Genomic DNA, 144,179 nt, shown 5'->3' on the forward strand with positions numbered 1-144,179 from the left:
TGTATCTATAGATTTTATATTGCATTTATTTGGGGGATGTTGATTCTCAAAACTGTGTTTGTTAAGTAAATCATACGTGTTTTTATAATTTGAGTATACAGTGACAGATAATTTTTAGTAAAGGCTACAGTAATTGCATTTGCTAAAGTTTTCACTGACCAGCTAAATTTAGACCATTGTGGGTTTTTCGTTTGTTTGTTCGTTTGTTTTGTTTTGATTTACTTTGTTTTTTAGGGGTAGCCTCTCTGCAGGTCACATATATACTCTGCTCCTCATGTTTTGCCACATTTGGTGACAGCAGATTCCTAACTAGCAGGCATTATAGTATTCCTGAGAGAATATTTGACTATTACTATAGATAGATTTCTCTGGTTTTAGATGTGCTGTTCTGTGTCTCCCACCTTTGTCAGGCCAACATCTATAAATGTCTTAAATTGAACATTTTATCACAACCAAGCATAGTATTCTACACATTTTTCTGTCCATAGAATTTTTGTTAAAGGAAAATGACTAATTCTATGAAAAAATGCCCACAGGATCCATTGAATTTGTCGTATACTCTATCATGGAGGAGGAGTGGCTTTTACAGTGTATAGAAATAGCCTCTAGAAAATTGAAGATAATGCCTTGTAGGTTTGGGTGCTCTCCAACAAAATGCAATATATGCTCCCAACCAATAACAAATATTACGTGTCTTCGCCAATAGCTATTGCATATACACCTGGGAATTAATAAGACAAAAGTCAATGTTGACGGAAATCTTTCAGTTCTGAACAAAGGGCCGTGTTAAATCATATTTTAAGGAAGAATATCTAAAATAGTTAAATTGCATCAGTAAGCTTGCAAATATCTTTACTGGTTTAAAATGTATATAGGATCTGTTTGAATACATGTGGATGCTACAGTTTTAAAAATATTTAAAGTAATATTTTCTATTTTATTGATTTTATTTTTTTTTAATTTTTTTTCAACGTTTATTTATTTTTGGGACAGAGAGAGACAGAGCATGAACGGGGGAGGGGCAGAGAGAGAGGGAGACACAGAAACGGAAACAGGCTCCAGGCTCCTAGCCATCAGCCCAGAGCCTGACGCGGGCTCGAACTCACGGACCGCGAGATCGTGACCTGGCTGAAGTCGGACGCTTAACCGACTGCGCCACCCAGGCGCCCCTCTATTTTATTGATTTTAAAACTAATCTGTTGATGGGGTGCTGGGTGGCGCAGTCGGTTAAGCGGCCAACTTCAGCTCAGGTCATGATCTCACGGTTCGTGAGTTTGAGCCCCCAATCGGGCTCTGTGCTGACAGCTCTGAGCCTGGAGCCTGCTTCAGATTCTGTGTCTCCCTCTCTCTCTGCCCCTCCTCTGCCCACACTCTGTCTCTGTCTCACTCAAATATAAATAAACATTAAAATAAATAAATAAATAAATAAAAGTAACCTGCTGATTGAAAAAGCTGAGATAAAAAGGGAATTATGTAGAGTAAAAGAAAATAATACAGATACAGTGGTATCATCTACAATGACATGTATATATGAAATATATATGTAAATGAAATATATATATTTGTATTGTCTTATACTAAATATGCTTTAACTGAGAGGCCTTTGTCAGTTAAATAAAACATTGTTAATATATCCTCATATCATAAGAATTTTAAAAACATTTCATGTGCTTATAATATTTTAATACATAAACCTAACCATTTTATCTTTTTTACATGTAGATTACTTGTGCATTTACACTATTATTAATATCATTTGTTGTCTATAACTGTGCAACTGACAATTTAAAAATTATTTTCTTGGGGCGACTGGGTGGCTCAGTTGGTTAAACATCTGACTCATGATTTCGGCTCAGGTCATGATCTCACGCTCATTAGATTCAGCCCTGTGTAGGCTCTGTGCAGAGCCTGAAGCCTGCTTAAGATTTTCTCTCTCTCCCTCTGCCCCTCCTCCACTCACATGCGATGTTTGTTTTCTTGAGATAAATTAGTTAGTTAAAACAATAGAGATATTCCTTTGAAAGTACCCAGATGTGTTTTCAGCTAATTTTGTGTTGCTCTTGTTGTCATACAAAGATTTTAGATATTTAGTCTAAGAAGATATAATTCATGATCCCATACGCAATGCGTATTTCACATGAGAAGACAAGCTTCAACCTTTCACACCACAGAACAACCAGTTTGTAGCATGTTAGCCTAATAATTAATCTATTTTATCACCTAATTCTTTTGTAAACAATGCTGCTTCTGTCATAATCCATTAACTCAAATTGTTCCTCTGAAGAGGGTGGCGGATATTATTATTTTGTTAATGAGCAGACTGTCACAGCAATAAGACCTTTTGTCTCAGGCTATTAATTAAGGGGGCAATTTTTGCCTCCTTAAAAATATCTTTATAGACATAAAAAAAACCCGGATGTAATATGCTCAAAATAGTATTGAAATGCAATCTATGTACATATATTCTGATCAGTAAACACATGTGAAGAACAACCTGACCTGTTAACTGTTGCTGCTAGCAGATTGTTAGGGAATGTAATCACAGAGGCAGAACTCGCCAGGGTGTGTGGCGATGTTCAAGTGCTAGATAAGCTCAGTTATTGACTGTAATTGAGCAGTTGCCAAAGGCTTGATGATTCTGTCTAATATTTGAGAATAACTGTGCAAAGGACAGATCAGCTCTCCATTCTCCTAGCATCCCCAAGCATTAAATCTCTCTGTGAGGTCATCCAAAGGAGAAGCACCTGCACAAATAATTTCATTCTCCAGAAAAATGTCTTCTCTGGATTTCAATTTAACTTTGTTCCCTTAGCCGTTATTGAGTCCACATAAGAGTCAGTCATTTTAAACAGTACATCTGTGTCAATTTAAGAACTAAATTTGTGGATAATGCTGAGTATGTCATCCAATGGCCGTTACATAAAACTCACAATCTTATTAATGGTTCTTTGAGTTAAGATTCGGGGAAAAAATTGTGCTTTCGGATTGTGTGCTTTGTTTTGTCAGATCATGAAAAGTGCTTACGGCTATGCAATGTTCCATGGTTTACAAAGTATATTCAAAACATTTTCTCATCTATCCCCATTAAAACCTAATGAGGTAGGAAGGTCAGATATCACTGTTCAATTTACATAAAAGCAAAATACAAGCAAATAAAAAAGTGAGACACAAAGTTAATGTGACTTTCCCCGTTACAAGTATCTGAATTAGAACTAGATTTCAATACCTTATTATGCTCTATTTCTACTTTTAGATATATTTTATAACTTTTTGTAACTATGAGGTAAATTTACTACCCAAAATTAAAGTTAACTTGTTGCAAATAGCTAAATATGTTTCTTCTATATATAATCTGTGTACTTTATTTCTAAAACCAATCATTACACTTTGATTTACCTTAAAATATTAGGTATTCAATATATTTAGAAATATATTGGATTTAGATGTCTGTTCTGATCAAAGAGAGAGAGAGAGAGAGAGTGAGAGACTAAGAAGTATGCAAATAGGTATATCACAGCTTAATTTACCCAACACTTTTCTTAAATGCATATTAGTGGTAATCAATTCTTATGAAACATCCTTGGTTTCTCCCCAGTTGCAAATGGAAGATTATAAGTAAAATGTATTTGTATAAAGAATGTTTTTGTAACTGAGGTAGAAAAGGCAGAAAAAAATCATTTTCTATAACATATAACAAGTCTGCTCACACTTCCTTAAAGACAAATATCAACCTTGAATGTAATTACAAATTTAATAAATATCACACCCTGAATGTCTCATTCAAGTTCATTGACTATATAAATTATATATACATATATAAATATACAACATTATGTAAATATATAAATTATAAAATGTTATATTATATAAAATATAAATATATAAATTATATTTCTCACCCAGAGGATCCACCTTAGGTATGTGAAAGGTTCTACCTAATTAACAAGATCCTCAGTGGTTGGAATGTCCTAGTTAAGTTTCTTGTGATTCTTATTACCTAAGAAGTTAGTAAATTGTGCTCTGAGTGATGGTGAGCATGGTGCGGTTGAGCCAAACATTACAAGTGTGACCAGCCATGGTTTGCTCGCCTGCTTTCTAGGGTTTCTTTCCAAAGAGAAGACCAATGAGTAGACAGAGCAAAAATGAACACACCCACAATTATATATAGCCACATAAATTATTAAGAACACTGAATCTTACCTGAGCCTGCAAGAGAATGCGAGAGAATGTTAGTAACGAAAAGTTCTCTCTTACTTTTCCTGCAAGTATACAGATTTATTTCACATTGATATACAGATGATAGTTAAGATGCATGTATAGAAAATCCATTATTCTCTATACTGTTCTCAGGGATAAAAATCCTTCTAAACATATCTTCCTATTATCCCTCAAAAGAGCTAAAAATACCATATGTGATCATCCCACCTTCCAACCCTGTGAACATTTACTTCTTTTGCATATGGTTCTTCTTAAAATGCCTTTAACCATAAGGGTGACATCCTATCTCCATAGCAACAGGAAGTGGAGTATTTGCAGTACAGGTTTGACCTGATATTTAGTTCAACTTTTTCTGATTCCCATCATAATTTTGGCAACATTTATTGTTGTTATGCTTTTTGTGGGGAGAGGAAGAATAAGGGGAAATAAGGTTATTTTTCCCTCCAACAATTGCTTTTTTCCCTTATGGACTTTTTCTTTCTTTCTTTCTTTCTTTCTTTCTTTCTTTCTTTCTTTCTTCCTTCCTTCCTTCCTTCCTTCCTTCCTTCCTTCCTTCCTTCCTTCCTTCTTGGAGAGTTTCACCTGAATTTACAGATTTAATTTTCTTTTTAATTCTCAAACTTAGTGGGTTTTTTTTGTTTTTTTTCCCCTGCTGCACTACTGATTTCTCACCTAAGCAATACTTTGCACTCCACAAATGCAAAGGCATGAGCTGTGAAACAGAATGGGAAATAGGTAGAGGACTATGGGGTTGCCAGGGAAATGGAAAACTGTGTGCCAAGGCCTCACTCAGACAAACCTTGCTTTGTGTTACTAGCTGGCGAAATCATTCAACCCCCCAGGGTGGTGCCTAGAACCCAGGTACCAATTAGTTCTGCTTCATTATTCCTGTCTTGTATTGCTAGTTGCTCTTAGTCAAAAGCAAAGCTGGGAATTATGGCTAAGCACTGATGGAAGCATGAAGGCTTATTGCTTAAATACGAAGCAAATTGGGTAAGAATCTCTTTCAAAAAGATATGTTAGTAAATTGAAACAAAGAAAAAGTACTATAAATGATCAAAAACAAATCTGAATTTATTGGTGGCTTGGCAAAGGAGATCCATTTTACTCTGAAATGAGTTCAGCAAATATCAACCAATAGAATGTGAAGGACTATCTATGTAGAGATATAGATGGGCAGATTGTAATCTCTTTTTGATAAGTGATTAACTATAGGTTTTATATTATTCTGAGTAGTTCAAAAGAGTCTGTGATCATTTATGCAAATTTCTAGTACATGTGGAGGGATTCAACATACAAGCGTGGACACTATACATTTAGGAAGATTGTTCCTTAAAAATGATATGGTAGAAGCTGATGGGATTCACAGAAATCAAATCTACAAGCAAAACCCTGGGGCTTTGAAGCCTGACAGAGCTAGAGAAACTGAAAGGAAGGTGAACAACAAAATCCCAAAGATGATCCTGTAGTCACAGGCTTGAAACAATAAAGGAGAGTTTAACTAAAAATAGATAATCTTAGAGGCATCTGGGTGGCTCAGTTGGTTAAGCGTCAGACTCTTGATTTCGGCTCAGGTCATGATCTCATGGTTATGAGATCGAGCCTCACTTCAGGCTCTGTGGGAGCATGGAGACTGAATGGGATTCACTCTCTCTCTCCCTCTCTTTCTCCCCCTCCCTGCCTCTCCCCTGCTTGTTCTCTCTCTCTCTCTCTCTCTCTCTCTCTCTCTGTCTCTCTCTGTGCCTCTCAAAGTAAACAAATAAACATTGAAAAGAAAATAAAAACAGATAAATCTAAGTAGGAATCACTTAGAAATCTCTATACAATGTTTCCACAGAAGACAATAGACGACAACCAAACTTTCAACTCAAATCATTCTGTTTGGAATCTAAGATGGGAGCCAAAGGTAATCAGGTTGCTTTTCTAAGGAATTAGAGTGCAACTTCTTTGCTTCATTCGTGTTATTTTATATCGCTTAATCTTTTTCCCTTTTCTACATGTGAAATTAAATTTCTTCATTATCTATTTTTCTTCCTCCATTACATAGGCTGTATATTTTGGTGGAGGTATAATTTCAATTAAGGCTGTAAGCTGCCATATCAAAAACAGCGGCATTCTTATGGAGAGGAAAGAAACCAGGCTGGACTTAAAGCTGAATTTCACATGCACATGAGTTTTCTTTTCTTACTGTGGGAAATATATGAAAAGGAAAGATGCATTATTTAAAGTGCAGCAATTGTGGACTTTCTACTAGATTTCTAGGACTGCAAAAACAAATCACCACAATTTGACCTAAAACAAGAGAAATGTATTGCCTAATAGTTCTAGAGGCTAGAAATCTAAAATCAAGATATTGGCAGCGACATACTTTCTCTTCAGAGGCTTTGGGAGGATTCTTCCCTGCCTCCTGCTAGCTTCTGGTAGTTGCTGGCAATCCTTGGCATTACTTTGCTGGTAAATAATCACGCCGATCTGTACCTCATTCTTCACGTGTTCCCTCTGTGTGTATGTGTGTCTCTGTGGCTTTATGCACAATTTTTTTTTCATTTTTTATAAGGACACCAATCATTGGATTAAACCCTAAATTAATCCTCTTAACTTGATTACATTTGCAAAGATGCCATTTCCAGATGGGCACATTCATAGGTACATGGTGTTAGAACTTTGCCATATCGTTTTGGGGGTGGGGTGTACAATTCAACTCACAACACATTAGTATAGATTAAAAAATGTGTGTATGGGTTGGAAAAAAAATACAAAATAATGCAAATTTCATCTTTTAGTCTATTTTACTCACCATTTTATTTTAAATACAGCCTTACAATCTGTAGTGACCTGGATCTATATACATGCCCATTTCCCAACTATCTGACACAGAATTGGTCATAAATTTCATTTACATAAATGAAACTTTTGTGGTTCTCTAGTAATGGTGTTTGGTGCAATGGTAAAGATAACGAACATTCAAGTCAATTTAGAGTCATACTTATTTTTTTCTTCAAACTACAAATAAGAAAAAAAAATACTTCTCAATCTTGGAAGAAGAGAAATATGTCAGCTTGAGGTGATATGCTTGAGGTGATATTCCCAAAACAAGCAAAAGTTCTGTCAAAATTAAGGGAGAATGAGATAGGAGGCAATTCTATAACGGTGGTATAAGAACTTTTGAAAATATATTCACCCATAAAAGCAATGAGGCTATTGACAAAATTTGTCAAAATCAACGTTTTATAATCCTGAAAATTAACCAAAAGCTTTCAAAAATTCAATGAGTATATATTTTAAAAAAATGAGTGAATTCCTCTATGGTGAGATTTGTATTAACTTACCTCATCCCATATCCCTCTGCCTAGCTCCCCAATAACTTTGGAAACAGCAGCCTCAATACCAGAGTAACTGCGCAAACCAGTAGCCTATAGCCATTGAAGGAATTAAGGCATGATTAGGGCTCTCCAAGACTCACCTCCAAGGATTGTTAATATTTGACCCATGTGAAAGTTCTCTGGAAAGCACCACTTGTCATTTGTGGGACTTGTCATTTGACTATACTTAGAGCTTGTTCAGTTGGAAAAGTCCTATCCCCAATGCAGTACTTGAAAATGATGAGAGACATTTACATAGCATCAGCCTGTTAGACTTGGAAATACCAAACAAGATGAACTAAACTTTATGTAGGGAATGAGCTATCTATGGGGTGGTGGGGCATGAAAAGCTCTGACATAGTATTAGAAACTGGGAAGCCCAGGCGCATATATAGGGCCAAACAAGTGGTCAGGAAAGACCTTAAAATGCTCCAACTGGCCTTAGGCTCTTCATGAGGCTAAGAAATAATTGCATACTCCAGAGCATTAAGGCGTGACCCAACAAATACACAGAGGACCTCTGGAAATCTGGCTCCAAAGCATTAAAGGAAGTCTCTGTTCAATTACTCAGGCAACACTAAGCTGAGCAGAGACTTCAGTGGCCACCGATGTCAAAAATACAGATTTTAGAGAATTAGTGTAAGAAAGTCACTAAGGAGACAAAAAGCAAAACAGCTAACTTTGAAGAGGAGAACTTATTTCCTTCCTTCCCACAGTGGATTATTTATAATGTTCAACTTTTAGGTTAAAAAAATGAAACACAGGAGGCGTGTGTGGCTCAGTTGGTTAAGCTTCTGACTCTTGATTTCAGCTCAGGCCATGATCTCATGGCTCGTGGGTCCCACATTGCGCTTTGCCCTGACAGCATGGCACCTGCTTGGAATTCTCTCTCTCCTCTCTCTCTGCCTCTTCCCCTGCTTGAATGTGCACTTTCTCTCTCAAAATAAATAAACTTATTTTTTTAATTAAAACAATATTACAAATGAGACACAAATACAAAAAATGAAGTATAGCCAATACATGGGGGAAAAAAGGTAGTCAATAAGAACGTCCCTAAGGGAGCCCAAATTTTGAAGTAAAAGTACGTTAAAGCAACAATTATATATATGTATATGTGCGTATATATATATATATATATATACACACACACACACACACACACACATATATATATATATGTATTTCTTTTTTTCCAGTAAAGATCTGCAATACAAAAATAAGCACAAAATCTTTTTGACTTGAAAAACATGATAACAAATGGAAAATTCACTATATGCTTTTCATAGCAGATTTGAATAAACAGAAGAAAGGATCCACAAACTTGAATATATTTCAATTGAGAAGATCTAGTTTGAGGAAAATAAAGAAAAAAAGAATAAAGAAAAGTGAACAGAGATTTAGATACCTGTGGAACACCACCAAATGCATCAACATACACCTAACAGGAGTCTCTAAAATAAAGGAGAGAGTGAGAGAGAGAGAGAGAGAAATAGCCATAAAAATGTTTGAAAAAGTAATGGCTGAAAATTGTCCCAATTTTGCAATGTAAACATACAAGAAGTCCAATAAACTTAAAGTAGGAAAAACTCAAAGAGATCACAGCTAAACATGTCTTAGTCAAGCTGTCAAAAATAAATACAAAGAGAATCTTGCAAAAAGCAACAGAAGAAAGTGACTCATCATGTACAAGGAATCCTCACTCAGTAAGATTCATAGTTGGCATCACATCGGAAATCATAAAGGCTAGAAAGCAGTAGGATGCCATAATCAAAGTACAAAAACAAACAAACAAACAAACAAACAAAAACTGTCAATAAAGAATTTCAGGAGTGCCTGGGTGGCTTAGTTGGTTAAGCATCCAACTTCAGCTCAAGTCATGATCTCAGGGTTCATGAGTTCAAGCCCTGCATCGTGTTCTGTGCTGATAGCTCAGAGCCTGGAGGCTGCTTTGGATTCTGGATCTCCCTCTCTCTCTGCCCCTCCCCCACTCACTTTCTCTCTCTCTCTCTCTCTCTCTCTCTCTCTCTCTCTCTGTCCCTCTCTCTCTCAAAAATAAACATTACAAATTAAAAAAATAAAGAATTCTGTATCCATTTAAATATCTTTCAAAAACAATATAAATTAAGACATTCCAAGGTAAATAAGGCCTTCCATCCAAGAAATGATACAGGCAATTATTGAAGCAAATGTGAAAGGGCACTCAATGTCAACTGTGTTCCACACAAAGAAAGAAAGATTATCAGCAACAGTAAATAAATATGTAAATATACAGTATAAGTGGAATTGTTTGTAATTCTTTTTTCTTTTCTCTGACTATAAACAACTGAATACAGGAATGATCATAAATATTATTGGTGGACTTACTATCTATAAAAATGTTATTGGAATGACAATTTAACCCAATAGGAAGGGGATAGATAGGAGGTCTATGGGACTAAAAATTGTGTATACTATAGGAATTAAGTTTTATGAATTTAGACTCCCTTGTTTTATGTTAAGATGTTAACTGAACCCCCACCCCAGGGAAACCATTAAGAAAATTATGAAAAATACATTACAAGAAACAAGAAAATGAATTAATTCTGTATAAAAATAATCTATTTAGCATAAGTCACCAATGGAGGAATTGATGAACAAAAAAGACCCAAGACCTAAGACAAGCTTCCTCTGAGGCTCTTGATGGTGATCTTTCCCTTCCTCTTACAGCTTCTGGTAACCCCAGATGTTCCTTGGCTTTCAGCAGCATAATTTCGTATCTGCTGCCATTTTAACGTGACCATTTTCCCTCTGTTTCTGTGTATCTGTGTGTCTTCACGTGGAGTTCTCCCTATGTCTTCATTTTCTCTTGTTACTATGACAATAGTCGTATTGGACTAGGGCTCTCACCCTAGTACAATCATCTGAACTCAATTACATCTGCAAAGCCCTATTTCCAAATAAAGTAACATTTATGTGTGAGATAAGGTTTCACCATATCTTTTTGGAGGACACAATTAAACCCACAGGGATAGCCAAAGTGATCTTAGAAAAAGGAAAAGAAAGTTGGAATACTCATACTTCCAGATTTCAGTTGTGACTACAAAATTATACTAGTCAGAATAGTTTCGTACCAGTCTGCATATACATATATAAATAAATGGAATAGACCTGAGAGTCTCAAAATTAAACCTTGCATATATGGATACATGTTTTTTTGTTGTTGTTGTTAAGGGTACCAAAAAACATAATGGGAGAAAGAATTGGTATTTTTTTTCCAAAAATGGTGCTGGGAAAGTGTATACCCACATGCAAAACAAAACAAAACAAAACACCCCAAAACATTGTTAACAGTATGCAAAATGTGAAAAACATTCAAATATCAATCAACTAAAAGTTAAATAAAAATGTGGCTTAGCCATATGGTAGAATTACTTAGTAATAAAAAAGAATGAAGTTCTGACATGTGCTACAAGTATAAACCTTCGGGATGCTATGCCAGATACAAAAACCCAAATATTGTATGATTCTATTTATATGAAATGTCTGTAAGAGGTAGAATAAAGAGGAAGAAAGCACCCTAGTCCTTGACAGAAGTTCGTGGAGGAGGGACTTGGGAGGGAAGGTTTATGGGTGTGGGATTTAGTTTTCTGATGGAAAATCATTTTACTGAAAGCAAAACAACCTTTGTTAGATTACTTTTTAAAGACGGGTGTGTATACTTTTTAAATACTTGATGTTAAAAATTGGCACTTGAATCCAAATAAGAGTGATTGTCAAAATGCTTTTGTTTAGCCCTTCAGTGAACACACACTTGTACTTGGCATTTGTGCATAGATTACCTTACCTATATTATTTTGTTGCTGCATTTTCATCTCAAATTTTGCATTAAAATTCATCGTGTACTTGGCAAACTTCGTAAGTGAAAGTTATTGTGAGCCTTTGCTCTGAGATGCAATTATGTTGCCAAGTTGAAAGAAACCCTCTGAACCAAAGTAAACGGCTGCTTTGTTAGTTACTATACCTTTAATTCTTAAGGCACTCTTAATCAAATATAAGTTGGAATTTTTTTATTTTCTGTATGTCAAAAGTGTAACCAACAACTGTTAGAAAATTATAGAGACAACATATTGATATGCAGCACTTAAAATCAATTGAATTCTAAATTTATTGCCGTAATTATATCAAAGAGGTTGTAAAAGCATTACTTATTTGAAGTTTGCTTCTATTTTACTACTATCTTTAAACAAGTTTAATAAGTACATAAAATTAATTATTTATGCTAAGTGGCAGCAGTAAATTTTAAACACTGTTTTACTTTTATTTATTTATCTCACATTTAAGGACCCATATGACTAATTTCACAGTCCTTCTCATAGAAATATGTCTGCTTTGCTTTGCCGAATAAAGCAGATATCACTGATATCAGAAAAAGTCCTTATGATAGAAAGGCATTGTCTTAAGCAGCTTTTGGTATGAGCATTTAAAGAACAGCACATGGGACATAAAAGTAATGACGTAAGTTATTATACAAGTTACATAAACTGTAATTTAATATGCAGCTTTGGCTAAATGTCCTTCAAGAGATTCTGGTAACCAACTAATCCATAAATTACAAACCATTTATTTCCAAATTTCTTAAATATATGAACCTATTTATGAACAACTACTTTAGTTCAGAGAAAACTAGTTTTCACTGGCCTTTTCTTATTCTACTCAGACCATTCTCAAATGTTAAGTTGACCCCATGACTTAAGTACCCATTAGCACTATGTGAATATATTCTTGATGTGAATCCGTGACAGGGATGTGAAAGTAATACAAAATGTAGTTTCAACCAAGTTATTAAGGTTCACGATACAACACTGTTTTAGTTACCTATTTTTTTCACAGAGTAGATACATCTTTTCTTTGCAGCCTATTACTTGCTGCCCAGAGGACACTGCCAGTAAATGTAGCTGCTATTATCCAAAACTTATCCTATACCAGAAAGTGTTTGGCTCTGAAGTTTTCATGCACTCCATAACATCCATTCTGTAATGCTTACACTGAACTGTTTAGTACGGGTTTTTCTAGATGTATCTAAGCACTTTTTATCATCTTTTTTTTTTTTAATAAAACAAGAATCATGATAGGTTCTTGGTGATTAACTGATGTTTTTTACCCAAAGAAAAATGCCAAAGAGGAAAGTAACTCAAACTTCCACCCTCACCAGGAACCAGCTACTTATATTTTGAGACTCCACACAAAATGAACATTGTTTAAAAATCTGGCAAAAAAAAAAAATGTTAGGAAGGCCAGCAACAACATAAAACGTTTCTTTCTTCTGTGATCTGTCTTGCTTTCAACTGACCACAATTTTTATTTATTTATTTATTTATTTTAATTTTTTTTTCAACGTTTTTATTTATTTTTGGGACAGAGAGAGACAGAGCATGAACGGGGGAGGGGCAGAGAGAGAGGGAGACACAGAATCTGAAACAGGCTCCAGGCTCTGAGCCATCAGCCCAGAGCCCGATGCGGGGCTCGAACTCACCGACCGCGAGATCGTGACCTGGCTGAAGTCGGACGCTTAACCGACTGCGCCACCCAAGCGCCCCAACTGACCACAATTTTTAAATTTGCTACGTAATATTGTCCTAACAACAACAAAACAATAAAAATGTAAATTATCAGCGTGCATTTTACTATTTACCATCATATTGTGGAATGCCATCTTTGAGTGCAACTATCAGAGCATTGAATTCATATATGGGATCACCTAAATTACACAGTTTATATTTCTTAGTTCATTTAGTAATGGAATCTCAATCTGGCTAGATGGGACCAACATAAACTCGATTTAGAAGGTTTAAAGTGGAAAAGACTCTCTGTGGGAACAAGACAGGCTGAAGGAGTGCTCCCTAGAGCACGGGAACACTTGTGGGGTGAGTGCAGACTCACACAGGAGCCTCAGGGCACTCTCTCACAGACACTCTCATAGGACAAACTTGGACCTGATGGGTGACCCATTGTGTTCCAGCTGGGAGCACAGAATCCAAGCAACTTTTTTTCTTACAGCCCCTCTCTGTTCTCACTCCACTGTGGTTGGGAAACCTCATGGATACGGCAACCACCTGACCCAGATCGTCCCCACACCAATGAGGGTAGAAGAAGACAGAGGTTTCTTGGTGGGTGCAGGGGCAGGGATGTGGAGGATAGACAGGGACATTTAGCCAAATACAGAGGGAAGAGGTGGACAACCCATCCAGGTAGAAGAGGTATGACCATGGTTGAGTTGAAGCTTTAAGACAGTGGAACATGCCCCGTTGTCTCAATGGACATCATCCAGAAAACGCAACGTCAAGATAAAATTAATAAATGTAAGCCATTGACTGCACAGCATTAAACCCCAACTATGTAATCCTTCCAGGCCTGTGTGACGATACTATTCACATATGTACAAAACCAGACCTGACCTTGGCATGGTGAAATTAGGAGCATGTCAGAAGAAACCAACCATCACTGCAGTTTGTTAAGGAGTTGAATATTGAAAGAGGCAACAACCATGCGTAGAGGTGGATTTTGAAAGTGTTATCATTTCTACATTTTTAGAATTGTACACTTTGACATTACATTGGAAGCAATGCTAAATTCAATGAATGTACTTTTTTGTGTGTGCATAGTGCCTGGTTGTTGGACAAGAAATATGAAAACAAATCAAAGGAAACAAGGTCCAAGATACCCTGTGCAAAGTTTTCTGTAAGATAACATTAGAAATCAAGATATTTATATACAAAACTAGCAAATTTCTAAAAACTCAGTTTTTCATGAGAAAAATTAAAAACAAATATTTTAATAGATTTGTCGACTATAAGTTTGCTATCATTATTGGCCCAGATAATCTCACAAATTCATTTTCATTAAGTTTGAAAATATTTATATTATATATTTAGAAAAAACAAATGTACATACACCATTTTCACATAATTTATATTATTTACATAATATTAAATGAAGATCACCTGTGTCATGTAATATTCAGGTAAAGGACGGATAAAACAGGCTTATAATCCTTAGAACACACACACAAATACGTGTGTGTGTGTTGATGTGTATGCTCTTCAAAAGTCATGTACATATTCTCATCTGTTACGCCTTCCTATATAAATTAGAATGTGCAGAAAAATCCCGTCCCCTATCAGAGCTTTTAATAAATAAGTTACTTGTTCCACTCTTAAGACAGCCTTTACTATTTCTTCTTCAGATAAGAAAAATTAAGTCCTAGGAGCTTAATTGAAAAGCCAGAATTGAATCTTAGAAATTCTGACTTTTAATCCAAGGACATTTATTATGTGCCAATAACTATTCATTGTAGAAAATTAAATTCAAATTCTAAAAACACTGGTGTTTTCATAAAAGATTACTTTATAGAAAGAAATGTCATTGGGAGAAAGTATTGTCCAACATTCACCTACCTAAAAGTGAGTCCTCCTTGTTGTATGTAATGGTCTTGAGATTCTGGAGTCATTTTATGAAGATATTTTCATTCCGTGAATATGTGAGCATCTTCATAAAATAGATATTTCTGAAAAGAAACAAACACGTTAGTGGACTATAACATTTACATCTCATTTAATGTCTTTGAGTGGCAATGAAAGCAGAAGATAAAGGGATTTTATAAACTAAAGGATCGTTTTTGGTGTCTGTAAATTATAAGATAATGTCTACTTTGGGGAACATATCAAATATATACAGAATGATATCACCATCTGTCCCAGATGACCTCCATCTGCCTGGTTAAATCATTAGTATGTTCTGTAACTGCCAAATGTTAGTGTTTCCCAATACATGGCTGACATATTGGAACGAATTCTAACCTCAAAGAGTACTGCTTTGAAATCCGGGTTTGTCGAGAAAACCAAACCAACAACAACAAAAAAGCCACTTTTCAAGCATTTATTATCAAAATCACATTAATTTAGCTACATGGCAATTTTGTTCCCTGAAGTAAATTATTAGTATAGTATATAACTTGATGGAGTGTAGTTATTGGGCTTTGTAAATTATTAGTATAGTATATAAATGGATGGAGTGTAGTATTTGCCATAGAAAGACCCAATATCATTTACAAAATACTGAGAATGTCCTAGTTCCTTTTTTCTATTAAAATATAATTGTAATGCAGATGAATTAAAAGACTTAGAAAAATATAATAAAGAAAAATTAAGGGCACATAATATATTGTCAGTTGAATGAAACTTTGCAAACATGACGACATATTCCTTTACATTCTGTTTTTCTATGTATATTCAGAAATATTTTCAGATAACTAGGATCATTTGAAATAAAGCAATTATTAAAACATCAGCTCTCAGTAGAGGATGTTAAAAACTATGGAGAATAAAATGAGATCAATGTACCTATGTGATTAAATGTGTCATTATTTGGGATAAATTTAGAAGTAGTTCTGTAAGCTTGTGTGTTATCCTAAATTGCACAGAGAAAATACAAGGGGTACATGTGAGTATTAAGAACTATTGATGATTAACCAGGTGTGAATTTTCCACTTTATAGTATAATTTGTGTTATTATTTTTTCTTTTTCTTTTTTTTAATGTTTATAAACAGGACTTCACTGATGTATTTCATTTTCTAATTTTACGTAAAAATTATGTAATTTGCATGTTATCTAACAAAAATGATGTACATGCATGCTCCTCGTATCCATAGAACATGCAAATTATCACACACCTTTATTAATTCATAGGTATTGTGATTCACAGTTACTTTAGTTTCTTTACGTGAATTTCCACTCTCCAGCTCAGGAATCAATAACTCTCAGTGGTCTCAGGGCTCGCCTTGGTGTTGTTTTCCATAGTATGTGAATTTAACTTCCAGTTTGGTTGTGGTTAATCCCATCCCCAATCCTCTTGGAAGCAAGAGCCAAAAAGTATAGCGGATTGTGGCCAGAATCTGCTACAGTCAAATGGGAATTGAGATAAAGACTTTGCTAAATGTTCCAGCCAAACGAGAATTTAGATGAAGACATGCACCGATGTAATTTAGAACAAATATGGATTTGCTTCAAATTGACAGAACAAAGCCAAACCACAGAGAAAACCAATACCATGATCTTTGGTGTTAAAGAGGCGTTAAGTGGAAATAACACGTATTTATATGTATGGCAGGTGGTAACAATGCACAGTGCTGAACATAACTCAGGCACAGAAACTATTATGTTTTGACATTCCGTGAAATGGTATCTGAGCTCTACCTTCTCATGTAGGCCATTACTTAGGTGGGAATGAAGGTACCATTACAAACGTCATACCTCCAAGCAATCTGTATACAGCTATGTGACAAGGAACTCATTGCTAATACAGCAGATATGAATAATAGCAGGGCCCGTGTGTGGAGAAAGGAACGCTGAACTCATGGACTCTGATATCAACAGATCCTATCTCATCAAACCTCTACCCCGTGTCTGTTATATATGGAGTATAACAGAATCCAAATAGTCTCTAGCATGTAATAAATATCAAGACTCCCTGAGGGTAGAAAAAGTGCTATTGCTGTATTTATTTATTTACTTATTTATTTATGTATGTATTTATTTATTTATTTATGAAAAAGTCCTGATTTGGATCCAAGTTCTTCCAGGATTTCAGTTATATTAGGTTAAAAGAACCACACAAGTAACCTTGATGATTGGAGTGAACTGGGAGGGTTTTGTGGCTGAGGAAATCCTGTCCCCGCCTGGAAGGGAGGCTGAAGAGTGAAATCTGGACTCTTTTTGTTTTTGTTTTCCCCAATGTTTATTTATTTATTTTGAGAGAGAGAGAGAGAGAGAGAGAGAGAGAGAGAGAGAGAGGCAGAAAGAGAGGGGCAGAGAAGGAAAGAGAGAATCCCAAGCTGGCTCCATGCTGTCAGCATAGAGTCTGACGCAGGGCTGGATCACACAAACCGGGAGGTCATGACCTGAGCCGAAATCATGAGTCAGATGCTTAACCAAATGAGCCACCAAGGCGCCCCTGGACTCTTCATTGAAACCTTCCAAAGTTTAAATGTCAAATGTTGGTAGCTTACTGAAATTCTTAAAACACGGCACATGTCTAACAGCAGCTGCCTCCTAACTCCAACTTGATGACTTTCCTTAGAACTTGACAGAGTTAAAGTATGTATTTGATTACCAGAGTCAGAATAGCAACTAAGTTTAGATACAGAGTTTGTATCACTTTTCCATAATTCAAGATCTTGCTTTTCTTGCTTTATTACTTCCGAAGCTTCCTATATTGTGTCATAACCACAGTCTCTGTTTTCCAGCCTTCTTCAACCTACCGTATTCTTATCATTGCCCTGTAACAGAGAGAAGTGGTCTTCGTGGAAGCAATCTTGAGTGAGATTGGATTTAATTCCTGGTTGTGTGCCCCCGATCCTGCCGAAGGGTGATTTCTCTGACTCTCTTGGAGATTCTGTAAGCTACTCCAATATGCTCGCTCGCTCTATCTATGTATCATCTATTTAAATGTTTAATTACTTTTGAGAGAGAGTGCATGAGCGGGGTTAGGTGCAGAGAGAGGAGGTCAGACTCCAAAGCAGGTCCCGTGGTGACAGCGGAGAGCCTGACTCCAGGCTCAAATCCATGAACCGTGAGATCGTGACCTGAGCTGATGTGAGAGGCTTAACCGATTGAGCCGCCCAGGTGCCCCCTGCCAATAGACTTTGAAATATTCCTTCTCCCCCCCCGAAATAATGTCTTAATAAGCATTATTCCATAACTAAGACTCTTAAACTTTTCCACAGTGTGTGTGTGTTTGTATGCAAGCATATATGCATATATATGCAGTTGCCTTTGTCTTCTTTGCTTATTTTCGTACCAAACAATAAGAAGTTAATCTTCTAAGCAATGTTTTTGTATGCCATACATTAAAAATGCTCATGGAATAGTGGAAATTGTGGGCACAGCACACTGCCATAATACAAAAATATAATCTTTGTAAGTTGTGTCCATATATACTTATGAAATATTATAATAAAGCAATATACAAGCAACGTTTTTCAATTCCTTTCCTAGTGAACTGTCAAAGTCATAGGATGAAAAGTCAATGTCCCTCTAGAAAAGGAAGAATTCTGAAACTTGATTCTATCCAGCTTGTAAATTCTAATTTTTAGATGTTTTTCTTATGCATTATTAGAAAAGCTTCATTCAGTAACTATATTGTATAGACCTCAGCTTATAATGCAATAATAAAATCTCCAGATATAAATTCACTGAAAATTGTACAAAAAGAGAGTCTAATATTTTCCCCAAATTTAAGGAATTCCTCTACATTTATCTGGTTATTAAGTTACTCTAAAGTATAGGAACCCAAACATTTGGCATACATTTATTGAATATATATTGAACATATAAACTTTGCAGGCACTATGGCAGGGCTGAGCACACAAAATTATACAAAATCTACTGCGTTCTGTGTTCTTTCAAGGAATGAGGAATTAACTGAGGCAACCCTCCAACAATGTTGGCAAGAATGTAAATTGGTGTACCTACTGTGGAAAATAGTATAGAAGTTCCTAAAAATATTAAAAATAGAAATTCCATAGGATTCCATAGGATTCCATAGGATTTTTAATTCCATATTAAAAATAGTAATTCCACTACTGGGTATTTACCCGAGGAAAACTAAAAACCTAATTCAAAAAGATACATGTACCCCTATGTTTATCGCGGCATGGTTTATAATAGCCAATATATGGAAGCAGCCCAAGTAAACATTGGTAGATGAATAAAGAAGATATATATCTTATTATATATGTGTCAAAAATACTCAAAGAGAGAGAGAGAGAGAGAGAGAGAGAGAGAGAGAGACAGGGAGGTGAAGAAATAGGAATTGAGTGAGAGCAAGAAAGAGAGAAAAAGGGAGAGAGAGAGAGAGAGTTTGTGTGTGTGTCTGTGTTTGTCTGATGTCCACCCTTAGGTAAATGTTTGAGGAGCAAATTGAAGTGTGTTAGGAAAAGGGGATTAGAAAATGGAATAGGTGAAATTTATAAAAATTTATTTTTCGAAGTTTTTAATTACAGGAAAACCTTGAATTGAGAATAACTTGTTCTGCCAGACAAGCAAACATTTATAATAAATTTTAAACTGATAAAAGACTGATGTCTTGCAATACGGAGTAGTATGTGATGCTGAATGTCACATGATCACAACCTAGCCAATGGTTCTTCTCTCTCTCTCTCTCTCTCTCTCTCTCTCTCTCTCTCTCTCTCTGCGGGATTATGGGCGATTGTCTCCCATGCTCAGATGCTTTGTCTCAGGCCACGGGGTTTGACACATATCAGTGACTTTTCAGAATGCCGGAAGGTACCCACAACTGGTACTAGTGTATTTTTTGTTGCTCCCAAGCACCTCTGGACAGTCCTTTGCTTTTCCATCCAAGAGGAAGCTGAGGAATGCTTTGCTTCATGCTAGGTCTGGCTGCCTGCAGATATAGACCCTTTCCTCTGCTGCCTTATTGCCAGTTACATTACATGCAGTGTGACAAGAGTTTATTAATACTGCACTGTAGTCAACATCCGTGTGAGCATATACAATAGCCCCCCATGCAGGGAAAGATTTCACTGAGCCAATAGATAGCAATGATTCTATTAGTGAGAGTGAAAATTGTCCTACACAATAATCGTCCTCTCTCTGGTCTCCCTCACACCAGCCATGAAGGTTTTCAAAGGGAAGCACAGGTTCATTTGTTTATTTTTCTTTATATTCTGTACTTTATTATTTTGTATTATATTACTGTATTATAATCACTTTTAGATGAATATTTTTGGGTTGTGGAATGAATCATCTGAGTTTCCATTATATCTTATGGGGAAATTCTCTTTGATATACAAGTTCTTTGGATTATAAGCGTGTTTCCAGAATGAATTATGCTCGCAGACCAAGCTTTTGCTTCATTTTCGGAGAGAGAGAGAAAGAGAGAGTGTGTTTGTGTGCCAGCAGAAGAGGTGCGGAGGGAGAGAGAAAGAGAGAAGGAAAATCCCAAGCAGGTTCTATGCTGTCAGCCCAGAGCCTGACAGAGGACTTGAACTCATGAACTGTGAGGTCATGACCTGAGTCAAAATCAAGAGTTGGCCACTTCACCGACTGAGTCACCCAGGTACCCCAATTTATAAAATTTATTACGTTGATCCTGCATGTTCTATGCTAGACTCAGTAATAATTCTTTTAAAGGGCCAGATAGTAAGTCTGAGTTTTTGTTTTAGCGGGCTGCAACTCTTCCTCTGCAACCCCAAAGCAGCTTGAAATAATATGTATCTCTCTGTCCCAAAAATAAAATAAACGTTGAAAAAAAAAGGGGGGCGCCTGGGTGGCGCAGTCGGTTAAGCGTCCGACTTCAGCCAGGTCAGGATCTCACGGTCCGTGAGTTCGAGCCCTGCGTCAGGCTCTGGGCTGATGGCTCAGAGCCTGGAGCCTGTTTCAGATTCTGTGTCTCCCTCTTTCTCTGCCCCTCCCCCGTTCATGCTCTGTCTCTCTCTGTCCCAAAAATAAATAAACGTTGAAAAAAAAAAAGAAATAATATGTAGATGACCTCGGCTGTGTCTCCTGTGTAGGCAGCCTCTTCCTTCCCCAACTTATAGCAAGCACTGATATCTGTTTTCCATCCTTACAGGTTTATCTTCTGCAGCATGCCATGTAAGTATGGAGTTTGGGGGTCCAACGATCCATTTCACTAAGACCTGTAAGATTCACATATTGTTATGTGAATAGATCATTTTTTCCTTTAAATTTAGGGTAGCATTCCATTGGCGGAGTGCATCACCTTTTATCCATTCATATGTAGAAATTAATCCTGAGTTTTGAGTTTTTGGTGATAATGATTAAACCACTGCACGCATACACAAGGTTTTGTGTGAATCAGTTTTCCTTTGACTTTAGTAAATACTTGGAAATAAATTTGCTTAGTCAGATGGGAAATACATGTTTAACTTCAAAATGATGCCTCAAAGTGTTTTACAAAGTAGCTGCATCATTTTGCATTTCCATGAGCAAAAAAGGAGAATTTCTGTTGCCCTATTTCTTGTCATTTGCTGTGGTCAGTTTTTTCTTTCTTTCTTTCTTTCTTTCTTTCTTTCTTTCTTTCTTTCTTTCTTTCTCTCTTTCTTTTGTGGTCAGTTTTCTTTCTTTCTTTCTGTCTTTCTTTCTTTCTTTCTTTCTTTCTTTCTTTCTTTCTTTCTTTCTTCTTTCCTTCTTTCTCCTTTCTTTCTTTCTTTCTTTCTTTCTTTCTTTCTTTCTTTCTTTCTTTTTCTTTCTTTCTTTCTTCAGCTATTTGAATACATGTGTAGCAGGAGCACGTTGTGGTTTTGATTTGCATTTTCCTCAAGACTAATGATTTTGAGCAACTTTATACATGCTTAATGGCTAACCACTAACCGTTTCCCTTATTTGCCAAAGCGTTTGCCTATGTTTTTTGGCCATTTTTAAAACTGAGTCTGTTTTCTAATTGTTATGCTTTAAAGTTTTAAATTATTAGAAGCTTAAAGATTTGGTGCTTTGATTTATAAAATTACAAGTAGAAGACACAAATAAATCAAGAGATAATTGAGTTTCTGTAAAGTGCTTTACACATACGTTCACTGTACGTTATCTATTGTTATTGATGTTCCATTAGGGAACATGTTCCCATTTAGGGAAACATGATGCCTCTTTAGTATGTATGTATCTAAAAACCTCTTTTTAATAGATGCATGGTAGGAACAACTATGAAATTTAAGTTTTAAAAAGCAAATCATAAATCATGAGTTTTTCTTAAGGCAAGTAAACTCAATGCATGATAAGTACATGTAGTTTGATCATTCGCTTTTGAACAAACAGGAAACAATGCTAAAAACATGTTGTTGGAGATTAAATTTCCTAAAATGTGATGTTGATTTTGGAGGACTAGGATTATAATTTTAACTATCAGAAAAGATATATTGAAAATAACCACTTTTGTGGTAGTCAGATATGCATTTTTCTTTTTCATGATCCACCTGGTAGAAATGCAGAATTGCAAGATGGCTTTAATTATAAAGGCAACTGTACTTTTACCCTTGAAGAGCTGTTCCCTTAATATAGTATTCTCTTTGGCTCAAAACTAAAACTTTTTATAATAAGAGATTTCCATCTGTCCATTTGACTGTATCCTATCAATGGGGAAATGGGCAATTTGTGTTTCATGTGAGTATGATGATCTATCTTTAGTGCCCTGTTTTCTGCCCCGTGGAGATGAAGAAATGTTGTGGCTGAAGAATGATGGAGACTCTTTAAGCAGTGACCGACATTAACACTGGTTTCTCCTGTCTCCCCAACAATGCAGGAATAATAGAGTGGAATTGAATGGCCATACTTAACTCCAGGGTATAAGCTGTGGGATTGCTACACAAAGATCTGGGTCATTTATCTTCCTATGGTATTCTCTATCAATCTGTAGTATTTTACGATGAGGATTTTATTCCAGTCTTCAAAAAAAAATGTTTTAGAGATAAAATTGTATAAAATGTTTTGAGTCATTTACATATGGATAGAGGCTATAAAACTTTACTTCCAAATACTTTTAAAAAGGACATAAGAATTCCCAGTAAGAGGGCAATTTAATACAAAGTCTACAAAATTAACTGAAGTTTTAAGTTCTCATTTAAACTGGTAAAATAATGTAGATAAAAACTATTTTGAGAATGCACGGTGTTCATTTATACTTTACTTCAGTTATGTCTTTTGTATTTTCCTCATTCATTCATGAATCCATGTATTTATTCCAAAATGTTTTTAGTCCTTCATTTTAAAATGCCCATAATGGATGTTTTAAGAGCAATTAATTTTGTAGAAAAGTGAGCAGATTCAATGATCACATAAATGGATTATTTAATTCAATTAAAAAAAAAGGCCCATGGTAACCTGCTTTGCAGTCTATAAAAACTATATTTTTTGCAGTCTATAATACTGAAATAAGTTGGGATTTTGCAAAATTCCAAATTGTTTTTAGAGTGAAAATAAATTTGATGCATTTGTCTACCCCAATTTTTTTTCTAAATATATTTAGGTTTTAAATCAGGTGGTTTCTCAAAAAAAATGTTAGCAACAAAAATGCTTTAAAAATTCAATACTCACAATTGTGAGAACAAAGAAAAAACCTAAAGATATTAAATTATATGCCCCCAAAACTATATTCATATATGAAAATCCATGTTCGAACCTGTGTCAACTGGTCTCCGATTAAGTTACTCAGTGAATGCTCATTATTATTAACATGCATTTTTAAAATTTTTCTCATAAACTTAAATTATTTCCTCTTATTTTAGATTATGGATATTCAAATTTTTGTTCATTTAATAACATAAAATATGTGTGTTTAAGTTAGAGGTGGGTTTACATAAGCTTAATTGACCCTTATATTAAAAATCAATTACCAAATTATTTGAAGGAAAATTTATTTTAAGAATTTATAAAAGCCTAAAGTACTTAAAATATTACAAAAGATCTGTAACTTGCCTTCATACATTCATTTCCCCCAAGAATCTTGCAAGCTATAAACAATTTAGAAGCAGTGTTTATAGAAAGGTAATTTACCTCATAGGAATTAATATTAATGATTAGCATTTATTTCATCTAAAATTATGTCTAATTAAAAAATTATCTGACTTACTAATGACATGTTAAATATTTTGCTTGATGTACATCAGTAGGTCTTTGAGGCTGCAGAGTAATACAAATAAACTTATTTTTGTAATATTTTGTAAGGAGGGATGTTTCACAAGTTTTATTATCTTTGCTCCATTTTTGACATCAACATCTTAACTGTGATAATTAGACTATAAACATTAACCCCAGGTATGTTTATATGATCATACTCTCAAGGGTCTCAAATGTGATTTATTTGGTCATATTATGAAAACTTTAAAAAGGAACTGTTAAGTGTACATCCTGCATAATAGCTCTTGGAAAACCGTTGATGTAGACATATAGAATCTATGTAGATATACAGAACATATATTTTTATTTACATACATATTCACATTACATATAAACATACACATATGTACAAATACACATTACATATATACATATAGCAGAATATATATTTTTATACATTTATATGTGTGTTTATACACACACATGGGGGAAGAGACAGAGAGAGAGGTTCAGCGACTCTAATGTACTATAGGTTTTTGGTTATGCTTGGCTAAATATGGAACTGATGAGGACCTTAACAGAATTTGCTGCAAGCAAGAGTCGTCATAATCTACACCCCTGCTTTTTCCTATTTGAATTCTGAAGCATTCAAGATAAACATAGAAGTAGGCATAGTGAAATAAGAATGTGAGCTTTTATAGCTCATGGATTTGTTAGCCTTGGTGCTTAGCAACAAGAACTTTTCCACTGCTTCCCAGCATGCAGCAGCCATACTAAGTCAGTCACATATGGAGCAGGAACTTTATTGCTAAATTTACAACATGGCAGAAGGCAGATCAGGACTCAGGCTCACCTCAGGCTGAGCCATCTTAAAGAGAAAAATGAAAAGGGAGAGGGGGAATGGAAGGACATGAGCTACCCTAATCCATTTCCGTCTTCCAATGTCACCAGTCATGTGAGTCATCCACACCTCCCCTTTAAGGTAAAAGTGAACAGGGGACAGGAGTAATATGCTAATACATATGTTGATGTTTTTCTATATGGAGTGGGATGCATTCTTGTCAATCTAAATCCAAAGGAAACGCAAGGCAGGATGACTCTCAAAGAAAACTAGACATGTGGAGGTTCCAGAATTTTCAATTATTATTTTGTGAATAAATTCCTTCAGACACAGGGACTATGAACTAATTAAAAATTATTAAGGAAAAGGATATGAAAAACATGAGTATCGAGCAAGGAAACTGCTCCCATATGACACATTCCCATGTGAATCTATTATGATAATTGTAAGAATATTTTTATAGATTATGTCTTCCAGATGTTTAGCATCTGAAGCTCCTCTTATGGGCCTCAATTTTGAGATATGACCTCAAGTCATTTTATTTACATTTTCTTCCTCATGGGACACAACTATTTTTTCTTTTGAAAGGAGGAAAACTGATACAATGGCAAGAATAAATTCTCAGTGTTACTAACTAGCAGTAACCAATGAATATTGACTTGAATACTTTGATATAGATAATAATAATTTAATATGCAAACTAATTATATTAAAGTTAATGTCTTTATGCCCTCATAAATTAACATTCTAAATTTTCTTCTAAGAATCTATTTTATTTCATATATTCTCCAACTTCCGATTTTCCTTAACTTTTCAGAAGACATTAATTCATCACATTAATAAAGAGAAGCAGGGGCATCTGGGTGGCTCAGTCAGTTGAGCGTCCGACTCTGGCTCAGGTCACGGTCTTGCAGTTCTTGAGTTCGGGCCCTGCCTCGGGCTCTGTGCTAACAAATAGCTCAGAGCCTGGAGCCTCCTTCACATTCTGTGTGTGTGTCTCTCTCTCCCACTCCCCTGCTCATGCTCTGCCTCTCTCTGTCTCTCAAAAATAAATAAATGTTATTTTTTTTAAATAAAGAGAAGCAAAATATGTTTTAGCTAATCAAATTAAACATACGTTGGATGAGTAGAGTTTTGTTGAACATCTTTTGATAATGGAACTCATGTTTAGGCATAAATGTTCTTATGTAATGTCTTCTGGATAGGGATTTTTTTTAAACAAAATGGAATATTTGGGGTAAATCATCCCAAGGATACCAATTATCAAAAAGTACACAAGTATGAAATAGTTTTGGTGAGTCACATAATCTGATAACTGTTTTAGGAGGCTTGTGAAAGCAGTTATCAGGATGAGAGGCATTTTGACTGCTGAAGAGACTACAGAAACATTAAAGTACATATCCCACCATCAAAGATTTATGAGTAAGAGATTTACATTCATTTTGTTTTAATTAGAGCAAACAATTTGCCTGTGGGGTATCTACACTTAGAATGAGTTTGACATCACAGCACAGTTTATATTCTCTAAGGAAAAATTAAAGAACACAAAAGGATTTTTTTGTTTTTCTGAGGCTCTGAATCACAAACAAAACAGCCCAATTTACTTTGGATTCTCAGTGGTATATTCATGTTTTCAGGGCCTCCCATACCTCACCATTTCTGCATTCTAAGAAGAAAAGATTAGGGTTCAAAAGTTCACATTTGTACTACTTTTGCAATTTTTCTTTACATCTGTAGGTCTGAAACTCATTGAAAAGAAAAATTTACTAAAAAACAAGTTTACAGTTGTTGCCTGCTGAAATGAACTGCTAAAGGGAACGCACTAAGATGTGGAGCATAATTGCACAAAGTAAAGACTCATCAAACACATCAGATCTTTGCTAAATTTACTTATTAACTGGCTGTCCTGGACAGTGATTTTTGTTTTCAGTTCTTTAAAAACCACAACAGCTTTTGGATATAAGAACATTTACTCCTTCCTATATAAACCAAAAGGAAATTATATACATTATATATTTTTGTGTATAAATATATATAATGTATTTTGTCCATGAATATCGTAAATGAACCTATTTATATTTTTCATATAGTCAATATTGAATTATTTTAGGATAAATAAATCTTTTCTTGAGTTTTTAATCTCAGCCATTATTTATAAGAATGATAAAAGTTGGATGACAGTAATTTCAAAATGAAAGAATTACAGAATAAGATGCATTATAACTTTTGCTCAAACATTGAAAAAAAAATACCATTGATTACAATCAAAACCATTACCTGTCACTGGCATGTTCTTCTCCAAGGTCATTACCAGATACAAAATGTAGGCATAAGGAACCTAAATGTATCCTCTTTTGTGCCATTGACATGTTCCCTAATTTCACTTAAACAGTTTTTATGGTGAAATTATGTTAGTGTCCCACCAGAGGTAGGATGTCCACTAACATATTTTCCCATGTTTTTGTTTTGGGGTTTTTTTTGCTTTGTTTTTACTCTTAAACTTACTCTTAAAAACTTTGTGTTTACTCTCAAACTCTTATCTGGTTTTACCTAAGTCTTCTCTAGAGGCCAAGTTAGAGCATACGGCTTACAGCAGTGTTCACCTAAAGTAATTTATCAGAAGATTTATCAGAAAATATCCAAAAATAAATAGTTATATTTACATCTATATGTTTATATATGAGAGAGAGAGTAAAGAATGGACTTGAAAAAAATAAACTTTCACTTAAGAACATGGCAAGGTCTGCAACCTTGCCATTTTTAAATATGTAACCTTGGGCATTCCAGTTATGAAGCTTAGTTTCCTGGTTGACTTATCTGCAAAATGAAGATGACAATAGTAACTGTCTCATAAATTATTTTTCTGAAGATGTAAAACACTGGAAACATTGCCTGCCATGAGTAAATATGATGTGCATTAGTTTTCATCTATTATTATTTATTCTCATTTTTCTTGCTTTAAATTATTTAATGGTGTCTCATTTTCTTTGTAACGTTATAAAGGTATACATTCGGATATGATCCACAACATATGTTGATGCAAATATCTATACATTCAACCTCTCATTTTATCACTTGGGTGTCTCCATTGTTTTCTGTACTTGAGAGCTTAAGTTAGGTCACATCTTATTTTATTTGGCTATGGAACAGTCTCCTGCCTTATTTCCTAGACACTATCATTTATTCACTCTCATCTCACCTTCATGATAGTGCCTGCATATTTTGCAAAAGAATAAATTTAACTCGGCAACTTTCTTGTTCAAAACAATTCATTGAATTATCAGGTTAAATTTAAAATTTAGTAATGACATACAGGTTTTCAGACTCTTATCTAATGAATGTTCTTAGATATATCCCCTAGAGCAATGCTGGATTTTTCACCAGAGTGTATTATACCCCTCAGTCTTTGTTTCTACAGCTCTGTAAATATTTCTTAATTTTTTTAATGTTTATGTATTTTTGAGATGGAGAGAGAATGTGACAGTTAATTGAGAAGATCAAGAAAATAAACTTCTGACCATATTGTTAAGAAAATAGACTTGTGTCACCAATGTGGAGACTTACAGAAATATCCTTGCCACATATTATTCTGAAAGTCAAATGATAATATGGAAATATAAACAATTTTATATCAATAAATTTTAAATTAGAAAATGAAAAAAAATACCTTGAAATACATAACCTATCAAATCCCAGGAAAAAATAAAGGGTATAACATGAATAGTCCTATAATTATTAAAAACATAGAATTTTTAAATTAAAAATGTCCTACGAGAAATTATAGGCCCATAGAATGAAATCTACTAAACCCTTAAGAAAGAAATATTACCAGTTTAAAAAAAAAATCTTTCAAAAAATTTAAGTGGCATTGCTTCCCAACTCAGTATAGGAGGTTACCATTCTTCTGATACTAAAACCAGAGAAAGATGCCTCAAGGAATAAAAAAAAATATCCCTTATTAATAAAACACACAAAAAAATCTAAACAAATCTTTAGCAAATAGAATTGAATCGCATGAAAAGAATAACATCATAATCAAATGGGGTTTATCCCAGGAATACAAGATTGGAAGATCAATGTAATTCACCAGATTAAAACACTAAAGGAAAAATCACATAATCATCTCTCAAGAAAATAATTGACAAAATTAAATTTTCTGATTCTTCAAAATCTCAGTGAATGAGAAATAGATAGTCTTCAATATACTTAAAGTCTTTGAAAAATCAATAGCCAACATCATGGTTAATGGGGAAAAACTGAATTATTTCCATCTAGGATGAAAAATAAGACAAGGACATCTGTTCTCATTACTTCTGTCGAGTATTGTATTAGAAGTTCTAGCCAGCACAATCAGCCAAGAAAAAAAAATAAATTATTTCCCTAGGAAACATTCACATCTCTCACCTGCCCTTCTATTTGAATGTTGAACTTGATCATTTATTCAGTTCTCTTTCATACAACCATGTTCCTGGGAATGACTTGAACTCACTTTCATTTCCAGAGAAGGACTTTTATCTGAAGTAATCCCATGATTCTTTCCTTATTCTTGATTGGTTTATAAGTAGATGTGTAACCCACCTTTGGTAAATAGGACACCAGTGTGACACTAGCCCAGAAGTTGCTAGAAGGAAAAGGAGACTGTCTTTCTTTAGAAAATCTACAGTAAGGGAAACTCTTTTCTTGTTGTGTCTGAACACCTGAAGGAGCCAGAGTCACCCTCTAACAGCTTGAGGACAGAGCCACCACTGACACAGAGATTTACCTTGCAATTTTCAGTTGGCATATCATCCAATTCTGAAGTTTTCTCTTCCTAGGTTACCTATTCTCTCCAATAATATACGTTTTTATATTATAAAGCCAGTTTGAATGTATGCAATGACTTCTTGCTACTCAATAGTATTCTCATACAGATTTTGGCACCAGAAAATGGGGAATGGTAAGAGATGTTGAAATGTGAAATTCAGAAAGTGGAGACTTAGGCCATGGAAAGTTAAGATGCTATGTTTTCTGTCCAATAACTTGGTGGCACTTGTTTTGCACATACTAGAGTTGGTCCCTAGACACAGAGCAATGGGTGGGTCACTACAGTTGCACAGCTCGTCTTTCATATGGCCACAGAAGATAATGACAGTGAAGGAAGACCTTTCCCAGAAGGCTGAACCAATGAGCATGTTGGACAATTTGATACACCATGTGTTTTGCCCCATTTGTCATTCTAATATGTGTTTATTGTAATTATTCTCTCTTTATAACTTAAAATATTGTTGGTAGATAAGTGTTTCTAACATGGTCTATCATGTCTTTTGCCCTCTCAACATCTTATTTAGATGATGCCTAGAAATTTAGGTTTCTGTCAATTCCCAGGGTTCTAGCAACATATGAATAAATTCAATACTGATATTAATAGAACAGAGGAAAAATTAAACTGGGTCCAAAGATATAGCTACCCCAAAGGATCAATTGCTCATAATTCCTGCCCCACCATAAAACTGCTTATGAAAAAACTCACATAATCATATTTATATTAGATATTGTCTGCAAATTTTCCTGACAATGTTTGATAAACACACATACTAATGGTGATAAAACAAATCACTCTAAACTTTTCTGAAGGCATTTGGCAAAATGTAATAAAAGTCTAAGAATGTCACTCAATAAATTTTTACTCTAGAAATCTTTCCTGAGGAAATCATTTCAACTAAAAACAAGTATTTCTGCCAAAATATTCATCACATAATTACTTGTAATAGTGCAAACTTACAAAAATCATAATCATTTATAATAGACTGTTGCTGAAAAGACAGATCCATAAAAATAATGTTTTCTAACTTAAAAAATGTGTTTGAAGTTAATTTATTTAGCTTGGGGATATACTTAGAGTGTAGAGTTTAGTAAGAAACGTAAGACAAGTAGTTTACACAGATTTATCTGTTATTCTTAATATATAGAAAGATGTGTATAATGCTGATAATTGTTTTTGGATAATGGAATTATAGATTTTTTCAATTTTTTTCCAAATTCTATACTCCTTTTTCACAATGAGAAAATTTTTCATTATGGAAATACAATACACATAGTATTATTATAATGAACTTGACTAGGAGTCATAGACAACAAAATTATGGAAATCAGATTTCTCACCATTGTATGTTGAATTATGTTAAGCACGGCGTCTTAAGATTCATAAGGTAAAAAAATAATGCATTAAAATGTTTTACTTCTATCCCTCACCTCTAATATTTGAATTCTCATTTTATATGAAATATAATTTTACCTGTTGCATGTTGTGAGATATTAGTTATTCTAATGGATCCCAAGTGAATTTCTGGTTGTGACGAAAAATTGATTGTTATTCATTTGACATATTATCAGAAGGATATGAAAGGTTAAAAGTGAGAAAATGTCTGTGTTTTTTAATATTAGTTATCTTTAGATCTTCAAATAACAGAAAATGCAAAATGCGGCTAGTGTATTTATGAATAAATTACATTCACAGGCACTTTAACAGACAACATGAAACTTAGGCTATTCAAAATCCCAAGCAGAGTTTGTTTGATTATATTTAAAATTTTATTTTAACTTATAAATTGTATAACCTAGTCTTCAGTTACTATATGGGTCACTCTCCTCAGGCACCCGCCTCACTAACCAAGGTTGGCATCAATTTTTTCACCCAGCCAAGATTTTAGTTTCAAAAGTTGTTTTGATAAACACTTTCCACAACTCCATTGAATTAAATCACATTAGGGAAACATGGTCCGAGTTAGATTTGGCTTGTCTACGTAGCACTTAAAACCAATCCAAAGGGAATCCGAAGCCCCTGCATATGGCTCAAGTACAGTCAAGAACCAAGGCTGCATGTAAATGAGAACGCATAGGTAGCTGGGCCATCTGTCTGCAAAGTCCTTCCTGATTTGCTTGTCGAGAATGTTACAGGTTTAGTTAAAGCAGGCAGTCACCAGGGGGAAAACCGAAGACAGCTGCCTTCTCTCTGTAACAGAACAAGGCAACACTCACTAATAGGAGTTGGGACCTGTCTAACCTAATCACAGAAATCTCAAATGGTTTCTCAGCAGTCTATCCATCTATCACTGACATGGCTGAATCCTTAAAAATTTTGTGTATGCATGAGTCATAACTATTCCTTTTACTCTATTCAAATGAGAGTTTTTGCCTTTTATAGATCACAGACAACTTCCACAATAAATAATTAATAAATAAATAAATAAATAAATAAATAAATAAATAAATAAAAAAAAAGAAATCTCAAGTGCGTTTGGCTTTGGATTACAACAGTAAAATATTACACAGCACATGTGGTATATTTTTTTTAATATAAATATATTAGGGATGTCCTATTTCTATGAGAGATTGAAGTCACTTTAAATTTAGTGTAAATAATTAGACTATATATCATGATAAGGTAAATCAGTTTACATCCCGAGATGGTTGAAGAAGTGAATCCATCGCCTCAGCCATAGAGACAGGTTATATATGTTATTAATTATGTTAAAAGACTTCCATCATGTTAATATAAAAAGTCATGCTACCTTTATTTCTTACTCAGGCTATTGAGTATGCTGCCTGTGTGTGAGCTAATTGAGAGCTGTTTCTCTCACTGTTAAGCAAGACTTCTGTTAAATGGCAAGCACCCACTCTTTTCTTTTCTTTTTTTTTTTTTACTTTTATTTATTTTTGAGACAGAGAGAGACAGAGCATGAACAGGGGAGGGTCAGAGAGAGGAGACACAGAATCTGAAACAGGCTCCAGGCTGTCAGCACAGAGCCCGACGCAGGGCTCGAACTCACAGGCCGTGAGATCATGACCTGAGCCGAAGTCGGCTGCTTAACCGACTGAGCCACCAAGGCGCCCCACCTCCACTCTTTTCAATAATCTTTTCATTGGTTATGTCACTTATAAAAGTATAGGTACTTAAATTGGTTCTCTTAATACCAGTTGTCAACCCAAATAAAAGCATTCCACAAATAAAAAGGGCCATCAGCTAATATTGTCTTTAAGGAAAATTACTTAACATAATATCTCGTCTGTAACATGGGGGAAACAGTACCAATATAGCAGTGTCATTAGTATTAAATAAATGACAGTAAAGTTTCTGGCATATAGGAAGTTGTTGGTAAATGGCATATTCATAAATAAATTTTCATATTCATAAAATAATTCACAAATTCATAAAATAAATTTTTGAGTTCTATGCTATATGTACAGTTACATTCTGAGTGGTTAATATTACTAACAAATAAACATATCTATATATATGAACTGTTTTCCTAGTATATCAATCAGTTTGCTGAAAGGAAGTCCAAAATATGCCATAGGTAGAATAACGTATTATCATGGATTGTTCAGAGGGCAATGTGTCTAGTACATAAAATGTAGTTGATTCATGTGATCTATGTTAATCCCTGTTAAATTCTATTTTAAGCATAGTAATTTTAAAAATATTATCAAAAACAACTTTATTCTGGGGCGCCTGGGTGGCTCAGTCGGTTGAGCTTCCGACTTCGGCTCAGGTCATAATCTCGCGGTCTGTGAGTTCGAGCCCCACATTGGGCTCTGTGCTGACAGCTCAGAGCCTGGAGCCTGTTTCTGATTCTGTGTGTCCCTCTCTCGACCCTTCCCCATTCATGTTCTGTCTCTCTCTGTCTCAAAAGTACATAGATGTTAAAAAAATTAAAAAAAAAAACTTTATTGAAATATGCTTCTGTGTATATGTTTAAATGAAGTACCAATTTATACTTAACTTGAAAATATATGTATTTTACTCAGAGATAAAATACTGGGTTTCCCTCATAGCGTGATGTGAAGGATTCCAGAAAATCTACCCCAAATCAACTCCTATCTGTATTATTATTAGAAAAACTCCTATCTTGATTAGTTTGTACACCCATTATACTGTCTTTTTTTTAAGTTTATTTAAGTGAGACAGAGAGAGCGTGAGCAGGGGAGGGGCAAAGGGAGAGGCAGAGAAAGATTCTCAAGCAGACTCTGGACTAACAGTGCTCAATCTCACCACCGTGAGAACATGACCCAAACTGAAACCAAGAGGCTGATGCTTAACTGAGTGAGCCACTGAGGCACTCCTATTTTACTGTCTTTTTAAAAGAATAAACAACTCTCCTCTGTTAAGTTATTTAGCTGTCCCAGTTTACTCCCTACTTAGTATTTATTTACTGCTTTATTGGTTCCCAGTAAGTTTCTGATTTTGTTCTTTTGTCCACCTTCCAACACAGAAGGCGATCCGCTATCAGGCTCCAGGAACATATACTGACTGGTCTATGACCATCATGGCACTCTCATATCTATTCTCATTTGTAGAATTTGGGGGGGTGGGAAGCATGACTGATTCTGATTAATGAGACACAGGTTTCTGTATGCTTTTTCTGAGAAATGTGTCCTTTATCTTATCCTCTGAAACAAATCCAAGAATAAAGAACCCTTCTTCTTTACGTAGATATTGTTTACCCTGAATATAAAATCTGGAAAGACTTTAAGAAATGTATTTTGCTCTAGGTTGAAGCTACAATATAAAAAAACAACAGAAACAAGCAAGAGGTTGAACCTGAGGATATTTGGAGCTTACCTGATATCTGGGGATCCTATTACTTGAAATAATATAGATCCTTATATTATAAGCAACTTTGAGCACAGTCTTCTTTTATTTACTGCCAAGATCATCCCAACTGCTAATTGTCACCCAAGAGAAAATCAGGTTTATCATTTCCTTTCAAGAATAGGACAGTATTGGCATTGAGGAAATTGGAAACTGAGAAGTGGTAGATTAAAAAGGATATATGGCAGCAGCAAAGAAATATCAAACCACATCCTTCACAATTTCCTGTAACACATGCCTAGGAACCGACACTGAATTTCAAACAGGTTGTTCTCAGAGCTAACATCAAAGCACAGGTATTCCTCTGAACCTTTATCTTAATAGGATTTATAAAGTTAAATCAAAATTTAAAATTTTTCTAACACTAATCTAATAATCTCATTTGCATAGGTCTAAATTTGCATGTGTTAGAATTTAAATGTAGATTTTAAACTTTTACATCTTCTTAAAGACTATCACAGTGTCTTAGGGAACATATTGCAGAACAAAATTGCTTATATAAAGTCCTTAAAATCAAATTATCTACCCTGCTAATGATCAGATTTCTACCCTAAATGTTGGAAGCATTCAGCCCCTGATTTTACATTTATATATATTTCTTTCATTCCTACAATATCAGGTTTCATATCTGCAATTTCCAGGGGAAAAAATATGATTAAAATTAGGTTAGAAACAAAAGTAGAACTCTGTGAAATCATTCTATTTTAAGATTTCAGAGGGTCTATATTAATGTCACTTTTTCACTTAAATTTACAGATTTCCTAAGAACCTTGTAGCAAGCACTGTAGATTGGTTACCCCAAACTGACTCATAACCCCTTCCTCTACTGAAAAGATGGTAACCCTTCCTGGACTCCATGGAGCTTCTTGTGCAATTGCATTAATGCCTAACAATAAAGTATTTAAGGAGTTTATGTTTGGATCTTCTTGAGTATTAAAGACCTAGGGTTTTGACATTTGCCCTTCTCTTTTTTTCTCTCCCTTCTATCTGCTTGGAACATAGACTAAGAGCCTTTGCTAAGGACTAAAGATTTTAAAATTGATTTTTTCCAGCTGCTATAATGTATACTTGATACTTCAAATTAATTTTTTTTTTACATTTTATTATTTTTAAGAGAGAGAGAGAGAGAAAGTGCAAGTGGGGGAGGGGCAGAGAGTGAAGGAGACACAGAATCCGAAGCAGGCTCCAGGCTCTGAGCTGTCAGCACAGAGCCCAACACAGGGCTGGAACCTATGAGCCATGAGATCATGACCTGAGCCGAAGCCATATGCTCAACCGACTGAGACACCCAAGCACCCCTATACTTCAAATTTAATGTGTATGGTTTTTTTTTTAATTTTTTTAATGTTTATTTATTTTTGAGACAGAGAGAGACAGAGCATGAACAGGGGAGGGGCAGAGAGAGGGAGACACAGAATCTGAAACAGGCTCCAGGCTCTGAGCTGTCAGCACAGAGCCCAACGCAGGGCTCGAACTCACGGACCGTGAGATCATGACCTGAGCCGAAGTCGGAAGCTCAACTGACTGAGCCACCCAGGCGCCCCTGTTTTTTTTAATTACACAAGAGTTTCTGACTATAATGTAATTAATTGGCAAACATTTGTTTACAGAAATATAAAAAGATATCCATCCTTACTTAGGATACAGAATGTTTCCTCCCTAATTGTTCCTACCCCATCGCTCTCACACACACACACACACACACACACTGATAGCAGGAAAAATGTCAATTTTATTATGATAGGATTGAGATGGGATGATGTATCTCAGTACGGTGTCCACATGGAATTTCTATGTCCAAATGGGATCTCAGAATAAGACTTACTATTTCAGTCACATATTCTGCTACTCACAAACAAGATTCCCCTTATGAATGAAGTGTCCAGCCAGGGAAGACAGAAGCCATGATGAAGACAATAAAACTGTTCTCCCTGGGAATGGGTTTGCTTCTAAAAAGGAACAGGCATGGCGAATCTCCCATGCCCTGTCAGTCTTTCTGGCGAGACTAAATATACCAAGGTCACGAGGCCTTCACTCTCAGACTGGCAGATTGAGCAGGAGGACAGTAAAGTCAGAGGCTACTTAGAGAAAATCTTTTGTATTAGAAACCAGGAAGGTGTTTTATCTTTCATCTATAAAGACAGTATTAATCGTATGTATTTAAATGTTATATATTCTATCACTTTAAAATGGATTTTAGGGGCACCTGGGTGGCTCAGTTGGTTAAGTGTCCAACTCCGGCTCAGGTCATGATCTCGCGGTCTGTGAGTTAGAGCCCCGCATCGGGCTCTGTACTGACAGCTCGGAGCCTGGAGCCTACTTAGGATTCTGTGTCTCCCTCTCTCTCTCTGCCCCTGTCCTGCTCAGTCTGTCTCTGTCTCTCAAAAAGTGAATAAACATTAAAAAAATTTAAAAAAAAACCTAATTTTAAACATGAATTTGATGCTCTTTCTTTAAACCATATTTAATTTACAAAAAAATATTTATTTAGTTCCCTGCTTATACTTAACATACTTAACAAATACATTTCCTCTCTCATTACAAAATGCACACTGGTGAGTCGTAGCTGTGATTACTGATGTTAACTGCCTAACATTCAAATTACAAGAATACTTAAAATAGATGACTGCAAGTAAAAAGGCATGCATATGACCCAAACTGAGAAGAATGTGCCCTTTGACAGCAGGACATAGCAATAGAAATGGGACAAATCCCTAAATTCAACATAATTATATAATAATATATAGTGTATATTTTCTTTTTAATTCAAGTTAGTTAACATGCAGTGTAGTCTTGGCTTCAGAAACAGAACCCAGTGGTGCATCTCTTACATACGGCACCCAGTGCTCATCCCCAAAAGTGCCCTCTCCAGTGTCCATCACCCACAACCCATCCCCCCACCACTTCCCCTCCAGCACCCCTCAGTTTGTTCTCTATATTTGAGAGTCTCTTAGTGGTTTGCCTCCCTGTTTTTCTATCATTTTTCGTTCCCTTCCCCCATGTCATCTGTTGGGTTTCTCAAATTCCACATGAGTGAAATCTTAGATCTCTCTCTGACTGTTTTCACTTAGCATAATACCCTCTAGTTCCACCCATGTCATTGAAAATGGCCATTCTTTTTCATCGCCAAGTAGTATTCCGTTGTGTGTGTGTATGCGTGTGTGTGTGTTTCCGTGTCTGTGTGTGTATATATACCACATCCTCTTTATTCATTCATCAGCCAAAGGACAACTGGGAAATTTTCAAAATCTGGCTATTGAATCAGCATCTTTGTATCCTTTGGATAAATACCAGTAGTGCACATGCGGGGTCATAGGGTAGTTCTATTTTTAATTTTTTGAGGAACTTTTGTACTGTTTTCCAGAATGGCCACACCAGTTTGAATTCCCACCAACAGTGAAAAGTGTTCTGTTCTCTCTGCATCCTCACCAACGTCTGCTGTTCCCTGAGTCTTTATTTTAGCCGTTATGAAAAGTGTGAGGTGCTATCTCATTGTGGTCTTGATTTGGATTTCCCTGCTGACGAGTGATGCTGAACATATTTTCAAGTGCCTGTTTGCCACCTGGATGTCTTCTTTGGAAAAACGGCTATTCATGTCTTCTGCCCATTTTTCAATGGACTGTTTTTTGGATGTTGAGTTTGGCAATTTACTTACAGATTTCGGATACTAACCTTTTATCCTATATGTCATTGGCAAATATTTTCTCTCCTATTCTGTCTCTGGAACTCTCGACTTTTCATGAAACTTGAAAAAAATATTTTTGAAGATCTCATGTAAAGGATATATGCCAAATAACTGAAGTGGTATTTGTAATGATCCACAGAAGACACTTGGCCTCCTAGCCACCTCAATACTTCCTAGTAAGAGTCCGTACATGTCTTATAGGTGTCCTCAATGGGGCTGTAACCCAGCTCCTTACACGAGTTCCCTGTATGCTCCATCATGGGCTGGGAGCAGCCAGTGAACATCCTGGCTTCCAGAAAACCATGTTGAATTCAGAGCACAGACCTGACTCAGAACTCTGTGAGGCACATTCTCGTCTCTCACATGTATCAATAAAGAAAAGATATAGCACTGATATATAACTGAAAACGTATTAAAAGATAATTTAAGAAATATGTTTTTTTCAAATTAGAATAGGAAGTAGATCTTTAAAGCAGACATGAAAACAAAGGCAAAAAAGTCAATTGATACGTGGACCACACGAAAATGTAAACTTTCATAAAGTCAGAAACATTAACCTTCAAGAAAAAGTACATACCAGGGTAAAATAGTTGGAATTTATGTACTATAAAAATATCAATATTTACAATTCATGCAGAATTCCCCAAGTCAATAAGAAATCACAGTATTTCATAAAAATGGGTGAAGTATTAGAATATGAAAATCTAAAGATATTTTTCAGTCATCACATAGTCTTTTGTAGTAAACCTCAGCTTACCTTGGAGCATCTAGAGAAGCCTAAAGTAATTTATTAAAGGCACCAAAAAGCTCTGGATGCAGTCCAGACACACAAACAGGAAGATTTTCCCTCTCAAGATATTTGGAAAATTCTGAAACTGTTGGACGGTTGGTCAGTCACAGAGCTAAGCTAAAACCTCTGAAGGGCAGATAGACAGGCCTCCAGTTTCTCTCCAGGGAGGAGATAAAACCCTGCCAGACTCACTGGCAAGAACAAAGCTGGTTCACTGACACTGGGATCCAGTCCCCTTTCAAAGGGAGAGAGTGAGGACGGAGGGCCTTCATCTTTATTCACATGTTCAGAAATGGCACATGAACCCTTGCTCATGGACATTTGCTTCCAATTTCTGTGGAAGAGAATAGTTTATATTGGATAAGTAACAGCCCCCCCCCACTTGCTCTCTTCTATCATATTCTTTTGCAGTCTGACAATATCCAACATTTTCCTTGTTGAAAAATGAATTTTCCATTTTATGGTTCATAGACATAATGTAGTATTCTCAAGTAAAAATAAAAAAATCAAACAAATCCGTTTGACCCTTTTAAGACTTGTAAGGGTCCTTATTATGAAATATTTAGATAGCAGGAGACAAAATGCCCTTTTATCATTATAAATGGCACTGTGTATTTTTGCATACATCCTTTACGATAGTTCCATAGTTTTCCATGAATTAAAGATAACAACAGTTTGAAATCGTTTTCTTTTTCAGCACTCACGAAACTAAGTTTTTCTAAAAAGTAGAAATGATAAAGTAAAAGAACAATACTAATCCTCTATATATTTTATGACTTTTGCCATATTTGCATGTTTGTTTTTGAGCAATTTTTTTTGTTTCAGCAATTTTGCAGCCTCTCTACTTTGATCCATAAGGACCGAGAAAACTCTTTTGAGAACTTTATCCCTATTGCTGTTAAGTCATGAAAGAAATAATTTTCACGTTTTTTTTTTTCTCCACCTCTGCTCAGATCCAAACATCAGGGATCAAAACCAAAATAAGCTCAAGTGAAAGGCATGTGTGCACACACAAATACACAAAATGAGAGGTGTTTTATTACCTGGGGACATAAAAGTTTAGAGCCAAGAAGATGGAATGAATGTAAGTCAGTAACTTGAATATCCAGCTTACTGACAAACTCTCAAGGAAGCTGTCGATCCATGATTGATGAGGAAGGATATTTTGGATTCACTAGCTCTCTAAGAAAAATGTCCTTGAGGTATTCTAGTTGAAAGATCCATAATGTCAAATTCCCCACCAAGTAATGACTACATTACTTGAAGGAATTTGCAGCATACTTCCATTTCAAATTCATGCAATGAATGTAGAGAACTTATGATAGCTTGGCTTTTCAGAAAATAATTTTTTATATAGTTTCCTAATTTATGTTATATTAATTGCTACGAGTATTCATTTTCCCTTCCATTTTTCCTGTGTTTTATTTATCTATGACTTCCAATTCACACATGAACTTACCTAAAAACTAGAGATGTTCTTTTTAATAGAATACTGATCAATATTTTCATTCTCATTTGATGGATGGTTATCCTAGAAAACAGGTTAGTTTGATTTACTGAATAAAATGATCATTATGATCATGATGATAAAAGCGACCAACAGCTGTGAAAAACTTGCTCTGTAACTTGGCTTCTCCTAATGTGATTACCCGCTATTGGTTATATAAATTATCTCATAACTTTCATTTTACCAATATGGAAAATAAATCAGTACAAGAATTTAAACAACATAATTGAGATGACATGGCTAATAACAAGCAGCGATGACATTCGATCCAGAAGTCCCATTAGAAAGGCTATGCTTCTGCTATTCTAATACTGTTTCCTAAATTTAAGCTAGCCAAACAACAAATTGAATTATGTAAATATGTATATTACTGTAAGACATTATAAAGGTAAAAATTAGACAAATGAATCCTTCACCCATGTTTTGTAATATTTTCACTGGCATTTGAAGCAGGATCAAGTTCTACAAAAAATACTTATTAAAGAAACTTTTATAATTTTGGAAGAAAACTAATATTTTTTTTGGAAAACATTCTATTTTATACAAGGAGTTCATTTAATATTATTTTTCAATTAAATTCTATTTCCTTTCATCTATGTTCTTTTATTTCCAAGTCTAAAAGAAAATTAACAGTTTCAATGCCCATTTGATAACTGCTTCCTGATCCTGGGTCAGTATCTCTACTTGGCTTTATGATTTTCCATATGAGACCCAAATCCCTGGTAGACTAATTTAAACAGATACATGCAAAATATTAACTAAGTTTACTAGTGAAGGCAAACATGGCAAAGATCCTCTGTTGCAAAAGACCAGCTTTTCTGCTTCGGACAAGTCTTTGCTTCCTTGTAATATGGTCTCTTCATCATAGTTTTCTTAACCCCCAAAGAGAAATTAATTATTCCTAGGCTTCCTCAACATAATTCCTCTTTACCCGATTAAGACTAATTATTACCTAGACACTGATCTGCTTACAGAAAATTATTCTTTAGAGAACTGGAAATTGAGGTAGGAAGCTTTATAAAGAGTGCTGCCATATAAAATACTACACTTGAATAAATAAAGAATACTAAAGGGGCTATCCATACCCATAAAAAGCAAACAAAAAATATGCTGTTTTTGTACAGGCACCTTTTTCATAGTCAACTGATGATATAGAAGCAACAATTACTTGAATTTTAATATAATAATAAATTATAACTTTTGTAATGAAAGATGAGTGACACATTTTAAACTTAAAGTGTCTTATATGTTCTTTTATATTTGATGGTTAGGACTTGACTTGCTATATCAAATTCTTATAGCATCCTTGGTTGTTTTTTTTTTTTTTAATTTTTTTTAACGTTTATTTATTTTTGAGACAGAGAGAGACAGAGCATGAACGGGGGAGGGTCTGAGAGAGAGGGAGACACAGAATCGGAAACAGGCTCCAGGCTCTGAGCTGTCAGCACAGAGCCCCACGCGGGGCTCGAACTCACGGACCGCGAGATCATGACCTGAGCTGAAGTCGGAGGCTTAACCGACTGAGCCACCCAGGTGCCCCTAGCATTCTTGGTTTTAACTGTAGTTTTTTAAATGTATATTTTATGACCTATGGATTATTACCAGATGATTCTCTTTCTTAGCGGAATGGGGTTTCTTTCTTGCTTTCTTTCCTTCTGCCATTTAAAAAATCTTCATCCATCATTTCTCCTTGCTTTTTCTTACTTTCTTCCCTCCTCCCTCCCTTTCATTTTTTTTCTTACTTTACTTTTTTTCTTTTTCTTTTGCATTCTTTTTTATTAATTTAGCTTGATAATGAATAAATCTTAAAATTCTATACTAAATGTAATTTAATATGACAAATCAGATGAAAGAATGTGATTTGTCATATTAGAATATGAAAGAAGAATATGAAAGAAGAAGTTAATGTATGTTACAATCTTAAGACATGAAAATATTACTCTGTCCACATAAGAAAAACAATATGAAATCATTCTATCCTTAGAAATGCTCATATGTATATTATATTTTAAAAATACCTTAAAAATGCTACAAAATTCTGAAATTATAATAAAATAATCATATTATTTATTCTTACAAATAACCTTAAACTTTAATTTGGTTTAGAACTTTATGTATTTTATTTCCCTTGAGAAAGTGTTTTTCCTTTGTGCCATTTTGAGCTTATGTTTTTATTAATATTATTTTTAAAAAGCTTACTATGATTTCACTTGAAAATACCTCTAGAACCATGGCTGAATTGTTTTATAGAATTTTTTTCTTCATTGTATTAGATGTACTAGCCAAAGTTGGAACTACAATGACTTACTTTTAATGAGAAAAATATTATTAACCACTCCAAAATAAATAGCATGAAGAAAAAAGAATGAGTCATATCTATAAATGCAAGTAAATCAAAATCAATGTTTATATTGGGGCAACCCAGAGGCTCAATCTGTTAAGCATCCAACTTCCACTCAGGTCATGATCTCACATTTCATGAGTTTGAGTCTCCCATTGGCTCTGTGCTGATAGCTCAGAGACTGGAGCTTACTTCAGATTCTTGTCCTCTCTCTCTGCCCTTCCCCCACTCACACTCTGTCTCTCAAAAATAAATAAACATTGAAAAAAATAAATGATGCTTATAGTGAAAGGAAAAAAATGAAGATATAAGAAGTTTAAATGAGTTCTATTCTTTAAAATATGAATTTTTCCACATCAGTGATATTTCTTGAATCATTCCAATAATGGCTAATTTTTAACTTGTTAAACTTACTATTATTTTCTATAAGAATGAAACACAAAACAAGAATTCACATAAACACTTGCCTTAAACATTGCCATAATAATGCCATATTGCCACACAGTTCCAAGATCAAATTTTCTTCTTTTAAATTCATATGTTCTTTAAATTTTAATTGAAGTTTGGTTGGCCTACAATATTATAATAGTTTCAGGTGTACACCATCATGATTTGATAATCTATGCATTATGCAATTTTCATCGTAAGTATGGAGTGGCCATCTGTTACTCTACATTATTATAATATTATTCACTACATTCCTTATGTTGTACTTAATTCATACTTTCTTATATATGAGAGTCAAGTTGTGCTTAATGTTTTTGTCCTCCATAAATTCATATGTTGAAATTCTAATGCCTAATGAGCTGTTATCGATAGGTGGATTTTTGGGAAAGAAATATGGTCATGAGAGGGGAGTCATCATGAGCAAGATTAATGCCCTTATAAAGGAGACCCACACAATTTCCTAACCTCTTCCACCATGTGAGGATAGAGGGAGAAGGTGTTGGCTATGAAAAGAAAAAAAAAAAAAAAAAAAAAAAAAAAGCCCTCTGCAGAATGGGACTGTGCCGGCACAGTCATCGACTTTCCAGCTTCCAAAACCTTAAGAAATCAGTTTCTGTTGTTTCTAAGTTACCCAGTTGTGATCTGAATGGCCTAAGACAACAGGAAAGAGCAGTGTCTGTTTTGCACCACCAGCGTGAAAAACATCTCATCTTTCATGAAGCATTGGGCAGAAAACTAAGAGGAGCCATGTTTGTTTTTTAATCGGGGGGGGGGGGGGGGAAGCAACCCTAGAGCAAATGTGGCTGTAGCCTTGCCTAAAAAGCAAACAAACAAACAAACAAAATCAAAACAAACAAGCAAAAAACCCTTAAAAATATGACTCTAAAAGATCAGTTTCCAAATAGCTCAGTTGTGTCCCAGAACTAAGCTCAAAACAATTCAGTTGCAAAAATAACCAAGATCCAACAGGAAGGGTTTAAAATACGTGCTATCTAATAAAACTTACCATTCATTAAAAGAAGAGAACGCAATCCACCTGCCCTTCCCCCGCTCACACTCTGCCCTGAGTCCAGGCTTAATCCAGGAGGGTGGCTCATCCAGATTTGTGGTGTGAAAGCTTGCCTAGAGATCCACCAGCAGCAGAGGAAGGAAAGAGTAGCCACTGAAAAATCCACCCAGACCTTTCTTTTATAGTCTGGAGGAGCAAATGCTTCAAGACTCCAGCCCAAGGGCCCTGAAGCCTTCAGATGAAATGCAGCTCTGGGGTCACCTTGGTTTTAGCCAATGAAATGCATGTCAGCTTTCTGACCTCTAGAATGACACACGATAAACTGTATGGTTCTATGCCACTGGATTTGTGGTAATTTATTATAGCAACAATAGCAAACAAATACAGCTGCCATCCTAATAGTCTATACAAACCTCTTGAAACATTCACTATCAACCCTTGTAGGAAAGTTTGATCATGTCTCAACGTTTTCAATTTCTTACTGACAAGATTCACCACTAATACTAATATTCATCTCTGTAAAACCTTTCTCAGTCTCTTTGTAATTCTCTTCTTTACCCTGTCTCGCTATTTTTCTTTCTCTTACACAATAGCAAAATGTACTTTTTTGATCCCAAGATTAAGCTCAGTTTCCACCTTCTATTTCTTGTTAACTGAGTAGCTCTGTTTAATCTTCTATAGCATATATCACTTATACTTTAAAATTCATTGTGTCATATGTTAATCAAACTGCCATTTTTTCGTTCATCTCTGTTTAGTTACATTTTTAGGGACATTAGAATTTGTCTGTGATATAACTGCAATTCTCAGTTTGTTATTTGTCTTTTGAATTTATTTTTCTGGATAAATTTTGTTTTGGTAGTTCCATTTTGACCTGAGTTATTTCTTTTTATTTAATATTAACAACAGCTATAAAAAAAAAAAAGCATGGAGCTGCATCTTTAATAATTATACACAAAGTTGCCTCAGTCAAATCTCACAAGAGAATCTCTAAGTTCAGTTGTATAAAGAGAATAGATTGACTGTATCATGATGGTTAGTTCTTTACCTTACTGCTATGATTAAGGGGTACTAATAAATTGTTGACAAAATATAGAATTAGAAAGGCTAGGGTTAGTAAAATCTCATATGGCAATAATAATGGTATGATCAATGCCCAGAGAAAAGATTGGGTCAGGGAGGTGGGTTAAGATCAAAAACAAAAAAACAAAAAAACAAAAAAACAAAACAGACAAACAAAACAAACAGGCCAGAAGTTAATCTAATCAACACATTCAACAAAATCAGAAGAGAGGAAATAGAGTTTTATGGCAATAAAAATGGGCAGTTTGGGGGGCAACTCAGTTGCTCAGTCAGTAGACTATATGACTTTCTCTAGGTCATGATATCACGGTTCATGAGTTCAAAGCCCCACATTGGGAGTGTCAGCCGATCAGGGAGAGCCACTTGGGATCCTTTGTCCTCCTCTTTCTGCCCTTCCCCTGCTTGGACTCTCCCAAAAATTAAGTTAAAAAAATAAATAAAAGAAATGGGCAGTTTTGTATTAACAGACAGGAAGAGTGAAAGGGTGACCAAGCTGTAAATACAATTTAAGGCACCCCATTGTGTTAGGTCTCATAACCACAAACTACTATTACCTGAATTTACCAGAGTCACAAAGCAAAGGTCACTTCTTTTTCAGGTACCTAGTGTCCCAAAAGACCTCATCTTAGGTCTTGTGGGTGATAGCAAGAAATAAAAATATTCAAGCTTAATTTCATAGGTACAGCTTAGAAGATTGAAGAACAGAACTTTGATAACTTTTAGAATATCTTCAAAATTGTCAAACTGCTAGTTGTTTAATGAAAAAATAAAAGCATTTCCTTATGGTTGGTAAGTCTATCTATGTATCTATGTATCTACCACCTATTTATTATCTATATATCTACCTATCACTTATCCATCTAAATATAAAAGTTAATTGAGTTTACCTTGAGAACATTTATCATTGTGTGTCAATATCAACTGCATTTGTGAAATGAGTTGAGTATTAAATGAGATGAGTATTAAAATGAAATGAGTCTGTGAGATTATGGGGAGAGGACCCCCAATAATGGAAAACTGTGAAAGAGACAGCGGTTTAGTCAGATTCCCATCAGGCTAAACACCAATTTCATGGAAGGTGAGTCTTTCTGTGTTTTTGGTTGTTTGTTACATTAAATAGGTATTGTTCAGAGATCCAGTCTCTTGGTTCATTTATCATCATCATCTCAAGTAGATTATGGCTAATGATGGGTAAATATGCACTGGTGATTTGGATTTGTGAGGATGTTTATTTGTCTGTTGAACATGAAGTTTTGTTAATACAGTCATTTTTCAATCTCCCCCAAGTTGCAGTGATTTATATCCATGTAGATTTAAAAAAGTGGAAATTAATTTCATGCCATCAATTTACTTTTCCACTGAGTAATTTGGGATACAAGATGTTAGTTTAAAATGTAAGAAGAAAATTAACTCCTAGCAAAGTAATTTAGCCATACAGTTGGACTTTATTTTTCCATTAAAGAAAGAACTTTTGAGTGTACATAAATTTTTAATTTTGCACTGAAAACAATATCAACACCCAGCTGTAACAATTACTTCCAACCCATATGTATCTGTAATTATTAAATATATATCATGTCTTATTTTGTTACTCATACCAGTGGATTTTCTTTTAGAGATGATTTTGTCACCAAGTACATTTGTATAGCCGCATACTATATATCAGGGTAGATTTTTAAAAAGCCCTTTTAAAAATTACTGGTTCAAAATAACAGAATTCTGGTTTTAGTGTAACACTAATTTTTCATTACCCAAAGATATACAAAGGAGTTTTGATATCCATTCTATTCTTCAATTAGGTATACAAGGTCATCAGAAAACAGAACATTGATGTTCATTTAGCCTTGTTCTATTAGTAATGGGAATTTTCTCTAAAAAAGTTATTTAAATTAATGTTTTTCATTTATATATGCTCTATTTTATCTGTATTACCCAACTATAGAAGAAACTTAACAAAATATGCCTGTTAAAGGAAAAAAGAGACATCAGACCCATGGAAAAGGAGAAGAAACATGATTATATAACCTCTTCTGTAAGGATATTGTATATTATTATTTCCATTTTACCAGTGAAGTGTTTCAGGTTCCTGGAAAATGAGAAAATTATCAAGGATTGACTAAATAGTTGTCTAAGCAAATATGGTGCTCTTTCAGATCATGTCTGGAGTCTCTATATGTGCTTACTGCCATAACTGTTTATTGCAAACATACATAAAATACATCAGTTTTAAGGTCTTCACTGATATATTGGAGGCTTAAAATTTATCTTAGGACAACTATGTATATAGTGTATACGGAGGTTTTCCAAGAAGGGAATGGTTACATTTACAAACTGCTCTCCTCTTACAGAGCACTAACTCTAGACTTTAAAGGAAGCGGTGAGGTTATATTGCATAATCTAACTTTCAGTGAAACAAGTCACAGTACCTTCCTCTTTCAGCTACTTGATAAGGATTTTCAATAACGGAGAAGCCCATTATCACAGTTTCAGTACCACTAGGCTACGCATTATATCCCGTTTCCCATAACTTCATACTCATTACTATTCTGGTTACCTTTTTCAGGTTGAATTGTAAGTGATTCAAAGGTATTGCTTAGCACTTCCATGGATAAACAACACTATCATCTTTTTTATTTTTAAGTTGTAGACACTAAGCCTTTATGAATATAACCAGAAATCTCATCACCTTCTTCTGCAGTCGTGATCCTGTCAATAACTGGATCTATCTCTTTGGATCATAAATCTGGCACCGAATATATCCACTACTCCTATCATATAATTTCACGTTTCATTTCCCTAAGTACTCTGTATGGGACATTCCCTTTTGCTGCGTGCCTGCCGTGTCTATAAAAGAGTAAATCACATTCTGTGCTCGTATCACTTTTAGAAGAGTCCCAAACCCTCTGTATGGAGCTTCTTAAAGTAATTTTGAGACCCGGTGAATAAAAGAACTGGCTATTGCCATATGGAAAGGAAGAAACATAGGAAGCCATAGGATAAAATATGAATCTCAGGAAATACTCATTTTTGGAATTGCACAAATTAACTTGGGAAAAGAAAGTATCATTTGGGAACTCAGTGGAGCTAAGAAAAAAATATTAAAAAGTATCTCCAGGGGCGCCTGGGTGGCTCAGTCGGTTAAGCATCCGACTTCAGCTCAGGTCACGATCTCGCGGTCCGTGAGTTCGAGCCCCGCGTCGGGCTCTGGGCTGAGGCTCAGAGCCTGGAGCCTGCTTCTGATTCTGTGTCTCCCTCTCTCTCTGCCCCTCCCCCGTTCATGCTCTGTCTCTCTCTGTCCCCAAAATAAATAAACATTAAAAAGTATCTCCAGATAGAAACTCAAAAGTAGATATCAATAATAAGAAGACTTACACTCCCTCCCCAAATATAAGGTGTCATTTGCTATGAAAATTGTTTTAATGTGGCAACTGATGAAAACAATCTTGAACTAAGAAACCAAATAAGCGTCTCTTATTCCTCCGCCCCCTATGATGGCCTCATAATCCTGTGAAAACAAATAATCACGAATACAACAAAGTAAATAAAACAGAAAAACATCAAAACGAAACCTCATGTTCATTCAAAGTTACTGAAATAACATAGAAGGATCAAAAACCTTCGGCAAATCAAAGTACTCTAACACAATCTAAATAGAAGAAAAATCTAATACAGCATTGCAATATGAATTAGGTATAACTGAACTACTGCATAAGTTGGGGAGGGAACCTGAAATTCAAAAACTAAAACCAAAAATAAATCTACAGGAAAACTGTAAGAAAGATATGGGCAATTATATTATTATATGCAGAGCCCTTGAGGGGAGGTAGAGAGACAGGGGGTTGAGGTTATCCTTCCCAACTTCACAGACATCTGGTTTGAACTTCTGACTTGGTGTGGAAAATTAATTGTGAGCACAACTTATATCGCCATCTTCAAGAAGAAACGTTAAGAGCTAAAATATACACTTCCACGTTCCATTTTGTCCCACGCTTTAGTGACTAGTCATGCGTCAACCAGAAATTGTCCTGATACTCTTGGCTCTGGAATGGAAGCAGATTTTGCAGAGTTCACCCTGAATAGGTTTGAAGGCACAAAAGGACAACTTAGCACCTGTTTCCACAACTCTGCTACCTCTCCATACACACTGGTGACCTCGTGAGGTGTTTCCTCAAGGAGGTGATGGAAAGGAAAAGGCAAACCAGGTTTGAAGGTGAATCTGTACCATATGCTACAAGTGAAAAGTTGCTTCACTAAAGCCCACTTAGATAAGGCCATGAAGGACTGGTGGTGAAAACTTGTCTCAGTGAGAAGAAATTCAGATGATAAAATTAAACACACACACACACACGCACACACACACACGTGATAACACGCAATTTCCTCTTTCCAGAGGTACATGATGAGAGCCAGATGAGACGTTATCCACCAACGCCAGTTTGGAGGAACTGGTCTGAGGTGGGAACTCCAAAATTATTAATCTGAATGGTTCTCTAAGAAAGGAACAGATGTTTCCCTCCCTTTCTGAGAAATGGATAGAAAAATCTTAACACCTTCTACTTGGGAAGGATTCTGGGTTCTTACATTGGGAACATAAAAAAATGACTCCAGCAAAGACAAAACTAGGGACTTCAAGCTCTACATCCCAGACAAGCGTCCACGATCCTGGTTCACATATCTCCTTAAAGTGTAAACATATAGCTTTGGAGAGGAAACTGTCTCAAGATTTCTTTCACTAACTAGTCAGTCATAATTTAGCTTCTGAGAGGTGTTCTTTTGTAAATATTTTCTCTTCCGTCACACAATCCCTTCCTGAGGACGCTAACAGGCAGAGAGTATATCAATGAGCTGTCCTGTGTCTGATGTTTGGATGCTATAAACACACGGCTCCCACAGAAGCTGGAGAGGGACTAGATTGAGCTCAGAATGTTTACAAATCCTGCTCCATCTTTCTAAGATCAGTTTGGCCTGTTAATATCCCTTAGCTGAAATTCAAAGTTTCTCTAAATGCAGCTCTTTCTGCATAAACGAACTGTCCCTTCCAGTTTCCAGTAACCTCTCCTTCACCTTACGTATTTGGAATGAGAGGTGATAAATTTCCCTTATATTAACCCCACCTCAGTGCTTTCTCTATACCTTGTAGTTTTCCTATGTACATGGATACACCTTTTTTAAAAAATCTTAAAAAACACAACCCTCATAGTATCTTTGAATGTGCCATTTCCTTCCTTATGTGACTCATCTCATTGTCTTATTTTTAAAATTATCTTTATTTATATATTTTCCAACTGACCAAAGGGTACCTAAGATATCCACATCGGGTTTTTCATCATTTATAAAAGTTTTTTTTAAATATTTATTTATTTTTGAGACAGAGAGAGAGCATGAGAGAGGAGGGGCAGAGAGAGAGGAAGACACAGAATCCAAAGTAGCCTTCAGGCTCTGAGCTGTCAGCACAGAGCCCAAGTGGGGCTCGAACCCATGAACTATGGGATTATGACCTGAGCCGAAGTCCGATGCTTAACTGACTGAGCCTCCCAGGCACTCCAGGTTTACATCATTTTTTAAAATGTTTATTTTTGAGAGTGAGAGAGAGAATGTGCCTGTGCAAGTGAGCAGAGGAGGGGCAGAGAGAGAGGGACACAGAGGATCTGAAGCTGGTTCAGTGTTGACAGCAGAGAACACGATGCAACTCACGAACTGCAAGATCATGACCTGAGCTGAAGGTAAACGCTTGACTGAGCCACTCAGGCGCTCCTCATCGCTTTTTTTTTTCTCTTCACACTAACATTCCTTTTTTTCTTTAGTGCTGTATTATAATAACTTCACGTAAACTTTTCCACATTTGCAAGTGATCATATCTGCCTTGATTTCCTATCTGTTTTGAAGAAATGTAGCTGAATATTCCTTAACACTCCCTACCTCACCTGGCTTCAGTTTCCTCCCTTGTCTTAAATTTTACTTGGAACACACGTTGGTCTGCTCTTGCTGCCACACACAATGCCACAGACCGTGGATCTTAGCCAAGAGAAATGTGTTTTCTCACAGTCCTGGAGGCTGGAAGGCCCAGCTCAAGATGAGGACCGATTCAATTCCTGATAAGCGCTCTCTCCCTGGCTGCCAGATGGCTACCCCTTCACTGTATTCTCACCTGAACTTTGCTCGGTGCCTATGGCCACAGAAGGGCTTTCCGATGCCTCCGATAAGGACGCTAATCCCATGCGCGCCTGGGTGGTTCAGTCGGTTAAGCATCTGACCCTCCATTTCAGCTTAGGTTATGATCTCACAGTATATGAGATGGAGCCCTGTGTCAGGTTCTGTGTTGCTTGGGATTCTCTCTCTCTCTCTCTCTCTCTCTCTCTCTCTCTCTCTCTCCCTCTCCCTCTCCCTCTCCCTCTCCCTCTCCCTCTCCCTCTCTCCCTCCCTCCCTCCCTTGTGTGCATGCTCTCTCTCTTTCTCTCAAATAAATAAATACAACTTTAAAAAGGACACTAATCCATCAGATCTGGACCCCACTTTTATGACCTTATTTAACCTTAATTACTTCCTTAGCGGTCCCACCTCCAAACACCGCCGCAACGGGGGTAGTGGTTTTGACATATGACATGTGATTTTGAGAATACACCAACATGCAGGTCATAGAAAACAACTTGGTAGTGCTTCAGACTACTCGTCTCTGAATATTGGATCATTTAGGACATTGGGGGACAAAAGTATAGTATCTTGGGCTTTTCTCTCTGTTCTGAGACCCCAAGTCAGGGTCTACTCCACTAATCCAGGAAGTCATTTCACTCTTATGCATTTCAATTTGTATGTTCCTCTTATCTTCATATGATTAAGAACATAGGTTATGCAATCCAGAGTGTATTTTTCAGAAATATTTGTAAACATCCTCAATCAATAGTACTAGAAGAGGAGAACTTTCTGGGGCCCCTGGGTGGCTCAGTCAGTCAAGTGTCTGACTTCGGTCCAGGTCATGATCTCACAGTTTGTGGATTCGAGCCCCTCATCGGACTCTGTAGAGCTGACAGTTCAGAGCCTGGAGCCTGCTTCAGATTCTGTGTCTCACTCTCTCTGCCCCTCCCCTGCATCATGCTCTGTCTCTGTCTCTCATAAATAAACAAACAAACATACATTTAAAAAAATGAAAAAAAAAGTAAAAGAGACATTCCTAATGTATCTAAATTACAGGATGGTTTATTTTTTTTTAATTTTTTTTATATTTATTTATTTTTGAGAGGCAGAGTGAGGCAAAGTGAGAGTGGGGGAGGGGCAGAGAGAGAGGGAGACACAGGATTGGAAACAGGCTCCAGGCTCTGAGCTGTCAGCCCAGAGCCTGACGCGGGGCTCGAACCCACAGACTGTGAGATCATGACCTGAGCTGAAATAGGACGCTCAACCGGCTGAGCCACCCAGGCGCCCCGGGGATGGTTTATGTTTTAAATTACTACTAGTGTAGCAGAAGATCTTGTGCCAAATATTTGATTAAGATGTACCATTTGGAGAATCTTCTTCACAGTCTTAAAAGGTAATCTATTTTTTAATGGTGGTAACTGTTGAATTTAACAATCAAAATCTTTCATAAGCAACTAAAATTTAAAAACAAAATAACAAGGAAATTAAAATCACTGCATTTTACCATCTGCTTACATTTATGTTTAATGTGCCAAATCATAATTTGCAGACAGAAATTGTTTCTCAAGCTACATAATTAAACTTTAAAACAAAAATTCCTCACTTATAAAATACTAATGTTGACTTAGATATTAGAAGTGCAATTTTGGATGTTGAGAGGAGGGTTAGAAGAGTATGGAAGAGAACAGATCACAAATAGGCATCTAAGCAAGGGCTATACAATTTTTTAAACCTGAAAATAAGGCACCATTTTTTCATCCCAATGCCAATTTCTCAGCTGTTCTTAATATTTTTTATGAGCATCAAGTAATATTTTATGGAAATTATTAGATGAAATATAATAAGATAGTTTACTTGTGGTAATTGAAAGGATTAATCCAAATTTTCTGTGTATTTTCAAAGAGTAGATGTGTATTAATGGAAAACACATATAAAAAATCATTGAGTCAAAGATAAATGGAAGACGCATGACCACAGCCCTCACCCCTTCTGTGTTACTTTTGAATATCTTAAGAATAGTTATTTTGTGCTTGCTTTTAAATTTTATCCCAGGAACTCCTCTCCTAGGATGCATTTATCTGTTTGTTTATTTTTTAGTTTGGATAGCCTATTCTGGATTACGCTCAGAGAAAATGTGTGATGTGGGAGGAAGAAATCTTTAAGCATAGAGGTCAATGGCTATGTTGAAGTCAGCTAGAACATCCTGGCTCACAGTAATATAGCTCTATTTCATGGAACATTTATTATTACAACAACTAAGTATGGCACAGCTTCAGCTTGGCAAAAGTGATAGAATGCCTCCTGTAAATATTAATAACTTCACTGTCTTCATTTTGCACATACGTTCCCTTGACACCTTTGAATATATCAAAACTATTTTTAGAATTAGTCCCTCACAGTGGAAAGCATATATTTAATGTGGATTCTGAGTCGAATTACTACAAAAGCATTTTCAGATCCCTAAACATTTCATAAGAGATATCCCAAGACACCACATATCATTCGGAGTGTCTACAAAGTAGAAACTGTAAATATCTGAACTTGAGGATGCTTTCCTACATGTGCATTTGCATTGATGAGTGCATGACAAAGACTTTATTTATGTTTATTTTATTTTATCACTCTCTACTGGAGAAAAGAAAAAGCAGGGTACTGATTTCTACAAATCCATGCAAATTTACACACAGCACATATGCTGTTACTGTAGATAAAAATAATGAAACTGAAGTCTCTTTGGATTATTTTCCAATACATTTTGCATGTCTCTTCTGATGCAGAGAATTATCAATTTCTTCAAGTTTGTTTGTGTGTGTGTTTTTTAAATCTGGATGCATTTACTGCCTATTTGCAGATACATGCAGATACACACACACACACACACACACACACACACACACACACACACACACACACACCCTACCTGGCATACATCTAAATATAGATGACAGATCTAGATATAGATTACAGGAATAAAAGTATTTGTGTTATTTCATACTCTGAAACCAAGAAGTAGGACAGGAAGAACATATGTTTAAAACTATTATTGTTTAAACATTGTTATTATTTAAAACATGACTTATTTACAAATTATATGATATTATAAGCAGAAGATATCTCATGTACTTTTTATTTTTAAAGTGAATTGAGATGATTTTAATACATTTATCTAAAACATGTCATAAGTGTTTGAAATGACTGTATTTTATTTAATATATCAAATATGTTTGCTAATTCATATATTCTATTTAATATTAATTATTTTAATTTTGTTTTTTGACTACTTTATTTTCTTTACTATATGTAGTAGTAGTTTTACATTATTATGCAACTTTATAAATTTCATGATATCTTTCTAAAAACATTTACTTTATAATTATTGCTTGTGTTATTAAGTATCAACTAATCCATAGCTATTGTAGTTTCCTGAGTATAATTTCATTAAAATATTTTTTCCTGATTTGTTTGTATGTCTGAAAATTTTCTATTCTCTCATTATTGGCCATGGCTTTGACTGAATATCTGTTTAAAATTACTCGGGGCGCCTGGGTGGCTCAGTCGGTTAAGCGTCTGACTTCGGCTCAGGTCATGATCTCACGGTCCGTTAGTTCGAGCCCCGCGTCAGGCTCTGTGCTGACAGCTCAGAGCCTGGAGCCTGTTTCAGATTCTGTGTCTCCCTCTCTCTGACCCTCCCCCGTTCATGCTCTGTCTCTCTCTGTCTCAAAAATAAATAAATGTTAAAAAAAATTAAAAATAAATAAATAAAATTACTACTTGGTAACTTTCCATTATAAATGTATATATTGGGGCATATTGAAAAATTTATGCTGGAGAAAGTCAATAAAGAATATATTAAATTTGAAAATCAATTAATCAATCAATCAACAATATTGGCAGAGAAGGACCTAGGAAAAAACTCTTTCATAAAAGCAAGTAGGACACTGACAAGAACTGTCAGAATCAACACTGTTCTTACTCTGGAAACTAAGCAAACATTGTAGCCATCTAGGGAAGGTTTCTTCAAGAAAAGGATGAATCTTGTAAAAAAAAAAAAAAGTCAGTCTTTTCCTGTCTCATAGTTCTCTGGTAGCCCTTACTTCCAAAGTTGTCTTTATTCATTCTGATGTAGAGCTAACTCAGTGTGAAAAGCTTTTTATTCAGGCGCACTAAAAAAGAAAAAAAAAACAAACAAACCAGTTATATACCATGTTGTTTTCCTGAAGCAGTAGACAAGAGTTGGGGCAAACAATGGATGAACCAAAAAGCTTAAAAAATTGAGGAATGAAATGACTATAGAGAAGTATGAAAATATCTAATATTTTTGGAGAATCTAGGTCTTGTGAATGCACAGTGTTGTTCTCATGCCCAGGGTTGCAAGGATATTCAAAAAAGATCTGGGAAGTCCCTATGCTCTCACCTCCATCTAATCTTGAGAGTCTATACAAGCAGGAGGTAAAGGCCAAGGCAGAGCTGTAATCTGCCAAGCTGAGTGTTAAAGACATCCTACAACATGCACACTTTGACCCTTAGCACACACTGCGAGACTTATTGGTCCCAGGTATTGAAAAATTTCTGTCCTATCAGTAGCTGACCACTAAGCTAACTCCAGAGAGATTTCAGTGGTCACAAATGGCAAAGAAAACAGAATTTACAGAATTGTTTCAGAAAAGTACTACACAAACAAGCAAAACCATCAGCAGCAAATAGCACCAGAATAAAACAGCACCAAAAGAAAACAAAATAAAATACCATCTGGGGATGGAGTAGAATCTGATTTCCAGAATCATCACGTATTATTATTTAAAATATTATTTTTCAATAAAAATAACATATGGAACCTGCAAAGAGCAATAAAGTATGGTCCTGGGGGAAATGTCAATTAAACCATCCCTGGAAAGACCAGAGATTAGGATTCATACTGATATATGATACAATATGGATAAACCTTGAGAACATTACGAAAAGTGAAAAAATGAGATGAAAAAAGGCCATAAATTGTATGATTCAATTAAAATGAAACATTAAAATAAGAAAATCTATAGAAACAGGAAGTAGATTATTGGTGGCAAAAGGCTGGGGGTGGAAATGGGAATAGTTGGCAATAGATATAAGGATTTTCAAGAGTGAAAAAACATCTCAATATGGCAACAACTTCTAAACTTCACCAGGGTCAAAGATCTAAAGTATTTAAAGAGCTTGCATCCTTTACACTGTTGGTGGGAATGTAAGCTGGAAAACAGTATGGAGATTTCTCAGTTAAAAATAGAATTACCCTCCCATGTAGCAATTGCACTACTAGGTATTTACACAAAGGATACAAAAATACTGATTCAAAAGGATACATGCACCCCATGTTTATAGCAGCATTCTCATCCATAGCCAAATTATGGGAAGAACCCAAATGTCCACTGACTGATGAATGGATAAAGAAGATGTGTTTTATACACACGCATGGAATATTACTAAGCCATCAAAAATAATTAAATCTCTCCACTTGTGACAGCATGGATAGAGCTAGAGACTATTACACTAAGCAAAATAAGTCCGAGAAAGACAAATACCATATGATTTCACTCATACGTGGAATTTGAGAAACAAAACAAATGAACTGGGGCCAGGGGAAGAGAGGCAAACCAAGAGACAGACTCTTGACAGTGAAAAACAATCTTGTGATTTCTGGAGGGGAGGGGAGGGGGTTGGTTGGATGGGTGATGGGTATTAGGAGGGCACTTGTGACTGGCAGGAAGCATTGTATGTAAAGGATGAGTCACTGAATTCTACCCCTGAAGCCATTATTGCACTGTATGTTGACTAGCTAAAATATAAATAAAAACTCGGAGGAAAAAAAAAAAAAGAATAAAACAATGCATAAAATCTTAATACCCCCTATGTGGTTGTTACAACTATTACATCTTTCTTTTTTTTTCCTTTATTTTGTTTCCATGCCATTAATTTCTAGAAATAACTGGGTTAGATTTTATGAATTATCACTATCTTTCTATCTATCTAGTCTATGTATATGTGGGTGATCCCTACTGATGTTACTTAACATTTGCCTCTATTCCATGTGTGTCCTGTAAATTGGAAGCCATAGCTAAATAGTGATTATACCCAGGTCCAAATCATTTTGGTCAGACTGCCATAAAAGATGCACAATACATTTCATGCTGTATTGTGTGAACATAAATACAATATCTTTATGAATTTGATCCCTTTTAGTCAGGTTGAGACTGATCAGTGGTGACAACATAGTCTTCCAATTATAAATTCCCCACTCATATTTTTCTCTATATATTTAGCATTCACCTACACTTGATTTACCCCATACTACAGTACAAACAGGACAAGTGAGATAATTGCTTACCTTTTTCCCATTAGATCAATTTTTTTTTTATGAAAAAGAAACTCTTTTTCTTTTAATCTTTCTTTTACATGAAAATAGATTGGATAAATAGATGTCACTGTTAAGTAAAAAAAAAAAAAAAAAAAAAAAAACCTTAAACAGAATCGGTATTTATGACCTTGAGAAAATATTCATAATTTGGTTTTTATTTTAAGACCAAGAAAGGTCCAAAAATGAGATCCCCTTTTCCTTTTATTTCTGTGGCAGGAAGCAAGAGCCAATGACATTCTGAGGTGAAGCAGCTAATAACCAATTTTAATTAACAAATACTGTAATATAAAGAATTTGTCCCCAGTAAGCCAGCTGTCAACCTCTTTAGAGGTGATAAAAACATTGAAAGTTGCAGGATCACATGACTGCTCCTGATAGTTGTACACAATCCAGAGTGACAAAAATGTAAATTCACACCTTTACATTCTAATCTTAAACATAGAATAAAACTTAGGGCCATTATCTAAATAAAATACTTTCTAAGCTATTCTCCCTTGACTTTTAAAAGCCCAGTTTGGAAGACAACTTTACAAATCACTGAATTAAAACACTATTTGAATTAACAATAATTATAAAAAGTTGTCAAATTTAGGAAGAAAATATAAAATCGTGAAAACTGGAATACAAATTTGTCGGAGTTGTTGGATGTTCTAGAGAACACTGAAGCACAAATCCTGTCTGATCTGCTCCCCACTGAAATTTTCTTCGTAGAAGAAATTAGTATTCGCCCTTCCTCTCCCTAATTGTGAACTCACAAAGCCTAGCATTTCAACTTAGAATTGCTCTAAGGATATTCAGGATGAATATTAGTTATAAAACCAATATGGCCACAAGAAATACTAGAAATTTGTGAGTTCAAAACATTTGTAATGTTTATTTGTTTTTGAGAGAGAGAGAAACAGAGCAGAGCAGGGGAGGGGCAGAGAGAGAGGGAGACACAGAAGCAGCTCTAGGCTCCAGGCTCCGAGGTGTCAGCACAGAGCCTGATGTGGGGCTCAAACTCACCAACCGTGAGATCATGACCTGAGCCGAAACTAGACACTCAACCAACTGAGCCACCCAGGCACCCCAGAAATCTGTGAGTTCATACTAAAAAGTGTAAATTTCATGAATAAAAATTTTTGGAGTGTTGACTAAGGCAAACTAGACAAAATTTTGGTTGCCAGCAACCATTAGAATCATAGCATTGATTACATCTAGAGTAGCTGATAGATTCTGACAGTTCAGATAATGTGAATGTGGGCTAAATAATAACCAGCTCTGAAATGACATTTATAGAATAGAGAGCTTTTGGTAAAATTTCAAGGCAAAAAATAAATTGATACGGTAAATAAGTAAGAGTGCATATATGGGGCAAATTTAAATCTTCTTAACAATTTTTACTGATTATGATAAAAAGCTTAAAAAACACTTTACTTGAAAGTAAATGCAAACATATCAAGGAAAAATCATCAAAATAGAAAAAAGAGAAAACATTATTTGTGATTAAAGAAAAACTCAGGATGAAGAATAAACCTTACAACAACATCAAAAAATTCTACTGAATGCACTAATACAGATTTAGAAGATAAAGTTATTGAAAATGACTTTTAAGACAAAGGAGTAATTAAATATAAGCTTTTTGAAATTGTAAAATCCAATAAATATAAACAAAATATAAAACAAGAAAATATAATGCAAAAAACAAGGACATGGGAATTGTCTCTGTGATTATATTATCAAATTAAAATATTTTAAAGTTAAAATATTAGAAAATATTAGAAACAATAAGGAGAGTTTAACAAGGTGGTTGAATATGAAACCAACATAAACAATTTCTGGTTTGACATATACAGAGTTTGGAAATGCGCTTCCTCACAGCAATTGAAAACCTGAACACACTACAAATGAAACAATACTTCTTGGATCTATAGGAAGAGGGGGACACAGAAAAAAATCACTGCCCCCAAGATCAGAGAGACAGGCCAATACTGGGGGACACAGCTTACCTGAGCAGAGACTCCTGAGCAGAAGCCACCTGGGGACCAATGTTGCGGTAGGAGAACCTGACCTCTAATTTAGAAATTCCTGAAGGCTCAGTGTGGACAACTCTCAGAGTTATACTGTGAATTTTAAGTCCAGGCACTTGTCTAGCTTCCCATAGTAAATATCAGAGAAACATCTTCGGGCTTCTGGCAAGGCATGGGGAATAGAGAACATTTTGAAACATCCCAGAGTACTCTGTTCATAACAAAGCCTGCCTTTAGGTGAAACGAATTAATCAGAGCCTCACCTTCTGGGGTATTATCAGCGTCTATCTTGCTTGGGGAAGGGAAATGCCCAACTCCTATCTGTTCTCATTTTCCAATGGGAGAGGGGAAGTAGCCCACTCCAGCCCACTCTAGCTATCCTATCCCACATGAGCAAAAAGAAAAAAGAATAGTGATGCTTGTGAAGTTTAGAGTTCAGATATAGACTCACTAAAGACTGAGGATGAATCATGGGCATATAGAATGCTCTCCCAATGACCCATACATCACCACATTACTAAGGCCTATTTACAGCATTTCTCTTTACCCAGTACATTCTATTTGGCTATCAAGAAAGATGTACCACAAGGCAATTAATTAATTAATTAGCCCAGTTTGAAGAGACAGAGCAAACATCAGAACCAAATAAAACAACGATATTGGAATTATCATACTGGGGATTTAAAATTACTAAGACAATATCCTAAGGGCTCTAATGGATTAAGGAAAGAGCATGCAAAAACAGATGGACAATGTCAACAGAGACGTGGAAATCCTAAGAAAGAATCAAAGAGAAATACTAGAGATCAAAACCACTGCAACAGAAATGAATAATGTATTTGATGAGTTAATTAGTTGACTGGATGCAAAAAACATGACCCAATTATATGTTGTCTAGAAGAAGCCCACTTTAAATATAGACACATACAGATTAAAAATTAGATAATGGAGGAAAATATATCACACCAACATTAATCAAAAGAAAGCAGAAGTTATGATTAATTTCAGACAACAGATTTCAAAGTAAAGGAAATTATAAGGGACAAAAGGAGCATCCTAAATGATAAGGATGTCAATTATTGGGGTGCCTGAGTAGCTCAGTTGGTTAAGCATCAGACTTTGGCTCAGGTCATAATCTCAGTATTTGTGGGTTTGAGCTCTGTGTCAGGGCTCTGTCCTGACAGCTTGGAGCCTGGAGCCCACTTCGGATTCTGTGTCTCCCTCTCTTCCTGCCCCTCAACCCCCTCAAAGATAAATAAACGTTAAAAACATTTTTAAAAAGATGTCAATTACCCAAGAAGACATAACAATTCTTATTGTATATGTACCTAACAACAGATCATCTAACTATGTGTGGCCCAAACTGATAGAAATGCAAGGAGAAAGAGACAACTCCACTGTCAGAGCTGGAGATCTCAGTACCCCACTTTCAGAAATGGACAGATACAGAAGGCAAAAAGTTAATGACATGATTGAATTCAACAACACCATCAACCAACTGTATAGAATCGATATCCATAGATGATTTCATCCAACAACACCAAAGTACACACTCTTCTAAAATTCACATGGAGCATTCACCCAAGATAGACCACATTCTGGGCCATAAAACAAATGTCAACCAATTTGAAAAATTAGAAATCACACAATATCTGTCCTCAAACCATAGTGGAATTAAACTACAAATTGAAAATGAATATATAATTGGAAAACCCCAAAATACATGGAGATTAAAAAATCAGACTTCTAATTGTATATGGTTTAAAGAAGAAATTTCAAAAGAAATTTTAAAAATATTTTTAATTAAATGAAAAGGAGAACACAACATCAAACTCTGTAGGATGCAACGAAAGAAAGTAGGCTTAGAGGGAAATTTATAGGATTGAATGCATGTTTTGGAAAAGAAAAAAATATCTAAACTCAGTAATCTATATTTCCATCTTAGGAAACAAAACAAAACAAAAAAGATAAAAAGGAAGAAAAAGAAAAAGGGAAAATTAAAACCAAACTAAGTGGAAGAAAAAAATAGAAATTAGAGAAGAAATCAATGATATCAAAACAGGAAATCAACAGAGAAAATTAAGAAAATGAAGAGCTGTCTCTTTCAAAAGATCAATAATATTGAAAAACTGGTGATACTGTATTTAAAATACTAGCAAAAAAACCCCACATCAAATATTTGATACATTAATCATCAGGAAAATGCAAATCAAAGCAACTTTTTCTTTTTTATTGTTGTATAACCAACACCGAGCTTCTCCTTCCTTCTACCACTCTTGTCCAGAAACATAACACTTGTCCTTCCATTTGAAAAGACAAGAACACTAGCAAGCCATTGAAGTAATTTTCAAGTATCTTGAATGTTTCCAACACAATCAACTTTCTCTGGATTGCTCTTTGTTATAATAACATCAGTTTTCACCTCAGATCCATCTGAATATTACATTGATTTAAAAATTCCCTCTACAAAGTTCTGCTTGGCTTACATCTTTGTCTCTCCACATTTTCTGATTGCCTGAAGTAGGAGAGAGCTGAGCTGTTCCTAAATTTGTTACTCCTTAACACCTTTTCATCTAGGTCTCAACCAGCTCCATCTGGACTGGCACTGACTACTCAGAGGTATGTTTTGGAAAAATGGATCTAATCTTTAGCCCAGACTTTAACATACTATTAATTCTCAAAATACAACAGTTGTTTACTAGTATAACTGTAACTATTTCAGAGATGTTCCCCAGCCTCTAGAGCATATGCAACCCTGCATTTCTAGAACAACCTTTGCATGGCTCTAACTTCATGATTTCATTCCCCTCTTGAGTATGTCTGATGTCTGATAGTTGTACGCAGTCTGAAAGCACAGATCATATTTTATTCATTTGAACTAAAGAGATAAATATTGTAGGAAAATGTCTTCTAGGCAGATGGAATATTACAAAGGCCCTGAGATATAAAAATATTTCGCAATCTAAAAAGTGAAAATGTCTGGTTGCATTGATGCAAATTAAGTAAGAAGATGTATTTGGAAAGCTGAAGTTAGACAAGCATTCTTGCAGGGTACGCTCGACAGAATGGGTTTTTTATTCTAACTCTAATTAGGAATCATTGAAAATATTTAACCAGAAGTGTCCCCATTTGAAGTTTTACACTTTAATTATTTTTTTTTAATTTTTTAACATTTTTCATTTATTTTTGAGAGGTACAGAGAGACAGAGCACAAACAGGGGCAGAGAGAGAAGGAGACAGAATCTGACACAGGCTCCAGATTCCAGCTGTCAGCACAGAGACTGACCTGGGGCTTGAACCCATGAACTGCCAGATCATGACCTCAGCCGAAGTGAGACTCTTAACCGACTGAGCCACCCAGGTGCCCCTGAAGTTTTATACTTTTTTTTTTCAATGTTTATTTTTGAGAGATAGAGCGAGCAAGTGCATGAGCAGGGAAGGGGCAGAGAGAGAGGGAGACAGAGAATCCAAAGCAGTCTCCATGCTGTCAGCGCAGGGCCCAATGTGGGGCTTGAACTCACGAATTGTGAGATCATGACCTGACTGGAAATCAAGAGTTGGACGCTTAACCGACTGAGCCACCCAGGTGCCCCTGAAGTTTTATACTTTTAAAAGAGCAATTTTGAACAAAATAAGGAATGAACGTGGGTATGTGCAAAGACAGACATTATAGTCTTCAGTGGAATGATGCTTATGACCTGAATTAACACATGGCAATATAGATGACCATAAATGGACAAATCAACACTAAATTATTAAGTTATAACTGGCAAAACCAATAAATTGGGTATAGTCTAAATGAAAGAAATAAACCAAGTTAACCATTATTTCTATTTTAAGGATCAAAGGAACATGGTGGCAAATTTCCTGAAACAGTGACTGAGGGCTGGGGGAGGTGCAGGTTTAGAGAATAAAACAAAAGTTCACTTTTTTTTTTTTTTCAAATGTGACTTCAAGGAAATGGATGTCCTCAGAAGACAGCCAATTTTTCCCTTTGCTAAGAGTGGAATTAAATCTTTCAATTACATTTAAATGTTTCTTAAATTTAGGGAGTCAAAACATAACAATATTCCAATTCCCAAGATTGAATACCTTGATGATAATACCTTGCATAAATTCTGTTCAAGATAGATGGCTTGTGTGCCAGAAAGTTAATTAGGGGAGTTGTGATAAGAAATTTAACTGCCAGTAGGACTGAATATACACTTGCTGGGGTCAGCATGTGTTCTCCCTAGAGAAAACACCAAATGATATGCCAAATTATAATCCACAGATTTCATGGTAAACTGGGAACCCAGGGGTAATTAAAATGTAATCCGACCAAAATAGGAATATAACTGCCGCTTGTCTTTGAAAGACCTAGTCCTTAAGTAAATTGAAAAGTAGCTGAATAGAAGAAAAAGCAGGAAGTAAGGGTGGCGGTTATTATATTTTCTTTATTACTTTAAATATCAACTTAAATACTGTTATATTTTAGCCCTGTTATTTCCAAATGAATGTTACGTTACCTATTGGCCATTCGTCATTTCATGAAGCAAAAATTAAAAGAAAAACTATTGCCTGGAGCTTTGATTCATCATAATAAGCATCCAAGCCTGCTGTACATTTTTTCTAATCTGAAAGATAAGCGTGGGTTCTTTTTCAGAGTCACATTATAATTCTACTTGCTCTAATAGTATGTGAATAATGAGGGCTTCTCTCTTTGAGTGGAAACTGATTAATTGGTAGAAAATACAGGAACAAAGTTGAACAGTCTTTGAGAACTTAATGATTACATGGTTTCTTTTCAGTAATGAAACCTTTCTTTTCTCAGAGAGAATAAAATGTTATATAAACAGAAGCCTGAAGATCCATATGAACAATCAGAACAAGATGGTACATAGAAGTAAAATATTAATTACTGTGATTCCAGTTCTAATGGAAGAGACTCAGATTCTTTTTTTATTACCATTATTTTATTTTACTTTATTTTATTTTTTTCAATATATGAAATTTATTGTCAAATTGGTTTCCATACAACACCCAGTGCTCATCCCAACAGGTGCCCTCCTCAGTACCCATCACCCACCCTCCCCTCCCTCCCACCCCCCATCAACCCTCAGTTTGTTCTCAGTTCTTAAGAGTCTCTTACGCTTTGGCTCTCTCCCACTCTAACCTCTTTCTTTTTTTTTTTTTTCCCTTCCCCTCCCCCCTGGGTTTCTGTTAAGTTTCTCAGGTTCGAGACTCAGATTCTTGAAAACAGTAGGAAGAAGCTACTATAAAGACCTATTTTACTAAACATCATAATATAGAGACAAGGTGATCTGACTTATGGGTTTTCAAGTTTACAGTGGAGCAAGAGTAATTTGAATTTGGTAGAAACCATACTTTGAATTTTCAGTTTTGATCTTTTACCAGTGGATCCAATGCTATCTCATGATGCAGCAGTCTGCCATGCAATCATGCAGATCAAAAACCGATACACTGGGGGCGCCTGGGTGGCGCAGTCGGTTAAGCGTCCGACTTCAGCCAGGTCACAATCTCGCGGTCCGTGAGTTCGAGGCCCGCATCGGGCTCTGGGCTGATGGCTCAGAGCCTGGAGCCTGCTTCCGATTCTGTGTCTCCCTCTCTCTCTGTCCCTCCCCTGTTCATGCTCTGTCTCTCTCTGTCCCACAAATAAATAAAAAACGTTGAAAAAAATTAAAAAAAAAAAAAAACGATACACTGACAACCATTCTGTTCCCATACAGCCATTTTTTCACTGTTTTCACTTTCAGTACTGTATTCAATAAATTACAAGATGGTCAACATTTTATTATAAAATGGGCTTCGTGTTAGATGATTTTGCCCAACCGTAGGCTAATGGAAGTGTTCTGAGCACATTTAAGCTAGGCAAGACTGACCTATGATGGTACATAGGTTAGGTATGTTAAATGCATTTTCGACTTATGATGTGTTTGTTGGGATGTAACCCCAGTGTAAGTTCAAGAAGATCTGTAATTACATGTGTACCCCTTTTGTTCACTTGCTATTTTTTGTTTTGTTTTGTCCACACAGGGTTTATATTAGTGCATGAGATAAAGAAAAAGTAAAGCTGCATCCTAGACCTAAAAATTGGGTCCACATTTATCACATAAATTCATACTGTTTTTCATTATTTGCTAATTATCTCCTGTGCATTAGTCATCCCTCTTTAATTAAATTGTAACATTATTGAGAATAGGAACTAAATCTAATACTTCTTTTTTAATCTCTTCAGTAGCCAGCTTGTGTAGAAATCCAAGTAACAACTTGTTTCTCTGCTAGTCAAAGTAGATTTATGTGTAAATCTTCCAAGGTGCTAAAATATTACTTAATAGAAATATCTGATATTCCTCTTTTATGATTGGCTGTCTCTAATCCACTTCATGAATTTCTTTTTACAAAAGAAATCGGTTTATACTTTAGTGTGCAATCTTTCCTCGGTTATATTTCCATTTTAACAATCCTAATTGTAATATAAAAGTTCTGTTCCCCACCAAGCAATTGCAGGTGTAAAGTAGGTGATAAATACATGAGGAATACAAGATCTTGTCCTTTAAAAATTTGAAATCAGTATGTGTCTTTCCATAAACAAAAGCTTTTGCACTGCAAAGGAAACAATCAACAAAACTAAAAGTCAACCAATAGAATGGGAAAAGATATTTGCAAATGACATATTGGATAAAGGGTTAGTATCCAAAATCCATAAAGGACTTACCAAACTCAACACCCAAAAAAGAAATAATCCAGTGAAGAAATGGGCAGAAGACACGAATAGACACTTTTCCAAAGAAGACATCCAGATGGCCAACAGACACATGAAAAGATGCTCAATGTCACTCATCGTCGGGGAAACTCAAATCAAAGCCACACGGAGATACCACCTCACACTGGTCAGAGTGGCTAAAATGAACAACTCAGGAAACAACAGATGCTGGAGAGGATATGGAGAAACAGGAACCCTCTTGCACTGTTGGTGAGTATGCAAACTGGTGCAGCCACTCTGGAAAACAGTGTGGAGGTTCCTCAAAAAATTAAAAATAGAACTACCCTGTGACCCAGCAATAGCACTACTAGGACTTTATCCAAAGCATACAGGAGTGCTGAGTCATAGGGGCACATGCACCCTGATGTTTATAGCAGTGCTTTCAACAGTGGCCAAATTATGGAAACAGCCCAAATATCTATCAACTGATGAATGGACAAAGAAGATGTGGTTTATATATACAATGGAATACTACTTGACAATGAGAAAGAATGAAATCATGCCATTTGCAGCAACATGGATGGAACTGGAAGGTATTGCGCTAAGTGAAATAAGTCAGTCATGGAGGGAGGCAAAACTTAAGAGACTCTTAAATACAGAGAACAAGCTGAGGGTTGATGGGGGGGTGGGATATAGGGAAAAATGGGTGATGGGCATTGAGGAGGGCACTTGTTGGGATGAGCACTGGGTATTGTATGTAAGTGATGAACCGTGGGAATCTACCCCCAAAACCAAGAGCGTACTGTATACACTGTATGTTAGCCAATTTGAGAATAAATTATATTAAAAAATAAATAAAATAAAATGAAATTTATCTGCATCCAAACACAACACTTGAACTAATAATTTAAAAATGAACTAAACATAACATTTAAAAACATCAGATGAAAATAAATACACCTTCCCCACCCCATATTTTAAGATAATTGTCCCCAAGTTTCCTGATTGTCCACATAGCTGTATTTGTTGTTTTCCTTTACTTATTTAGCTGTAGTCTATGCACAGGGGACTCAACACAAAACTTAACAGCCATTCCTTAAATAAGTCAGGTCGAAAGTTAAGTTTAATTTGCAAAGGAAGATTGCAATCGGAGTTTAAAGATTTTTTTTTTCTAAAACATAAAATGAGTTGGTGAAGATTTGCATCTGCTAAGTTGGCAAAAGCAAAAGATTTGTTTTTATAAGGGCCAGAACATTTGTCTTTGCCCTTATGTGTAAATGACTCGTGACGGCTACCACGTAGGAGAAAAGGAAATACGGTTTTATGTGCTGCATTTGGAGCCATGGACCTCCAGCCTCCACAAACCTCATCTGGATGGCAAGTTTCTTTCTCATGCTTGAAACCACTTTCAGAGGTATCGTACCAAAACGTTTCTCTCCATACTCGCTGTTTTAGTTTTCTATTCTTGCTGCAACTGATTACCCTACATGCAGCAGTTTAAAATAACATCTATTTATTTTCCCACAGTTGTGTGGGTCAGAAATCTGGTGTCAGCCATATAAGTGTCAGCACTTATTTGGGGTCTCTGGAGGGGAGGGCAATCCACTTCTAGTTTCACTGAAGCAGTTGGCAGAAATTCAGTTTGAGGGGTTGTTGGATGGAGGTCCCCCTTTCTTTGTTAGCCTTTGGAAAGGAATCATTCTTAACTTCTAGATGCCACCTGCATTCTTAGCCATGGCTGGTTGACATTCAACAGCATCAGTGACTTATCTGTTCCATCTTACGCTTTCTATGGCTCTGGCTGACTTTTCTGTTTTTCCTTAAACAGAAAATTAGTTTATTTTTGAGAGAGAGAGTTTATCTTTGAGAGAGAGTTTATTTTGAGAGAGGGCTTTTATGGGCCTCTGGGTCGTCTTTGGGCCCATCCAGATAATCCAGGAAAGTCTTCCTTTTCTAATGTCATCTAATTGGGAAAGTTAATCCCATCTTTTCATCTTCAAAGTACCTTCACAGTGGCTGTATGTAGAGTTGCGTGTGATTGAATACCTAAGAGTTAAGAATCTTGGGGCATCTTTAGAATTAAGCCTCCTCACCACACACAGAAACCTCACATTTAAAGACAAAGTGTTCTCGAGGCATCGTGGTGGCTCAGTTGGGTAAGTGTCCAACTTTGGCTCAGGTCATGATCTCACGGTCAAGCCCCACATCAGGCTCTGTGCTGACAGACTGGAACCAGGAGCCTGCTTTGCATTCTGTGTCTTCCTCGCTCTATGTCCCTCCCCCACCTGCGTGCATTCTCCCTCCCTCTCTCTCTCTCTCTCTCTCTCAAAAATAAACATTAAAAATAATAATAAAGGCAAAGTGTTCTCACATGCCTTACTATTTGTTCTTGCTTTAAATCTGAGAAACAGATATCAGCATTTACCTGCTTCATACTTTCACCCAAGTAAGACATAACTACTTTGGACTAAATAAAGAACTAATCCATTGGAGAATAAGGATATACCACTCTATTGGTGATAATTAAGAAGCCCCCATTGACGTGCAGAGTCAGCCATTTCCAGCAGAAGTGAACCAATCATGTTCATTTCTTCTGAAATCCGTATCCCCTGACATCACTTTTGAAGCTGCAAATCAGCCTTCGTAGGAGTATTTACAACTTTGCAGATATGTGCTGCCAGCATATCAATGTAAATTGTAATATATAATTGTTATGTAGTCCCATGTATGCCCTTTACTAGTTTAGAGATGTTAAATACTCCCATCTGGAGATGCTATCAGACAGACTAGAGGTGCATCTCTCAACACACACATGCTGGCTAAGTGACCTTGAGCAATTGAGTTAACCTCTTTGTTCTTCAACCTTCAAATCCGTAAAATCATCTCATGGGTTTTTGTTTATTCATGGAAATACTTATTAAGTATTTCCATGTCTTATGTGAAACTACACAACCATGTAACATAAGAAAGTGGGGATCTGGGAATTATATGGTGAAGATTGCATATTTGTATCCATCCAAAAAGTGTTTCATATTCATGGTACAGAATCTGGAGCTGAATAAACAAATACAATTTATTGGCATGGATGTTGTGTTTTTGAGCCTCTTTAACAACTAAAGAAGCTTGAGAAAACTTTCTTGAGAGAAACACTTGTATTCATATACATAAAGCTTCATATATCATGGACTTACCTTTATCCATGTAACCAACATTAAAATTTTGAAATCTTACTGGGAAAAAGTGGAAACAAGATAACTCTTCATTTTCAAAGGCATAGTGGGGAGAACTAATAAGGACTATACTAAGAAGAAAATGCGTTTGGTATGACTGAGTCACAGATATGAACACGTAGACACGGACAAAAGCACAATATAAGAAATAATCAGTAAATCAAAGTAATGTCATCTATGGCTTTGGTTATTAAAGTGGAGACTTCAGTGCACTAAGTTCACTTTCAGATTCAAAATGTTTAAATTGTTTTGTCCTGTGTGTAGTATTATAATAAAGACCTGGAACTTTCTTTCATTTCAGAAGGAATTTGCCATATGAAGGGCTAGGGAACGAATAGTATATATTTCTCTAAACCTTAGGGAGAAAGATTTCTTTTTTCCATTAAAGTTATTTCCCTTGTGTTGATTTTTTGCTATTCATATATTCCAACAACTGCTAAGTTCTAAAGAGAAATTCATGTGGTATTAGAGCTATGTTAACTGAGAGTCTTCAAAATATTTAAATGATGCATTTTTAGTGGCCTGCAGCTTCCAAACTCTTAAATCTTTCCTTAAAAAACAGCAGAGTTTTTCATTGCTTTTTACCAGCCTGGAGCATAAAAACTTAAACTTAATTTTAAAATTGGTTTTGGAACTCTAAAGATAAATAGACAACAGATTTTTTTATAATAAAGGAAAATCAAGAATTTATCCTTAGGCAATTTAATAGTCAAATAAATTCCTCATTTTCAGTTTCTTTAGCATGAATATTTGAAAACCCAATATTGTTACATTAATATAAACAAGATCAATTTTCTCAATATCAATTTAATTTTGCAAAGAAAAAATTCTAATATCAAAGGCATATTTCAATTTGCATTTTTTGAGAATAAGTTTAATTATTTTGAAATAAAAATCAGTCATCCTAATATATTAAATATGCCTTTGTGATTCATTAACATATTTGCTCTCCAATTTAATAAATGTATTATGAAACTATACTATGTTTCTCTTAAGTATTATTCTTTTCATTTATTCATTAATAGTTTTATTTATTATTTAATTGTAATATATATTTTTAAAATTATTATATTCTGTGAAATTAAAGATAAATAGACAAAAACTATAAGTGTGACTATCAGGGAATAACAACATCTACTATTATGAGCCTCTTTGTTCTAGTCTCTTAGCATTTGCACAAAAAAAATGGTTTTGATGGGGCACCTGGGTGGCTCAGTCAGTTAAGTGGCCAACTAAGGCTCAAGTCATGATCTCTTGTTTCACAAGTTTGAGCCCCACATCAGGTTCTGTGCTGACAGCTCAGAGCCTGGAGCCTGCTTCAGAGTCTGTGTCTCCCTCTCTCTTTGCCCCTCCCCTGCTTGTGCTGTCTCTCTCACTCTCAAAAATAAATAATAAACATTTAAAAAAGTTGTTTTAATGGCATTTATTTAAGCTATATAATTCCATTCCTAAGCTCTATTCATATTAGTAAGAAAATGCAATTACAAAATTTGAATGACATAATAGAGAATAGCATAATCTTCATAAAAATTGGTCAAAATGTAGGTGTCATAAAATAGCAAAAACATCCATAGAATATACTCATTTTACTAATTTATTTTATAAATGTTTATTTGTTTATTTTGAGAGAGAGAAAGAGTGCGTGTATGAGTAGGGGAGGGGCAAAGAGAGAGGGAGAGGGAGAATCCCAAGTAGGCTCCGTGCTGACAGCATGGATCCAGACACAGGGCTCTATCTCATGAACCATGAGATCATGACTTGAGCCAAAATCGAGTGGGACACTTAACTGACTGTGTCACCCAGGTGGCCTGAAAATACTCATTTTAAAAAGCAAATTATGAGTAAGTTTTTCAATATTCATCTTCAAATTAGAGATGGGGGGCAGCTATATCATTGATTGCTCAAGAGATTGATTTAAATAGGATAAAACCAAGCTCTTCTTTGGTCCTGTAGTCTACACATACTTTCTGTAGAGTTACAGCTTTTGAGTCAATAATGTTTTTATGAGGCAGTAAACCATAATTTCAAAATTTAACTATAATCAAAGAGGGAGGGAATGAATATATTTTTCAGATTGGGGAGGCATGAATTACTGGGTGTCAGATTGGATGAGGATACTCTGGCTAACTTCCTTAAATACATTCTCCAATATTAGATCTGTGAGATTAAAAAGACAAATTATCTGCCCCATTCACACCCAACCTACAATGATAGGAAATGCATACTTAACTGCTATAGAAATTCTAGTTCAAAAGTGGACAAGTAAGATATTTTTATAGACTTTCCATGGAAATTCTGAAATATACCTAGGCAAATGTTAAACATTCCTTAAGTTTTAACCTGGAAATATTTCTTTTTCTTTAAATTCCCCAACTTGACCTAAAGACTTAGTACAATTTCAATCATACTCTCAGAAGGCTTTTTCTTGTATAAATGGACAAGCTGATTCTAAGATGTATGTGGAATACACAAGAGCAGTAACAGCATAACAATCTTTTAAAGGAAGTGCACATATAGAAGGCTTACAGTATGTTTTAAGACATTACAAAGACTGTGTGAAATTTAAGTAAAGTTTGATAATAGACCAATGGAACACATCAGAGAGTCCAGGAATAGAACTATATTACAAGGTTAACACACACACACACACACACACACACACACACACACACACACACGTCCTCTCTGTTGAGGTAGCATCAAGAATAAAGATGTTAGAGAGGATGTGGAGGAACGAGAACCCTCTTGCATTGTTGGTGGGAATGAAAACTGGTGCAGCCACTCTGGAAAACAGTGTGGAGGTTCCTCAAAAATTAAAAATATACTACCCTATGACCCAGCAATAGCACTGCTAGGAATTTACCCAAGGGATACATAAACACTGATGCATAGGGGCACTTGTACCCCAATGTTTATAGCAGCACTTTCAACAACAGCCAAATTATGGAAAGATCCTAAATGTCCATCAAATGATGAATGGATAAAGAAATTGTAGTTTATATACACAATGGGATACTATGTGGCAATGAGAAAGAATGAAATATGGCCTTTTGTAGCAACGTGGATGGAACTGGAGAGTGTTATGCTAAGTGAAATAAGTCATACAGAGAAAGACAGATACCATATGTTTCCACTCTTATGTGGATCCTGAGAAACTTAACAGAAGACCATGGGGGAAAGGAAGGAAAAAAAAATTAGAGAGGGAGGGAGCCAAACCATAAGAGACTCTTAAAAACTGAGAATAAACTGAGGGTTGATGGGGGGTGGGAGGGAGGCGAAAGTGGGTGATGGGCATTGAGGAGGGCACCTGTTGGGATGAGCACTGAGTGTTGTATGGAAACGAATTTGACAATAAATTTCATATTAAAAAAAAAACAAAAGAATAAAGCTCCTGAATCAACTGAATATTCCGCTGATTGTTTTAGTAGCTTCAGTATGGCAGTATGGGGTTACTCATACCCCAACACGATACATAATTCATATATAATTAACTAGTGAATACTTCAACAAAATAAGGGAGTAAGAAAAAGAAAAAGAAAGAAAGAGAAGAAAGAAAAGCATGGAATCCACAAAGTAGGGATCCAGCCAAAAAGAAAGTTAGTAGATGATGAAATGTATCAAAAGTCACTGCATGCAAAGTTCTGATTAGATTAAGTTGGGGGAAGGCTCTGAGAAGGTTGCCTCATTGAAACAGATAAAAATTATGTTTGGCCATTTAGAAAGCAGAATTAAGGAAAGCTGTAGAGATGTAGTGGAGGAACGGAAAAAGTAGCTATAGGTTTCAATACACCAAAGCAAATGGAAATACAGAGCAAACATCAATTAAAAAAATAAAAATATTAAAAAAATAAACAAAAAAACTAAAGGAACATTTTTAATTAAAAGAAATATAATTATAGTCGCATTATTTGACTCAACAATAGATGCTATTACATGTTCATGTTAATTAAAACTCAATTTAGATATAGATATGTATTTTTAAATATCAAACTTTTATAATAAAAGATAAGTTCTAAATTCTAAACAACTATGATCCTGAAAAAAATCTCATCTTTGTCTTTCACTACTCTCTATATCTTTTATACTACTTTATTACTTCACAGTGCTTCTGACTTTGTGATATCATATTGTATGTTGCATTGATTGCCACATTTGATGATAAAGCTAAAAGAGATCATTCAGAGGGGTGCCTAGGTGGCTCAGTCAGTTAAGCATCCAATTCTTGATTTCAGCTCAGGTCATGGTCTCCGGTGGTGAGATCAAGCCCCATGTCCTCATGTGGGTTCCACGCTGAGAATGGAGATTGCTTTAGATACTCTCTCCTCCCTTCTCTCTCCACCTCTCCCTCCCTCTCTCTTTTTTTTCAAAATAAATAAATAAACATTAGAAAAAAGAGAGAAAATCAGTCAGGGACTCCCCAACAATCCCAAAGTGTTTCTTTGATCTATTCTTTCTTCCACGCCTTACCATGACAATATTAATTCTTCTCCACTCTCCTCAAATATTATTAGAATCCCCCCCTTTCTACCACCACCATGAAACACATATTCACTCAACAAATATTTCAGAAAAATTCAGCCATTTAATATTTTGATAGCTACATATTTCAATTACTAAGCTTAAAGCCAAACATTTTTAACTACCCTTACCTTTGTTACAACAGGGCACCTATCTCTCATATGCCTTAAATACAGATTATTTCATCTGTATTTCAATCTCAAATTTACATTCTCAAATATACTTTTTTTCCTTTGGGTCAACTTAACTTTTCCTATTTCCATCAAATTTAAAAAACAATTTCATCCATTAAAAAGAAAGCAATTTTGGGACTCCTGGGTGGCTCAGTTCGTTGAGCGTTCTACTTAGCCTCAAGTCATGATCTCCCAGTTGGTGAACTGGAGCTCCACATCGGGCTCCCTATTGTCAGACCTTGAGCACAGAGCCCACTTCAGATCCTCTGTCTCCCTCTTTCTGCCCCTCCCCTGATTGCACTCCCCCAAAAATAAATAACAAAAGAAGCAAAGGAATTTCTAGGACACTATTTTCCTTTCCAAGAGACTGCTCCATATATTACTTGGTTATATTTCCATCATCAAACTTATTGAAAGTGTTTTTAAGCCTATTGTGTTCATTTTCTCCCTTCTCATTTGCTACCCTCCAAATTAGCTTTGACTTCATTCTGCTGGAAAGATTCTCTCTAAGGCTTTTCCACCAAAACCATGTCATACATCATCACCATCAACAACAAACATGGGTTCCTATTTTCCTGGCCCTCTCATCAGCATTTAGCACTCATCAGCATTTACACCTTCTTGAAGCCTTTTCTCTCCTGGACTTTTGTAATTCAAACTGTTTGTTTGTTTGTTTGTTTGTTTGTTTGTTTCTATTACTTCTCCATACTTTTTCTCTTTCCCCATTGAAGTTCTTCAATACTTGTCCTAGACCCTACTATCTTGTCAAGTTATTTTCTCTCCCACAGAATTTCCTCTGTACTCAAACATTCAATTATCACATATTCAGATAAATCTCCAGTAGGATTCTTAAAATCAGAAACTCAGTGAACTTCAGATCCATATATTTCACCTCATTCTTATTTATAGAATACTTTATGCAATGCTTAATCGAATCTAAACTTACAGTCTTCTACAAATGTGGTCAATTTCTGATATTTTCTTTTTCAGTGAGTGATGTTGACATCTATCTTACTTTTGAAGCCAACAACCTAGAACTCATCCTTGACTCTTGTTTTCATTTTTCCCAAATATTTACCTTTAGTCAGTTACTCTCAAATGGGATTCCTAAAATCTCTCTTAAAATATTCACTTCTTTAGAGGAAACTTTAGTAAATATGACAATACAACAAATATAAATTCTCTCCCTGTTATAAATTCTCTTCCTGTATCTAGCTCTCAACACAATTATAGTTTGAAATTGGGAAAATTCTGTGTTGATGATTTCATGTGAGACTTGATGCTCCCTGTATCTCCCTTTGGTGTATGCCATTCCAAGAAAATTGCCTAAAAAAGTAGAATGATGTGAATATATGAATAAGGAACTTAGAGTAGCCACCTAACTTATAAATTAAAATATCACAATGAGTGATCATTAAGTACTTTAATATTGTCATAGGGACTATATACCTCCCAAATCCAGTAGAAATCCAATCAACTTGGTTAACAAATTTTCCATCTTTCTCTTGAGTCTTATAGTTGAAATTTAAGAAAATTATTCCACACTTGACCTAGGTCCTTTATAAAGCCCTCATGTTCTCAGTCATAGGCTCAATTCATATGTCTAATAAGAATTATAAATAGTGGAATGAAGTGACTTCACATATCCTTTAATCCATTTCAATTTAGAAATAATGCTAACCTATAATCTACTTAGTTATATAATCTACGTGAGCAAATTTTGAGGATTTATGTTACAATACACATGCATCTTTATTTTATGTTTTTCAGTCTGAAATGTATGAATTGAAAAAATATGTACAGATACAGTCACAGCAGTAAATTAGGGCAGAAATGCAATGGAAGGTCATATTTCTCAGTAAGTCATTGAGCAAAATACTTGAGTCATGCCGAGAACAAAATCTTTTGTTAAGGCTGATTAGGTTGCAGATTATAAAATGCCCTAATAGTGCCAATAAATTAGAGCCACCTTTCTCAGAAGAAAGTGACTAACAATATTTTGTTGTTGAGTTAAATAAAATAAATGTCTCAGAACTTGGCCAGAGGCTGAGATTTTAATTAGTTATTAAGGTGTTCAGGTTAATGTAAATCAGATTTGCCTTTTCTAGCTGAAGAATCCAGATTGACAATGGCATTAAATCTTGACTAAACACTAATCTGCCAACACTTGCAAAAGCCTGACCTGAAGTAAAAGAAAAAAAATTGTTAATAAAGATCATATTTTTATTAATTACCAAGATTTTTCTTTGTATAATGTTAATCAGAGATGCACCTGTTCAAAATAGATATGTAAATGTTGATCATTAAATGAAATACTTTTAAAACTGCTTGTCGGAGCTAAGTGATTACTCTTGCCTTTTCTTTTTTTTAAATTTCCCTACATAATGACCAAAAACAAGTTTCTTGATGTATTCCTCCTCACAAATTAAAATGTATAGCAATTCTTTGATTAAGGAAAACAATCTAATTTACCTTTCTAGCATTTCTAATTAAGGTGTTTAATTTTCGGTATACCTACCTACCTTCCTACCTTATAAATATATGCATGTAGAAGTTAAAATTTAAAAACATCTGCTGTTGAATGGATCTGAAAAGAAGATGTTTTCTTTTCCTTCTTTTGTTTTTCCTTAACACTTTCTTTCCTCTTACATTGTCAATCTATAAATACTAAGACATCCCATCTACTAACTCATCTATTCCCCTCATAATAGTGTCGTAGCAGTGGTGACATGTGACAGGGAAATGAAGGGACAGAGTCATTTCATAAGTTGCCCAAGGACACGAATTTATCATTGGGAATTATAGCTTTTTAAGTTGATTGCATAATGGGTCATTGTTCACAGAATCGGAAAACTGGGTCTAATCAGCTCTAATAATTTTTGTGGCAATCAAATAAGATAATACATATCAATACTTAAATCAGTGCCATTCATGTATTGACTGTTTAATATATGTAAGTGATCATATTGATCACTTGGCTCTACTATTTTGGTTGTTTAAATTACACTCCTATGGGGCGCCTGGGTGGCTCAGTCGGTTAAGCGTCCGACTTCAGCTCAGGTTACGATCTCATGATCTCGCGGTCCATGAGTTCGAGCCCTGCATCGGGCTCTGGGCTGATGGCTCAGAGCCTGGAGCCTGCTTCCGATTCTGTGTCTCCCTCTTTCTCTGCTCCTCCCCCGTTCATGCTCTGTCTCTCTGTCTCAAAAATTAAATAAATAAATAAATAAATAAATAAATAAATAAATAAATAACTAACACTCCAGGTCATAATGATTTTTTGTGTTCCTATATAAAGTTATTGGAAATACATTTACATTTTAGAATGGATTAGGTGTTCTTCACATTTGAATATGAATTTTAAACATTAGTATCAAAATAATTCCTGGCTATTTAAAGGAGTAGCTGCAAAAGTATTCATTTTTTCATAACTAAATTATGAAATATATGAGTACTAAAATGTCCTTGTCTTGCTTGCTGATGTTAAAAAATAAGAAGGGGGTGGGGCCCCAGGGTGGCTCAGCCAGTTAAGTGTCTGACTTCTGCTCAGGTCTTATCTCAGGGTTCATGAGTTCCAGCCCCACTTTGGACTCTGTGCTGACAGTTCAGAGCCTGGAGACTGCTTCAGATTCTAACTGTGCCTCTCTCTCTGCCCCGCCCCTGCTCATGCTCTGTCTCTCTCTCTCAGAAATAAATAAATATTTAAAAAAAAACATTTTTTAAATAAGAAGGAGAAAGTAAAATGTCAAAGCTTTGTATATTCCACTAAATATTCCCTTATCAGAACATATCCTGAGGGGAATTTTATGGAGGGTGAGGGGGGAAGATTAGGGGGAAAGTGACCACCTGAAGAGAAACTTGAGGGGGTTCAAACACTGGGAGAATAAGATTCCAAGTGAGTTTTCTGAATATGACAGAACTCATCAGAAGCCTTTCCTTATTTCAAAATATTATTTATCATAATAATTAATTTCTTTCTGATTGTAGAAGATTGTGTAGTGGTCTGAGGTTTGTACTGACTAGTCATCAATATTTGAAGGGAAGAAATGTTGAAATGAAGAAAATACATGTATATATAAAATCAAATACAAACTGTGATTTATAAAGACCATGCTATTGGTCTACAAGTAATGGTACATGTGTTTTCTTAGTGAGATGAGGAATTACAGAGCCTAAGAGCTACCTATTGTCATGTATGTTTGAAAAAGTTGACCATGGCTCCTGGATTGAACATGGAATTGGCAGAATCAGAGGAAGGAAAACTGATAAGCATGCTGTTGACAGGTTAGAAACAGTGGTGGTGACAAAAACTAGTCATATTGTGGGTATGTTTTGAAGATAGAGCTCATTGGGTTTCCTGTTGCGTTGAACACATGATGTGGGAGAAATAGGAGTTGAGGAAAATTCAAGACTTTGGGTCCATACCAATAGAATGACAGAGGTTCTTTGTACATGTTTTTATGCGACTGTTCTTATAAAAGAGGGAAGACTGCAATAAAAGTAGATTTTGAAGGGGTGGTTGGAGTATGAAAAGGCCAACAGTGCAAACTGAAGCATGTTAATTTGAGATTGTCTATTCTCCATTCTAGTAGAAATGCTGAATAGCTAGTCAAATATATGAACCTGGAAATTCAGAGAGTGGTCTGGACTGGTGCTATAGTTTTAGGGTCTTTAGCATTTACATTATACTGAAAGTCATGGGACAAGCTTTAGTAACCATGGGATAGATATATAGATATATCTATAGGTCTATAGATATAGTATATAGACCTATAGATATATACATTTATCTGTAATTCCTCTATATCTATCTATATATCTATATCTATATCTATATCTAGTCATGAGACTATATCTAAGACATGGGACAAGCTTCAGTAACCATGGGATAGGTATATAGATCTATCTATAGATCTATAGATATAGTATATAGATGTATAGATCTATAGATATAGTATATAGATATATCTATAGATAGCTAGATAGATCTCTCTATATATTTATCTGTAATTCCTCTATATCTATCTATCTATCTATCTATCTATCTATCTATCTATCTATATCTATATCTATATCTAGTCATGGGACTATATCTAAGTCATGGGACAAGCTTTAGTAACCATGGGACAGATATATAGATCTATATATTGATATCTATATCTATCTATATATATATTTATCTGTAAATCCTATATCTATATTTATCTATATATCCCATGGTTACTAAAGCTTGTCCCATGACTTAGATATAGTCCCATGACTATAGATAGATAGATAGATAGATAGATAGATAGATATAGATAGATAGAGGAATTACAGATAGATATATATAGATAGATAGATCCCACGGTTACTAAAGCTTATCCCAACACTTTCAGTATCATGTATATACATATATACATGTAGGTATGTGTATATATACATATATATGTTCCTACCAAAAATATTGTGTCCTATATAAACCCTTCGTTAACTTCTCCAGAAATGGATCCCTCAATCAATTTTCTTTGACTTGTGTTTGCATTTGCCCACCCCCACCAGAATGGTGTCTTCTCCAAAGTAAGTCCTAGATCTTATCTCACTCCTTTATTCCATTTTCTTTATGTGTTTCTGAGGCATATGTTAGTTATTCCATTTTTTTTTTTAAAGCAAAGTGATAGAATCATTACATAAATGTTTTAGGTTACATAAGAAAAGGATAATTACCAGAAAATGTATTTGAGGAAACTTCAAAATAAATGTTTCCAAAAAAAAAAAGTATGGTATTTTCATAACTGCCTTTGTATACAGAGTTGCATGCCAAGAAAAAGGGAAGTGGGACTTGGTAAATTGAAGTTGGAGCCATAGTTTTTAGTTAACTTTTTTTTTTTCCATAAACATACAGGTCTTGCTGATTATTCCTGTTGTGCAGAGCAGAAGGCAGATGTGAATCAATGAGAACAGAGACCATTCTTAAAATAGTTTTTGCATTACGTAACTGGGAACTGAACTTGAATCTTAGCCACAGAAGTCATAAAGCCTTTCATTTTCACCTTGCCAAAGTGATAGCGAGAGAGCTAATAGCCTTTAATAGGCTTTTGAAGAGCGGGGATGTTTCATTTATGCAGCGTTGAAGGCAAAAAGTTTAAGAAAACATGGTGTTTAGACTGTCATAGCCATATCTTTTTCTTCATTTGAAAAGCAGATGCAACTTGTCAAGTTGACATAACTGAAAGGTGTTTCCCTGGGGATGCCCTGATTTTCTATCTCCTGGGTCACATATTAGAAGATGAAAATGTTTTCTCTTTGAAATGCCTTTGTGGTTTAAATTCAAGTGACATCAACTGCAAATAGCCTGAAGCAAAGCTAGCTTTGATTGTTCCTTTGCCTTGAATGATCTAGTCACTTTGGAAAAGACAACTCACATCAAGGAGAAAATGTTTAAAAATGAAATACAAAAGGAAAAGTAATACTTTAAACACAGATTTAGTTGCTGGAATAATGATCAAACTACTAACTTCCCTGGAATCAGTATTTCATTATGACTTCTAAATTATGTTTTATATTGAAACCCATTATCGTGTAACTGGGACGCACGGGTGCAAGAGCACCTGCCTCCAGTGTCCCAAACATACCAGGTTCGGGCACTTGCCACTGACAAAATCCAAAGGCAGAGAGATGAGTCATGGTGAAATAAGACAGGAACTTATTTCAGCGAGGCCAAAACCAAGAAGACAATGGACCAGTTCTCAAAGACTGTCCCCCAAAAGCTGCTTTATATGAGGAAAATGAGGGCCAAAAGTTGGTGGGTATTGGCCAATGAGCAGTAAAGATCAGGTCAATCATTACCTTGAAGTCAGTCATGTGTGATCTTGCTGTCATCAGGCAGACCTATTGTTTGAGGGGGTATTTTCCATTCCCCTCTGGGGATGCTTTGCCCGCAGGGTCTCTTGCCCCAGTTAAGAGACTAGCTGGAAAGAATTTAATCAACTAAAAAGCACAGACTGAGGTCAAAATGGAGGCAGTTGGAGTCCTCTTTCAATTATTGTCCTTATCATTATTATTTGATGAAGTCTAAGGTTACAGAACATAAAGTCACTGTCTCTGGAATGCAACATTCTTACAGAGGGGGAAACTAACAACTGGCAGACTAATACTCCCCCCTGCCGTGTCCTTTATGAGTCATGGACTTCAGAAAACTTTTTCTTACTTCATGATGCTAGAGGTAGAATTTACATTTTGCCTGTTCTTGTTGAGAAGACAACTTTTGGGGCTTCTCATTAATGTTGATGTTTTATAGCATCTCCCTACACACTTTATGGTTGCATGTAGAACACAAATTGGATCAGCTCATTTGTATGTCTTTTATTAAGTATTTGCCTGGAGAAAGGGCTCCACTTGCCTTGCTCTGTGACAAACAGATGAATCCTTCACTTGATCTTAGATAAGCCATATTCACTTTCATAATCGGCCTCACTTGCTACTGTCCAGTCATCTAAGCTACGTATCAGGAATTCTAACTCCTCGTAAATACCAATTTTATATTACTTACACCTCTGTCATACTATAGAAATTAATATACCATTAAAATGACTTTAATTCAAATTAAATTTGTTTTGGGCTTAATGCTTATTAATGCAAATCAAAACAGGTATTATGCAATATCTTATTCAAAAACGTACACATATTATTTATATCACTTGGACAAGGAAATTGCAAACATTTGTGTACTACACTCTTAAATTCAAATGATAAGTTATTAAATGCTAAGGCTAAAATGGGTTCTGAGAGATTAATGGTTTGATTAAATCATTTGAATCTTACTGCCTAATGGAGGAGACAAATAAGAAATTGCAACATGCTGTGATATAAACTAAAAAAAAAAAAAAATTTAAAGAATACAATATTAGGAAAGCACAAAAGAAATACACATCAGCTGTGTAGAACAAAACGTGGGAACTTTCCTGAAGCTGTAGGAATGAGGGAAGGGAGAAGACACACTTTAACTGCTGAAAGATCAATCAGGCTTAGTCTGATAAAAGCCCTTTACTATCAAGTGGAGCCTATTCAAAGTTCAGAGATTAGAAACAATTTTCCAAGTTTGCTTAGGGAACAAGGAATTGAGTGTGAATGGACAAAAGTAGGAGGCGGTTGTTGGAGAAGTGGCTGGAGAGGTGGTAAAAAGTTGAATTATCAGTTACCCATATTGTTAGGCCAAAGAGTTTGGGTCTATTATGAAGTATTGGAAATGAATATGTTGTTAAAGCACAGTGGGACCTGTTTGGTAAGCAGTTGAGCATAAAGATCTGGGTCTCAAGAAAAAGATCTAGGCACATGATAGGTTTTCAGGGACCATCAGTATATGGATGAAATGGAGCCTATGATATATAAAAAGATAAAAGGACTGGAAGAACATTTGCAGTCCCTAAGAAGTGGGCAGAAAGAGCCAAAAGATTTAAGAGAACTATGAATGGGGATTGTTGGGGAATGGAAGGAAAGAAGGTTTTTCCAAAGTACTGTGACAAGTAGTCCTCACCACATCATCATGCTTCCTTATTAACCAAACCTGCCATATGTTCCAATATCAAAATAGCAGCAGATTCTGAAATGTCTCTCCCCATTCTAAGGGATAATCTGAATTTACTGGATTTCAACCAGTATTAGTTGATCCAGTTTGTGACAAATTATATGGCGGTAAGCCACTAAAACTGATGTGAATTCTGCTGGGTTCTAGTTACTACAAAATAACTGTCTTTATAAAAGTGAAGAGCCTCTATATGTCGCTGATTCCTGTCTTCCTATTTTATTTTATTTATGATTTTTTAAGGCTTCTCTTTTTTAAGTTCATTTATTTAGTTTCATAGAGAGTGTGTATGAGTAGGAGAGGAGCAGAGAGGGGGAGAGGGAGAATCCCAAGCAGGATCCTTGCTATTGGCGCAGAGACTGACACAAGGCTCCATCTCATGAACTGTGAGATCATGACCTGAGTGGAAATCAAGCGATAGACACTTAACTGACTGAGCCACCCAGGCAACTCCCCACCCTTCCCACCTCCTGGTCTTCCTATTTTGTTAAGAAGTGATGTGTGGAGCATTAGCAGTATTATTACAACCAATAGATGCACAAAGAAGTATGCTTAGTGTCCAGACTTTGACGAATACTAAAGTGAAGTCTGGAGGAGCCTTCTTCGATATTCATTTTTATATATGACAATTAAGTACCTTTGCTGTGTAAGCCATTGTCAACGTGTGTGTGTGTGTGTGTGTGTGCGCGCGCATGTGTGTATATAAGAGAGAGGGAGAGGAAGGAGAGAGACAGTGAGAGGGGAGGGGAGAGAGAGAAAAAGAAGCATGACTAGCGTGCATCCAAATAACTCTATGAGATATTGATAAAATTGTCAGAATACAAACATGGTAAAGGAGTAAAGTGATGGCTGAAATATAACCACAAAATCCAATTGCATAATGAATGCTGGGAAAATACAATTTAAAAGAAATTCTTCTCCCCACCTGGAAAACCTCTCCACCAAAATAGCAGACAAAGAAAGCAGTTTTATTACTGAATAAGCATTACACCAGAATGTGACTCATATCACAGACAATACTCTAAGAAATTGCAAAGAAATAAATGTCACCCTCTTATGTAAGCAAGTAGATATTACATACAAGTTTGCAAGATGCACAATAGTCTTCAATTAAGATTACTTAACAGTATAATTTGTCACACATAATTCATCCCAAACTCACCTGGTAATTGATCATCTACGTTAATTAATTGCTTTTATACAATGGAAAAATAAATAACCTCATCATGGCTACCCCTTTAAAAATTCAAGATGGTAGAAAGATCTACACTCTGGGATATTTATAAACTATCATTTGCCCTTCTTATTTATGAGCTTGAAATCACAGAGGAAAGAGAAGCAGGTTCCACTTTTAAAAAGATATTTAAAATTGCAGCCACTGTGCATCTTTTCTTCCTATTAGGATGATGTTTCTATTATCTTCACTATGTTACTACCTGACTTAAAGCTGACATTTAGTGTGGCTCTAAATTCACTGCCATGATAAGATGCTTTATCAAATAAATGTTGTTATACAGTTTTAAAATCTTTGGAAGTGAAAGATTTATCTTCAATATTAAGAGTATGCCAAAAATTTTTGAATGTAAATTAGTATTATAACCCAACTTCCTGGCTAAGATTGTTATGTAAAAGTCCTGGCCTTACTAATAAATTCCAGTTAACTCCGAGCCTAATTGGAGACCATTCATTAGCTTTCTTTTCCAGCTACTATATTCACTTCTTTTTTATTCAAGGGGTATTTTTATTCATGCTCTGCTCTGGAGAAAAGGTGATGTTTTTCTCCTCCAAAGATAAAGAAAGTAACTATATCATAATAAAAGGGTCTATCCCACAAGAACATCTAACAATTATAAATTCTTATTTCCCCAAATTAGAAGCACCCAAGTATGTAAATCAATTAATAAAAATATAAAGAAACTCATTAATAACAATACAATAATAGTAGGGGACTTTAACACCCCACTTAAAGCAATGAACAGATCATCTAAGCAGAAAATCAACAAGGAAACAATGACTTTGAAAGACACACTGGACCAGGTGAACTTAAGACGTATTCAGGACATTTCCTCCTGAAGCAACAGAATACATATTCTTGTATGTGCACGGAACATTCTCCAGAGTAGATCACATATTGGGTCACAAATCAGGCCTCAACAAGTACAAAGAATTGAGATCATACCAAGTATATTTCCAGATCACAATGCTATGAAACTTGAAGTCAACCACAAGAAAAAAATTGGAAAGTCCTCAAATACGTGGAGGTTAAAGAACATCCTACTAAAGAACGAATGTGTTAACCAGGACATTAAAGAATAAATTTTAAAAAAATACATGAAAGCAAATAAAAATGAAAACACAATAGTACAAAACCTCTGGGATGCAGCAAAGGCACTTCTAAGCATAAAATATATGGCAATACTGACCTATCTCAGGAAGCAAGAAAAGTCTTAATACACGCCCTAACCTTACAAAGGAGCTAGAAAAGAAATAACAGATAAAGCCTAAAGCCAGCAGAAGAAGACAAATAATAAAAATTAGAGCATAAATAAATGATATAGAAAGTTTAAAAAAAATCCAGTAGAACAGATCAACAAAACTAAGAGCTGATTCTTTGAAAGAATTGATAAAGTTGATAAACCCCTAGCCATACTTATCAAAAAGAAAAGAGGGAGGACCCAAATAAATAAAATCACTAATAAAAGAGGAGAGATCACAAGCAACATCACAGAAATGCAAATAATTACAAGAGAAAATTATGAAAAATTATGTGCAAACAAACTGGGCAATCTGGAAGAAATGGATAAATTCCTAGAAACATAGAAACTACCAAAACTGAAACAGGGGGAAATAGAAAATTTGAACAAATCCATAAGCAGCAAAGAAATTAAATCAGTAATCAAAAGTCTCCCAGCAAACAGAAGGGCCAGATGACTTCTCAGGGGAACTCTATTAGACATTTAAAGAAGCATTAATACCTATTCTCTTCAAACTATTCCAAAAAATAGAAATGGAAAGAAAGCTTCCAAACTCATTCTACAAGGTCAGTGTTACCTTGATTCCAAAACCAAAGATCCCACTAAAAAGGAGAATTACAGGTCAGTATTTCTGAAGAACATGGGTGCAAAAATTCTCAACAATATACTAGCAAATCAAATCCAATAGTACATTAAAAGAATTATTCACCACAATCAAGTGGGCTTCACGGGTGGTTCAATATTTGCAAATCAATCAACATGATACATCATATTCATAAAAGAAAGGATGAGAACCATATGTTCCTCTTAATAGATGAAAAAAAAAAGCATTTGACAAAATACGGCATCCATTCTTGATAAAAACCCTCAACGAAGTAGGGATAGAAGGAACACACCTCAACACCATAAGGCCATGTAAGAAAGACCCAGAGATAGTATCATCCTCAATGGGGAAAAATTGAGAGCTTTTCCTCTACACTGAGGAACAAGACAGGGATGTCCACTCTCCCCATTGTTATTTAACATAGCCAGACAACAAAAAGAAACAAAAGGCATACAAATCCACAAAAACCAAGTCAAACTTTCACTATTTGCAAAGGACAAAATACTCTACATAAAGAACCTGAAATACTCCACCAAAAATTTACTAGAACTGACACACAAATTCAGCATAGTTGCAGGATATAAACTCAATGTACAGAAATCTGTTGCATTTCTATACACCAATAATGATACCTAGGAATGAATCTAACCAAAGAGGTAAAAGATCTATACTCTGAAAACAATAGAACACTTATGAGAGGTAATGAAGATGACACAAAGAAATGGTAAAACATTCCATGATCATGGATTAGAAAAACAAATATTGTTAAAATGTCTATACTACCCAAAGTAATCTACACATTTAATGTAACCCCTATCGAAATACCTCCAGCATTTTTCACAAAGCTAGAACAATTGTACAATTAATATGGAACCACAAAGACCCTGAATAGCCAAAGCAGTCTTGAGAAAGAAAAGCAAAGTTGGATGAAGCATAATTCTGGACCTCATGCTATATTATAAAGTTATAATCACCAAGACAGTATTGTACTGGCACAAAAACAGACACATAGATCAGTGGAACAGAATAGAAAACCCAGAAATGGACCCACAACTATATGATCAACTAATCTTAAACAAAGCAAGAAAGAATATCCGATGGAAAAAAGACAGTCTCTTCAACAAATGGTGTTGGGAAAACTGAATGGCAACATGCAGAAGAATGAAACTGGACCACTTTCTCACTCCATACACAGAAATAAAATCAAAACGAAATAAAGATCTAAATTTGACACAGGAAACCAACAAAATACTAAAGAAGATCACAAGCAACAACCTCTTTACTTGATCTGTCTCTGGAGGCAAGGGAAACAAAAGCACAAATGAAATATTGGACTACTTGAAAATAAAAAGCTTCTGCATGGTGAAGGAAACAATCAACTAAACTAAAAGACAGCCTACGGAATGGGAGAAGATATCTGCAAATGACATATCTGATAAAGAGTTAGTATCCAAAATCTATAAAGAAGTTATCAAACTCAACTCCCAAAAAATAAATAATCCAGTTAAGAAATGGGCAGAAGACATGAACAGACATCTTTCCAAAGAAGACATACACATGGCCAACAGACACATGAAAAGATGCTCAACATGATTCCTCATCAGGGAAATGCAAATCAAAACCACAATGAGATACCACCTCACACCTGTCGGAATGGCTAAAATTAACAAAACAAGAAACAACAGACGTGGGCAAGGATGCAGAGAGAGGGGATCTTTCTTCCACTGTTGGTGGGAATGCAAACTTGTGCAGCCATTCCAGAAAACAGTTTGGAGGTTCCTCAAAAAGTTAAAATTAGAACTACCTTATGATTCAACAATTTTACTACTAGGTATTTATCTAAAGGATACAAACATATTGATTTGAAGGGGCACATGCACCCTGATGTTTATAGCACTATTATCAACTTTAGTCAACGTATGGAAAGAGTCCAAATAGCCATCAACTGATGAATGGATAAAGATGCGGTGTGTGTATATACATACATATATATATATATATATATATATATATATATATATATATATATAAAGCAAAATTAATCATTCAGAGAAAGGCAATACCATGTTATTTCACTCATATATGGAATTTAGAAACAAAACAGATAAACATAGGGGAAGGAAAAAAAGAAGAGATGGAAACAAACCATAAGAGGCCCAACTATGGAAGAAGGTCAGTGGGGGATGGTCTAAATGGGTGTTGGGTGTTAAGGAGGGCACTTGTGGTGATGAGCAGTGGGTGTTATGTGCAAGTAATGAATCACTAAATTCTACACCTGATACCAATATACCATATGGTTTAACTAACTAGAATTTAAATAAAAACCTGAATTTTTTTTTTAAAAGTGAAGGACAGCTGTAGTAGACCTATACTCATGAGTGGCCTTAAAGACAGTGGTGAGAGACAATCTACTCTATTAGCAGAACTGGGAGCAGTCACTTTGTGTATAAAGATATGGCCTGATATTAACATATATACAGATTCATAGGTAGTGGAGAACAACCTGGCCAGTTGGTGCAGAACATGTGAGGCAGAGGGGAGGAGCCAAGATGGCAGAACAGCATGGAAGCTTTTTGTGTGTCTTGCGTCCATGAAATACACCCAGACCAACACTAAACCATCCTACACACCTAGAAAACCGATTGGGGGATTAACACAACAATCCACACAACCTGAACCACAGAATTCAGCAGGCACACAACACGAAGAGCTGAACTTGGGGAGCAAGAAGCCCCAAAAGGTAGGCAACCCCTTTTGTGGGCAGAGAGGACGGAGACTGGGGGGGGGGGGAGCGTACGGGAAAACCACCTCTCCCCAAAAGCAGCTGGAGAGAAAGTGGAAAACTGGAAACAGCCGCAGGGACTAAACTAAAAAGGGAGAAAGGAGAGGGTTAAAATTCCATTAAGACTGTAAACAAAGGGAGTGCAAAGGCTGCAACTCCACAACTCCATACCTGGCGGTGCTCTGGTGGGAAAGGCGAATCCCCAGGAGTAGAGAGGGGTCCGGGAGGGTCTCGGGCCACACGGGGAAAAGCGGTTCCCCTGCTGGAAGGACATTTGGTAGAGACTGTTGAAGCCACCAGGTCCCGGCAGACCCCGGAAGGCGGCCACATTCTCTGGTGCTGGGGGAAGGTTGCCGAGGGTGAAGCCTGGTGCCAGATGTGTGTTGCGATTTTCCGTGGTCCCTGAAACGCTGAGGCTACACTGTCTCGTGAATTTTTGGAGGGCGGGCTGGCACCTGGCCACAGTCTCGGGGCACCGGCAACAGCAGGGTCCGGCAGGCGTTCCTGGGTGCAGCTGACATGCGGCCACTGCTCATTTGGCCATTGCTCAGTGAGTCCCTCCTGCGGAGGCGCGGAGCGGGTCAAAGCCTCAGTCCTTCCGAAGTAAGGGGCAGGGGAAAACAGCCACGTCTGGGACAAAACTTGGGAGAGAGGTACTGCCTGGGGCCTGGTCACAGAGAATGGAAAAGCAGGGAGTGGACGAGAGCTGAAAACGGAGGACCGGTGCGCGATTGCTGATCCCAAAGAACAGACTGTGTGGCTGGGTGGAGCCATTTTTCACCATTCCCGCGCATGTGCACCGATGAGCACCGCAAGAATCCACCCCAGTAGGCTAGCAGCGCCATCTAGTGGAGAGTGGAGCTGTTACACCGAGCCCTGCCCAACTGGGCCAACTTCTCTCTTCAAGAACACAAACTTCACCCCAGGCTTAATTGCTTAATTATGGACTATAAAGAGCTACATGGACTGACCTCTAGGGGAAAACGAAGCAATTTCAGTCCTACTTCAGTCAGCAGGTTCATCTGTTCAATTTTTTTCTCTTTTTCCTTTTTTTCTTTTATAATTCTTTTTCTTGAATACAGGAAGAGAAAAAACTCATTTTTATTTTTGATTTTTATTAAAAATATCTGTCTTTAATTTTTATTACTATATTTTTTACTTTTGTGTATTTTTTTTTCAATTTCTACTTTACTTCCATCATTTTATTTTAGTCTACTTCAGTGTACTCACCTTTTAAATTTTCAAACAATTCCCTGTTTTTTCTTTCTTTTTCTTTTTTTCTCTTTTTAATTTCTTTTCTTTGAATGCAGAAAGAGAAAAAAACTCATTTTTACTTTCAATTTCTTTTAAAATATTTTTATTTAATTTTTATTACTATATTTTTTGCTTTTATGTAAATCTTTTCAAAATCTTACTCCCGTCATTTTATTTTCATCTACTACAGTAGACTTTTTCAAATTTTCAAACGTTTTCTTTTTTTGCCTTTTCTTTTTTCTTTTTTATCTTTTTTTCTCGTTTTCATTTATTTTCTTTTTTCTTAAATACAGAAAATGAAAAAAATTCATATTTCTTTTTAATTTTTATTAAAAATATGTTTCTATTATTTTTTCTACTATATTCTCTCCTTTTGTGTATTTTAGTCTATTTTAGTGTATTCATTTTTTCAAAATCTCAAATGATTTCCTTTTTGTCGTTTGTTTGTTTCTCTAATATGCCAAACCACTTTCTACACCCAGACCAAAACACACCTAGGATCTAGCATCATCTATTCGATTTGTGTGTGTGTATGTGTTTAATTTTTATTTTAATTTTTTTAAAATCTACCTCATTAATTCCTTTTCTCCCTTCAAAATGACAAAACGAAGGAATCCACCCCAAAATAAAGAGCACAAAGAAACGACAGCCAGGGATTTAACCAACACAGATACAAGCAAGATGTCTCAACCAGAATTTAGAATCAGGATAATAAGAATACTAGCTGGAGTCAAAAATAGATTAGAATCCCTTTCTACATACATAAAATAAGTAATAAGTAGCCAGAATGAAATTAAAAATGATATAACTGAGTTGCAATCATGGACGGATGCAGCGGCGGCAAAGATGGATGAGGCAGAACGGAGAATCAGCGATATAGAGGACAAACTTAACAAAGCAAAAAAAAGAGGGAGACGAAGGCAAAGGAGCACAATTTAAGAATTAGAGAAATCAGTGACTCATTAAAAAGGAACAATATCAGAATCATAGGGGTCCCAGAGGAGGAAGAGAGAGAAATAGGGGTAGAAGGGTTATGTGAGCAAATCATAGCAGAAAACTTTCCTAACCTGGGGAAAGACACAGACATCAAAATCCAGGAAGCACAGAGGACTCCCATTAGATTCAACAAAAAATGACCATCAAGAAGGCATATCATAGTCAATTCACAAAATACTCAGGCAAGGAGAGAATCATGAAAATAGCAAAGGAAAAAAAGTCCCTAACCCACAAGGGAAGACAGATCAGGTTTGCCACAGACCTATCCACAGAAACTTGGCAGGCCAGAAAAGAGTGGTGGGATATATTCAATGTGCTGAATCAGAGAAACATACAGCCAAGAATTCTTTATCAAGCAAGGCTGTCATTCAAAATAGAAGGAGAGATAAAAAGTTTCCCACACAAACAAAAATTAAAGGAGTTTGTGACCACTAAACCAGCCTAGCAAGAAATTTTAAGGGGGACTCTCTGAAGGGAGAAAAAAAAAAAAATATATATATATATATACACACACACACACACACATGTATACAATAATACCAAAAGCAACAAAAGATTAGAAAGGACCAGAGAACACCACGGGAACTCCAACTCTACAAGCATCATAATAGCAATAAATTCATAGCTTTCAGTACTCACTCTAAATGTCAATGGACTCAATGCTCCAATCAAAAGACATAGGATGGATAAGAAAACAGAATGGATAAGAAAACAAGACACATCTATATGCTGTTTACAAGACACCCACTTTAGACCTAAAGACACCTACAGATTGAAAATAAGAGGATGCAGAACCATCTATCATGCAAATGGTCAACAAAAGAAAGCTGGAGTAGCCATACATATATCAGACAATCTAGACTTAAAAATAAAGACTGTATCAAGAGATTCAGAAGGGCATTATATCATAATCAAGGGGTCTATAGACCAAGAACACCTAACAATTGTAAACATGTATGCATCAAATGTGAGAGCACCCAAATATAGAAATCAATTAATCACAGACATAAACCTATTGATAGTAATACCATAATAGTAGGAGATTTCAACACCCCACTCACAGCAATGGACAGACCATCTAATAAAAAAATCAACAAGGAAACAATGGCTTTGAATTACACATTGGACCAGATAGACTTAACAGATATATTCAGAACATTTCATCCTAAAGCAGGAGAATATACATTCTTCTCCAGTGCACATGGAACGTTCTCCAGAATAGACCATATACTGGGACACAAATCAGCCCTAAGTACGTACAAAAAGATCAAGATCATACCATGCATATTTTCAGACCACAGTGCTATGAAATTCGAAATCAACCATAAGAAAAAAATTGGAAAGGTAACAAATACTTGGAGACTGAATAACATCCTACTAAAGAATGAATGGGCTAACCAACCAGCTAAAGAAGAAATTAAAAAGTATATGTAAGTCAATGAAAATGATAGCACCATAACCCAAAACCTCTGGGATGCAGCAAAGGCGGTCATAAGAGGAAAGTACATAGCAATCCAGGCCTTCCTAAAGAAGGAAGAAAGATCTTAGATACACAACCTAACCTTACGCCTTAAGGAGCTGGAAAAAGCACAGCAAATAAAAACCCAAACCAGCAGAATACAGGAAATGAGAAAGATTAGAGCAGAAATTAATGCTATTGGAACCAAAAAAATAATGGAACAAATCAATTAAATCAGAATCTGGTTCTTCGAAAGAATTAACAAAATTGATAAACCACTAGCCAGTTTGATCAAGAAGATAAAGGAAAGGGCCCAAGTAAGTAAAATCAAGAATGCAAGAAGAGAAATCACAACCAACACAACAGAAATAAAAACAATAATAAGAGAATATTATGAGCAATTATATGCCAATAAAATGGGCAATCTGGAAGAAATGGACAAATTCCTAGAAACATATACACTACCAAAACTGAAACAGGAAGAAATAGAAAATTTGAACAGACCCATAACCAGTAAGGAAATCGAATTAGTAATCAAAAATCTGCCAAAAAACAAGAGTCCAGGGCCCGATGGCTTTCCAGGGGGAACTACCAAACATTTAAGGAAGAGTTAACACCTATTCTCTTGAAGCTGTTCCAAAAAATAGAAATGGAAGGAAAATTCCAAACTCTTTCTATGAAGCCAGCATTACCCTGATTCCAAAACCAGACAGAGACCCCACTAAAAAGGAGAACTATAGACCAATTTCCCTGATGAACATGGATGCAAAAATCCTCAACAAGATATTAGCCAACCGGATCCAACAATACATTAAAAAAATATTCATCATGACCAAGTGGGATTTATACCTGGGATGCTGGGCTGGTTCAATATCCACAAAACAATTAGCGTGATTCATCATATCAATAAAAGAAAGGACAGGGGCGCCTGGGTGGCGCAGTCAGTTAAGCGTCCGACTTCAGCCAGGTCACGATCTCGCGGTCCATGGGTTCGAGCCCCGCGTCAGGCTCTGGGCTGATGGCTCAGAGCCTGGAGCCTGTTTCCGATTCTGTGTCTCCCTCTCTCTCTGCCCCTCCCCCGTTCATGCTCTGTCTCTCTGTGTCCCACAAATAATTAAACGTTGAAAAAAAATTTTTTTAATAAATAAATAAATAAAAGAAAGGACAAGAACCATATGATCCTCTCAATAGATGCAGAGAAAGCATTTGACAAAATACAGCATCCTTTCTTGATAAAAACCCTCAAGAAAATAGGGATAGAAGTATCATACCTCGAGATGATAAAAGCCATATATGAGCGACCCAAGGTTAATATCATCTTCAGTGGGGAATAACCTGAGAACTTTCCCCCTAAGGTCAGGAACTAGACAGGGGTTTCCACTCTCACCACTGTTATTCAACATAGTTTTGGAAGTCTTAGCCTCTGCAATCAGACAACACAAAGAAATAAAAGGCATCCAAATCAGCCAGGAGGAGGTCAAACTTTCACTCTTCACAGATGACATGATACTCTATATGGAAAACCAAAAAGATTCCACCAAAAAACTGCTAGAACTAATTCATGAATTCAGCAAAGTGGCAGGATATAAAAATCAATGCACAGAAATCGGTTGCATTCCTATACACCAACAATGAAGTGACAGAAAGAGAAATCAAGGAATCAATCCCATTTACAGTTGCACCAAAAACCATAAAATACCTAGGAATAAATCTAACTAAAGAGGTGAAAAATCTATACACTGAACACTATAGAAAGTTTATGAAAGAAATTGAAGAAGACACAAAGAAATGGAAAAAGATTCCAAGCTCCTGGATAGAAAGAACAAATATTGTTAAAATGTCGATATTACCCAAAGCAATCAACATATTCAACGCAATCCCTATCAAAATAACACCAGCATTCTTCACAGAGCTAGAACAAATAATCCTAACATTTGTATGGAACCAGAAAAGACCCTGAATAGCCAAAGCAATCTTGAAAAAGAAAAACAAAGCATGAAGCATCCCAATCCCAGACTTCAAGCTATACTACAAAGTTGTAATCATCAAGACGGTATGGTACTGGCACAAGAACAGACACTCAGATCAACGGAATAGAATAGAGAACCCAGAAATGGACCCACAAACATATGGGCAACTAATCTTTCACAAAGCAGGAAAGAATATCCAATGGAACAAAGACAGTCTCCTCAGCAAGTGGTGCTGGGAAAACTGGACAGCGACATGCAGAAGAATGAACCTGGACCACTTTCTTACACCATACACAAAAATAAACTCAAAGTCGATGAAAGACCTCAATGTAAGACAGGAAGCCATCAAAATCCTCGAGGAGAAAGCAGGCAGAAACCTCTTTAATCTTGCCCGAAGCAATTTCCAACTCAGCACTTCTCCGGAGGCAAGGAAAACAAAAGCATAAATGAACTACTGGGACTTCATGAAAATAAAAAGCTTCTGCACAGCAAAGGAAACAATCAGTAAAACTAAAAGGCAACTGACAGAATGGGAGAAGATATTTGCAAATGACATATCAGATAAAGGGTTAGTATCCAAAATCTACAAAGAACTTATCAAACTCAACACCCAAAAAACAAATAATCCAGTGCAAAAGACATGAGTAGACACTTCTCCAAAGAAGACATCCAGATGGCCAACAAACACATGAAAAGATGCTCAACATCACTCGTCATCAGGGAAATACAAATCAAAACCACAATGAGATACCACCTTACACCTGTCAGAATGGCTAACATTAACAACTCAGACAACAACAGATGTTGGCGAGGATGCGGACAAAGAGAATCTCTTTTGACTTGTTGGTGGGCATGCAAGCTGGTGCAGCCACTCTGGAAAACAGTATGGAGGTTGCTCAAAAAACTAAAATTAGAACTACCCTACAACCCAGCAATTGCACTACTAGGCATTTATCCAAGTGATACAGGTGTGCTGTTTCGAAGGGACACATGCACTCCCATGTTTATAGCAGCACTATCAACAATAGTCAAATTATGGAAAGAGCCCATATGTCCATCGATGGATGAATGGATAAAGAAATTGTATATATATATACAATGGAGTATTACTCGACAATCAAAAAGAATGAAATCTTGCTATTTGCAACTACATGGATGGAACTGGAGGGTATTATGCTAAGTGAAATTAGTCAATCAGAGAAAGACAAAAATCATATGACTCCACTCATATGAGGACTTTAAGAGACAAAACAGATGAACATAAAGGAAGGGAAACAAAAAGAATATAAAAACAGGGAGGGGGACAAAACAAAAGAGACTCATAAATATGGAGAACAAACTGAGTGTTGCTGGAGGGGTTGTGGGAGGGGGGATGGGCTAAATGGGTAAGGGGCATTAAGGAATCTACTCCTGAAATCATTGCTTCACTATATACTAACTAATTTGGATGTAAATTTTAAAGAATAAAAAATAAATTTAAATTATAAAAAAAATAACATGTGAGGCATAAAACTGAAAGATAGGGAACAAAGGTAATATGAGTTAGAGGCATATGGATAAATATGAGGGAGTGGGGAAAAAAAAGTCTGAAGATCTCTGCATCACATGTTAACATCCCCAGAGAGAACCACAAGGCAGAGATTCCAAAAATAAATAAATCAAGTGAATAAATTGTCCTGTCCAGTTATATCAGCCAGCCCAGTGCTGGCACATTGGACTGATGAACGTGGTTGCAAATATGAAGGCTAGATAAGGGCTCCAAAACTCTGATGCTCAGTTATGAAGGATGATGGAAGTTCTACCATTTTTAGTGGTTCATTCTGCCAATGATCAAGTCAGAAACAGTCCACAAGATGCAGACATTTCTCTACTAGATAAACTGCCCATTTGATGCTGAGTTAACTAAATTGGGTTACTTCCAGTGTAGAAGGGCCAGCAGTTTATTTATAATGTTCGACATACATCCTTGGTATGATGTTACCATTCTTACCTGCAGGTAATAAAATTTAAAGATAATTTTCACCAGAACAATGAGGTTTCATGGAAGCCACGAGAGGCTAGCTAATATTTACATGGTTGTGTTTAACTCTCTCATTTTGTATTTGCTTTCTACTTATCCCTCCCTTTGAGTTCTATTCTTCTGTAGAAGATAAATTCCTTCTCATAATATAATTTTCCACGGATTAAAGAAGTCTTGGTCTCTTAAATTCCATGAAAGTGTTGTCATTTTTTGAAAGTTAATTTAGATTGTATTAGTTTTCTGAGATTTTTTAAACTGTAATTTTTAGCCTACTCCATGCATATATTTTGGCTGTTCAAATGAGAGCAATGGTCCCTTGTGAATTTTCTATCTTTGAACCAGAAATGGAACTGACATATGCTTACTGAACTACTAAGAATGCAAGTACCCCAACCAGATGCACTTTGTATAACAGATAATCTTCTTAAAACTTATCTTGTTGATAAGACCAATTGATACATGCCATTATTGTATTTTTATTGATAATGGTTTATAATCTATGTTAATAGTTCAATATTTTTTAAAGCTGAAGTCAGTTGTGGAAAGAGACAACTTAATGAATGATTCATTTCCATCTTAAGAATTATACACTGTTAGGAGCACCTGGGTGACACAGTTGGTTAAGCAACCAATTCTTGGTTTTGGCCCAGGTCATGATCTCATGGTTCATGAGTTTGAGCCCTACATCAGGTTCTGCGCTGACAGCATGGATTCTCCTTGGGATTTTCTCTCTCCCCCTCTTTCTGCCTCCCCCACCCCACTCAATTTCCACTTTCTCTCTCTGTCTCTCTCTCTCTCTCTCTCTCTCTCTCTCTCTCAATAAATAAATACATAAGTAAACTTAAAAAATATATACACTGTTAAATTCAGGGCTAGACTAGATTAGTGGTTTCCCCTTATATATGTTAGCAGTGTTAATATGTTAGTTTTTGTCACCATGACAATGCTTAAAAAAATACAAGTTTAAAGCTCCCCCACAAGCTCAGATACATTTACTAAGTATGTGGGATTTGGTCGGGTGATTTCATCTTGGCTTGTTCATTCATGTGCTGAAGGGTTGGCTGAGCTTGGACTGATACAGTGTTATCTTGGCTGGTATTTAATCCACCTCCATATTCAGATTTTGTCAACTGTTCCAAAAGTATCCTTGTAGCTATTTACTTTTCCCAAGTTAAGTATTCGTTGGGGTCATGCATTGTATGTAGTTGGCATATCTCTGTAGTATTCTTTAATTTGCAAAGCTTTCTCAACTTTGCTTTTCTTCCCTTTGACATTTTTAGCACCAGCGTGTGGAGGAGTACGGACATCATTCTGCAGAATATGTCTAAATATTTGAGTTTTTTAAAAATTTATTTTAGCCATGAGCAGATTTAGCTTCTGCAACTTTGACAGGAACACCCCAGGAATTATGTTTTCCTTTTGGTGCATTACAACAGGGGGTGCATGATACCACTCCATGCCAACAATGGAGGTGACCGTGCTGATTACTGACATACAGTGTGTGCACCAGTAAATCTCTCTCCAAGTAAATCTACTCTTCTGCCCTGTGTCATTAACTAGTGAGTTGTAGGGAAATGCTTTGAGATCATGTAAATAATTTATTCCATTGGAACTCTTTTCAAACCAAAGGTATCAAACAAATCTGTCCAAAGACATAAAGACTGAGAAAAAAACAAATAGTGGGTCTAATATTGAAGATGTTGCTCTAGGTAATAGAAGCAGATGTTACTGCGAATTGTTAAAAGCCTAAGAAATTTTGTTGACGTTGTTAGTCCAAAGGTTGGAAGATTAGAATATTTATATCTTTGTTCACACACCAAACTGGTTGAGAGGTACCCTCGATAGTGTTAATTTGGGGCAGGGGCTCCTGTGGCCTGAGCAAGTACGGAGAAGACCCCGGAGCAGAAAGAAAGAAAACTGAGGCGGGTATGTAAGCATGATGCTGACCGCATATCCAGATGCAGCTGAACTCAGCCGTGGGCCAAGGAGACAAGACACATGAATCAAAAGCATCTGCCACAAAGCTGGTTTGTTTGTTGTGGAAAACGACACCAGATCTCTCTCAGCATCATCCTATTTCTTAGGGACATCACAGCACTTTTTTACTGCATAGTTTTGGAAAAGTCAGAGATTAAGCTGTTTGACTAGAGTCCATGTAACTCATGGGAAAGGGAAGAAGTTCTTATCACTTATTTTGAAGATCAGTGTTAGAGGAGACTTTTCATTTTCAGTTTATATCAAGATATAAAGGTATTGTCTGTGACTACCACACACACTGTGCACATTGTGTGCACTTACTCATTCTGTGTTAGAACACAATGCTAATTTTATCTCTAGGATAATTACGTATTTCCTTTGAAAGTAGGAAAGCATCCTTAACTCCAAACATATGAGAATCCCCAAATAGCATTGAGGCCCATTTGTATTAGTGATTATGATGCATGACCTGTCTCAGCTGTTTACTCCAGCCACATTGAGATGCATGGGTATGGAGGTACAGAATTTGAGTAGCTGAATTCACTACAATTTGACATTGGCCAAGAAAGGAGGTCTCTGATCAGAAACGACAAAGAGTTACAAAAAAAAAAAAAGTACTAAAAGAAAGTGCTAGATACTGTTAGTATGAGAATGACACTCTATAGGGTCTAATATGGTGGGCAGATAGGACGAGAGTAGAATGGTGATCCCCAGAAACTGGGGAGTGGTGCGGAATGGGGAGATGTTGGTGAAAACATACGATATTTCAGTTATGGAAGATGAGGAAGTTCTGGATATCTAGAGTCACAAAAATCTAACTGTAATTAACACTACTGAATTGTATATTTGAAATTTGCTAAAAGGGCAGATTTTAACTATTCTTATCCCCACCCCCACCTGAAAAAGCAAATTTTAACTATGTAAAGTGATGCATATGTTAATTATCTTGATACTGGTGATTATTTTATGTTGTGTGTATATATATACATATATATATATATATGTATGTATATATATATACATATATATACACACACACAAATATATATATATATATACACACACATATATATATATATGTATGTATGTATCAAACTTGTGCACATTAAATATATACTTTTTATTTTTCAATTATACCTCAATAAAGCTAGATTAAAAAAAAAACTTTGTGTAACATGTCATTTGAAAGACTAAACTGGTATAGAAGAAATCATACCATTCTCATCTCAAAAGAAATTAGTTTTTCTTGATTCTGTCTAGAATCCGTAATGATCCATTAGCTATCCCCTTAAACTCTTTGAGACTTAATTTGTAGTCTAAAATATAAATGAATTATCCAACAGAATCAGATTATCCAACATCATCAAGTATTAATGACTTTCAAAGCAGTCATTAATAATTTCATGAAACTTTGTGTTTTCGATCAAACAGCTGGTAGCTGTTGTAATAAACTCTGGTAAAGCAAACAGTCCCTAACATTCCAGAACTTACCTGATGCTTAAAGGTGCTTAGAGTTAGGGCTTAGTATTTTTATGAACTGGTTTGATGCTCACATCTAGACTATGCTATCCTGTTGAACATAAACAATCTCATTGTTTATGAGAACAGAACATTATCAAGTCAACTTTGGGTGAATGATGAAGTCAGACAAAACAAGGTCACTGTAACTCATGAAATCTCAAGCTTCCCTTTCTGCTAAAATAAATGACAGCTGCTTCTTTACCTAGTTTGCATTTCTTATAACTTATATTTACTGAGATATTCAAACTTAAAATGATCCTTTTACCTGACAATGTCCAATCATGAGCAAAGTCTGCTTTCTTAGGATCTTCCCAAGAATTACCCAATGAAAGTTCAAATCATATGATAGGCTTCTCTAACACCGTCTTACTGAAAAGGTCCATGGTTCTCTATGCTGCTTATTTTCTTTTTTTGAAAACAGTAACAAATCCAACTGTAGAGCGTTCCTGGTGGCCTTTGGCAGGAAGTCTTTGGCAATTGATATTTGTCCAGTTTCAACAACCACAATGCTTTGCAATGAATGCTATTTGAAATCAAAATTAGTGGTTATATAAATTCTTTTCCAGCATTCTTTTTTTGCAAAATTAATAACATCCTGAAATATTAATAATATTCTGCATTTATGTCTATGTCTCCGTAAATATTTGATTTATGGTGTTTCATGTAAAACAGATGTTTTGATAGTATATTTATGTAAGAGTTACTATATACTTTAAATCATGTCACAATTGGGTCTTCTTCCATAGGCCACATTGATTATGTTAATAAATCATCTAGACTATATCAACTTATTTCAGAAAATAATTTGATTTAATAGTTTACCTATCTTAAAATTACAGATGTAATTGTATTGATCCTGAAATATTTAAAACATATATATTTTTTCTTTTTCTTCTTTATGAAATTATTCTAAATAGGAAATTACATCGTTTGAATTCTAAATTAACTATTGGAAAGCTACATCAGTTCCTAAACAGTAAAAAGTGTTACTTTTGTGGTTGCATTATTTCATTCTGGAAAATTAGCTGGCTGTATCAGGTGGTTTCTAGCTGATATGCTTCGGTGGGTCTCAGTCTAATTATTTAGTCTGAGTTATGTAAGAGGTTTTGTGTTCATATTGACAAAATTAAATTTGACCAATTTTATCTTAGCTCATGGCTGACTGAAGATATTTCAAAGATAATTTAGTGCATCTTCAGTAGAGATCATTAAAGCATCTTTAAAATTTCATCTTTAATCCATATGAGAATATTTTGAGACTTGAATTTCCTTAAATAATTAGTTTCACAATTCTTGCATTACAGAAATCATAAGTTTTTTCTAGAAATGATTGGGTAGAGATTAGAGAACATTAGTTCTATAAACAAAGCACATGAATAAGATATATGTACTACCATATCTGGTCATATTGATTTTCTTTTGGCATGAAACTCATCAACTTTTCCTAGAGTGATTATTTTAAGGAAACATAAAACAAAACAAAACAATGACAAACAAATGGCCTTCCAAAAGCTTAAAAAGTAACACAAATGTCACTCAGCTAGTAACTGACACGTTTGAAACTAGAAATGAAATGTGTAATTATATATATATATATATATATAATTATATATATAAATATATATACATTTATATATATATATATATATTTATATATATATATATTACAGAATAATTATTTGACAGTAACAGATTAAGCGGTGGGGGAGAAAAGTCAAGGCAAAGTTCAGATGAAAGCCCATGTATGAGCACACTAGACAACTTTCATATCTTGGACATAAACCAAAGAACTTAAAACACAGGTGTGAGTCACTCTGTGTTTGATGCGGGGAAAAAGGCCCAGTTGAATGAATGACACACGTTTCCATTTAGTGCTTAAGAGTCGGAATAACATCATCTACCTTCTTTGACCATTGAATTAAATATAAATATAAAATATATACATATATGTATATATTTTATTCAATGTTCAAAGAAGATGGATCATATCATTCTGACTTGTACATTAAATGTTTTATTCATTTAATTCATATATATGTGTATACAAATTATATACAATATTTATGATATATGGAGAATAACGTTGCAACTAAATCATCTACAAATCTAAGTGACCAGTCAAGAAATGATGGAAAGTCTTTTCACTCAAAACTGAAATTTCCCTGTTGCAACTTTCTATAACCAGCTTAAAGCAATATGTTCTTACATAAAGTTGAAGACTCTTTAGTGCATTCTAGAGCTCATATGACTTTGAAAATAAGAGTAATAAAATATATACTATATTAATAGAATAATATTATGTATGGCATCTAAATATTTAGGATTAAATGCTTACCTTTATTTTGTAAACTAAATATTTCCTGCTTTCTCAGTTATTTTTATTTCCTTCATGTCCTTTGTCTAAACCACTTATCATACCCAGGATAAATAGTAATCACATGAAACATCATGCTACACCCTCACTGGAAGTATTTCAATGTACTTAACTATCCAATTTAGTTGCATTTTAGTGTGTTTGAAGCGTTTTGATTCATCATATATTACCTAATATAGATGTTTGTCTTAAGGACTGATACCTAGAAAGAGATTTTGAGTACTAAGGTAATATTATTTACGATTAATGTGTTAAATGATGAGAATCCATCAAGTTAAAAAAAATTATTGGGGGGGCGCCTGGGTGGCGCAGTCGGTTAAGCGTCCGACTTCAGCCAGGTCACGATCTCGCGGTCCGTGAGTTCGAGCCCCGCGTCGGGCTCTGGGCTGATGGCTCGGAGCCTGGAGCCTGTTTCTGATTCTGTGTCTCCCTCTCTCTCTGCCCCTCCCCCGTTCATGCTCTGTCTCTCTCTGTCCCAAAAATAAATAAACGTTGAAAAAAAAATTAAAAAAAAAATTATTGGGGCTCCTTGGTGGCTCAGTCGGTTAAGTATATGACTCTTGATTTTGGTCAGGTCAGGATCTCACAATTTGTGCTGTCAGCACAGAACCTGCTTTGGATTCTCTCTCTTCCTTTTCTCTGCCCCTTCCTCTCTCTTTCTCTCTCTCTCTCTCTCTCTCTCTCGCTCTCTCTCTCACTGGCCTCAAAATAAATAAACACTAACAATTATTTTAAAAAGGGATACTTAGAAAAAAGAAACAAAAGTTAATTTATGAGAAGTAACCTGGGCCCTTGTCTAACAAATTCTAAAAGGCTAGTTTTGCTTCTAGAGTTTTCTTTCCCTCTCACATACCATGGTTGCTAGATAATGATTCTTTCTCTTTGTTCCTTTCTTCTTTGTTCAGAACACATACCTCTGGAGAACAATTAAAATTTCTGTGTTTTTGTTTTCATCTTTGGCTTTCTTTACCAGATTTATTTTCTTCCTACTCCTGAATCCACCACTATCCTATCTTGTGATTTCATCCTTGTGACTCTAAATTCAAATTATTGAGGAAGAAAAGTCAATTGGTTCCTTCCAGAATATAGATTGGTAAGGACTCCATTAACCAAAAACAAAAAACAAACAACAACAACAACAACAACAACAACAACAGCAACAAAAAACTTTTTTGGACCCATTATCTTCAATAGGAACATGGTTGTACATAACTATTCTAATAAGATTCAGGGGCTGGGAAAGAATAAACCCACACTGTGGTTATTATATAATACATTCGCCAAGGCCAAAGTCATGGATGGAACTACTGCTTCTCTGCATCTTCGCCCACTTTGAGTTTTACCAAATAAAACTCACTTAAAAAAAAATTAATACTGAATTAGTTCAATAGTATGTATTTTTTGTGATTCATATTCTACTTCTTTACAAATTATTGGCTAACATTATTTTCCATTTTCTGGAAGTAATTTTTATTTATTTTTTCATCCATGAATTTCCACATTTTTTTTCTTTATAGCTGCAGTTTAGAATCCTGTTTAACTTTTATTTTTTAAGCAATTGGTCTAGAATTATTTTTAATAGATATGGAAATAGGTCTATTTATGTTATTTTATACTAAGTATATGCTATTCTAAAGATATTTTCATAGGGTTATTTATCTCCTGATCATTTCAACACAGAAAATTTTAAGAAAGAGCATTATGTATCGTTGCATAATGGATTGCCACAAATTTAGTGGCTTAAAACAATGCATATTTATTTTCTCTCAGTGTCATGGCATAGCTGGGTTCTCTGCATTAAGATCTGTCACAAGGTTGAAATTGAGGGGCCAACCGAGACTGAGGTCTCATCTGAAGACTTTACTGGAGTCTTCTGAGTCACACATTTTTTCCAGACTTCAACCCATCAAACATCATTGATTGAAAGTTTGCTTTGCTTTATTTCTCTGCCAAATGGTTCCCTCCAAAATGGCAGTTTATTTTATCAAAGCATACAAACTGAAAGAACAGTAGAAAGAACGTTATGGCAAGACAAAAGTTACAATCTTTTGTAACCCAATCATGGAAGCAATATCTAATTATACTGGCTATAGTCTATTAGTTAAAAGCAAGTCACTAGGCCGTCCCAAATTCAAAGAGATGGCCTTACTCAAGAGTGCAGCAACAAGGGATCATTGGAGAGGCCATCTTAGAACACTCTCTGTGTTAGACACTGTTCATTAACAATGCCAATTTATACATGATATTGTATACGTTGAAAGCTGAGAGAAATATTTCTCTGTTAATTTAAGTGTCTTGATAGTAGCAAATAGTTTCAATATTCTCAAAGTATAGATATAGATATAGATATACTTTAAATATATATATATATTTATATATATAAATATATATATATATATATGTTTAAAACTTGTTGGTAACCAAAACCTCTTATGCCCATGGAAGAAATATTTGCAAATCACATATCTGATAAGGGATTAATATCCAGAATATATAAGGAATTCCTACAATTCAACAACAAAAAACCAACAACCTAAATAAAAAAAATGGAGAAGACTTTAAAAGACATCTCTCCAAAGAAGATATAAAAATGGCTATATTTCATTCTTTCTCATTACCACGTAGTACTCCATTGTGTATATAAACCACAATTTCTTTATCCATTCATCAGTTGATGGACACATAGGCTCTTTCCATAATTTGGCTATTGTTGAGAGTGCTGCTATAAACATTGGGGTACAAGTGCCCCTATGCATCAGTACTCCTGTATCCCTTGGGTAAATTCCTAGCAGTGCTATTGCTGGGTCATAGGGTAGGTCTATTTTTAATTTTCTGAGGAACCTCCACACTGTTTTCCAGAGTGGCTGCATCAGTTTGCATTCCCACCAACAGTGCAAGAGGGTTCCCATTTCTCCACATCCTCTCCAGCATCTATAGTCTCCTGATTTGTTCATTTTGGCCACTCTGACTGGCGTGAGGTGATATCTGTATGTGGCAATGAGAAGGAATGAAATATGGCCCTTTGTAGCAATGTGGATCGAACTGGAGAGTGTGATGCTAAGTGAAATAAGCCGTACAGAGAAAGACAGATACCATATGTTTTCATTCTTATGTGGATCCTGAGAAACTTAACAGAAACCATGGGGGAGGGGAAGGAAAAAAAAAAAAGGTTAGAGTGGGAGAGATCCAAAGCATAAGAGACTCTTAAAAACTGAGAACTGAGGGTTGATGGTGGGTGGGAGGGAGGGGAGGGTGGGTGATGGGTATTGAGGAGGGCACCTTTTGGGATGAGCACTGGGTGTTGTATGGAAACCAATTTGACAATAAACTCCATATATTGAAAAAAAATGGCTGATTAAGACTTAAAATTTTTTTTAATGTTTATTTATTTTTGAGAGAGACAGAGACAGAATGAGAGTGAGTTAGGGGCAGAGACAGAGGGAGACACAGAATCCAAAGTGGGCTCCAGGCTCCAAGCTGTCAGCACAGAGCCTGACGCGGGGCTCGATGAGTTCACTCAGGAGCTGTGAGATCATGACCTGAGCTGAAGTCAGACGCTCAACCAACTGAGTCACCCAGGCATTCCTGACTAAATAATATGTTAAAGGGTATAATTTGATTTTTTTTCAGTTTACTTGAGGTAAAATTGACAAATAAAAACTATATGTATTTAAGGTGAACTATTTGATGTTTTGAGATATGTATACATTGTAAAATCATCACCACAATTAAGCTAATTAGTATATCTATCAGTTCACAGAGTTAACATTTTGGCAAACTGTCTATGTAAATTTTATGACTTTAGAGAGTCCATGGATAATATAATTTTCTTTGATAGCCACCAAAGTGCTTATTCATAAAATCATATAATCTCCCTAGAAAATTTGGCATAAAGGCTGCTACATACATTTTCAAAAGATATTTCAGATGCTTAGAGGAATGATAAAATTGAAGTTCTTAAGGTGAAAAGGAATGTTGATAGTTCCTTGTTCGAATATACTCTGCTTTTAAGAATGTTTGGCAATAGTAGCTAGAGTATTATAAATCTTTGCAAATTGTACCATAATTATTTCTTATAAATACTGGTCTTGATTATTAAATTGAAGATGCTTTAGTTCATAGTCACCTTTGAAGTCTCATTCCCAAGCAAAGAGCCTGCCATGTTAAGTAACCAAAAACTACTTACTTACATAAATCAGGTTAGTCTTACCCTGTCGAACTATTGAATATTACCTTTTCTGTCTTTGAAATATTACAAAAATTATTTTATTCTTTCTGGATTTATTTAGCACTCAAAACCCCTACTGAATGTCTTCCTAGACATGGAATAAGCATTGAGTATACAGAAAAGACCAAGAAATATACGATCCCTGGCATGTGACCATTTTTTTGTTGTTGTTGTTAGATAAATTTGACACGTAACATTGTATAAATTTGGGTGTACAGGGTGTTACTTTAATGCATTTATACTTTAATATGATTGCCATTGGAGTGACATGTATCACATAATTAAAATACAATAATATTATTGTCTATATTCATTATACTATGCATTAGATCTCTGTGGTTCATATACTGTATATTACACATGCACTGTATTGTCCTTAGGTAAGTGTATCATGGACTCTTAATTCTAAAGCACTCTTTATTGAATTTGGTTCAAATCAACTTTACGTATTTATGAAAACGACCACTTACATGCACACTGTGTGCAAAACATCCTCTCTCTTCAAAACACTAAAGTAAAAAGAAAAGCTTGACTTTGTTAGATTTGGGGAAATGTGTTACACCGTATGTGTATACATCATTCTATAAAAGTCTTCACACGATGATTGGTATAAGAAGAAAATAACTGTGAGAAATCCGATATAATTGAATTCACATGTAAATTGAAAGAGAAATGGTTAATAAAGATAAACAATCCATGGGTCATTAAACTTTTAGTCAAATAGAAATTAGTCAAATAGAAATGAATGGTTAACATTAAACACACCAGCAATTATATATAAAATAAAACCATACAAGAAAGTGTCCTTGTTGCTTCCACATTTGTTGATGTCTATCGGCTAACGTTAGAATGGCAAACATATAGGACAATCAGGAATCTAAACATGAAGTTGTAAAATGGAAGTTGTTATACGAGGCTATAATTAGTATAGTAATTGTTTTTGCTAGAAGCATTTTTTCCAATCATAACATTTTTGACAAAGTACTAATAACAATCATTCAATTAGCTACACAAAGCGTAACTCAGTGCATTTATGTTGTGGAAATGTGTTACATAAAGTGCAGAGATAGTTCAGGAAGATACTAACTGAATTTTGAGATGTAATTGGCTGGTGCTTAAACTGTTCAGTGAAGTGGTCTTACATGCTCTGGAGCAGAGCCATTGTAGAACATTCCAACTATTACTTTCAATTTAGACCATCAGCTTCGGTCCATTTACCGGGTGGTGAAATCAGAGCAATTGATTCTTCTGAATCTCTGCCAGTTATACCCCATATAGTTCATCCAAAGCATGTGCATTCAGCTGAGTGTTATTTTTGGACTTCAACAAGAATCACTCTACCATCCACCGAATAGGCATAGATTTAGAACGAGGTTCATAATTTGAAGGGCTGAAATTGCTCACCCAGGTAACAAGTGACCCTTCATTAAATTACAGATAGAATCCTAATCTAATAAAGGCCATTAGGGTATGTAGCACCTCATAACAAGGTCATTTTCTAGTCTTGTGTCACCTCTCATACAAGCATTATTTGTGGATGTGGATGGCATGCTTTCAGTAACAAATATTTGCACAAGAACTTATCAACTTATGATCTATTTAATAACTGCTGTATTGTATATATAGGACAAGTACACACTAAATTTATTATAATCTTTGTATCTTGTTAAGTGATAATAATCTGTGGGTTGGTTTACAAAGGCAACTCATATATATGATCTCTATTATAATTTAAACTATATATACCATAGTCATTATTTTTCTCTTTGAGAGCTAGATGGGTGTTACTAAAAATTTTACAGGGGCGCCTGGGTGGCTCAGTCGGTTAAGCGTCCGACTTCAGCTCAGGTCATGATCTCGCGGTCCGTGGGTTCGAGCCCCGCGTCGGGCTCTGTGCTGACAGCTTAGAGCCTGGAGCCTGTTTCAGATTCTGTATCTCGCTCTTTCTCTGACTCTCCCCTGTTCATGCTCTGTCTCTCTCTGTCTCAAAAATAAATAAATGTTAAAAAAAAATTTAAAAATTTTACATCAGTTTTAGAGGAATTTCAGTTGTTTTAAACATTTGTATTCTAATGATCTGATAGTTTACTCGGTATAACATATATGTGCATTAGAAACACACACACACACAGATATATACATTTACTATACACTTGCATATATATGTGCATTTATTAAACACATAGAAGATCAGAGGAAAGGTAAGAATGCCATACTAAAGCAAACTTATTTATGGTCTACCCACTATTGGTCACCGGTTTAATATTCTATTTATTTGTAGAATATTTTCATACCTTAATTAGTATAATTTTGCATGTGTTTAAGAATGTAGAAAACATGTGTAAATATGCTAAGTGCTATCATTTCTTTAAATGCAGGTGAAGGGTACATGGAGCCAATTCTAAGGAATCCTAAGCAAAACTGACACTGCTTACTTCCAAAAACTTTTATTGGGCCCTTAAAAAGCACCAGGTCAGGTTCTCAGAACCAGGTGTATTACTGTGAATTAGACAGAATAGCACTTCCCCAAGAACTGACAAGTAACAAGATAGAATTTATTTATTTATTTACTTATTTACTTATTTACTTTTAACTTGTTGTTGTTGTCTTTTGGTAAGATCACTAACCATGAGATCTATCCTCTTAACAAATTTTTAAGTGGACAATACAGGACTGATAAACATAAGCAGTAAGTTGTACAACCCCTCTAGAATGTGTTCACATTGTATAACTGAAATTTTATACCCACTGAAGACAACTCATTTCCCTCTGCCCCAGCCCTTGGCATCCACCACTGCATTCTCGGTTTGACTATTTTAGATATTTCATATGAGTGGATTCATGCAGCGTTTATCCTTCTGTGACTATCTGATTTTACTTAGCGTTATATCCTCAGGTTCATTCATGGTGTCATATATGGTAGCATTTCTTTCTATTTTGAGGTGGAATAAAATTGAATAGTTTATGTATATCATGTGTTTGTTTGTTTGTTTTTTTTATCCATTCATCCGCTGATGGGCATTTAGGTTGCTTCCATGTATTTTAGTATGTTAATTTTATAGCCTAATGCATCTATGAAAACAATAAAACTCTTTCTTTGCGTGGATGACAACAACAACAACAACAACAACAACAACAACAACAAAAGATAGAAATCACCCGAATTCCTAAAACAATCTTGTGGCTCCTTAACCTCTGCCACAAGATCCTTTGCCTCAGAAGTCCTGGAATTCTTCTTCTCTGTAACTCCATATTTCACGTGGTGCCATGGCATCCGTTTCTCCTCCTTGATCACTTTTGTACCCTTTCCCTCCCCATTTACCATTTCAGGGGAACGACTCTAACCAGGTTCAGGTCTGAAGGCCACATCCTAGCAGTGCAGGCTGGACATTAACATCAGCAGCTCCAATCTGAGTCCAGGTTTCAGATTTGACTTGTGCCTTTCCTGCTTCCTGTCTTTCAGGGAAAAGCCAGGTCTCCCTTGTTCACGGAGGGCTTGGGAGGGAATTTGAAATCCCTGGACACATTGCTGACTATTATATTTCAGAAGGAGTTTACTTGTCATTGGCTCAAATACTTTTTATATCAAAGATAAGACTAATTTAATTAAGTACTCCAAATCATGTCCTCTTTTGAGATAATCCCTAAAGAAATAATAATAATAATGATAGCAATAATAGTAATGATATTAGCTAATATTTCTTAAACATTACTATGTGCCATGCACTGCACCACATTTAAAGATCTATTAACTCATCTCCCCAATGAAGTAATGGAGGAACAGAGGTTTTTATTTCCCAATGTGACAGCGCTAGTAAATTTTGGAACTGGGGCACATTTAGAACCTCCTGACTCTAAAGCCAGATCTCCTAAGTGCACTATGTTCATCCTTCCTACTTTAATGTATGATGTCAGGTTAAAGAAGTATTCATTAATTCTCATGTGTCAATGGGTATTGAATTTTGGCAAAGTACAGGGATGATCATATTACTGATTGCATTTTTTGTTTTTTTAATGTTTATTTATTTATTTTGAGAGAGAAAGAGAGAGAGAGAGAGCACAAGCAGGAGAGGGGCAGAGTGAGAAGAAGAGCGAGAATCCCAAGCAAACTCTCCAGTGTCAGCACAGAGCCCAATACAAGTCTCAAGCTCGTGTACCGTGAGATCATGACCCGAGCCAAAGTCAAGAATTGTCTGCTTAACCGAGTGAGCCTCACAGGTGTCTTTATTTATTTATTTATTTATTTATTTATTTATTTATTTATTTATTTATTTATATCTTTAAATATGGTGAGTAAGGGTAATGGAAAAGAGGACAGAGAGAGAAAGAAGGGTGGGGGGGGGGAGACAGAGACAGAAAGAGACAAACAGACAAAGGGAGAAGGAGAGGATGAATGTAAAGAAAGGTCTTTTATGCCGGACTGATTCTCAATAAATATAGGAGAAATGATAGAACAGGAAGTAGCAATTTGGAATTTTCAATGAAGTCATTTATTCTGAGAAGGATCCTTAATTCATGCTGAAATAATTGGTGAACATTTGTTGGGGAAGAGGAACTAGCAGTCTGGAGGTCCAAAGAATTCATACCAATTGGCACTTCTTATTTATGAAAGAAAACAAGTACTTTTAAAACAAAAAGTCTTCGCAGAAACCACCTAAATCTAGTGACGCAGTTGAGAAAAATGACAATCTTTAGCCATCGATTCATACAATGGAAATGAAACAACAGAAACTCCACAACCATACTCACTTCTACCCAAAAAACTGAAGCTGAGTAAAACTGAGTGGAAGCAATTAGATAAATCAATAGTGGAAGAAAGCAATAAACAAATAGTCCAGGTTATTCAAATATGTTGAAGATCCGAAACACAAAACAAAGAGAGAAAACTAATATTACCATAGCAACGATAAAATCATTGGTATATAATAATGGCATCATGGTTATGAAGGGTAATGCTGAAGTGCCTGGGTGGCTCACTAAGTTAAGCATTCTTGACCTCGGCTCAGGTCACGAACTCACAAACCATGAGATGGCTCAGGTCATGATCTCATAGTTCGTGAGTTTGAGCCCTGCATCGGACTCTGCACTCACAGCACAGAGCCTGCTTGGGATTCTCTCTTTCCTCTCTCTCTGCCCCTTCCCCTCCCCAGCTCACTTTCTGTTTTCTCTCTCTCAAAATAAATGAGTAAGCTTTAAGAAAAAGGATAGTGCCATTGTTAGTAGAAATTTCATGTTGAACTATTTGGAGGTAAGGGGTGACAATGATTGCTGCTTATTTTTAAATCATTTTGAGTATAAAACCTTCATCTTTAAGTGTGTGGACAGGGAGAGAGGGCAGATGAGGAAATAGATGAATAACAGGTGAACGATATGTTGGAATGTGTTGTATAATTGTTTCAAATTTTCTGTATGTTTAAATTTGCTCACGATACATAGAAAAAATTATACATATATAAGCATTCACCATTCAATACTGAATATTCTGCAGACACTTCATGGTCAGGCTAACTTGAAAAGGACAAGTAGTGTCACTAAGGAACAACAAAGGAAAAAAATCAATCACTGAAGGTCTCTCCCTTTTAGATGGGATAATATTTTAATAAATATTCAATAAATGTTGTGTAAAACTATACGTTTAGATCAATGTTTAAAATTATCCTTTTTCTTTTCTTTTTTCTCCCCTTTATTATTTACCTCCAGAATGTTTTTTTTTCTTTCTCCTTTGCTGAAATAGTTTTTTTTCCTTCTCTTTTTCAAATCCTCAAACAAATTCCAATTCAGTTTTTCTTTTTTTTTCCAAAAACGTTTTAGTAACTTGATTTGTTGCTACATGCAAATATGTGTTAAAGTTCATAGAAAACATTTCCTGCTTTACAATGGTTTTAATGAAGCTCTAAAAGAGGTTTATTTTTGGTCCTCTTCACTTGAATAGAATGTTGGCTTTCTAACACACTTCAATAACTTTCAAAGTGGGCGGTGTTTCATTAGAAGTCAGGCTAGAGAAGAAAGCCCCATAGAATTTGAGTTCATACAAACTCATTTTATATATTATTATGTCCAAAGAGTGTGTTAATATGAAGATGCATATATATATATATATACATATATATATATATATATATACACACACATATATATACACCATACAACCTACCTTTTAAGAACATACAATGAACATTTTTTAGCTCCATATCTGTTATTATGCACTTTTACATGGAAACCAGACTGTTTCCAAACCATAGGTAAAACTGTCTTAGACAGAGGGACTTCAACTTCTAAAATTAATGAGTTGGCAGACATTTTATGTTTAAATGTGTTACCTGCCATCTGTGTAATTAGAAAAATGATGTGTTATGGAAAAACTATTTTCGATCACCATATAAAGATTAAGATGGGGGAATTTAATATTTACAAAGAATAGCTCATATAGGAAGCATTGAATTGAGTAGAATACAAGCTATGTAGAGTTGTATATCAGTTTTCTATTGCTGACGAGCAAATTGCCACAAACTTAGAAGCTTAAAACAATATACATTTATTAGTAGGGTATCTAAGAGGAAAGATTCCAGGCATTGGGTAGCTGGATTCTCTCTTTAAGTCTCACCAAAATTAAATCAAGGCATCAGATGAGGGTAGGAATCCTATATGAAAAGTCTCAAGACCTTTTAAAGTTTCTGTGGCTGTTTGAGAAGTTGTCTCCTTTCATGCAATTGTGACATGTCTAGCTGTGTCTTTAAGCCTGGCAGCAGTCTGGTAAAGTCTTATCCTGTTTAAGTGCTTACCTGATAGGTCAGGCCCACCTGGACAGCCTCCATTTTGATTAACTTAAACTCAACTCTCCAGTAACCTAATCACAAGGAAGATATCCCATGATATTCACCAGTGAGGAGGACAAGCATATCAGGAGGAGGAGTCTTGGGGGATAGTTTTGGAATCCTGCCTAGCCATCTGATATTAGAAAACCCGAACTCAACTAGTGACTATACCACCAGTATTTGACCTTGGGAAAATGAATAAAGAAACTCCCTAAACTGCTTGAATGCATTAATTATAATATGAACAAGAAGATATGCTCTCAATATTTCAGTTTCCTGTGAAAACTGTATGATGCATTTGAAAGTTCAAGGACTTGAGTGTTCTTCTGGGAGATGTTTAAGTGACACAGAGACATGGTCAACATATACAGTGTGTTGACAATTTGGAAAAGCATTTTCTTTATTATGAAGATTTTATAACATAGAACTATTCAATATCAGTCATGATACCTGCACACACACAAACATGTTCTTCTCTATATCAACTTTAAGAGACTCCAGGCAAAATGACAGTCTAAAAATCATAAAGTGCCACAACTACTCATGGAAACAGGGACTATCAAATTTATGTTTAATTTCATACATAAGGGTTGAGGTAAACATCGCAAAGCTGTTTAGTGGTAAAACAAGGGGGAAAACATCAGGCCATGTCTTAGGGAGATATGGTTGAGAATTTCTCCAAAGTGTAAACGGTTAAGAAATTAACTAGAACATGGGTAAATTGAACACATATGGAGCATAAAGGCAATGATTTGAATATCACCCAAAATCAAATAAATAAAAAATAAAATTTAAGAGGCGCCTGGGTGGCTCAGTCGGTTGGGTGTCCGACTTCGGCTCAGGTCATGATCTCATGGTCCGTGAGTTCGAGCCCTGCGCCAGGCTCTGGGCTGACAGTTCAGATCCTGGAGCCTGCTGTGGATTCTGTGTCTCCCTCTGTCTCCTCCCTTCCCTGCTCACAGTCTCACTCTCTCGAAAAATAAATATTAAAAGACATTTTTTTGAAATACAAACAAATAAATGTGCTATCTGTAATGTCATCTTTCCAAGGGCTTTGGACAAAAACATGAAATTGTCTTTTTCTCCTCTTCTTCCCTATTCCATCTACTCAGAACATTTTGTCCACTTTCCCTTCAAAATGCATCCAGCCAGTATGACCTATGTCTCATTATCTCCACTTTTAGCACTCATATTAATCATCAGTATCCTTGCCTTGACTAGAAAATTAACCTCCGAACTTGTCTTGTTTTTTCTCCTCTTCATTTTTTTTTTCTGAACTATTACATATAAGTCCAACTGTCACACTTGTTTGCTCAAAGCCTTCCAGAGAATTTCCACCTCATTGTGAGTAAAAACCTCCACTGTACAATAGTTTCTGTTACCATTTGAACTCATTTATCCCTCATTTCCAAAGTCATTACATTTTTGCTACATCAGCTGGCTACCCTGATGTTCCTATGAAGGATGATCTCTGGCCTGGGGGAGTCCACATTTCCTATTCGTTTTCTGGAATGTCCATTTTCCAGATATCAACATGACTCGCTCTCTGAACAAGAGGAAATAGTCAAATACATTAAGATAGTTACATAAAGAAATTTATATAGCCACTAAAATTGTGTTTAAAAGACATAATTAGTCTGTAATGACATGAGAAAGCAAAGAAAATCACAATAATAGAACATTTTAGAACACAAAAATATCCAGGGGTGCCTGGGTGGTTCAGTTGGTTAAGAATCTGACTTCAGCTGAGGTCATGATCTCATGGTTCGTAGGTTTGTAATGTACAAAAAACGGTTTGTAAGGTAAGGTACGGCTCTGTGCTGACAACTTAGAGTCTTGAGCCTGCTTCTGATTCTGTGTCTCCCTCTCTCTCTGCCCCTCCCCTGCTCTTGTTCTGTCTCTCTCAGTCTCTCAAAAATAAACGTTAAAAAATTTTAAAGAAAAAAAGAAAAAAAAATCCAAATTCTATAATCAATATGGAAACATTTTTCCCCTGAATACTTGTTGAAAAGAATTGCAAATTTCTCGTTTAGCATTAGATGATTATTTTATTAGTGAATCTACAGTGAGTATATTTTTTTCTTTAGAATGTTAAAATCATAATAGTTTTGTGGAGGAACACAGATAAAGGTAGCTCTTTTTTTTTTTTTTCAACGTTTATTTATTTTTGGGACAGAGACAGAGCATGAACGGGGGAGGGGCAGAGAGAGAGGGAGACACAGAATCGGAAGCAGGCTCCAGGCTCTGAGCCATCAGCCCAGAGCCTGACGCGGGGCTCGAACTCACGGACCACGAGATCGTGACCTGGCTGAAGTCGGACGCTTAACCGACTGCGCCACCCAGGCGCCCCAAAGGTAGCTCTTAATTAAAGTAAAAATAGAGATCCATGCTATCCAGGTCAAAATTAAAAAAAAAAGAAAAAAAAGTAAAACGGTATCCAAGTGAACAACATAAAATTAGAAGGCACATTTCCAGAACACCTCAGAATATTATGAACAGGCAAAATTTTCTTGATAATCATGTTTTTGAGGGGTGCCTGGGTGGTTTACTCTGTTAAGCGTCTGACTCTTGATGTTGCCTCAGGTCATGATTCACAGTTTGTGAGTTCAAGCCCTGCATCAGGCTCTGTACTGGTGGCAATGGTGTGGAGCCTGCTTGGGATTCTGTCTCTCCTTCTCTCTGCCCCTCCCCTGCTGTGCACTCTCTAAATAAATAAATAAATAAATAAATAAATAAATAAATAAATAAATAAATAAATAAATTTAAAAAATTAATCCTGTTTTTGAAAACATGGATATAGTCTCCCAGCAACATTCATCTTTTTTACATGGTCAAAGATCTTGATAGGGGCTCCTGAGTGGCTCAGTCGGTTAAGCATCTAACTTCATCTCAGGTCATGATCTCATGGTTCATGAGTTCAAGCCCCACATCGGGCTCTGCTGACAGATCAGAGCCTGGAGCCTGCTTCTGGTTCTGTGTCTCCCTCCCTCTCTCTCTCTCTCTCTCTCTCTCTCTCTCTCTCTCTCTCTGTGCCTCTCCCCTGTTCATACTCTGTCTCTTTTTGTCTCTCAAAAATAAACATTTTTTAAAAAGATCTTGATAAATTAGGGGCGCCTGGGTGGCGCAGTCGGTTAAGCATCCGACTTCAGCCAGGTCACGATCTCGCGGTCCGGGAGTTCGAGCCCCGCGTTGGGCTCTGGGCTGATGGCTCAGAGCCTGGAGCCTGTTTCCGATTCTGTGTCTCCCTCTCTCTCTGCCCCTCCCCCGTTCATGCTCTGTCTCTCTCTGTCCCAAAAATAAATAAAATAAAAATTAAAAAAAACTTGGAAAAAAAAAGATCTTGATAAATTAAACAAGGTACAGAGTTGTGGTTTCAACTTACACGATTATGTCTCACAAATAGAAATTCCTTACTGAAGTTGAAGGGGTGCAAACAGGGGATAAAAGGATACTAGTCGGTAGAAAACTAAAACAAAACAAAAGAACACAGCAAAATGACAAAATAGTAAGTAGGCAAACAAGCGACAAGTAAATAAGAAGTGTAGCTCAGCTACAGGAATCGAAACCTGAATGGCAGAAGGAAAACGTCTCTGTTACATGAAGAACCCCAAGCCAGCTCTACCCTTGACTTCGCCAGTGGGTATATTGTCTAGAAGGCAGGGAATAGAACAGCTTAAAATAATAATAATAATTATGTCAAAAGTGATAGAGACTTTGCAGTCGGGTCCACACCTAATTACCAATAAGGTGTGTGTCTTGCCGACCTTAACAGGAAAAAGAGAGAGAGAGAGAGAGAGAGAGAGAGAGAGAGAGAGAGAGAGGCGCACTAGAGAGAGAGGCGCACTAGCAATTTTACCAGCAAATAGGTTTATTTGGGAATAACAGAGAATTGCAATGTGGGACAAGGAAACGATGACAAACCATGGGCAAGTCTAGAACAGAGAAGAGGGGCTTGCTATTCTGCTTTTTTTGGAGGAAAGGAAGAAATTGCAAGAGGTCGTTTCAAGGAGTTCGGATGGTGATGGCTTTACACCGGCTGAGCGTAGTGGTTTCTCATTGGCTGAGCTGTTGATGGGCAAGGAGAACTTCTCCCTTCTTCCCACTGAGCTGTGTAAACTACTTGTCTTACTGTTTGGTGTCTGAGTGGTCGTGCCTGCGTGAGAGCTCCTACTTCAGAGCTTCCCAGCTCCATTTTTAAGGAGGTTTCCTTTACTTTCGATTTTACTTTTTGATTAAGATCTTTCCTCAAAAACATCATTGATCAAGAGTCAGGTTTTTTTTTTGTTTTGTTTTGTTTTGTTTTTGTTTTTTGTTTTGGTATTAGGTGGTTATATATACTAAAGTGGTTATATCCCTTGGGGCCAGGAAGGACCTTTCTTGGTTGTCATCTCGCACATGGGAGGGAAACTATACAGGCTGGAAACCATGGAGGTCACATTTGAGTAAGAAGGAAGGGTCCAAAATCAAGATATCAGAATGACTGCGCTCTCCCCAAAGGTCCTAGGGGAGATCTGTTCCTTGTTTCGTGCATCTCTAGGTGGCTTCAGGAGTTCCTTAGCTTGTGGTTCTGTAACTCCCATCTCTGCCTCTGGGATCACATCACTTTCTCTTCTCTGTCTTTCCCTCATGTGTCTCTTATAAGGACAACTGCTTTGGGATTTAGGGTCCACTTGGATAACCCAAGATGGTCACCTTTTCTCAAGATACTTAACTTACACCTGCAAACAACCAAATAAGGTAATATTCACAGGTTCCAGGAATTAGAATATGGGAACATTTTTTTTGGAGGCTACTATTCGGCTAACTGCACTCAAAATTTTCACCAACCAGGTACAGTTCCACAGGGGGGTGTTAAATATCCCTATCTGAAACAGCAAGTCTAATACTCAGCTGGCATGCTTTGGTATGGACATCCTGGTCAACAATCTTCAGCATCTCTATGGTTGGCATTTATTCTGACTTGCTCAGTCCCTGCTGCATCTTTTAACATGTTGACTTGGAGTGCTATGACATTACACATAAAAAAATATTTTGTATTTTTTGATTGACCCTCTCAATTCACTCTTTACTTTACTCATCTACTTTTTGCCCTAGGAATCTGAAAAATGTATGAACAATATCACTGTGTTCTCTAGTCATCTGAATCCCTTTTAAATTCAGCCAACAGAAAGTTTTAACAAGAGACAAGAGAAAGGAAAGGGATTCTTTCCCTTCATTTTGGAGATTAGTGCTCTGCCTCTCTCTCTCTCTCTCTCTCTCTCTCTCTCTTTCTCTCTCTCTCTGTCTGTCTCTCTTTGTCTTTCTCAGTCTCTCTCTGTCTTTGAAGTGCACTGGACTGACTCTATTCTTTGACTGAGAGCTGTGGCTTCTTCAGTTGGCCTGCACCTCAAAGCTCTTGTGCTCTCTTGGTTTCCATAATACAGGGGTGTTCACAGAGTTCACATCACTGGAGTACCACAGGAACTCTTGTGGTTACCTGATATCCGACTCTCACCTTTGGGGAGAGACCTTGTTTCCAACTCTCCTCATATTACCACATTTAAGTATGATATTTGTTTCCTGGAGGCATCTAACTGAAATAGAATATGGCCCTGCTATAAAGTTTCATAGAAATGGGAAAGAAGGCCTTCTCTCTAAAAAGAGAAGAATATAAGGGCACCTGGGTGGCTCAGTCATTTAAGCGTCCAACTCTTGATTTTGGCTCAGGTCATGATCTCATGGTTCGTGAGATCGAGTCCCGCTTCGGGCTCTGGACTGATAACACGGAGCCTGCTTAGGATTCTCTCTCTAACCCTCTCCAGCTTGTTCTCTCTCTCTCTCTTTCTCTCAAAATAAATAAATAAACATTGTTTTAAAGAGAATAATTTTGTGAAAAACATAAAATGCTCCTTACATGTGAATCAGAATCCTTTAAAAATCATAGTAGATATTGGGGAAACATAACATTTCTTTTATGAGTCAAAAGTAAGTTTGAAGAATTGTAAGAGGCTCAGTAACAAGGAACACCAGGGAGAGTAGAACAATGGGACCCAGGTCCTGAAATAAGGTCTACATAGGAAATATTTGAACCTCCAAATTTAGTCTCTGTATTTAGGTGTCAGAAATTCTTGGAAATAATAGATTCCTATTTTTGAGTGTTTCTGCTACTTATCCACCTTTACAAAGCAGAAGCCTAGAGAAGTTTTCTATAGAGAATCTGGGAAATTCCAGAAAAAAAAATTATATACTTACCTTGGCATTAAAAAAAGTTTTGTGTGCCTGGGTGGCTCAGTCCATTAAGCATCTGACTCTTGATTTTGGCTCAGGTCATGATCTCACCATTGGTGACATCGAATCCCACCTCAGGCTCTGCACTGACAGCACAGAGCCTGCTTGGGATTCTCTCTCTCTCTCCCTCTGCCCCTGCTTGCCTTCAAAATAAGTATATATATTTTTTAGATCCTGCATTCCATATAGTTGGTCACTCTTCAGTGAAGTACACACACACATACACACACACACACACACACACACACACAGACTTGTCAATTGACGTTTTATTACTTGAATTTAAGAGTATAAAGTCAGGGAGGTCATATGTTTGAGGAAAGGCTTTAATATTAAAAGAACCAAAACAGATAACCAAGCAAAAAAGGCTTGGTTTAAAAAAAAAACTTTTAAAGCAAAAACAAGTACTATTCCTCAGAGAGCTAAGAGAAAATATTCTAGCCATACAACTAGAACAATATGTTGCATAAAAAGAAATAAGAAAGATCTCAAAATATGTATTTAAACATTCTTTATGATATGGAGGATGGATTTAGGAAATTTCTTAGGACATACAGTAAAAATAAATAAATAGAACATACCAAAAAAAAAGATAAGACAAAATAAGGGACGTGCCATAATGTTCAATATGCAAACAGTGGAAATTGCAAAGTGGGAAACAGAACATACAATGTGAAGATTTTCAGAGACAGAATATAAGACAAATTCAATATTGAAAAGCTGACTTTTATAGATTAAAAGTGCCTGCTATGTACTAAGCACAATGAATGAAAGGACGGTTAGTTAAAGATGTGTTACTAATATTCCTGAATGAAAAAAGATAGAGGCCCTCTGATCTTGTGTGTGGGTGGGGGACAGGAATGGGTCAAATATAAAGGATCAAAAATTAAAGCAGAATCAGACACATAAACAGGAAAGCAGAAGTCGAGGGGAAAAAATAAGTGATACCTACATGGGGCACCTGGGTGGCTGAGTCAATTAAGCGTCCAACTCTTGATTTCAGCTCAGGTCATGATCTCACGGTTTGTGGGATACAGCCCCATGTTGGGTTCTGGGCTGACAGCGCTGAGTCTGCTTACAATTCTCTCTCTCCTCCTCCCCCATTTATATGTTCATGCTCTTTCTCGCTCTCAAAATAAATAAATAAACTTAAAAAAATGAGCCATACCTTCAAACTTCTAAGGAAAAGTGATTTCCAATCTAGAATTCTATATCCAAACTATCCATCCAATAGAAGTTTAGGAAACAAGTTACTTTCCCACATACAGTTTCTCAAAAATTTGCCTTCTTTTCCTTCTAAGGAATCTCCTGGAAGAAGGGATAAAATGAAAAACATGAGTTTCAGGAAATAGAAAATAAATACCTTCAGAAATGGAAGTAATGGGAAGTCCTTATGTGATCATTTTACAACAGGCCTGGTGGAAAATTAGTCCAGGAGTTAGATCTGTATGAAAATAAATGGAACTAATGGAATATCTAGGCAGTTTAAGCACTTAGGAAAACATCTTGGTAAGTGTTTATATATCTGTTGATATATTTAAGGGAGTTTAAAAATAGGAATATAATAGAATAACTATAAGAAAAGCATATTATAAACTTCAAGAAAAGTATTTCTTTAAAGGACAGTTTTGTAAGTCGGCTGAGAAAAGAAATTTTCTGGATCAGCTATGAACATTCCCAATAGTTGAATCATTGATTATTAGTTTAATCAAAGACAATCGCAGAATAATGCTAGAGGAATAGTGGAAAAGAATGGGAAAAATATTACATAGTTACTTTTTCATTTACTATTGGTAAGTCAATTGTTAAGTAATTGCCCCAAGTCAATAAATTATGAAATGGTCATAGAGCATACATTTAGAAAAATGGGGTGAATACGAAGAGAAAAAGCTAAAGTATGTGTGGAAGTCACCACCTCAGAGAAGTGGGGCCGTGAACAAGAATGTGGTCAGTTGAGACGTGGCTGTTTTTGTAACACCTTAATACCATTAAGGCTTGTGGTGTGTTCATTTATTAATTTGATTAAAAATTAGGAAACAGCACTATATTTAGGATAAATATTGGCAATGAAAGTTATTTTTAAAAAGCTATTAGCTAACATTTTAAGTAGCATAAATCTCTTCACCATAACCAATTACTGAAATGTTATGTTTGTCATCACACTAAGCTTTGTAAATAGAAGGATAAAGAAGTCAAACAATGAGTTAGATTTCTGTGAGTCCCAACGGTAATCTTTTTCTTGAGTGTGATTTGCTCATTTTCTATCCATCTGCTGTTTTTCTTACTGGAATCTGTCGCCCTCCACTCAGAGACAATATTTATCACCAAACAATGCGAAATTCACACAGCCATACAACTAGAGGAACAATCATCACCTTGTCTGCAGCATAATAGTTTCCTAGATTCAAAAGGATGTAGATCTTAATTAGTTCAGGAACCTGATTTTAAAAAGAAAATCTGAGATTAGGACAACTGAAGTGGCAAGATTAAGGATACATAGCCAGTACTGAGAACACTTTTAAGCATATAGTGGAAAGATTTGTATTTACTTAGTATGAATATATAATTCTTGTTAGAATTACCATATAAACATGATGAGTGAATGTGCTTGTAATTATGATATCAAAACAGCCCCTACACTTAAAATGAGATCATTTAAAAAAATTTTTTAATGTTATTTATTATTCTGAGGGAGACAGAGAGTAAGAGAGAGAGAGAGTGTGTGAGCGGGGGAAAGGCAGAGAGCGGAGACAGAATCTGAAGCAGGCTCCAGGCTCTAAGCTGTCAGCACAGAGCCCGATCCATGCAGGGATGGAACCACAGACCGTGAGGTCATGACCCGTGCTGAGTTGGAGCTTAACCGACTGAGCCACCCAGGCTTCCCCGAGATCACTTTTAATATACAGAAATAGTCTACTTAAGGTAGATGCAATATATTCAGAATCCATATTGGTTGTAGTAACGCTGTGAAACATTGATTGTCACATTCCGTTGTTCTAAGAAATTTATATGATCTAATTTGTAACATTCATACATAGCAAAGACTTAGGAAAAACTCATCAACACTTCCTGTGGATGTTGTAGAGTAGATTTCAGGTGCTATGATCACAAAAACAAACAAACAAACAAAGAAACAAAAAAAAAAACAGTCATTATGTGAAGAAAAGATACGTTAATTAGCTTGAGTGTAGGTAGTAACCATTTGCCTCTGTATATTTGCATCAAATCACCATGCTCTACAACTTAAACACTGACGATTTTTATTTAGAAACAAAAGCTAATTTAAGTTTTTAAATTATTGACAGGAACTAACAATTGGATAGAAGATATTATTTTATAACACTATTAGTAGGAAAGGACTAACAATTGGTTTCCATGCTCTAATAGTGTAACACTCTAATTCCATACAATTGTGAAGATATAATTTGATCCATAGTTGTTAAAATCGTATAAATTATTATCCCTATCCCCAGTAGAATCTATTGCATGTTTAACCAGGTATCAGTCTTAGACTCCACCTATGTCTGAGAAATTAGTCTGATGGACGTCAGTGTACTTTATTAGTTTTTCTTCCCCTTCCTGCTTTGTTTATTTATACTTTCCCCATAGTCTCCTAATTAAAACTCTCAAGCTTTTATGAATACTTATCTTTATATTAATGAATTCTAAGCCACACCCCAAACACATTTAAAATGTGAGGCTAAAATCAAAAGTAAATGTTTGTTCACAAACACGTTCGGTGCGTCCCAAATTACACATATTACATACACTACCACACACACGTTATTTAGAATAAATGTGAGTATGGCAATATTCCAAAAAAATCACGATAGCAAATTCCGAATTCATTCTCTTCCTCATTCATTCTTTCAGAAGAGAAAATGGCCCCCCACACTGGCCATATTTCCCCCAAAGAAGAATATTTTAGGTACCAGTGATCTGTGTACCAGTGATGAACATCACCAGTGAAGAACATCTGTGTACCAGTGATGAACTAGACCTCTTTCAATTGGCTCTGATTTTTAAATTGCCACCATTAGCACTTCTTCTTGATGCCACCACAGGTCCCTGATTTCCTCTATGGTGTCCCATTGGGCATTGCTGTGCTATCTCAAGCCTCCTGCATTAACTGCGCATTCCACTCTCTTTTTGCCTTTTGCCAAGAGAGCTAAAGCTTTTTCGCTACCGCTACTTCCTTCCGTACTCGTGTGACACCTCCACTTGAATATAGTGGGTTGCAATTTCCTATCTGCCAAGTAAAAGTCCACTTTGAGAGATAATATGAAGAAGGAACCAAACGGCTGAGTCCGGGAAGTCAGAAGTTTGAGAGTCTTTGTTGTTTATCTTCACGGTGGTTCGTGTGCACTCAAACGTGTGCACTCCACTGGCTCTCCTGGTTTCATTGTGCTCTCCCTTTCTCTGTAGCCTTGATCCTCATGCCAGCCTACCCGAGTTATAATTCACATAAGCCAATGAAAAGAGATTGGAGGCAGGTCTGAGGTAATTTATCATACCTGCAGAGAGGCCAACTCTCCTTGAGTCTATGATGTCATTTCTTGAAATTTGTGTCTTATATATTGAAGTCAAGGTACTCAATTATTGTATACCCAAATACACCAAAAATATGTGTTCACTCCATTAATGAAGGAAGAACCAACATGTGGAATAAATTCCACTCTTCCAGAGTGCTTAATCTTCTCAAAGCAAGCGACGGGGAGATAAGCGAATGAAACTGGGTTCCTCTAATTGCTGAGAGATAAAACATAATGCTGCATTTCTGTCTGTCCAAATACTGCTGATCTTATAAGATAATGTTTACATTATACTCATTCCACAATCCTTTTCTAGAGTCACCAGTGAAAAATGCTACTTTCTTTCCTCCCTCCCATTTACCAAATTATATTATAGCAATTATATGGGATCATAATAATCAACTTAATCAACTTGCAAATGATTATAATGGGACTTATGCATTTGGCAGAAAGGGATACCTTCATAATTGAGGACTCTAAAATTGCCTTTTCACTGAGTTACACTACTTTCTAAATGCACTCTTTTCCATTCCAATTTATTCTATAGTCACAAGACTAACATTAGGAAAAAATAAATACCACCATTTCAGAGATCTATTTAAACACTCCCAAACCTCCTCATTTCTTTAAAGACCAAAATCGAAGTTCTCTTTTTGGCATGTGAGGCACCTAAAAATAGTGTGTAATTATTCCTTAGAGCCCCTGCCTATAGCAAGCTCGATACTTTTCATGACAAGAAGTGATGAAGGCAGGGGAGCCACAAGGAAGACAGAATGGCCTTTACATTTCCACTTATAACTCTGTGTGCCTGTCTCTAAAATAATAGCCCTCGTGCCATTCAAAAATTAGCTTGAGCATAACCTTTAACATGGGTGATCCCCACCCTCAATCTACCTCTTGACAATACCTGATAATTGCGGAAACTCCAACTCATAGGTTAGAATAGCTACATGAATCTGAGGTGCCATTTCTCGGTTTTAAAGCTAGCTTTGGGTCAAATGCATTTAATAGCTTCACCTTCCAAAGAAGACTTCTTTTTTTCTTTCATAGACTAAGTAACAGGGCTGACCTTATTCGTATAATAAAATGTCATCCTGTCACAGAAGCTTGCAAACATTCCAAAACAAGCTCATTAGCAAATAATGATGCCAAAAGAGTAACTTTTTTAATGTCAGTAAATACATTTTACAGCCTTCGTATAATTTGTGAAAAGCAGTGTAATTATCAGAGTTCTACCTTTCTCTGTAGAGAAAGAAAAAAATCTGTAAAAACTTTAAAAGTTATATTTAAAACATAAAGCGAATCAATGATTCTTCTTTCTCCCAGTATGAAAGATTTCCTAATGAGATTCTAAACCTTAAGTGACCGATTTACACGACTCTGCCTGTTGATATATAATGAGAATGAAAAGGTGATAAAAATTTCAGTAATATAACCTCCGGTTAAAATCCTGAGCGTGTCTCCAGATTACCTTGGAGATATTGCTCCTTAACCAAATCTACACACACACACACACACACACACACACACACACACCAAAACAAAACAAGCAACAGGAATGTTGAATGATAAAAATTACCATTGTCCAATTACCATTTTCTGTACTGTCTATACAGAATAAATACCACTGGCATCTATTCTGTGTGGTGTTGACTCTAAAATGTGTCTTGGCCACATTGATGCGAAAGTGCTGAAATGTACTGGAGCAACAGTCCAGTTTAACAAGTTTCCTGAATACCCACTTTTGGTATCCAGTTTAAGTTGTGGGTAAGTAGAAACTGACATTTTAAAGAGCCTGTCTTTATTAAGGTAGACAGGTAAATATAATCGTAAAATAAAATGATGCAATACCTATTTGAAGTCTTCGTAACTGAAGCAATGCTTTAGCAATATTTGAGAATTATTTGCTATGAATTAACTAGAGATAAAGACTGGAGAAAACAATTCCATAAATAGAAACTGCACGATATAGGCAAGAAGGCATGGAACAATATAGTACCTGCAAAGGAGAAAAAAAATGACCTTTTTTAAAATGTTGATTTGTTTGTGTGTGTGTGTGTGTGTGTGTGTGTGTGTGTGTGTGTGTGAGAGAGAGAGAGAGAGAGAGAGAGAGAGAGAGAGAGACAGGATGTGAGTGGGGTGGGGCGGAGAGAGAGGAAGACACAGAATCCGAGGCAGGCTCCAGGCTCTGAGCTGTCAGCACAGAGCCAGATGCGGAACTTGAACTTGTGAACCACGAGATCATGACCTGAGCTGAAGTCTGACACTTAACTGACTGAGCCACCTAGACGCCCTGAAAAAAAATGATTTTTTTCAAGGTCATATATTTGAAGGATTTTTATCAATCTACTTGGATTATGTAATATGGCCATTATTTCATTTCATATGTTTTAGGGGTTAATACAATTTTTCTTCAGTTTGTGAAGACTGAAAAATAAAAGCCATACCAGAGAGAGTAATTCTTATAAAGATAATAGGGAATATTGAGTATATCTGTCAAATAATACACCATTTGGTCCTTCATCTTTTTTTTCCTAATATACAGTGCTATAAGCCCCTTTGAAATACATCATATATTTGGATGCATGCTAGACGGTATATTTGGCATTATTTTAACTTTATAACAGATTTCCCTAGGACATAATAAAAATAAATGAACTGCATAAAGTTTCTAGGTTAAAATGTGATAGGATTAGAAAAAAAAAACCCTTATATAATAATAGTTTTAGTGTGCTTTAACAGCCACAGTGGCCCTAAGCAGAGGTAGATGATTACGACTTAATGAAAATTTCTAAGTGGCTCAACTCTCTCTCCCACTTTCTGACAACTTCCCTGTACCCTGTGGTCTAAGATTCTAGACATTCTAAAATCTCCTAAGGGAACTAAAAGAAGAGAAAATATTAACAAATGATAATTACCTGTTATTTTCACTGAATGAAATGAAAATCAAAACAGAATCTGTGAAATCTAATGTGGCGTGTCTTGTGGGAGATATAGATTATGAATATTTGTTTTCACATTTGTAACTTTTCAAGGAGAAATAGTATAAATATAGATGGCTGCTAAACAATCAGCTTAAGATAACTATACTAAAAACCTGTAGTCATCAAAACAGTATGTCACTGGCACAAAAATCGACACACAGATCAATGGAACAGAGTCAAGAGCTCAGAAAAAAACCCTCACATGAACATTAATATTTGAGCCAAGAATACTTAATGACAAAAAGAAAGTCTCTTCAATGAAAGGCACTAAGAAAACTGCATAATCACATATAGAAGAATGGAATTGGATCCCTATCATAAACCACTAATAAAAATTAACTTGAAATGGACTAACAACTTAAACATAAGACATGAAACCATAAAACTCCTAGAGGAATAAATAGGGGAAATTTCCTTGACATTGGTCTTGGCAATAATTTTTTGAATATGAAACAAAGAGCAAAGGCACCAAAAGCAAAACTAAATACATATGACTACATTAAACTAAAAAGCATCATCTGCACAGCAAAAGAGACAACAAAATGAAAAGACAACCTACAGAATGGGAGAAAATATGTGTAAATCATATGTCTGATAATAGGCTAATAATATCCAAAATATAAAATAAAGTACCACAACTCAATAGCAAATAGCTAACATTCAGATTTAAAAATGAGCAGAATAACTGAAAAGACATTTCTCAAAAGAAGACAGAAAATGACTAACAGGTACATGAAAAGATGCTCAGCATCACTGCAGGAAAACGCAAATCAAAACTACAGTGAGATATTTAGCACCTCATACCTGTTAAAATGACTATCACAAAAAAAAAAGGAGAGACAAGCGTTGGTGATGATAAGGAATAAAGGAAAACCTTGTGCACTGTTGGAAGGAATGCAAACTAGTCAGTCATTATGGAAAACAGTATGGAGATTCCTCAAAAAATTAAAAATGTTATTATTAGTAATTCCACCATTGGGTATATATTCAAAGGAAATTAAGTCAGGATGTTGAAGACATATCCACATTCCCATGTTTGCTGCAGCATTTTTCACAATAGCCAGCAGAGGGAAACAACCTGAGTGATTATCTATGGATGAACAGATAGAGAACATATACACGATGGAATATTATTTACCAACGAGAAAGAAGGAAATCTTGCCCTTTGTGACGACAGGGATGGACTTTGATGGCATTATCCGAAGTGAAAGGACTCAGACAGAGAAAGGCAGATACTGTATAATATTACTTATATGTGGAATCTGTAAAAGGCACACTCCTAGAAAGAGAGTAGAATGATGGGTGCCAGGGTCTAACTGGTGGAGTAAAATGAGACGATGTTGGCCAAGGGGAGCAAACTTCTTGTTGTAAGAGGAATACGTTCTGGGGATCTAGTGCACAAGGGGGTGATTATAGTTACCAATATTGTATTATGTACTTGAAAGTGGCTAAGAGCAGGCCCTAAATGTTCCCATCACGAAAAATAAATAATTATGTCAGGTAATCAAGGTGTTAACTAACCTACTGTAGTAGTCATTTCACAATACATAAATGTATCTTTTCAACACACCGTACGCAACAAAGAACACAGCATTTTGTATCAATTACATCTCCATAAAGCTATAAGGAATTTTATAAAATTCTCTTATCATCTCACCATTTTACTAAACTTAATAATTACCCCCATACTAGTGGATATTGATAGGCATCCCATATTGCCATTTTTGTTATTATTTTCTAATAGGATTGAGCCAAATGTAAAGTGTATGTTAGGTTATCCCTGTGCAAAAGTACCTCACCATTGTAAACATAAAATTAGATCTTTATCTAACTAATTTGGCTACAAAATTGACTTTTCTTCAAGTTACTGAGTGTAAGAGATGTGTTAATCCACAACTGCACTAGTATAATTTTAAGGCCTATTTGCTAATGCAAAAAATCAGATCTTGTTAAGAGAAAGAAATATTCGCATAAAGAAAGAAATCAATTTTCCAATAAAGAAGCTAAGATCCCCAAAAAATAAAGAGAAAACCATAAAATTTCTTATCAATAAAACTCTGGTGCTCTCTATATCTTGTTGTTTGCACCAATGTCTCAACATCAGTTTTTGCTGGCTCATGATATATACGTGACAATGTAACAGGGTGCTAAGTACAGACTGACCATTATTCTTCACCAATGGAGAAAAGATAGTAAATAAGGTGAAATATAAAGAACGTGTACTAGGGATACTCTGGATAATTCATTTTTCAAACATGTATTGTTTTGTTTGTTACAAACACAAATTTCCCTTTACCTATAGATGTTCTTATTCAATTTCTGTTGTCTTTTTTTTTAACTTACATTTTAAGAAATTTAATCCTGGAACTTGATTTTATATCATCATTGGAATTTCAATGAATACTGTTTTCTATGCTTTACTGTCCAGTAATTCTATGATGTAACTCAAACTGATAATCAACGTGTTTATTTTTAATTACATATCCAAATAATGAGAAAATGTCCCCTTAGGTGTTACTGAGCGTAAATATTTTTTTTAATTATTACCTAAAAGATACTCAAAGGAGATATTATTCTTAAACACTGAGATCTTAACTGTACAGCCAAATTTATTTTCTGTAAAATTATGAAAAATCTACTCATGCTATAGATTCTATCCTGCCATAAAATTGTCTTTCCTTGATATTCAAATTGTGATAGCAAAGAAGTCTAGTAATCAACCTTTTAAGAGTTAATTCACCCAATAAACACCTGGTCCATGGAGAAAAGTAGAGTAGAATTAGTTAGATTCTCAAATTATGAGCAAATTAAAGTCAGGCCTGAACCTTCTACATTTTTTCATGGTCCAGAAAAGGCACCTCAAGCTGGAGAACAGAGATTTCTATGGCTTAAGAGGAGGCTATGGATCAATGAGTTATACAATAATCTCAAAAGACAGTGATAAATCTATGCTCTTTGCAGCAATTGGTTTTACTTTGAAATTAAAAGCATAGTTAAATTTTGTATAAAGAAATTGTATATAAAGGAAAAGCTTATCATGAAGATATACTTGTTGCAAGCATAAATTATCGAAAAGTTTAGAAGGCACATTGTGAAAACCAGCTAGCGTGTTTCCATCCCATTGCACTTTCGGGTGCTTCTTGAGAACTGGGTGGTGTGAATACATACACCGTTACGACAGGCAAGACACGACCTAACCTGGGTTACCTCAAAATACCACAGACCTTTGACAGGAACTTGTTTCCTCACAGCTCTGAAGGCTAGACGAACTATATCAAGTTTCCAAAATGGTTATTTCTGGTAAGACCTCTCTTTCAGGTTTGTAGATAGCTGCTTTCTCACCATGTTCTCATATGGCAGGGAGAGAGGGAAAATGGGGGTGGGACAGAAAGAGAGAGAATGAGAGACAAGAAAGAAAGAGAGAGCACGAGCTCTGGTGTCTCTTCTTATAAAGCACTAATCCCATCATGAAGATCTTGCTCTCACGACCCTATCTAAACCTACTTCTATTTCAAAGGCCCCGTCTCCAAATGTTATCATATGAGGTTTAGGGCCTTGAGGTAGCAATTTGGGTGGGGGGGACAGGTAAATCTATTAAAGTTAAACAAATTAGCTTTCTTAATTTTCACAGTAATCCAAAAAGTGGGGAAAATTATTTTTCCAACTTTATAGGTCAAAAGAGTGGGGTAGAGAAGTGTTCAAATGGGCAGTCACAGAAAGTAGGAAAGTTGTATGAGAACTCAGGAAGTCATCTTTCAAGGGTCTGTGCTCACACCACATCACCATATTACCATTTAAATGGCCCACACACTATGGGGCGCCTGGGTGGCTTGGTCCCTTAAGCCTCCGACTTTGGCTCAGGTCATGATCTCATGGTTTGTGGGTTCAAGCCATGCGCCTGGCTCTGTGCTGACAACTCAGAGACTGGAGCCTGCTTCAAATTCTGTGTCTCCCTTTCTCTGCGCCTCCCTAGTTTGTGCTCTCTGTCTGTCAAAAATAAATGTTTAAAAAAAAATTAAACGGCCCACACACTATTAACATAGAATTAAAACAGCACATATTGTGAAACTTATAAAGTTTATGTATTAATTCTGACGCTATATTCCTAAATATGGGTCTGTAATTGAAACACCAAGTTAAGAAGTTGCTTTTAACTCTAAGTTTTGGACTAAATGTATAATTTTGATGGATATAAGTACAAGTGAGCTTTGCAAACCACCTATATCAGTATCTTTTAGATTTAACATATTAAGAGCTACAGTTAGTAAAGATTCGATTTTAAAATAATTAAATACAAAATAAATTTATTTAATAATCCAGGGTAAATAAAAATATTTAAACCATCTGAACTGGTTTCACTTCCAGGTGCATATGGTACCTGATCAGTGCTTCTGTCTATAAATTTGTAAAGCAAAACAAAATGGACGAAATAAAATAAATTATCTGTATGAAAGCCAGAGAGTCCTGCTGAAGCAGAAAGAGACTGGAGTCCAGCGACTCATTCAAAGATGACAAAGACTTTCAAAGATGCGAGCTGGGCTCGGTAACCACTTTTTCCTGGGGACATTTGCTACTTTTGAGTGCAAGCACGAGGTTGAACACACTGTTACCCACTACAGACGACTGCCTTGAGAATGAGGGCACCATTAGAAAACCCAAAATAGCTTCTGATAGACCCCTGGGGCCTCTGACACATTGCCCCTCAGGAAGTTTGCTTACCAGTGGGTCCATGTGGAGCAGGAAACTAAAAATGAGTATGCAAAGGCTAGGAAAAAAAAATGTGGGTTTTTACAGTCTTGTGAAATAAAAGACTAGAGTTTAAGACGCCACAACATAGAGAAACCCTGCAGTTGTATATTAGGCTCTTAGATGAAACAGAGAAGTACTAATGGTGAATATGAGCCAACCCTCATTAAGGCTATAACTCAGTCTCCATCCAACACAATCCCTGATTGTCTTTGTCTGCTTAAGCTGTAATAATAATAAAAAAAAAATACCACAGATTAGATGACTTAAATTTAATTTCTCATGATTTTTGGACCCACAAAGTGCAAGTTTTCATAGGACTCAGTTTTTGGTGAGATCTCACTTCCTAGTTTGCAATAGCTGCTTTCTCCCTGTGCCCTTACTTGGGAGAGAGGGAAGAGAAAGGCAGACAGACAGACAGGCAGACACACACACAAATCCACACACACACACACAGAAAGAGAAAATATCAAGAGGAGGAGGAGAAGAAGATCAGTGCTGTCTTCTTATTTATTTTTTTTTAATTTTTAATGTTTATTTTTTTTTGAGAGAGAGAGACAGAACATGAGTGGGGGAAGAGCAGAGACAGAGAGAGAGAGAGAGAGAGAGAGAGAGAGAGAGAGAATCTGAAGCAGGCTCCAGGCTCTGAACTGTCAGCACAGAGCCCGATGTGGGGCTCGAACCCACAAACTGTGCGATCATGACCTGAGCTGAAGTCGGAGGCTCAACCGACAGAGCCACCCAGCTGCCCCATGTCTTCTTTTTTAATAAAGACACTGGTTCTATGGGATAGAGCTCCCTCATTAACACTTCATTTAATATTGACCACCTCCTTATATCTCTAGCTTTGGTAAATCACATGGGAAGTTAGGGCTTCAACATATGAATTTTGTGGGACGCAATTCACTCTATAGCGCTGACTGCCTTAAAATGATCTCAGAATAATTAATTCTATTATAACACCATCATTTTTAGCCCAATACTATTTTTCTTTCAAATAGATATATATGTTGACTAGTATTCAATCCACACTTACTATGCAGATTAGAAAACATAATAACATGGCCAAATGAAGGAGGGGGATAAAAAGCTGATCATGAAAAGAAACCCACACACACTCCAGATATAAGAGTTAACTAAAACAAACTTTGTGGCATGCAACCTTCCAAGATGGTTCCCAATGTCCCTGCCCCTGGTTTATACAACCTTCTTCCACTTACTCATTGAAACACCAACCTAGGTACAGCTGCAAAGAGATTCTGCAGATGTAACTAATGAAGATATTGAGATGATTCTTGCTGAGACTGATTCAATCAAGCGAGGCCTCGCACAAGGTTCCTCATACAAAATGGCTTTGGAAGATGACAGAGATTCTCTGTGTGAGGTAAATTCTCTGTTGCTGACTTAGAAGATAGAGGGAGCCATGTAGCAAGAAATTTGAACAGGTGCCTAAGTTATCATGATTAAATATTGGGGTGGAATGAAATATATATGTGGAATGAAATATATAAAATGAAATATGTAATGAATATAATATATACGATGAAGTATTATTGAACATAAAAAAGGAGGAAATCCTGCTATTTGCAACATATGCATAAACATGGAGGACATTACACTCCATGAAATAAGCAAGACACAGGAACACAAATACCGCCTGATTCACTTATATGTGGAATCTAAAACACTCAATGCATAGATGCAGAGAGTAGAATGATGGTTTCCAGGGGCAGTGAGAGGGGGAAATGGATAGATATCAGTCAGAGGGTATCAAAGTTCAGTTACGCAAGATGAATAAGATCTAGAGATTTAATGTACTGCAACATTACTAGAGTTAACAATCCCATATTATGTGCCTGAAATTTGCTAAGGGGGTAGATTTTGAGTGTTCTTGCCATGTAAAGAAAAAAGAAAGAAAATAGTAACTATGTGAAGTGATGCTTATATTAATCAGCCTGATTGTGGTGATCATTTCTTAACGCATACATGTATCAAAACGTCAAGGTGTCTATGTAAATATACACAATCCCTATTTGTGGATCATACATCAAGAAAACTGAAAAAGTTGCCGGTATAAATATTCAAATTAAGATATTCTCTCTCTCAGTCTGTTTGTTTTGGCTTTTCCTAATAACAACAACAAATATGCCACTAAAACTGCATGTAGATATTTGGGATTTTATCCTACTGCAAAATAAAATAATAGGCTATAATGAAGAATTTGTTAAACAAGGTAATAAAAACAATGAGACAGAAGCAAGCTAAAATTTCTAATTAATTTTTTAATGTTTATTTATTTATTTTGAGAGAGAGAGTGAGTGGGGGAGACAGAGGGAGAGAGAGAATACCAAGCAGGTTCCACACAGTCAGTGTGGAGGCCAATGCAAGGCTTGAACTCACAAACGGTGAGATGACGACCCGAGCCAAAATCAAGAGGTAGACGCTTAACCAGCTGAGCCACCCAGACCCCCTATAATTAATTTAATTACCCATTAAGAACTAAAAGTTTAGTAGCCTAAATAAGATATTTAACATGTGAATATGTGATTATACAGGTGGAAAGAAGATGCAGAGATTAATATGTCATCATTACAAAACAAAATAGCATGCTGGCAATTACATTTAATCTGTCACAAGAAATATCAGACATAAGAAAGGACGTAGGTTCTATCTGGAGTATATAGATGCTATCATCATGAAGGTGACAAAAATATTCCATATATATATAGACAACTATAGAGATGTAACCTTAGTTTTTATATTTGATGTCACTGAATTTTCATTTCTCCCTATCAAGGTCTAAATCATATTTGTAAGAAAGACACATTATTTGGAAGCAATGCTAAGTTTATTGGAAACAAAACCAAAGATTTATATCTTCTCATATTGAAGAAAAAAGGCAATTTTACATATCTCATCAACTTTTTGGGTTTGGATGGCCTTTGCCTTTATCTCTTAAAAGTGTTTTGAGACACTTATATGTTTACAAGATGAGATATATACAATAAAGTTATTGGTCAAAATGGTAAATTCCTGATGGAGAAAATAATTGAGATTCTGGTGTGCATTAATATTCCTTCTCACAATCAGTTGAAATGTTTAATTTATTAAGAGGGTGTATATGAGAAAACTGATATTAAAATGCCTTTGGATATAAACAAAAAGTTCTTGAAAGGACATGGGTCCATGTTGTTATGTTGGGTGAGCTTTGAACTTCTTTATTAAAAACTTCACATCTCACAAACAAAAGAAAATATAAAAACAGAGATAAGACCAACATGATGGGCAAACGTAGTAATTAGCAAATTATCAAGGCCACACCTGTCATAGTGTTGTATGTGCTTATGTATTAAACAACACATAGCATTATGATGTATGAACAATATGAGAGTTTACTAAACCATTTAGTTTAGTAAACGAATTTATGGTTTCATAACTTTTTATTAGTTTTGTCTCCATTGTAAATATTTAGACAACTTCGATACATTTGTACATCTCTTTTGAATATGGAACATAGAAAATTGATTTATTTGACCAATATTTAATTTATAATGCACTTACTAGATGTAGAAAATATTTAACTGCTTACTAACACTACCTGTATAAGGAAATAGGTGCAGAGAAATTAACGAGTAAATAGAAGACTCTTTTTAAAGAGTTATTTTCACAGGAAATATCATATTTGAAGAAAATTAAAACCAGATTTTAACATCCAACTGTTGTCACTAGACGATAAAAAAGCACAAAAAACAATGATTGTGCATGCCAAGACATACAACTTCCTAAGATATAATTCTCTCCTGAGAATAGAATTTGATGAATTCTTAATTTATTTCGGAAAACCCCTTTAAGTTTGAGATATTGAACAATTAGAAAATTTAGTTCCTCAAGTAATGTTCTTTACTAGGTGGTCTAGAGACCTCGCAAGAGAAAATAGGGGAAGACTTACAAAATGTACTTGCAAAGATTCCTGAGAGGAAAAGAGTTCATGAAGTACGAAAAGTTTGACATCTCTCTCACAAGATAAACTGAGGAGCATAAAACATTTTAAGAGTTTATTTGAGCAAACAACCATTCTAACTGAGTAGCGCCAAGCCTGAAGGGGTTAAGAATGCTTCGCTGAAAAAAGCCAGGGAAAAGATCTATACAGGTTTCTCCCGCTATTGGCGAGGAGAGCATTCCTGTGAAAGTTTTCAGACGCTGAAATGGCATAAAGCAAAAACACAATTACCTTTCATTCACAGGGAAAATATGTTGAGCATTTCCAGACCCGAAAACTAACCTCTTTTAGGCTTTTCTTGCCAACGGATGCACAAAATACATCTAGATTTTAAAGCCCAGGGGCCCACAGGCACAGTTCAAAACTCTGGCAGCTTGACACGGGGATGTTGAATGTGGTTCCCGGAGATGGCGCTGGGGGGCGCCACTCGCACGGCTCAGGCTGTACCGTGGCTCTAGAAGGCCTCGTGGCAAGACCAACCCTGGGCACGATTTCTGCTTTCTTGACTCCTTGAAGAAAAGCAAAAATCCCTGTTTGAATTTCTTTCAGTGAGCGACAAGTCGCTCATATAGGCCTTTTGTAAAAGTGAAGTGGCTTAACAGGAACTTCTGAATGAGGGGGGTATTTGCATACAGAAAGGGCAGAGGCAGAGAAATTATTTGTTGCTTACAGCTTAAAACCTAGTTGGCTTTTTTTGTGATCAGCTGTCTTGAGCCCTTTGATTTTCTAACCTTGAGGCATTTACAGTCTTAGGATTTTGGCTAGCTTACAGAGACCATCATGGCATTACAGCTACATCAGTCTAATGACCTCCTTGTTTAATTAGTTGCTAATAAAAAAAATACAATACATTTAAATAGATTCCCTGAAAACATGAATAAAAAATTATATCAGAGAGACCCCACATAGATATTTCAAGAAAACTCATTTTGAAAAATAATTAACTCAGTTGGAGAAAACATTTTGAAAAGCCAATAGGTATGAGACTAAATATATCTTATTTTGCTAATGAGGTAGATTTGCTCATTAAGTCCCAAGAATTAAATTTATATATACATTCTGGTTTAAGATTTATTCTTTCCCATCAGGGCCTCTTTTGGTCCTCAAGTGTGTGTCTTAGATTATTTAGAAGATATACATAAAATAAAGACTGTGGTACATGTGATTTATACACAAATTGCCTCAATGTTGACAGCTAATTTTTCATGCTGGATTTTTGTCTCATATTTATTATTAATTTTTGTTTTTCTCTCAAAGGGCAGAGATTATTTTTAATAAGACACAAAATAATATTTTTTTTAAAAAATATAAGCCTTTAAGTTCGTGCTATGTATATGTCTCTCTAGAGTATTTGGAAATGGTCAGGACATTTAACTACTAACCATATAAAATAGCACTTGAAAATATTGTAAATAAGCACTTAATATTGTATACAGAAAATTTTCTACCTAAAATTTTCTACACACTTATCTTACAAGAGTTACAAAACTATATAATTACAGAAATATGCCTATTACATTTTACGGTAAGGGAAACTTAGATTTAAAGTTTAAATTTAAAAAAGTTTAAAAAAGTTAAAAAAAGTTTTTTTTTTTAAAAAAGTTAACACTGCTGCTACAACAAATGAATAGGACCATTTGTAAATATGCATGTATGTTTAAAAATATGTGTTTCAGTCACATCAGAAAAGTGTAGAAGCATAAAGTATGGGGTGAAGTAAATCTCCAGGAAATGCAATTTTAAGATAAAATATACATGTCTCTCAGTGGTTTTTTTCGTTAGTCTAGGCATGACTAATCACCCGTCATAAACAGGTGAAGATGTCGCTGGTGTCCAAATTTCACATGGCAATTTTTTTTTGAATTTTTTTAATGTTTATTTATTTTTGAGAGAGAGAGAGAGAGAGAGACAGTGTGAGCAGGGGTGGGGGAGTGGCAGAGAGAGGGAGACACAGAACTTGAACTGGGATCCGGGCTCTGCGTTGTCAGCACCGAGCCTGACACGGAGCTAAAACTCATGAGCCGTGAGATCATGACCTAAGGATCGTGACCTGAGGTGAAATAGGGTGCTTAACCAACTGAGCTGCCCAGGCGCCCCTGGATATGGCAAAATTTTAAAGCAAGGGAAATGAAAGGCAGAGACAGCTATCACTCCAGAATACGTGTTGGGAAACTAGACCAAAAACTTAATCTAAAAATGAGTGAAATCTCCCATAGTCATTGAGTGCTTAGTAAACTGTCACTGCATTAAGCATGTTGTCATTCTCTCCAGTGAAATGGCTACAAAGTTTGCAAACCATCTGATACACTCAGCTAGAAAACTTGGCTGGTGGGGCACCTGGGTGGCTCAGTCGGTCAAGCGTCTGACTTTGGCTTAGGTCATGATCTCACCGTTCATGAGTTTGAGCCCTGAGTAAGGCTCTGTGCTGACAGCCTGCATCGGATTCTGTCTACATCTCTGTTTGCCCATCCCCCACTTGCACTCTGTCTTTCTCTCTCTCAAATATAAATAAACATTTTTAAAAAATTTTAAAAAAGGTAAAGAAAACTTGGCTGGAAACTATAAAACACCAACTAAATTGCCAGTATTTTCAGAACTAAAAAGATAGATGTGCAACAGCATCTCCATTAAAGCTTAATGAGAGAGAGACCTTATGAACAAGTGCAAAGGAAAATTAAAACTCAATTTCTGGTTGAACTAAAATTACCAGCTCTTCACCCTTCTAACCAATGGGAAATACTTCTGGTAGAATGTGACATCATCAGGAGACAGCTATCATTCTTTTATAACCATATCTGACATAGATAAAAATATTGTATGTGCAAAGAAGATCGAAAATGTGACCAATATCAAGAGAAAAGCTATGTAACATATCACCCACATATAATACAAATCTTGGAATTAGTAGACAAAAATTAAGTATTAGATTTTTTAGCAGTTCAAAATATGGAAAATGGGTTTTGTAGAAGTAATCATTAAGAATTTCAACAGAGAATTGAAATCTACAAAAATGAATTGAGGACTAAAACATAAAACTTAACTTCAGACAAAGTTAAGAATCAGGGTATGGCTTTAATAGCCATACCCTAGAACACAAAATGATGGGCCTTAAAGATAGGTTAATAGGAAATATTCAAAGTGAAGCACAGATAGAAAGACAAAAGACAAGAAAAATGGAAACAGAGCAGGGTAAGAAGTATCTTTGGCATGTTAAGAAGTCTTAGCCTACATATAAATGGCATCCCAGAAGTAGCAGGACCCAGTACATGGGCAAGCGTAAGAGTCAAAAGAATAACAATTGAGAATTTTACAAAAGTGAAGAAAAACGGTAATCCACAAACACAAGAAACGCAGCAGATGAATACAACAGAAAAACTCCAACCAAGATAAATATAAATAGAACCATACCTCTGCACATAAAATAAAACCAAATCAAACAAAACCAACACTAGTCACTACCAAAAGCAAAGGGAAAAGAAAACCTTAAAAGTAAGCAGACTGACAACTCCTGTTTCAACTTAGAAACAAGACAATTTTGCTCCGGATTTAACAACGAGAAAAGCAGGATAACCTAGAAAGCACAGCACTTAAACGCCATATTGGGCCTTCAGATGCAGAGAATCCTAGACAAATTCAAGTCCAGAAAGTTAAAAAAAGGAATGGAAAGGCATATGCTTGCTTTCATTTTTGGCTAAAGAGCCGGTGGAAGAGAGATATGCCAGAGACTGAAGAAAAGCTGGCTAACTTCCTATACAATTATAATGGTCAAGAGTGTTCTGGCAGGAAGTTTCAGAAGCCTAAGAATCCTTAGATGTAAATAAAATGTATGCCAGTTTCCAGCTCACAGGCTCACCACATGCTCTCGTGGAAGTTTGTGGCAAGGCCTGCAGAACTGACCGGGTAGGGCTGAGGCTGGGCCTGCACGTCCTTCCGAAGATTGAACGGAACCGAAGAATCGAGAGACACTTGCAGAAAGAGCCAGCGGCTGGAGGAGTCACGAAAGAAGAGCCACAGCCGGGCACTGGCAGAGGGGGTGTGAAGAGGGCGGAAGGAAAAAGGGGAGCGAAGGAAAACCCCTATGAGACGCTCTAGATGCAGTTCTCCGAGGCTGACGGAAGGGAATCAGAGCTGAGAGACATCTTGAGGAGCTGAACCCTGAGGGCCTGATGGAAAAGCAAAGAGAAGTCCCAGATGATACCGAAAGGTGACAGCCAGGCTGTCAACTTCTTTGCCTCACGGACGCTGGCCTTCACATTTCAGTTGTCTTAGGACCCCTGAACTTTGATCTCTGCTTCCTCCCCACCTCTTTGTTCACAAGTTCTATGTGTCTCACCAACACTTCAGAAAATGGCGCCCAAGGAAGAATCCATTTTGAAAGAGGTGCTCAATGGGAGTGCTTCCCTCCTCTCAGGGACTGCAGCCCTGTACTGTTAACTGTTGAATACAGATCAGCTTTTCAGATTCATAGCTGTGGATAGTGGGAGAGTAGGTGCAGAATCGGTTTCTCTAGCATGGTCACAATTGGAAAACTCCATTTGTTTTAAAGTATATTTATAAAATACACGTGTGTTATTTCTTCTGTTTACTGGGATTTTTATTTCATTTTGTATATTCTCTAAATTGAAGTTTAAATCACTGATTTTAAGCCATTTTTTTTTCCTTTGGTTGCTTCTAACATATGCATTTAAGGTTATTTATTGCCCAGTAAGCATTATTTTGTTTTTTTCTTTCAAGGTTTGTATGTTATATCCTCATTGTTCTTTGCCAACTATTTTATGACTTCCATTTGATTAATTATTTAACCCATGCATAGCTTAAAATTATATTTTTAAATTTCCATGCAAGCGTTTTAAAAGTATTTGTTGTTTGTAGATAAATGATATAGATAGATAGATGATAGATATAGATATAGATAGATGACAGATATAGATGGATATAGATGTATCATACACACACACATATACTCAGCTCTAGCTTTCACATTATGATCAGAGAACATTGTCTTAGGAACTTCAGCCTTTTAAAATCTATTAATCAGCAAAGTAAAATAGAGGAACATTTCTTCAACTTGAAAAGGATTTCCCTAAAGAAACAAACAAATATAACATCCCACTCATCATCACACTTTATGTTGAGAAACACAATATCTTCCCCTAATGGAAATAGAGAAAAGCAAGAATAGCTACTTTCATGGTTTGAATTCATTATTGTGCTAATAATAGGACGTCTTACACAATACAGTAGGGCATACAAATAAAGGGCATAACAATTAAAGACGGATGACACTACATTACCTTTGTATACACTATATATGTTGCATCATTGCATGCACAGATATTTCTAAGGAACATAAAAGAAAATTGAAAGAATTTGAAGGCAAATTTAGCAAAATTACATAGTATAAGAGCAATATAAAAACCTGCTGTACTTTGTCAAAGATTAATTAATAATATAGTTGTGAGTTCATTTCTGAGTTTCCTATTCTGCTCCTTTGATCTATGTGTCCATTTTTGTGCCAGTATCATACTGGTTAGATCACTACAGCTTTGTAAAATAACTTGAAGTTTGGAACTGTGATGCTTCCACCTTTTTTTTTACTTGTTTTGTTTTTTGTTTTTTGTTTGTTTTCAAGGTTGCTTTGGTTACTCGGGATCTTTTGTGATTCCATACAAATTTTAGGATTGTTGGTTCTAGCTTTGTGAAAAATGCTGGTGGTATTTTGATACGGATTTCATTAAATGTGTAGAATGCTTTGGGTAGTATAGACATTTTAACAAATATTTGTTCTTCTAATCCATGATGACGTGGTTGAAGCTAGAGAACATTATGCTAGGCAAAATAAGTCAGTCAGAGAAAGACAAATACCATATGATTTCACACATATGTGGAACTTAAGAAACAAATAAAGGGGGATGGGGAAGAGAGGCAAACCAAGAAACGGACTCATAACTATAGAGAACAAGCTGATGGTTACCAGAGGGGAGGGGGATGGGGGAAAGGGGTAAATAAATGATGGTGAGTATGGAGTGCACCTGTGATAAGCACCAGGTGTTTTATGGAAGTATTGAATCACTAAATTGTCCACTTGAAACAAATATAACACTTTGTTAACAGGATTTAAATAATATTTTTTAACTGAGGAGTATTTTTATAAGCAAGGTGCATCTCAATAGCATAAAAATTGACCAAAAATTACTAAACAGGTGACACAATCGGATAATATATTTACACCATATATAGTTAGCAAAGGGATTGTATCTTGAATGTGTCTTGATCTGGATGTGTACACACATAATTCATTAAACTGTATGCTTATAATTTTACATTTTGCTTTGTGTACATTTGGATGTTGTTTCAATAAAATAATAGGAATATAAACATACTGCAGAAAATTGACAAAGTCAAATGTGAATCTTTGAAAGATTAATAAAATATATTAATCATTAGAGAAAACATCATTAATTTAAAAAAAGTAGGTACCAATTTTGGTAATTATTAATAAAAAAAAGTGGTCATCACTACATATTTTACAAAAAGAACAAAAAAAAGAGGGGGGATGTTATGCTCAACTTTACATAAATAAATTAAAAATTTGAGCAAAGAGAGCACAGTCCCCCCCCATATTACAATGTACCCATTTTATAGAAGAATAAACAGGCAATATGAAAACGTTAATACTTACGCAAAAAATTTAAATTCATTACTAAAAAGCTACTAATAAAGAAATCTCAAGGCAAAGATTGATTCTCATGTGAAGTCTTTCAAATATTTAAGGAATAAAATATACTAATAATGCAGATTCTTCTAAAGAAAAAAAAATTCTGACTTTTCATGAGGCCGTCTTTTTAAAAACTCCTTGTAAGTGCATTCAAGACAGTAAAAATTAGATAAATATTTTCTCTTCTTATAAAATAAGATGAAATGTAGTCAAAACATAAGTAGAATATTCAATAGAATATTCAAATACATAAAAAATATAACATGATTGATATTTATACTCATTTTTTATTAAAATTTCATTCTATTTTTACTTAGCAAACAATCAGCATATTCACTACTTTTCAAATATGGTAAGACCATAATAAACTTAAGCAAGTCACATGAACAGAGAAGCCAATCACAACAAAAATATTTACCAAAGGACATTTTACCTTGACTATGTCTTGATCTGGATGAATACACATATAAAAATCCACATGATCACCTTTATAAATGTGAAGGCAAGGCATCAAATTGAAAAAGTCCCACAAATTCATGGTTTAAAAGATTTTTTAAAAACATACCCTTTACAATGAATAAATAGATAAATGAATAATCTATCACAAATATCATTAAAGTGAACTGTCAATAGTTTCAGCCTGGTATTTTACAAAAATTTCTTTTTGTTTTTTATTTTATATTTGAGAGAGACAGAGACAGAATCTAAAGTAGGCTCCAGGCTCAGAGCTGTCATCACAGAGCCCGACACAGGGCTCAAACCCAAGAACCAACCATGACATCATGACCTGAGCTGAAGTCAGAGGCTTAATCAACTGAACCATCCAGGCTTCCCGTTCAGCCTGATGTTTGAAAGAAGTCAAGGCAAGTATAGAAAATAAAAGATCATAGGAATGTTAAGAGAAAATAAATTTATTAGCACTACAGATGAAATAATTATGTACCTATCATTGCATTTTGGTTAATCTGTTTAAGCAAGATTCCTGTATCCAAGGTCAAGATCCAAGTTTTATTATACTCTGCCAACAACAAACAAATAGAAATTGAAATGTAAAAATATGTAGATATACACTTGTCACAACATTAAGAAGACAACAAAAACCTTAAAATAATCAGAATTAAAATTTCACTATATTATTGAAAAAGAAGAAGACCAAAGCAGATAGAAAGATATAGCTTATTCATGAATTGACTTTA

General features: G+C 35.7%; 1 long non-coding RNA gene across 1 annotated transcript; it reads right to left on the reverse strand.

The window, feature by feature from the left end:
- Positions 1-31,594: 31,594 nt before the first annotated feature.
- LOC123380439 lies at positions 31,595-89,475 on the reverse strand. The gene is made up of 2 exons (XR_006586191.1): positions 89,294-89,475; positions 31,595-32,038 (listed from the first exon to the last, which is right to left on the reverse strand). It is a non-coding gene; the product is annotated as an uncharacterized LOC123380439 (long non-coding RNA).
- Positions 89,476-144,179: the final 54,704 nt, after the last annotated feature.

Source organism: Felis catus, chromosome A1 (assembly GCF_018350175.1).
Source record: "Felis catus isolate Fca126 chromosome A1, F.catus_Fca126_mat1.0, whole genome shotgun sequence".
Lineage (NCBI taxonomy): Eukaryota > Metazoa > Chordata > Mammalia > Carnivora > Felidae > Felis > Felis catus.